The sequence below is a fragment of the Cryptomeria japonica genome, chromosome 3 (genome assembly GCF_030272615.1).
Source record: "Cryptomeria japonica chromosome 3, Sugi_1.0, whole genome shotgun sequence".
Lineage (NCBI taxonomy): Eukaryota > Viridiplantae > Streptophyta > Pinopsida > Cupressales > Cupressaceae > Cryptomeria > Cryptomeria japonica.
This window is the reverse complement of record NC_081407.1, coordinates 773,571,816-773,715,994: the sequence shown is the minus strand read 5'-3', so window position 1 is coordinate 773,715,994 and position 144,179 is coordinate 773,571,816. Positions and strand designations below refer to the sequence as shown.

Here is a 144,179-nt window from a genome sequence, read left to right as displayed (position 1 = left end):
ATCACGGGACATACACGATAATCACGAGGCCCTTAATTGATATCTTTAAAGGTTCTTGTCCTATAAAGTAGGTAGTTCACCTTCATCAAAATGAATGAATGTAAGAACTAAATACAACATTTTAAATACTTCCGATTAGAGTTTTAAATGATTAGATGAATAGTTTCTATTATAAATTATGGGGTCAATTTTTTTGTCATAGATTTGACTTGAGGCTATTTTACACCATGAATTTGACATAGGACAAGGAATGTTTAAACTATAGATTCAATCCAATCTCTTTAGATGAGTGGCGTCATCAAGTTAAATCTAGGTGAATTGCCCTTTAGACAAAAACATGTCACTTATACACTAAACATTACATTAAGGATAACCTAACAAAAATGAGTATGAGTCCAAAATGGAGGGGTAAAGTACAAGTATAGAATTTACACCATTACATTTGCCCCTACTTTGACTTGAATGTGAACTACTATGAAGATGCATGTCAAAATAAACAAGAAATGAACATTAAAGTTATTAATTAAACACTCATAAATGGGATAGATAAGGATGGGATTCTAAGAAAACTCCTCATAATGAGTGTTCCATCTTAAAACTTGCAAGAGCACAAAATTCAATGAATAGCATCTATTTTATTTTAAATGGGCACACATAACAATTACATGGCAATATCAACAAACAAGAAAATAAAAGTTACAAAATATATGTGTTGGGAATGATAGGATATATCCATCAAATACAATGAAAACCATAAAAGCAAACATAAAGTTAAAATAGGCAAGAAGCCATCAAGTGCATCACATTGCCATTATAATCATAGTCATTAAAGAAATGAATGATAATATATACCCCCTTCAGTTGGTTCCATACAAATGATGCAAGGAATAGGAGTAGGAGGAGAGGAAAATAATATACTATTGTTGAAAATCCAATTAGCATGTATTACTTGTGCCATATGATAGACTAATAATATGTGATCATGAAATCATGTGGTTGTGGAGTTGGGGGAGGGGGATTTGAAGTCCTAGATACAATCATGCAAGAGTAAATAGTTTTAACAATATATATGATAAGCATAACCTTGGTACATGTGTAATAATCATTTTAATCAATAAGCATGTAACAATAAGGATCATGTAAGCATTGTCAGATAAAATCATCTAAGTGTGTAAACATATAAGTATAAGATGATTGTATGATAATTTAAAATGTGAACATTTAATAAGCATACATGATAATAGGATAATCGTGTAAGTATGATATCATCAAATGAAAATATGAGAAATTGAATAAAAGAGGTGCTATCATGAGGAAATATAACATAATATATGAAAAATATGAACCATGATGCAAAACATAATATAGTAGGTGAAATAAGAATGAGAAAATGAGAAAATGAGACTCTTAACAAGCATATTAGTTCTATAAAATTTTCTAGATTCAAAAGGTAAGAATATAATAAAATTTATAATGGATGAGCACAACAAACATGGCTTAATCAAAAGGTCAAAGTTAACCCATAGTAAAAAAAAAAGGTTGCATTCTCGCCAAAATGATTAGGGTAGTTGTCAAGCACTTTGTGCTTTACATTATGCCACATCCATAAAAATTATAAGAAGAATAATACACAAGAAAGATGTGGCAAAGAAACACAACACATTTTCCTAGTCACTTATTTTAAAATGTAATAGACTAAAAGTGCCTCTGCATCATCCATATTCTAAGGGAATATAAAAAACATGTAACAAAATCAAAGATAATTCTATATGTGTGTAAATAAAACTTAATTTAAAATATCAACTAATAATGTGAGAAGAATTTTCTTCAATAGATCATCTCTCTTCCAATCATGATAAATATCCACATGTTCTATCTCTAAATTCTCACGTACTAATATTTAATAATTATGCAATAGAGTGTTTTTTACAAATATGTTTAAAAGAGACTCAATTTCAATTTTCTTTCTCTCAAAGAATGTTCCATGCACTAGATTTTAAACTTGACAACATCAAAAAAAAAATTAGGTACCCAATAGTACCCAATTTTGAGGAGCCTTTGAAGGTGAAGAAACTTTATATGTATCATACATAATCATTTTATTTGGTACATGTATAGCAATTGATCCTTTATATCACGAGTATGTTGGCAAATGCACACTCCAATGAGAAATTGTAGGTGATTGAAGGTATTGTCATTGATGGCAACCTTACAATCATGTGATACCAGCAGGCAGACTCAGGCACCAGCACAGGCAGACTCTACACCGGCATACAGAACACCGGCACTGAAAAGGAAGAATACCGACACCTTGGCCGACAACAATTTTGTATAAATATATTTTATAATTAATTGTAAAATCTTTTGTAAGCCGACATGGCGGATTGTAATATGACTCATATATGTATGAGATCATTGTATATCATTTAATTAATAATAGGATGTGAAATATGAATAGAAGGTAGCAGACCTAATGTGTGAATTATTAGGTTAAGGGTTTATGTATGTAGCAGAGCTTAAACTGGTACTGAATCTGGCATAGCAGATGCTGATCTGAAGCAGTACAAGACATTGGATTAGAATAATCCATTTTTGTAAGTCAGCGTGACTTCTTTTGTAACTGAGCAGTGAGCTCTAGGAACTTGGCCTTCCTGCATGTGCAGGCCCCTATTGTAAGCGGTAATATTCTCTTATTGGTCAGTAAGTGAATATTGTGGGTCACAAATCCCACCGAGGTTTTTCCCACACTGGGTTTCCTCGTTAAAATATTGTGTTATGGTGTGCTTTTCATGTTGTGGTTGTTATTCTTATTTCTGGTTTACCGGTACACAATTTTAATATGCTTTTCATGTTATAAGTTAAGAAAATTATTATACCGGTCAGATACTGATTCACCCCCCCCCCCCCTCTCAGTATCTTTGGGAATCCTAACAATTGGTATCAGAGCTTGGTCCTCTATTTTCAAAATCCTAACAGCTTGAGGAAGATCTTGTCACCGATAGAGATGGAAAACTTGAGAAAGCAATTGGAAAACAACTCTTTCAGACTATGATGCAGAAAAAGTGAAGAATATCAAACTTGAGGATGATCTGAAGGCTGCTCGAGATATTATTCGAGGACTTCAAGAAAATTTCACCATAGCAAGAAATTAAAGAAGAGAACTTTGTGAGAAGATGCAAAAAGAGGAAGATGAAAAGGAAACTCTTAATGATCTGGTGAACCAACTGAGACAAGATAACTATACAATGAAGAATGAGATGCAAGATATGACTATGAGATTTTGTAAATAAATTGAAGATAGAAAGAAGAATGAAGATGATTTGACTAGAAGACTAAATGATGCTGGAAATGAAAACACAAGACTCGGTCATGAGAATGATATGTTGAAGACAGATCTGATGCATACACAAAATGACATAATTGAACTCATGAGATAGAAATGAATCTTGGAGAATGAACTGACTGTTGCAAATCAACACAAAGAGAAATTCAAGAAAAGTTCAGAAGAACTTGTTGACATGGTGAAGAATCAGAAACCTAATGGTGATACAAATGGCCTTGGCTTTGAAACTGGTGAAAGCTCTGGTACTGCAAACAATCATGATCATAGCAAACCAGTAAGACAACCTAATGCTTACAAATTCAATGGGAAATGCTTTAACTATAACAAGTATGATCATAGAGAAAATCAGTGTAGATCTAGAAATTATCAAAACACTAATACACCCACTGGTCAATGTTCCAAATGCAACAAAATTGGTCATAACTCAGAAAATTGCAAAATGAATGTAAGATGTTATGTTTGTGGAAGATTTGGAAACTTATCTAATCAATGCAGAACACATACTGGCATAGGATATGGGAAAGCTATTCAGAAAAACAATATGACTTGTTATGCTTGTAACAAAATTGGACATATTGCAAAATTTTGTAGAAGCAAGTCCCCACTGGCAAATAACAAAGGTCCTAGTTTGAAAGGTAAAGAAAAGGTTGAAGAAGTAAAGCAAGAATTCTCAAAACAATGGATCAGAAAGTCAAATCAAAATGTTGATGGGAATACCCCTCCACCTGTAGAACAGAGTAACACTCCATCGGCAGGAGACTCTTCATCTAACTGAAGGAAAATCCTTTGGGGGTTTAGCAACAAACTGAAAAACATGTTATTATACCCTTGGTTGATGGTAAGAAATCGAGTCACTTCTGTACTGGCAGATGAGTTAAGTTGTGACTTAACCGGCAAGCATTAAATGTGGTAGTTGGAGAAAATAACATTATAAAGCAAGTGTTTTGGCTCCTTTTTCATTCACCGAGCATTCAAATCTTCGAGAGCGCGAAAATTCCCGAGCGAAGGCATTCTTAGCGAAGAAGAGAAGCAGTTCATCAAAGCACTCATCCTTAAGGTAGATTAAGGTATTTATAATTATGGCTTCTTCATCCACTCCTGAATTTATTGCAAACCCTACTGTGATTGAGGTTATTAAGCACCCTAGACCTGTATTCAAACTAGTTCCCAAAATTGCGAAGAAAGATGATAACACAGGTGCATTCTCTCAAATTCCTAAGGGAGTAGTATATGATGAAGACCCTAGGATATACATGCATTGTCATATAGAGGAATTAGGAGATGATGAGATCAAAAACATGTATAGGACTGTGATCTGTGATGTAGATGGTAATGTCAAGCCGAAACATAAGGTAGTAGAAACCCTAGGCTTTGTGGATATTCTTAGCATTCCTAATTTTCCCAAAGATGTAATAAGAATAGTCCTAAGCAGAGTCCATGGCAAATTCTTTTGGTTGGATTCAATTCACAAAATCACCAAAGAAGTAGTAAAAGAAGTAACAAGGTTACCTTCCATCGATAGCAGACCTGACAGAACAAAGAAAGTCCCAAATGACACAGTGATGAAACTAACCGGTGCAACTTTTGACAAAAGGTCTCTAAGGGTAAATGATGTAAAGAACATCAATGTCAGATTTATCAGTATGATCTTAGGTTACAAAGCCACACATGCTAATAGGTTGAACTCAGTTTCTAGCCTATGTATCAAAAGTGCATATGACATGGTAAATGATAATGCTACAATAGATGTGTGTGAATGGCTCAAAGATGAATTGATAGACAATCTAAAGAAGATTAAAGGAGATAAGAAAGGAACCTTTAGATTTTGAAATTTTCTTGTTTGCCTAATGTTGTACATTACTAAGCAAGTTCCCGGTATTGGTAGAAGAGATTTTGGCTTTGATATACTGGTAGGAATACAACTATTGGATCTATTGAACAACATGGGAGAAGATAGAGAGAAAAACATAAACAAACACTTTCAAGCATTGAAGGCTCGAATGAAAACAAGAATAAGATTGTCATAGGCAATTGTGGACAAATATCAGAAGGAAATATGTTTTGTAATCAAGAAAGATGAAATCTAGATGGAGGCAGTTGTCCCTAGAACTATATGGGTAACTAAAATGGGCTATGAAACAGATGATAATATCATAGAAACTTATGCAAAAGCCCTCCTTGAAGCACCAAAGGAACCCACTGAGAAAGTTTTCGGAAATGCTAAAACTATTGAAAGTGGAATTCAGTCAAGAAAAAGGGTTAAGAAGGTTGAAGAAACAGTAAGGAAAGGAACTTGACAGGCAAAGGTAATTAAGGAAGATGTTTTCAAACAAACTAGTATTAAAGAAAGTGAGTTGGAAGGACTTCAACCGGAGCTCATCTTTCACCAGTTGGAACCTCCTCTGAAAGTGATATACCAGCAATATTCAAAAGGGTAGAAAGGAAAAGAAAACCCTCACCGGTACCCTCACCCACTCCTAGAAAAACAAGACAAAAGCAACAGGCAGTGAGGCCTCCAGTAAAGAAGTTAACTCCTAAGAAGAAGAAGAAGGTAAATCAAGATATTGCTCCACTGGATAAGCTCTTAAGTGAAATAACTAAAGATGGAAAGTTGAAAAACATTAGCAAACTGTACAACACACTATCTGTTGATAACAAAGAAAGCATAGAGAACAGTGTAATTTTACACTTGGACATTTACAAGAAATTTCTAATGGAAATTGTTGATGAAATACCAAATGATCTGTATAGAAGACTAGAAGCTAGAAGAGTAGCTATTGTTGAGCTGGATAAGAAAATAAAAATTGAAAAACTACTTGCAGTGCATCCAGTTAACTCACCTGATGAGATAGATAAACTAATCAGTGAAGCTAACTAGACAGTATTTTCAACTGCTCACCGGCATGTAGCACTAATGGCAGGTAGAGTGAATGAAGTCTCTGAGGAAACAACAGATGCATGGAATATATTCTTTGTAGAAAAAGAGAAACAGGAAGAATTACTAAGACCCAAGACCAGTAGAGTATACCAAAAGGATAAGGATAAGGGAAAAGGTAAGGTAGGTGGACCTCCAAGCCTTAAAATAACTGATAATGTGCTCCCACCTCCTTCAGATACTCCACCGATAGATACTACAAACAGTAAACCAACCACTAAGAGTATGGAGACTCCACTTGAGGATACTAATCCTGAATCTAAAATTTTGTACACTGTAAATATAGACACACAAGAAGTTAATGTTGTGGTTGATAGAGAAACCATTAAGGATAAGAAGGAAGAAGTGACTACTGAGTCACCGACTGCAGATGTTGAGGTTGAGGTTAAAAACACTGTCAACATAAGCATAGAAAAACCTATTCAGACAAAGCAACCGGTTGTTGAAAGCTCAAAGAAACCCTCTAAGACACAGATGGAGAAACCGGAACATAAACAGGTTGAGACACAAGTTCAGACAGAGATAGTGCCACCGGCTAAAACTGAAAATCCCAAACCTTTACTTTTAGAAATGCAAACACAGACTGACCTTCTGGAGGTCGAATCAAGCAAGGTAATTAATACAACCGGTAGCATGGATATTGTGAAACCAGTTGGGCAGACATCTGGTACTTCAATATCAAAATTCTGGCCTACAAATGTAACATAAGCCTTATTGGATTCAATAAATAAGATCACAGAGTGCAATGCACAAGCCTATAAGGCTATAGATGATACAATCCCTATTCTTAAACTGGTAGCACCTAAATGCATACTGGATAATAAGGATTCTTTAGGTCAACTAGACACATTGTCTAAGTTCATCACTGACAACATTTTGACAATTGATCAAATAAATAAGGACACATTTAAAGAGAGATTGATTAAGGAAAAAGAGAAATTCTTTGAGGAAATTGTGAAGAAGAACAAGGAGAAAATGGACACCTTATTACCAGATCTAGGAAAAACAATTTTGGATTTCAAGAAAATATACAGGGATACTTGCAAAACAGACATCTTGACACAGGATATAGATTCAGAGATCAGCAAAACTCAAACTGAAATAAACAATGTTGCTGACAATTTGATAGGTACATCCGATTCATTTTTGGAGATAGAAAAGAAAATTGGAGATCTAGAAGAAAAAATTGAGAAGTTAGAGAAAGACAAAGAGAAAGTTAAGCATAAGGCAAAAATCTTAAAATGTAAACTTGGTCCAAAACTAGACTACCTCATTTCTTTGAGAAAAGAAATTTCTGAGGCTCTGGTTCCCAGACTTAAGACACCGAAAGAGAAAATGCACATACTCACTGGTACAGTTCAAAGAAGACAAGAGGCATTACAGGAAAGCACAAGATTAAGTGATAGCTTAAAACTAGTTTTGACAGATATTTTTCAGATTGTAACCCACTGATTACAAGAATCTAGGCAGGACTCCACTAACAGTGAATGACAACCTTTGCCATCGATGTCAAAGGGGGAGTAGTGAGATGAGAAAAATGATTAGAACAGGACATCATAAGCTCAGGGGGAGCATACATTTTTGGGCACACAGTCTTGATATGACAAATTCTGGCAGATTCTTTTTAGACATCTTTTTGGACACTTTTTTATTTTTCTCATGAGTGTTTCCATCAATGCCAAAGGGGGAGATTGTTGGAAAATGCGCACTCCAATGAGAAATTGTAGGTGATTGAAGGTATTGTCATTGATGGAAACCTTACAATCATGTGATACCGACAGGCAGACTCAAGCACCAGCACAGGCAGACTCTACACCGGCATACAAAACACCGGCACCGAAAAGGAAGAATACCGGCACCTTGGCCAACAATAATTTTGTATAAACATATTTTGTAATTATTGTAAAATATTTTGTAAGTCGACATGGCAGATTGTAGTATGACATATGTATGAGATCCTTGTAGATCATTTAAGTAATAATAGGATGTGAAATATGAATAGAAGGTAGCAGACCTAATGTGCAAATTATTAGGTTAAGAGTTTATGTACGTAGCAGAGCTTAAACCAGTACTGAATCTGGCATAGCAGATGTTGATCTAAAGTAGTACAAGACATTGGATTAGAATAATCCATTTTTGTAAGTCAGTGTGACTTCTTTTGTAACTGAGCAGTGAGCTCTAGGAACTTGGCCTTTTTGCATGTGCAGACCCCTATTGTAAGCAGTAATATTCTCTTATTCGCTAGTAAGTGAATATTGTGGGTCACAAATCCCACCGAGGTTTTTCCCACACCGGGTTTCCTCATTAAAATATTGTGTTATGGTGTGCTTTTCATGTTGTGGTTGTTATTCTTATTTGCTGCATTATTTCTAGTTTACTGGTACACAGTTTTAATATGCTTTTCATGTTATAAGTTAAGAAAATTATTATACCAGTCAGATACTAATTCACCCCCCCCCCCCCCTCTCAATATCTTTGGGAATCCTAACAGAGTAGGATAACATAAATCACAACTATTGTGATCCTTTATATCATGAGTAGGTAGAATATGCCTTCTATCTATATTTTATTTCACTAATACATAATATGAAGATAAGTGAGTGTTTTTTATTTCACTCTCTATAAGTTGTTATGACCTTATGTATTGCATGTTTTCTTTTTAGTGTTTTCTTGTACACTTTTTAAAAATATGAACAAATATATTGTCTCTTATATGAATACTCCTTTAGTGTTTTTGCATATGTATCTATAATGAAGGGATTTTAGGTTTATATGTTTAGGCATACAAACTAGACCTATTTTCCAACATTGCATTAAGGAAGAGGAGTGAGATCAATAAATTCAACCTCCTTTGTGTGAATTTACTCCTTATATTTTACTCCTCTTTTTGTTGGGGGGAGTTGGATGCCGAAAATATAAAAATTGAATGCTAGATCTAGGGCTAGAGATGAAAAATTGACATAAATGAACATGAACAGGTAGTTGTAGATGAAATATGAAATTGTATTCATAGAGAAGCGATGAGGAAGATGAATGGAACTTGTGACTAGAGACTGGGCCTCAAATATCAAGACAAAGTAAATTCAAGCAAATTTGTCCCCTGATTGTCGAATGCAACAAATTTTTTTGATTTGGAACCAAAATGTTGCTCAGAATATACCCTAGAGGTTTTGTGAGAAATTCATTGAACACTGTACAATGTGGGCCAAATATTTCCTTCGCTTTTTGCACCTGCAAAAGCTAGATCTGATTGTCTCTATCTACTCGACCTGATTCCATATTTACAACTCTTAAACCTATCTCCTACATAAAAAAACAGAAGAAAGATGTTAGGAATAGGCGTTTGTCTAAGTCAAATCTCAGGTTTGGAATGAACCTTATAATTGATACTTAAATTTAAATGTAATGTAAATGTAAAATGTGCCTTTTGAAGATAGATGCTAAATTTGAAATGAAATGTTGTAATTGAAATATTATACCTTATAATTATTGCTTTGAAGTCTTCATACAAGGTTGATGTTGTCATGTAGGATGTCTTCATAGAATCTTGATCATGGATGTCATCTTGAATGCTTGACCTCTCCTTCAATATATTGAAGATGCTTGATTTCTTGCTCACTTGAATTTGAATTTTAGAGAAAAATTTCCTAGATGAGAGATGTAAGATAGATGTTCAAATGGGGGGGTAAGGCTTGCTTTTATACCCCATTGCATCAAAAATGTTTCAATTTTTGAGATAGGTTGACACGAGAAGGGAATTCCCACTCACGTTTTATGACCATTCTTGGGACCAAAATTAGGTCCCTTTTGTTGAGACAATGACACCCACGGTGCCACTGTCTTAGGAAAATGGTGCTTGGAGCACCTTTGTCCAGCCAATCAGGGCTGAATTTAGGACCACAAACTAAGTGTAAGTGAAGTTTGAGAGTTGACGTCGATGTGATTAGAATCAAACCAGGTCAAGGATGAGAGGCTCGAATGCCAAAGTGAAACCTAAAAGAGGATGAAAATTGTATAGGGATACAATTTACGATGCTACATTTAGTTCCCACTTTAGCATGAGTTTGAGCCTCCACTCATACTCTTGATAAAGTACAGAGTAGCATTGAAAATATTTCATCAAGATTTTAAAGAGGTGAGACGCGCCAAGCCCCTAAGGAATTAGGATCTTGTCTTTCAAATATCAAGGTAAAAGGAGAAATACATGAAGAGAAGAGATAATATGAATATGCTTTCCTACTAAGGCTTATTCTTACTATGAGTCATGTTGAGAGATAAAAAAATTGAAATAAAAAAATAGTGCAAAAAATTACAAAGCAAAAGGCTCAATTTGCAAAGTAATCTGAATATTGAGTTGACATGTCATGGTGTGTGATCAAAGTGTACAAACCAAACTTCATGGTGTGTTCACAAAGTGTATCAAAGAGTGGAGTATATGACCCCATGTTACAACGATTGTGTGTACCTTGGTAGGAGAAATTTCTTTAATGTAGCATACATGCATCCAAAAGACAAGCACATTTCCACAATGATATGCCTCCAAGAAAGGACAAATCAAGGGAAATGAAGAACATGACAAAAAGAGAGCACATAAAGGATCCACTAACTAGGGTTAGTATATAATTTTAATAAAATATGTATATCAAGTATGATTGCATTGAATTAACCTCATCCTCCAAAGGTAGTGGAACTATGAGCATAATGGAAGAAGAGCACATGAAATGAACAACAAAGGTCTTTTTGGGTGAACATGGTAGAGACCAAAAAGAGATGTCTCAATGCTTCGCATTTTCCTCAAGTAGACAACACAAAGGCACAATTATGACAATAGCACATGTACGAAATAACATGAATACAACATATATAAGAATTGATATACAAATAGAGGAATGGCACAACATTTTTGGCCTCTTTATTAACTTACGCCAATGGAGAAACAAGGATCATCCAAAGAGAGCTTAACATAACACAAAGACAATATCAAACAACGCATCATGAAGGAAGCACATTACATGCAAGCAAACACATAAAAGAGAATCCATTGCACAAGTGAGGCTAGTCTAATAAATCACCTACAAGAGAAAATAGTGTTCACAATATATATATCAAGCATAACCTTGGTACATGTGTAATAATCCTTTTAAACAATAAGCATGTAACAATAAGGATCATGTTACCATCATCAAATAAAATCATGTACATGTGCAAACATATAAGTATAAGATGATTGTATAGTAACATAAGATGTGAACATTTGATAAGCATACATGATAATAAGATATACATGTAAGTATGAAATCATCAAATGAAATGTGAGAAATGGAATAAAAGAGATGATCTCGAGTGAGGAAATATAACATAATACATGAAATACACAAACCAAGATGTAAAACATAATATAGTACATGAAATAAGAATGAGAAAATGAGATGCATAACGAGCATATTAGTCCTATCAAATTTGCTAGATTCAAAAGGTAAGAATATGATAAAATTTACAATGGATGAGCACAACAAACATGGATCAATCAAAAGGTCAAAGTTAACCCATAGTAAAAAAATGTTACATTCTCATCAATATGATTAGGGCGGTTCTCAAGAACTTTGTGCTTTACATTACGCCACATCCATAAAAAGTATAAGAAGAATAATACATAAGAAAGATGTTGCAAAGAAACACAACACGTTTTTCTAGTCACTTGTTTTAAAATGCACTAGACTAAAAGTGTAATGCATCATCCATATTCTAAGCAGGGATAACTTTAAGAAACCCCCCCCCCCCGGGCAACTGTGTAAAATCCTAGTGAATCAGACATTATTTCCGAGGGGGAATTTTCATATCGATGGTGAAATGTTTTTTTTAAATGAGGAAAAAATTATTTTGTATTGGCGATTTTTTTTCTAGGGTACGAAAATGCTATAAATTTCTAACGAATAATACCTTGTTCTATGGGGAAAATATTTATTGTGGGAGGCAAATAATTATTGTTAAAAGGAACAAATATATAATTGTATGAGCAAAAAAATTTACTCCAAAGGAAAAATTATTTAAATGTATTGGCGATTTTTATCCACCGCTTGAAAATTATTTAAATGTATTGGCGATTTTTATCCACCGCTAGAAAATTATTTAATTTGTTTTGGCGAATATTTTGTTATTTATGGTACAATATATAATTCATTGGTGATTTCATAAATTCATTGCCATTAATAGACAAGGCACATCACATCACATAATACATTGAGTCCAGACTCTGCACAATGTATCAATAAGCACGGCCTCTTTGACAGGTAAAGGGTGACACATACCTAAAATCTATCAATGATTTTAAACCATTCAATGATCGTAGATCAATGGCTGAAGTTTTATTTCGGCTCAATTTTCTGAAGAGAACATAGCTCACCACAAAGTGCCTGGAATAGAATTGGATTCAATAGATACATATCAAATGTCATGAATCACGATCGATAATTTCGTTCATTTAATATATATCTATTCACTTACGTCAATCCACTTTGTCCCCATGACTTCCAATGTGATACTTGGAAATTTGGTACCGGTTCATAGTTGTTTCCAATTTTGCACACTCGTGCATTTATGGGAAAGATTTACAGAGATACGAAATATTTAAAAAAAATTATAGCAGTTAATACTGTTAAAGAAGTAATTATTACAATCAAGAGCTTCAACAATTTATATACAATCTCTGCTTCTTTCATCTTTAATTAGCTTTTGCCATTTGGTAGATAAATCGTCAGAGCGCATGGTATTTTAGGTTTATAGGCTCACTGCTCAGGTTGTTTAATTTGTTAATCTATTTTCTCAAGATAGACACTCCCATCCACTTGAGAAGCATTTCTGCAGAGAACCAGAGGGCCTTTCTAGGCTTCGTTAGAGACCCAACCCTCCAATCAGTCTGCAAGGAGGTTGGGTCATTCACCAATGAGGCTATGCGGATGGTGTTGGGCATAGAATTTCTACGAAACAAAAATAGGTACCGTGTTAACACGGACCTTACATCCTGCTTCTTAGCGTCTCTTCTGGACTTGGGAGGAGACAAGGTGGATATGCTGATGTTGTTGAGGAAGATTTTTAAGGAAGACTTCCTTGTAGACGACATTACTCTTGTCGTTCTTGCAGAAGTAGGGCTGGGGATCCCTTGGGCGAGTGATTTATCCAAGCTTCTCCTCCCTGACCAAACACTGCCAATGGTGAGGCAACCGTTTCTCCTAAACCTAAATGTGGAGCAGCTGACGCGTCACGGGAAATGGGCGCGGATTGGCAGGGACTTCCTCCAGAAATGGTTCCTCCTGGACGACTTTCCAAACTACATGTGGCTTGAAGAATTCTCTTAGCTTATGATGTCTAAAGAATTCTACATGGAAGGAGGGCCAGATTCTTAGGGCAAAATTGTAAACAATTCCACTACCTGTAGTTTTTTTTTCCTATGTCCTTGAACCCTAACAGGCTGAGTGCCAGTGGCTCACTCATTTTGGCTTTTAAGTTTTTGGGGGACTCAAGTCTCTGACGAAAAAATTGTAAATTTCAAAAGCATAAATATTAATGATAATTTTTCAAATTCCAGTTTGTTTCAGTTTGCCTCTTACAGTCTTATGGATATAAAAATGCTTTCTATAATTTTATTTCATTTTTATTAATTAATTTCTTTCAAATGCTTTTTGTATATGAGCTACGTTATTTCAATTATTTGATAAATAATGGAAATAAATTTAATACCGTGATCTTTTTTATGTAATGCTATAAAAAAAAATTCAATTTGTTCCATTAATTATTTGTACATTGATTATGGTTGATTATAATGTTATAAATATATCCTATATAGTCATTCAAAATACAAAATTTCAAAAGTATCAAGATACAAAAGTTTATCGGTAAAGGTTTTTTCATTCTATTAATTCAAAAGTTTCAAGATACAAACAAACAGACAAAAAAACTAGTTCATTGCTGATAGGTCGCTCACTCAGTCTCACTATCCCCCTGGGTCGCCTCCTCCCAGTCCCTTCCCTCCTCGGAGGTCGATGCTTTGGCTTTCCCTTTTTTCGCTTCATCTTTCATTTTAGGAACGCAGTTTAGGCACCCGAAGTCGGGGTTGCCCTCCAAGCTTGCCAGTAGCTATATGGCCCTTCCTTCTTCAGCCCTATCTCTCAATGCCCTACCAACCTCCATCCTTGCCACCACATGCAAAGCCTTCAGGACTTCATCCACCCTCGTTAATTTCACAAAGAGTTTCATCGCTTCCCACCCCACTCGGGTTCGTTCACGGCACTGGTATTTGATTTCATCCTTGGGGCCACAAATAAAAGGGAGCAATTCCTCCTGGTCGTCCCCTTCCTTAATTTGAATGCCAACTCCCAGCACCACCCACTCCAAGATTGAATCCAGGTTAATCAAAAACTCCCCATCAATCAATTTGACCAATGTGAGTTTTACCTTTTCCACCTCCAGTTCGAATTCATAGGCCCACGCCATAATCAGAGAGTAAAGCTCCATGTTAGTTCAATACCGGTGACTGATATGTGCCACCTCCTCCGCAAGCATCAGTTGAGCTACTGCCCACAACTTCTCCTCCTTAAACCTGAACAGTCCTTGCATTCATTTATCAGATACTTTGCCCAAAAAGGGCACCAACTTCTTGTTTGTTCGAAGTGTGAAATTGGCCTCCATTGTCATCTGCAATTTCAAAATCACTTCCTGCAAAAAATGTCTTACAGAAGGTACGATTCTACGAACTACAAATTTGTTCTGCAGTTGCTTCAAAGCAAAAATTGGTACACACTACACAGATCAAAAGGTAAAAAAATATGCCTCCATCTTATAGGTCAGGTAATGAATGTGCACGATAAGACATTAATGCCATGAGATCAGGAAAAAGATTTCCTGCCATCCTCCCCTTCCTCCATTCGTGCGACATGTCGCGTGCAACTCCTTCTACAACAATTAATCGCCACCTTGGCATTTATACTTTCCAAATTTGCTCGCCTTAACAGGTTGAGGACTGCAGTTGCACATTTTTTAAAATTAATACACTAAATTTATGTTGAATTTATATATATATTTTTAAACTATTTTTGAAAATTATTTATCGTAAACATATTTTCAAAGAATTTTGTTAAACTTTAAATTAATATTTTAGATTTAATATTGAATGTTTTCTTTTTAATATTAAACTTTTACCTTTCTAATTGTATATCAAAATTTATATTTTTATTTAGTTATTTGTTTTATTCTAGAAACTAAGTTTCATGTTTTATACTATTTTTGAATTTCAAATTTTTACAAATAATATTAACATTATATTTAATAGTTTCTCAAACTATTGCACATCTTTAATTACAAATAATATTAACATTATATTTAATAGTTATCTCAAACTATTGCCTGGAATTGAACATTTTAAATTTAATTAAATTAGATTAAGTCTATAGTCTATAGACTATAAATCTCTTTTTTGGGCAGAATTTCAAAATGATTAAATAGACTTAAAAACAGACCCAAAAAGTAACACGAGTATGGTGATGTGCCAGAAAAATGGCAAAAGTCGTGGGACCCACTTCATCTTAAAACAGGTACCATGGACCATTGGATGAACAAAGATCAACGGCTAGGGTGGATTTCGGCTCGAATGTGGGAAGTGAACACCTTTCTGAGAACTTCACCCGGAATTGGACATTTTAAATGTAATTAAATATAATTAAGTCTATAGCCTAAATTATATTTAATTATTTTTTGGGCGGAGGTTTAAAATGATTAAATAGACTACAAATCAAACCCGAAAAGTGACACGATTATGGTGACATGCCAGAAAAATGGCACAAGTCGTGGGACCCACTACATCTTAAAACAGGTACCATCGACCGTCGGATGAACAAAGATCAACAACTTAGGGTGGATTTCAGGGTGAATGTGGGAAGTGAACAGATTTCTGAGAACTTTGCCCGAAAAAGTGACATGAGTGTGGTGACGTGCCTGAAAACTGGCAGAAGTCATGGGACCCACGACAACTGACAACAGGTACCATCGTCCGTTGGATGAGAAAAGATCAACGGCTTAGGGTGGAATTTGGCCCGAATGTGGGAAGTGAACACATTTGGGAGAACTTCACCTAGAATTGAAACATTTTAAATTCAATTAAATATAATTAAGTCATTAAAGCACTTTTTTGGGCGAAAGTTTAAAATTATTAAACAGACTTAAAAATCAAACCCGTAAAGTCACAACAGGTACCTTGGTCCCTCGTCCGTTGGATGAGCAAAGATCAACGGCTTAGGGTGGATTTCGGCCCGAATGTGGGAAGTGAACACATTTGGGAGAACTTCGCCCAGAATTGAAATGTTTTAAATTTAATTAAATATAAGTAACTCTATAAAGCACTTTTTCGGGCGGAAGTTTAAAATTATTAAACAGACTCGTAAAGTCACAACAGGTACCTTGGTCCCTCGTCCATTCGATGAGGAAAGATCAACGGCTTAGGGTGGATTTCGACCCGAATGTGGGAAGTGAACACATTCAAGGGAGAACTTCGCCCGGAATTGAACGTATTACATTAAATGTCCTCAGAATGTATACAACATGATTCATAATGTCCTCAGAATTTATACTGAAGTAATGAATTTTTTGTCCTTCGGCATCGAATAGTTGTTAATAGTAATTAATAAAATTACAACATGATTCTAGATATTTTTCCCTTTAGGTTTTACTTTTCTACTTTTCAGAGTTTTCAAAATAAGAGACTCGTAAATCATAATCGTCTTTCATTTCTTGGACAAACCTGTGAATCGAGGGAGATTCAGAAACAACTACTAGATTGAGGAATACAAGTTGCAATAGAGACTGTCTGCGCCAATCTAGTGAAATAGAAATTCCAATTTCCGAGTAAAATCTAGAACACCTACATCCCGCCTTTTTTGCTTTTGGTAATCTCATGGTCCAATTTGAGGGTTAGCATTTTTAGGTTTTTATCTAGCATTATTTTGAATTATTGACAATAATAGTGATGGGGAAAACGGGATGCAGTAGTTCAACAAGAAGCCAAGTGAAAAAAAAAATGTACCTAACTGAACTAGTTAAAACACTAGGTTTCACTGATGAATACCATGATATTTATGACCCTGCTATCCATGGTGAAAAGCATATCATGGATATTAGATATACATTGTCTAGTAAGGCGGGAGATGCAAACAGGGTAAAATTTACTATTTTCAACCCAATGTTACAACAAAAAACAAATAAAATCGCATCGTGGGATGTTGGATTGGGAAGCATGGTGTTTCCTGAAGTATTCCCTTGCCCTGATTTTGTCATGGTCTGCGCTGAAAATTATGATGAAGATAAAAAAGCAATTGTCAATAAAAATACAAAACAAGAAATTCTATCCATAAACGAGGGAGAATTTGCTCGTTTGTTGAACCTAGGATTTGAAGCCAAAAACTCAAATGTCCAAATTGACCTTGAAAAGCTGGCAGGGAATTATGATAGTCTCGATCCAAGTCGCAGAGATTCATTTATCAAAGCTCTAATAAAGAGTGGTACTGGTATTGTATTGGATCAAAATCATAAGCCTCCTTATGATTCTAACATTTTTGTTCCATGGGTTGGGGATACTATTTCCTTGCTGTCGTTTTTCCTGGGATTGGAAAATGATAGGGAAGTGGGTGCAAGCCTTCTTGAAATGATTTATAATATCCATTGTGTAGGTCAGCGAGTAAGATATAATTTTGTTGAGCACGTTGTTCAATCCATGCAAAAACAATTACTAATGATCAAAAAAGGTTCCTGTAAGACATTTAGGTTCTCATCCTACTTGTGCTATCTCCTTCTATCCAAGTATCGTGCAATATTTGAGACCAACAAGCTTCAAATTGTGAGCTATAAGATTGATGAGAAGATTGGGAAGACAACAAAGTGTCCAATATATGATTGGACACCAAAGATAAGGATGCATGATAACAGGAAGAACTACAACCATTTTGTAGACTTCTTTTTGGCACCAATGTATAATGAAATTACAAGCACTCCAATGCCTAGGTTGCCTGTGTCTTGTAGAGATTGCATTCAACTCAGAAGTCAAATAGAATTGGTTGACTGGTTCTTCATGGAAGATTTCACTTTGTTAAGGTTTTACGGATCGGCAGTAAAACCATACAGACTTCCAATACATGTGACATACAGGGTATTTGCATTAGAGTATGTACGGCAATTGGAGAGCACAGATAGGCACTTCCATGGTCAACAAAAGAAGAGCATATTTCCTTCCTTGCCTTTCTCATGTGGAGGGTTCACATTTGAGAGAAAAGCATTCAATGTGGCACATGATTTGTTGAGAATTTTTAACTTTGGTGATGAGGGTCTCTGGTAGTATGATCCAATTGGTGTAGTTCAAGCAAGGCTTAAGAAAAATGGGAACTCTTCAGCATTATGTCAACATGAAAGTAAACCATTGCTAGAAAAGCTTAGAAACATGGACTCCTGGGCTAAGGTTAAAAAAGAGATGGAGAAAATTGCAGCTGACAAAAACATTTCAACAGAAGAAATTTCATCACAAATTATGGCATTGCAAATGCACATAGAGAGGACAACAGAGGAGGGCCAGGGCATCCAAAATAGGAGGTCCTACAATTTCTACCTAAAATCTGCTAATCCATCTAACAAATCTATTCCCAAATCAATTCTGCACGAATGTAAAGAGAATTATTTCACTCAAACCAAAATAAATGATTTTTGGAATATGAGGAGGAATCTCGGTGAACCAAAGACAAGTACAGAATTTGAGAGCATTGACGAGGATGTAGAGTTTAGCAAATTGTGGGGTATGGAGCATGGTGGGATTGAAGGTGATGATGATGAGCATGAGGTTGCCATTGAGCCCCCTCCAACAACTACTACAGTCCCGAAAATATTAGGTGGAGTCAGTGAGTCCATGAAAGAAAAATATAGCAAAGGGGCAAAGCTTGTGGAAAAAATGGGTTTTGAAGGTGGTGGTCTAGGTCCCAGAGGAGATGGCATTTGGTATCCACTTCAGGTACAACTTCCATCATAGTCAAAATCAAAAGGTCATCTTAAACCAGTCATTGGACTTGATTCTTCAGATTCATCATGGATAGGTACTACTCATTACCCTAAGGGTCCACCTACATTTGTTTCAAGTTCAAATCCATAACCACCAGGTCCACCACCACATCATGGTATTCCCATTGGTGGTGAATCAAGTGCCACTGCCACTAGTGGGGAATTTGGGAATAGTATTCCTATTATTGTTCAGTCAAGTGTCATTGTGATTGGTGGGGTTGGCATGGGTACTACTACTGATACTAGTTGTCTTGGTGTTGGACAAGGTCAACATCAAAATATCTCTCGCAAGAGGCCACTAGAGGTAGATACTCAATCTCATACTATTGAGAATCCTATATCAAGTGCCACTGACACTAGGATTCAATCATTTGCAACTTCAGATCACACACCTCAAAAGACTATGAAAACTACACATGAAAGTGTCAGTGGGAGTGGGACAGCATCAGGAACTGTTGTTGGTAATCTTGGTCAAACATTAGTTAAAACCACAGGAATAAGTGGAACTGGAGCCTATGGTATTCCTATGTCACCTTTCAAACATTCAATTGCTTCAGCAAGCCCAGATTTTCAATTTCATGATTACTATGAAAAATATGAACACACAACAAAAGCAAATAAAGAAAAAAAGAAAGCATTTCATAGGAATTTCGTGTCTGAAGTTGTAAACGAACAGCCTGCAAGGAATAGGGTATTTCCAACATATGACCCACAGAAAGATATGATGAAGTTCATGGTTCTTATGCCCCCGGGCCCATCTAAAGATAAAAATCCACCACACAGTCAGATAGATCCCTCTCAATTTCAAGTTAGCACCCTTCAAATGGATTTTTCCAAAGTACATAATGTGGATAAAATTAGTGTGTCAAAAAGGACTAACGAAGTGGTCTACACTTCACTGCTAAAGGTGGAGAGAGAAAAAAATAAACTGGAGAAACAAATAGAAAAGTTATAGGTAGACCTGGAAAATGAAAAAATCAAGGAGGAAAGCAGGAGATAGCAAGTGCAATGATTTACAGAAAAGGATAAAAAATTTGGGCTCTGCAGTAGAAATTGTAGAGCAGGAGAAGATGGATGCAAAATTGAAGGACCTGACAAAAAAACTGGCTAAAAGCAGTAAAAAAATTGTTGAGGAAAAAGCCAGTATTCAAAAATTATACAAAAGTTATGAGTCTGCTGCTGCCGAAATGAGAAAATTATAGGACCTATTGGATCATGGGAAGGAAAAAGAAAAACATTTGCAAGAGGAAGTAGAGGAAGAAAGAAAAAAATGTGCACAAATGAAAGAAGACCTACACAATGCAAATGATAAAATAAAAACTTTGGAGGATAGATTGAAAGATAACATGAAAAATACAATGAAGTATATACAAGAAAACATTTGGCGGCAAATAATGCAGAGGAGTGAAAAGTTGTGTGAATGGTTTCAATTCACTGAAAGTATGAGGCAAATTTTTATAAAAATCAAAGGGCACTATGAGAAGAGCACACATGTTTATTCAAAAGAGGAAATGGCAAAAAAATATTTGAAAGTACTCTACAGTTCCAGTGATAGCTACTTGGCATCCAAGGGAATTAAGAGTCGCATTGATGCCACAGTTAAGACATCATCTATCTTTCAAAAATGCCAAAAGCTAAGGGAAACATCAGAAGTTATGGAAAGTTGTGGAAAAAAGATAGCGAAGCTGCAAGAAAAGAAAAATAATTTGATTAAACTTGGTTTGCCCAAGCCTGTTGACACATCAAATAAATTCATTGGAGAAGAAGCTTACAAAAAAATCATGTAGATAAAAATGAAGTCTAATTTAGACTCGCTTCCAAAGGACACAACTCCCAAAAGCTTTCTGGAATTCATCCAACCATTTACAACTCTAAATTTGATATTGGATGAAACAGTGATGTCAAGTAAATCTTCTAAATATGGAATGTTGACGAAGTTGGAGTTGACTTTCCATAGTTTATAGAATATTGACCTTCCATTAGATGAAGAGTGGAGCACCCTACAAAAACTGGCAGAAAATTCTTAAGAATCATAGTATGTATTGCACAATTTTCTTCTTTTATTCTTAATTTCAAGGTTTTATGTTTTTTAAGTTTGCTATTTTGCTAATCCAGCCTATGAATCTATTTTATGAATAGGAAAAAAACAGCACTAGTTATTGCTATTTTGCTAATCCAACCTATGAATATATGATGCACAATGCAAAACTTCAGCCAATAAATTTGTATTCTCAAATTCTCCCTTCCTTTAACATTTACTCATTTCTGTATTTCTGATTAGTAGGTTTTAGGCACTACTATTATCTATGTTTGATTTGTCACTGCGTGAATTAATATTTAATTTTGAACTTTGTTTTTTGAATAGGAGACATCAAACATGTACCAGATGTTAAATTGCTAATACGGCCTGTGATGGCCATATAAATATGTGTTGAGTTTGTGATTTTGATGTTCAGTGTTCACATGTTGCAAACTTGCAATTTGACCTGAAGTTGTTGTTGCTCCCTTGTTTCTATAAAAGGGAATTCAGGGTCATTTGCAATTTTGTAAAGGGTTCTGAAACTTTGTATTCACTTTTGCATGGACATTGGAGAATCACACAGGAGTTGTTGTTTCTCTCTTGTTTCTATAAAAGGGAATTCAAGGTCTTTTGCAAAGAGTTCTAAAACTTTGTATTCACTTTTGCAATTGGCATGGAGAATCACATAGATTGGTGTATTACTATTGAATGAATTGTATCATATGGCTATATTTTGAAAGAATTAATGAAAATCTAAGTTCTCTACATGTGTATTACTATTGAATGAATTGTATCATATGGTTCTGAAATGTATCACACAGATTTGAGACTCAAACATGTATAAATAAACAATAAACATCTTTGTAATTGTATCAATAAACACATTATGGTTTTTTTTTATTATGCTATTTTAAATCTGGAAATAGAAAGTTGAAAAATACAATTACAAATCAATATTAAATTCTAATTGCAAAAAGTAACATTCTTTTGTAATATGAATGATGAGATACAGTAATAAGATTAATAAATACCAATCTCTTACAGTTGCCATTCATCCTCATCAAATTCAGTGCTTTCTTTATTTTGATTCTCGTCTGTGGTTTCTTCACTCCGAGTCTGAGTCTACATATCTTCGTCGCACTGCATCTCAACGCTACCATTAGGTCCAGTAGTCCCACTGGCACTTTGGTTTGAAGTGTTGCCCAAACCTCTTCTTTCACATTTGTACCTCCAGATTTGCAGTACCCTATCGTAAGGAAAAGTGTGGACATCATACCTAGATGTATAGAGCCTCAAGCAATTTTCCAAATTTTTGTCTAGTTTGTTTCTTAGCTTTGATTTTAGGAACCCCAAAGCACTGAAAACTCTCTCATCTTCCACCGAACCCAATATCATGGTAAGACATAAATCAGCAAGCTTCACATATTATGTCATTGAATCACACAAGGATGGGTTCTTAGCTATATATTTCCAAAGCCTTGTTATTGATCCCTCTTCGCGGGGGTTCTCCATTTTGGCATATTGTTGTTTCATAGTGTATGCAAAATGAGATGATTGCTCTCGAAGATGAGTTTCATCTAATATTCCATTTATAGTTACTCCATTAAATTCTCTGGATATGCAAAATTGTTTTATCAAAGTCAGTAGCTTACTTTGAAAATCAGATGCACCATTGAGGCTCCAATAATGAGGAAACACAATAGACATGGCTTCAAGTAGGTTGTCAAGAGGGAATCTGCTTCTAATTTGTGAGGAAAGATCATATGAAATTTTCTTCACAGAAGTAGTTATAGTCTCAACAATCTTGTCGAAATCTTCCTTTGTAACTCTTGCTAGTTTCTTCTTGGGGCGCTTTCCTGGTTCCTTGGGGTCGACCGTGGCATAGAAGTGCATTGGTATCTCAACTCCCCGTACATTGGCACATACCTCCCCGTCTGCACCGATTTGTAAAAAGTTATCAAGATTGTTCAAATCTGTGAGTGTCCACCACTTAACAAATTTTTCATTAGATAGTGTTGGTTGATTTCGATAGAGATTGTCGAGGGTCATGCATGTCATCTTACGCAGCATAGCATATTCTGTAATATACAGAGCTCTTTTTTGGGTAGCCTTCATAATATTCCTCATTTCCTCTAGCATGGGCAGAAGAGCTGCTAAAGTTAAGAGTGTCTCTAAATTACTTAACCTGCCAAGAAGTTCAGGAAATTTCGGTTGATCTAATTCATCGCAAGTTGTGTGAAATAGTCCAATCAAGGATGGATATTCTGAAAACACTCGATGTGTTGGACCATCCAAAGAGGTCCATCTAGTATCATTATCCTTGAGAATCTTGTTCCCATAAGTTAATCCATCAACAAAGTGTTGAAATTCCATAAATCATTTGGGACTTCGACAAAAGTGTGAGTAGAGCTCTCTGATTAAAATTTCAATTTTTTTAACCGAAGCAAACTTGCTCACAATTCCAAAAGCTAGATTCATTATGTGAGTCATGCAGTGAATTGCAGTAATGTATGGTGCAAATGAAGTTTCAATCTTTGTACAAAGACCATTCCTGTGACCTTGCATTACCGAAGCTCCATCTGCTCCAACACAAACCAATTTGTTGGCTACCGTCATGTCATCCATACCTCCATATTCAATTAAACTTCTCTTTACTATTTGAAATAAATTTTCCACTGTCGCACTTTCCTTCATTTTAGCAACAGATAGTAGATGAGGTTGGCAGGTATGATTCTCTACAGTATAAACATGCATGCATACCCATGAAGTATTGTCTACTGTCGTAACTTCGTCTAAAGAAAATGCAATGAAGTTTGACTCTCTTATTTTTTCCTGTACATCTTCTTTTTCAACCTCAGCAAGACAACTTGCCCATTCCCATCCACTGTTTACTAACCAGTGTCTATTAGGATATTTAGGAACTTTCAAAAAGTGTAATAAACCACTAATTGATGGGAAATCTGTCATAGCACGCCCTCTTCTCAAAATATGAAAAACAACGCTTAACTGAACAGTTTTTCCCAGTTGTTCTATTTGCATTGCTTTTCCAAAAATAGCTTCAATAGAACCTTTAACTTCAGCAGGCTTCATCTGTAATTTCTCATGAAAATAATACTCTTCGGCATTCCTCACATTCTTACATTCATCCTTTGTTTTCCATCTTATCACTGATTTTTCAACCCCGTCTATCATTTGTTTTTCATAAACTTTACCCATATGCTTTTCTATGGTGTCAAATTTTAGCTGCAACCTAATTTCCTTGTTATGTTTCCAAGTGCAAATCTTACACCTACATTCTATTGGAGGCTCGCCTTCAATTGGATTCTCGACTGGTTCAATGAATGGATACTTTGATGCCCAATTAATTTGAAAATTCCTCACTGACATATCCCACTCTCGATCCTTTTTTTATTGTGGTTCACCCTTTTTTGATATGGCTTTTCTTTTCCCCTTGCGTGCATTATCATCAATGGCATTATCACCCAAGTCAATTATATCATTCTAGCTAACTTAGGTATCTACCAGATAATCTTCTTCAAGATCATCCTGATCAGAGATATCAGGTTCGCCGTTGTCTTCAACATGCGGTGTAGGTGGAAAATTTTGTACTTGTACTTGTGATGATGTACCTTCCTGATTTTCACCAGTACCACAATCTTTTCCAATGCCAAAGTACGAAGACAACGTTCTTCTTTTTGTTGGCCTCTCCCGGCCTCTCCTAGCCTTCCCCACATTCAGGTTTCCTACCCCTCTTCCTGTTCGACATCTCCAACGAAATAAAGGATGCCAAAAAAATATCAATTTGCTGAAGAAGCAATAATAGACTATAATGTATAATATGCCACTTCAAAAATATGATCGCTCACCTTTAGGCTTTAGGTCACTAGCAGTTGCCAATACAATCAACAATAATGATTTTCCTTGGTCTGAAACTTCGCTATTGATCAAAATTTAGAGCCTAGAACCCACCAGATTGTGTTGAGATAGATCTGATATTTGCATGTATTTATACTAATCCTTATATGGTGAATTCCGTGGGAATTTTATATGGTATAGAAATATTTGGCGAATCTCGCGTAACTATAACACGACTTATGTAATTTTCAAGGTGATTATAAGTCATCCAAATACCATTTATGTAATTTTCGAGGTGATTATAGGTCGTCCAAATAATAGGCGAATACAATATAGTTGGCGAAAGTTGGGGTGAATGGAGACACGCGTCGGCAAGATGTCAGGCGAACTGGGTCACCCTGGCTAACAAATCTTCACATGCCTATAGGCGAATTAAGGTCATCTATTAAGGAAACCTCAGAGAGTGTAGGCGAAACAATTAAATTTACCGTGTGTCCACCATATATTGTATTGGCGAAATCACCGCATAGAAATATTTAATTGCATAAAACATATGGCGATCGGGTCGTGACTTTGATGGAAATTGATAATGTTCTGGCGACATGGCCACCCCAAAGCGGTACAAAATATTCACCATTTCCGACATGGTTGACGTGAAAAATTTGCCATTGGCGAATATTTGCCACTAAAGTAAACTCTGATTCTTAGGGAATATAAACAAATTGTAATACAACCAAAGATAATTATTTATGTGTGTGTAAATAAAACTCAATTTAAAATATCTAGTAATAATGTGAGAAGAATTTTCTTCAATAGATCATCTCTCTTTCAATCATGATAAACATCCACATGTTCTATCTCTAAATTCTCAAGTAGTAATATTTAATAATTATGCAATAGGGTATTTTTGACAAATATGTTTAAAAGAATCTCAATTTCATTTCTCTTGTTCTCAAAGAATGTTCCATGCACTAGATTTTAAACTTGTCAACATCAAAAAAATTATTAGGTACCAAATTTTGAGGAACCTTTCAAGGTGAGAAAACTTTATATGCATCATTCATAATCACTTTATTTGGTACACATGTAAAGTAATTGATCCTTTATATCATGAGTAGGCTAACATCTATCACAACTATTGTGATTAGTTATTGAAGGATGCACTTGTTAGTTGATCTTGTAGCATGGTGTACATGCATGAGGTGTGTTGGTATTTGCCATCAAGGATCCACATGGTCTACCTTAGTCAACATTGGAAATTATAATAAATTGTGGGGTCTCCTCTTCACATCACCCTCCATATGGCTATTGACTCAAAAACTGAGGAATATAATTTTTTAAGTTGGCCACCTCACTACATCCACAGTGTATATTTTTTTGGTCTCATGTGGAGCTCCACGTGGACCTTGTGAGATAGGGTGCCCCACAATCAAGCCATCTCCCCTATATATAGTTTGAACTAACAATTAAAATTATTATACTCATAATTTTTATGTTGAGCATTTACAATTCATAGTTACCTCACATCATTATCAAATTACAAAAATATTTCATTGACAACTAGAAGACATATATCTAAAATTTTATTGATTCCACATGTTAACATAATTCATTGGTAAATGTCAAATATAAATCTTCAAGATAGATATAGTTTCAAAGGACATTAAAATTGCATAAAACATGCCTCTCAAGGCTACAATGTCAAAAATAATGTGTATAATGATTTCTATAAAAAAAATAGAAAACCTTTTCACTCAAACCATGGGTAAAAAGATAATGGACTTGATGTTTCCTGGCGACTTGAAAAATTTATGCCATCAATGTTGTCCTCCCTTGTTGTTGGAATTAAAGTTCCACTTACATGAGATAGGGTTAGGCTTTCAACACAATGCTAGTTACATGAGATGGTTTCAAACCTAGAATTAGATGATTAGTTACATGGGATGTAGTCGAACTTATTAAATTCATTGTAGTGGAATAGTGAGGGACATGGATGTTCATCATATCCCTATATAAATGCATGTTTTTTAGGTAAATAGTTTAATGAATTGCTTAAACTCCTTTGTCTATCTAAATCACTCCATGCCACCTCAAAATCATTTCCCCTTCTTTTTTGGTCTCTTAGGATCCTCTCTTATGCCATTGTCTTTTCCTTTTTCCCACCTTTCAATTATTTTTTGTTGTTCTCTTGCTTATTATTGAAGGTCTCTATCTAGCAATAATTCATGTTTCCTTTCTCTCTCGTATTCATTCTTTCTTTCTCAAATTTATCTCTTTGATTTCTTTCTTCCTTTGCTACTAGTCTATCAAAAGTTTCATTTAGTCATTTATTGTTAGGAGTTGAGACTATCAAAAAAAAAATGAATTTTATTACACTCTTTGTATTCCTCAATTATTTGTGACAATGTGAATAGGTAGTTTGAGGAATTTGTTGATGTTTGAGCTGGTTAGGGAACTATATTTTGCATTGTTGGAATGTTGAGTTTCTTGGATAACTGGCTAATTATCTTGATTTTCTCCCAACACTATTGTATTATCTTCATTATCCCAACCTCCACAATTAGCATATTTGTACCATTCAAACTCATTCCATCTAGGTGGGAGAGATGAGAAGGCAACTATGTCTTCTTGTTTGATGGTTGGCTTGGATAACATGGAAGACTGAGTCCATATTCTTGTTACTAATGTCAAGTCCCTTCCATTTGAAAACAAACTTTAGCCTCTAAAGAAGTATTGGATTCATATACCACTAGTTTAGGTGTTGTAAGATGTAACTCCCTTGTTGTAAGCAAGTCGTTTGCCACTTCTACTTCAAAACACAAACTCTTGAAAAAATTAGAATGGTATGAATTGAATAAGTGTAATCATGTATACTAAACTGAAATGTGTCACTAGGATATATACCATCCATAATTTCATCAAGATTGAGTGGTCATATACCTATCCTCTTGAAGCTTGTTGTGATTTTTAAATGGCTTGCTACTAAGTATCATTTTAATTTCAATATTTGGATACTTGGCTAGCCACATACTTCTTTCAATTTTAAAATATGACTTCAATACATAAAAAAACACTCACATATAGTGGTTGTAGTTTATGTGAAGTGTGAGTTGGGAGTGTTAGCAAGCCATCTCTAATGGCATTGTCTCTTAGATTGTCAATACAACACCATGGCTTCCATGAGCATAAAAAAATAGTGTGTTGATTGGTTGGTGAGACACCATCCATAATTGATATGGTAAAGTGATGAAAACGGTTCAAGAAAGCTTATTTAGTCATCCATGCATGGGTTTTGGAGGCCATGTGAGCACTGGGTTTAGAACTAGCAATATAATTTTTTAGTTAAGTTTTAACCTTGAACAAGTATAAACTTGGTATGATTTTACCAACAACATTCACACAACATAAAATGATAATCCACTCCCTATTCTTTGGTGTGATATAGGAAACACTTTGGTGACCTCTCTTGGCCAACATTTACATCACTATGTTTCTACTAGTTTGAATCCAATTGCATCACAATTTTATATTCTTTAAAGACCATATGGATTGACATTATAAACTTTCAACAATGTTGTATAGAGTACAAACACCACTACTGGCATGGGGTTTAGTTCTCTATCTCTATCAAGTCCTTTAAAATTCCTCAATGTGGGTTAAATGTTATACCTTTTAAAATGGATCTACCATGAATTAAGTTAGGCAACCCATTCTTAAATGAGTTGGGTTATGTTTGGTAGATTTGTGCAACTTCTACATCGAGATTAATAATCTCAAACAAATGGTGCACTACAATCATTTCTTTATACCATTTGATAATTAATGTCTCTTCTTCCTCTCAAAAGACTATACAAGGATGTTTCTTTATAATCACTGCAATGTCACCTAACTAGCTGGTGAGTGTGGTGGTCAGGAGTCCTTGTTTCTTTGTTGCACTTCTTATTGAGAATCCATTGTCCTCAACATCCTTTAAAACTAAATCCATATACTCTTTGGTCCACTCCCATCACACTACAATCTTATTCATTTCAATAATTACATTCACTTAAAAAATTGGTTGAATTTATCATGGAGTGGTCTTATTAACAACTTATGTTTCTTCTTCTTGTGAGAAGTGTACTCCTCACTTATGTAGAGGTAGTGTTGTCCTCAATCTATTTGTACCATTCTAGTTTTACATATGGACTTTGTTCTTCATCTATAAAGATATAGAAGGAAGGCATTGATTGTTAGAAATACAAGGGGCTCATATTGAACACTGTTCATTAAACTAGATTGTTGGAAAAAATGCCCTTCAACAACAAACTTGTAATTAGAATATTATGAATTTCTTTTTAGTAAAAAGCTAAAATAAAAAAAAGCCTAATACATTAAAGTATACATTTTATGAATAAAAATGATGTCTTTGAACATTATAATAATCACAAAGACCCAAAATGAATCAGGCCTATGGTAGTTGAATAACAAAAATATTGAAGCTAAAATAACAGAGGATGTAATGTATTTTGACCTCATCTTCCATTTACAATTACATAAAGGAACAAAGTGAGGAAATGAATGACACATTGAACTGGACATTATACGAACAAATAAGGCGCCTATTAAGATTACAATAAACAAAAAAAAACCAAACGAATAGAGATGAAGTAGTATATGATGACCTCACATTCCATTTACAATCATATAAAGGAATATAGTTGATTAATAAATATAGTGTAGATGTATAAATCTGACCATCTAGTTAAATAAATATTCAATATTTATTTAATTCATCAAAACCACCTCTATTAATTGAAGTACAATTAATTAATTTCCCCACTTTCATCTATTTGATTAAATAAACTATTCAATTTATTTAATTAAAATCATATAGCCAATTTCTAGCTTTTAATTGAATAAATCTCTTTATTTAATTAAATCCCCTTCCCCTTTTAATTAAATTCACATTTAATTAAAAATCCCCTTCCAATTTAAATAAATCAAAATTTTGTTTAAATTAGGCAAGTTGTCATCCACTTTTTTGAAATAAATCACTTTATTTTAAAATTTAAATCCAAAATTATCTCCCACTTGCATTCTCCTAACAAATCCATTTGCATGATTAATCCTCTTCTAGAGCCTTCTAGATTATTCTAATCATCCTAATTAGCCTAATTCTTCTCTTAAACATTTGCACATTCCTTAAGAGAAGCCACTTCTCAAAAATGCCTCAAAGTCTTTAAAATGCATTGAAGGCTTTATATCCTCAACAAGTTAACCTTCAAAGTCTTCCTAACCATTAATGGTTAATCGAACCTCAACTCATGGTTCGAGACTTTCTCTCTAACTTAACCCTCATTTAACCCAGGGGTCTCATAAAGCACTCATTATTTTGACCCTAGTTATCTTATTAACCCTTGCATAAGAGTTTACCTTTTGGGTAAAAGCTTTATCCATAGGTTAATCCTAATTAACCCTAACCACACTCTCCTAGGGTGACCCTGATGTCTTCTCAAGCATTTAATGCCTCTTACATCTCCTCTCAAGCCACCTCTTGTTGACAATTGTCACCATTTCATTGGTCAAAATTGTAAACATGGATTGAGCAACTTTCAATCCAAGCCCTTGTTAAGATTATTGAATCTTAACCATCCATTTCCCTATTTTCTCTATAAATAGGACTCACTTTCTTCATAATCCATATCTAAGTTTTTATGCATATACACTATAGTCTAATTATATCAATCATTTTAGCCTCTCTTTGATCATAGTATTTTAATCATGAATCATGTTAGCCTAGCTGATTAGTTTCATTATCATATCATCAACTTTATCGTAGCTTAAAATTATATCTTAGCAAGCATTGTTACATCTAGAATGCATTGTATATAGATCATTATCATTCACTATCACTCATTCTTGGAGTTTTCATTCCTAAGTCATTTGCTCAATGATCTGAGAGCAACTGTTGACTTTAGATTTTTAACCTGCAAGCAAAAGACTCCCAAAAACTAAAAAAAAAACACACGTTTGAAGTATCGACTCACGTCGGGTTCACCAAAATGAATGCATGCAAATGTAACAAGTGAAATATGCATAAACTCGACCTATTCAAACAAACACATGCAAACCTCAAAATGACAAGTATGTTGATATGCTGATGATGGGTTGGATGTGGTTGCTCATTGACTCAGCAACATGATGGCGTGATAAGGATGATTGAATGGTAAACTTGACAACATAAGGATAGCATATGAAGAGATGATGGAAATGAGAGAAGAGGCCTAAATTTATAGATTTTTCATGAGAAAAATCAAGGGCCAAGATTCAAAGATAAATGGATGGTTGGGATTGAGTGGAGTGTGGTCACAAATTTGGAGGCTTAGCCTTGTGACAAGTGTCACAAGGAGAAGTGAGGTGCAAGGGTAAGTGTGCTCACACATGTGTGAGCACACATGGGGAAACTCATGAAAGGGACATGTATATGACATGTAAGAGATATGTTGACTTTGAAAGTCACATGTGTAAAAGGTAGAGGGCTTGTGAGAGTGACATGTCTATGACATGTGTAAGAGGTAGGGTGGTCATGATGTGACCTTTCATGCTCACACATGTGTAAGAAAGAGGAGGGTAGGGACACTTGTCACATGATGACAAGTTTAGATCTTGATCCATGTAGATGGATTCAAGGGCTAGGATTTAATTGACAAGGATTGGGTATGAGGTTGAATTAAATAATAGGGAAAATGGTAAAGAGGTTTAATTAGATTAAATTAAGTAATTAAGTAGGTATTAATTAATTGATTTAGTAAGAGGATTTGTAGGACAAGATTAGACATAATTAAATAAATGTAAATTTATTTAATTAATGGAGAAGGATAAACTTAATTAAATAAATACAAATTTTTTTAATTAAGGTTGAAGGCCAAATTAAATAAATGTAAATTTATTTAATTAATAGTGGCAGGTTAAGATAAATGATTAATTAAATAAATAATAATTATTTATTTAATTGGCTAAAATGGGATAAGGTAAAGTGTGGTTGGGTATGGGTAAATTTAGGTGTCTACAACTTTCATTCAGTAGTGCGTGCAAACCTAACATTAGCGCTTTAGAATATCATATTAGTGCATATGAAGAATAACATTTTCACTGTCAATAAACATAAGATAGTGCATGTCAAGGGCAACATAGCCCATCTAAGCATTTTTTATAGCACATTGGATTCATATTTTAGCGCGTAAATAGTCTGTTTTAGCGCATATCTAAAAACATCCAAAAACAGGGAGGAAGTTATCAACAATTTTGAAAATTTAACGCCATTTTCAGATACCCCTTTTGGGCAATCTATCAAACAAGCTTGAATAGAAGAAATTTTATCAGAGCAGTATCATTTTGTGATTTTAGTTTCACATTTTAACCATATTGACTTCAGAATATCGAGTTGATTTATCCAAAGTTAGTCCAACATCAAGTTTCCAAAATCAAAGATATATCGTTCTTTATCAAGAAACTTTATCACATCCTTTTGGACATACTTAGTCATATCAATAGGGGCATATTGAATCCTCTATTCAACTGAGTAAACTTAGATACCAAAAACAAAAGTATTTGTCAACCAAAAAAGAAACTTTTATCACTTGCATGATCACTTCTCAATGGTTCCAAAGGAAGAATCTTCACTAGAAAACTGATTTGAAGAGAAAACAACCAAGCCAAGAGAAAATCCTAAAAAGAAGAAAATTTCTCTACATAAACCATAAACTCTTCCTAAAACATCGTACTTTCTTACACCACTTTCATACCTATCTACGCAGTAAAGGAACAAAGTTTGATGAGGAAGCTTTGAAAACACATGCTTTTGAACCAAAATCAACATTCTCTCAACGTATCAACCAAGGAGGAAAAATCAATTTAGCTTATTTTCCTAAGGATCCAATCACATATTAAATCAACTTAAGTCATGCCAGTTTCTACATGATCCCATAAAAATGTTGGGTGGGACGAATATCCTGAATCAAGCATGAGACACCGAGAAGTCAACACTTGGAAAAACTACCTAAATATGGATGAAGAAGAAATAATAGATGAAATTATTGAAGAGGCACAACGAGACCCTAGCCTACACAAACTTTTAGAAAAACTCATCAAAACCAACAAACATAATTACTTCCTCCTGCTATCTAGAAAAGGTATCAAAATCCCTGTGGATTTTGATAGAAATCAACCAAAACAAACTGAAAGCATCAAAAAGATAAAATCAAGAACACACACCTCTAACACTGATCATGACAATACGCATGATCATAGTGATACCAATGATCAAGGTGACACAATAATCAAGGTGACATCGACCATCAGGATACTAACACGAGAAACAATCCTCTCACTATACTCACGCAACAACTACAAGCACTTCAACAACAAATGGAAGACATACAACAAGGAACTACCATGCGATATTCCTTACAGGATATTTTTCTTTATCCATTTGATTGAAATCTGAACATGGCACCATTTGCACCGAACTCTGAAATGCCAAAGTATGACAAATACAATGGTAAAAATGATCCTCATGATCACATAAGGGAATTTTGCATGATGAGCTTGGAGTTTTCCCACAATGACACTTACATGATGAGGTTATTTCCAAGAAGCCTAGGGGACAAACAATGGAATGGCTTTCAAAAATCACACCTCCCATCGGATCATTTGAAGAGTTGGTGAACAAGTTTGTTTCCCAATATTCTTATAACATTCAATACAAGGTTACCATGCTTGATCTTTGCAACACGAAACAAAAGAACAATGAATCATTCATGATGTTTTTGCAAATATGGAGATGATTTATCTCTAGATATCCCCAAACTGTACCTGAAAAGTAAAAAATGAAAATCTTCATAGACAATCTTAATTCAACGAGATGAGATATCAACTTAAACTACAATGTCTACCTATTTTTAAAAAGTTGATCGAAAATGGCATCCAGATAGAAGAAGCCTCAATCAAAAGGGGAACCTTGAAGCTCTCTAAAGAAAGTGTTAGTTCATCAAACAACAACTCAGACAAGTCCAAATTTTGGACAAGAAACAAGAATGTCATCAATGATGGTGTAGTAGACAATGTTAAAGCAAAACAACCAGTGCTAAACTTATCTGGTGTTACTCCACCAACCAACACTCAAGGAAATACCAATCAAAGAACCAATAATTCAGAAATGAACAATCAAGGAAATATCAATCAAGGGAACAACAATCAAGGTAACAACACTAACACAAAGTCAACACCATATCAACGGAAGTTCGCTTTAGGATTGTAGTGTCATAAAATTGCACCTCCTATAATTTTAACCATATTTGAGGTGCTCAAATTGGCGACGACATCCTTCTTCCTAGCCGAGACCTCTTTTTGCATTTTCACCCCTTGACCCCTTCCTGTTTGAGCCCTAAGGTAGCCTCAGGACCCTGTCTGGGCCCTAAGATGGGGTAGGACAAGGGCGTGGCGCCCCTGTCCCACCCTCTTAGGGTGGCCCCAAGATAGGTCCCCCCGGCCCCATCTGCACTTCAGGATCCTAAATCTCCCCGATGTCGGCCTTTTATGAGATGAATTAATCTTCAAGAGGCATGTATAAAAGGGAGTTGTTTTTCTCATTTGCATAAGGAGGAATGGGAGGCAAAATTCAAGTAGGAATTAGATAAGAAAGCATAGGCGAAGATATACATCATCAAGCATTCAAGCATTCAAGTCTTCTTCATTCATCCATTGGAGCAACATTACAACATTCATTTGCAAGCATGTATGTGTGTTAGGGTTTTGTCATGTTACATGCCATTTCATATGACACTTGTGATTAAATTCAAGAAGCAAAGGAATCATCATCAACAAGTTGCAAATCTACAAGGTATACATTTCTATTGTTGACATTCAAGCATTTGCAATTACTTTCTTTCAACGTTGATTCCTCTCCACAACCCTTCTTTCCCTCTTTTCTATGTGTAGGTTGCAGGTGTGCAGCTATAATTGCAGGTTTGGGCTTCATTTGCAGAGACAAAAGAACCCTTTTTTGTTTTGCGGATTTTGTGGAGGACCATGTACACTGCTGCCACAGTCCCAACAACTTTTCTCCAAATTTGCAGGGTAGATTCGTATCAGTCTGATTAGCTCAAATCCAAAGTTACAGCGCAATCCCAAACTGGTAGCTCTTCATTTCACTCATTTTCTCTCTCTTTTCCACATAGTCAACAAGTCAATCTTCTCATTTACAAAAGAGGATAAATCACACTTCAACCCTTGCAATCCTCTTGGAATTCACATCCTTGTTTCCCTTAGATTTGGATCTAGTGTATTCAAGCCCTTCTTTTGAATGTAAAGTTCCTCTAAGTGAAAATCATTCTAGTGGCTTCCTTTCTCTCTCCTAGGTGGGGAGTCACTAGGATCCAATTTTCCACTTTACATTTTGGTGAACCTGATGTCTTACACATTAATTCTGATTTCTCATTATTAGATATGATTAATTGCAATTTGGATTTCAAATTTTCATTTCCGAGTTTGATCTATTTGCAAAGTTTAGAGGTTAACTGCATAAAAACCCTAATTTTCCATTTTGAGAAAATTAAGCTTGTGAAGTGAAACATTTTAATTGCTTGTTTCAGATCTGATCTATATTTCAAAATTGCAATTCAATTATGTCTCTTTATTCTAAAAATTCAGTGGTTAAATCATAAAACCCTATTTTTTAAGATCTTTCTATTTTCGACCATTGACTGCAAATTTCACTGATCTAGACATCTCCAAATCAGTTGTTTTTTGGATTCTGCAATAATATCATAATACCTATCATCCCTAAAAATTTCAAAAAAAGTTGATCGAACCGTGTGCACTTTTGCCACGGTCGTCGGCTTTTTTCTCAAAATTTTAGGAGACGGAATTGACTGTGTTTTCTGCTTAAATCCAGAAAATTGGCGTACTTTATCAATTTTAACACCCTCTAAGGTCGAACACAAATTCAAATTCAAATTTCAAATTTGCAGTTCAAATTCCATTTTCCCTCCTTTATTAAATTTTCTATGCATGTATGGTGTGAACATTATTCTTGTTTGATCATAAATGAATATGGAGTTCTTGTTTTTTCTAATTCAATTTCAAATTACATTAAAGATGTTCATGATGTTCCCTTTCATGCATATGATGATAATTTAGTTCTCCCTTTTATTCATAGTTATGATTTACCCTCTCCCAACATTAATCTCATTAATGAGGGCACATTGGTGCAAAAAGGGAATATGGACACTTCTTTCAAAGATCTTCCTCCTAAAGATGAATCTTTGGAGAATTGTGTTCCTTCTTCTCCTACAAAGTACCTCCCTCATAAGGATTATTTGGTGCAAGAGGATAATATTATTGCTACTTATCCTAGTGATACCATACCCTCTTTTCATGATCTTCACTCTAAAGATGAAGCATTAATTACATATGATAATCCTTTTTCTAATGAGCGTATTCAACATAAAGATACCTTAGAACATGAGGATGATATTATTTCTCATCATAATGTTCTCTCTCCCAAAAATCAAGAGCCTAAAAAAAATCAAATCAATTCCATTCATGTTCCTAGAAAACCAAGAATTCTTCTTGATTATCATGTTGTGCCTTACACATATATTAATGAGGTAGTTGATGAGAACATAAGTGAAGTTTCATATGCTTTCTTAGTTCCTACAATCCTCTCTTCAATTCACTCAAATACCCCATTTCCTACCAAAGAAGTTCCTAAAGAAGAACTCTTAGAGGATGATTGGGGGTCCTTAGATTTCACTCCTACCTTTTCTAGAAAGTCTAAGACACCTAAATTCCATATTCCAAATTTCTCTTAACACAAATCTTGAAATTGATTGGGCCTCTTTAAACTTTAATCCAATTCCCCCTAAGAGTGAACCTTGTTTTGAACATACACATGGATGCAATGGCCAAATGCTTGAATGTGAGCGACAAAGTCATGAGAAATCACACTTTCCTTTGTCCACATTTTCTCCTCCATTGTCTTGTCAACCCACACATTCTCATTCTAATTTTGAGTTACAACAAGAATATGTGGTGACCAATCTTCAAAAATCCAAATTCATATCTCCTCTTCATCCTAAAGGAAGAAGAAAACATAAACAACATTCTCAAAATTCTTCTTTTTGTAAATATCATCAAACCCATGTCTATTCTACTAACGAGTGTCAAGCTTTGAAAACACAAATACAATATTTCATTATTTCAGGCATGTTAAAAATAACATCTGATAATGAATGGCATATTCATCATGATCATTTAAAATAACATTCAAGTTTCTATTATATTTCTCCTCACTATGTGACATAGTTAGCCTACTTATTGAGGGCTCCTTGTCATTCATGGTGGTACAATTTCAGGTGCAATCATACTTAGTGAGAAACATAATAGTCTATTTTTTTTTGCCTCTATGCTTGGGGGGCAAGAATATTCCTTTTCCTCTTTCTAAGGTTTCACCGTTTTCTTCATGGAGTACATTATTCATAAACTTGATTTCCTTTCTTGCATGGAGTTTTCCTTCATGCGAGCGCATGTCTGTTCCGTGAGTGGGATCTTCTCCTTGCTTGAAATGGTACGTCAATTATGAATAATCTTTATTTAGAGAACCTTTGTGAACCTTCTTCTTCCCCTTTCTCTCTCTTTGAAAATTACCTCTTTTATTGCATTATTCATAAACTTGATGTCCTTTCTTGCATGGAGTTTTCCTTCATGCGAGTGCATGTCTGTTGTGTTAGTGGGATCTTCTCCTTGCTTGAAACAATATGCCTATTATGAATAATATCTATTTAGAGAACCTTTGTGAACCTTCTTCTTTCTCTCTTTGAAAATTACCTCTTCTATTGTGTTATTCATAACTTGATGTCCTTTCTTGAATGGAGTTATCCTTCATGTGAGCGCATGTTTGTTCCTTGGTTAGGATGCATTCCTTGCTTGAAATGGTACGTAGATTTTATGAATAATATCTCTCTAGAAGTTGTGTAATTATTCTCATTGTCCTACACTTTGGGGGAAATGATCTCTCTCCCTCTCTCTTTCTCTAAGGATCCACTTTTCCCTATTGTGTGGATGGTGTGAGCTTTATTACTTGATGTCATTCCTAGTGTGAAATTGTTGGTTGTTTGTTCAAGGGTTCTCTCTTATAAAAGAGGTGTCATTCCTTGACTACAACCTCTTTTCACACTTGGTAATGTACACCTATGATAAATTCACCCATCCCTCTTGGGGCTAAAAGTGAGTCATCCCTCATCGAGAATCCCTTTCTCCTAGGAATAGGAGGAAGGATTGCATTCTTGTTCTCTTCTTTTCTTTGTTCTAGAAGATGTTATATTTGTCTAAGACAAATCCTCTTGGGGTTAGATTTATTTTGAACAAAGATCTCTTCTCCTCCAAAGATCACCTTCACACTTACACCAAGATATCTCTTTTCAACTATCTTATCCTTGCTTGAAGAGTATTCCCTCTCTTGCTTGTATTTATGACATTGTTGCATAATGGTTATCTTCTTTGTGATGAAGGTAGGTATCCTTGTTCTACTTTCCTCAAGATATCAACATTAGTCTATGTTGATATCTTAAGTGGGGGGCACCCACACTACTCCTTTGTACTATACTTCTCTTATGCATTGTACAGTGGGACATTCTTGGAACTAGAGGGTGGCCTCTTAGAGAAAGATGTCATCACTTTTCTTGTATAGTGGGACATTCTTGGAACCAGAGGGAAGCCTCTTAGAGCAAGATGTCGTCACTTTTCTTGTACAGTGGGACATTCTTGGAACTAGAGGGAAGCCTCTTAGAGCAAGATGTTGTCACTTTTCTCTTGTATAGTGGGTCATTCTCGGAACCAAAGCACAGACTCTTAGAGCAAGATGATGCCACTTTTTGCAATGTGATTATTCTCAGAACTAGAGAACAAACTCTTAGAGCGAGATATCTCACCTTTCTTGACACTTGTACTATACATTCTATACAGGTTGTAGCATACTTAGGCATAGACTCCTATGAGGTGCTTCGAACCTCACTTGCACACACATGCGCTTGAGGTTGGGTGGAACTAACCGTGTTCCCACTCTTCCCTCTTTACATGGATCACCCAGACAGGCTCTGAAGGCTAGATTTCCATGTCCTTCTCTCCATGGATAACCTAGTTTTAGGGGCGAGATGTCCATGGTTTCTCTCTTGTTCGCCTTTCTTCTCATGGATCACCAAAGTGTGTATTCATGTTCTCTCTCTTCTTCCTCTCATGAACCCATAGTTTTGCTATTGATGGTTAATGGATGATGTCGGCTTTGCTCTTTTATGTGATCACTTGTGTTTATGTGATGGCATTGGTCTTTGTGTCCTGATTAATTGTTGAGACATCTGAGTATCAAGGTCTCTTCGGCTAGTTGGTTTTTCATCTTGTGTCTTGTTTTTGTCGTGTGTCTTTTGCGCTTTGTTTTTGTTTTGTGCGTCTTTCTCCTTTTTGTTTTGTGTGCTCTTGCATATGTTTGAGTGAGTTAAGATCCTAAGATTGGGGGCTTGGTTCCTCAAGATTAGTGACATCTTATACTTCTTGTGATCTTGCTCTGCATCTCTCATCTTCATCTCTCTCTTTCTTCTAATTTACCAGCAGTAGTGGCGTAAGCCATACTCTCGCTAAAGTGGGGGCTAAATGTAGTGTCATAAAATTGTGCCTCCTACAATTTTAACCATATTTGAGGTCCTCGCCTTGGCGACGACATCCTTCTTCCTAGCTGAGACCTCTTTCTCCATTTTCAACCCTTGACCCCTTCCTATTTGAGCCCTGAGGTAGCCTCAGGACCCTGTTCGGGCCCCAAGATAGGGCAAGACAAGGGTGTGGGAGGATAGGGGCACCATGCCCCTTTCCATCTTCCACCCTCTTAGGGTGGCCCCAAGATAAGTCCCCCCGACCCCATCTGCACTTCGGGATCCTAAATCTCCCCGATGTGGGCCTTTTATGAGATGAATTAATCTTCAAGAGGCATGTATAAAAGGGAGTTGGTTTTCTCATTTGCATAAGGAGGAATGGGAGGCGAAATTCAAGCAGTAATTAGATAAGAAAGCATAGGCGAAGATATACATCATCAAGCATTCAAGCATTCAAGTCTTCTTCATTTAACCATTGGAGCAACATTACAACATTCATTTGCAAGCATGTATGTGTGTTAGGTTTTTGTCATGTTACATGCCATTTCATATGACACTTGTGATTACATTCAAGAAGAAAAGCAATCATCATCAACAAGTTACAGATCTACAAGGTATACATTTCTATTGTTGACATTCAAGCATTTGCAATTACTTTCTTTCAAGGTTGATTCCTCAACCGGGGTTTGACTGAGGTAAACCCCTATCCACAACCCTTCTTCCCCTCTTTTTTATGTGTAGGTTGCAGGTGCACAACTGTAATTGAAGGTTTGGGCTTCATTTGCAGAGACAAAAGAACCCTTTTCATTTCACATATTTTGTGGAGGACCGTGTACACTCCCGCCATGGTCTCGACGACTTTTCTCCAAATTTGTAGGGCAGATCCAAAGTTACAGTGCAATTCCAAACTGGTAGCTCTTCATTTCACTCATTTTCTCTCTCTTTTCAACATAGTCAATAAGTCAATCTTCTAATTTACAAAAGAGGATAAATCACACTTGAACCCTTGCAATCCACTTGGAATTCACATCCTTGTTTCCCTTGGATTTGGATCTAGTGGATTCAAGCCCTTCTTTTGAATGTAAAGTTCCTCCAAGTGAAAATCATCCTAGTGGCTTCCTTTCTCTCTCCTAGGTGGGGAGTCACTAGGATCCAATTTTTCACTTTACAAGGATAAACCCTTGAATCAACATTTTGAGAACTGTTGGCAAATAAACTCATTACATTGCCAAACACAAAGGATTTTGAACCTCAAGTCAAGCCATCATGGTGGAATGATGCACACTATTATCAATATCATGGAAACAAAGGGCATTGCACAAATGATTGCCTAAGGTTGAGAAATTTGGTTCAAGATTTGCTAGATAACGGTGACATAATGGTTGATGGTCATAAAACCAATGATGATCATGAGGCCTTTAAAAATTCACTTCCAAATTATGACAAAGGTGCATCATCATCCTCAAACAACAAAGGGGCCCGTATCAATCATGTATACACCAATGTTATCAATCACATATCGACATCTGATAATCAAGTCAATATCATTAAGATCAAAGACAAACAAGGACATGTTCCAATCAATGTGACTACACGAGATCGATCTAGATATGTATTGAAAGGGAGTGCCTCCAAAATGACAATATCTCCGAACACTCAATATAACCTGGTAGATCAATTGAAGAATACACCAACTCACATATCCATATTGGATCTTCTCAAGATCTCACCTGCACACAAGGATATTCTTGAAAAGGCTCTTGTTGACACTATAGTTCCAAATAACTTGGATATTAATTGATTCCAAGCCATGGTGGGACATTTAACCGTGCTTCACGATCTATCATTTTTAGACAATGATGATGTCTCTCTAAATCATCTGCATAATACTCCACTCCATATCGAAGTCCTGGTCTATAAACATTGAGTGAAATGAGTACTAATAGATGGAGAAGTCGATCTAAATATATGTACTTTAAAACTTATCTGTGCATTGGGTTTCTCAGAAATAGCCATTGCTCCTAAGAAAAAGATAAGAATCAGAGCATATGATGATGAAGAAAGATCATCAAAAGGACTCGTGGAATTACCTATTCAAGTAGGACTAGTTCAAAGAGATACTCTATGCCAAGTCTTGGACATAGACTTATCTTATAATATACTTTTGGGTCATCCTTGGATCCATGAAATGCAAGCAGTGCCATCCACATATCATCAATGCCTAAAATTTCCATATGATGGACAAGAAATTTCTATTACAACAGACACTAATCCTTTCCAGTATTGCAATAATCTCAAAGCAGTTCAGAATGTTCTTGTACCACATAATAGGGAAGATGTCGCTTCCACATCATCAAACAGTAACGATCCACTTCAATCTCTATCCATATATTTTAAGAAAAATATGAAGTTAAAAGACAAAGGTGTGGGAGAATACTCTTTTGAGCCATCTTTATGTCTATCAAAATTGCCAATTACACCAAGCTCTCATGGGCAACCATCAACTTCAAGACAAAAATCTTCACAACCTATCAAAATGTTTGATGGTATGTTCATTCAAGGAGGAACACTAGCAGATGAAATGAAGGACAAAGATATTTTGAATTGGTTGTACAAGGATAATGAGGACACCCAAGCAACAATGATAAGTGTCACTCTCTCGATAGAGCAATATGGCAACGGATTCAAATTCATGCAAAGGATGGGATACTCAGGAAATGGTCCTATCGGCAAACAAAAAGAAGGTATTGTAGAACCAATTCAACCACACTCATAACTTGCCAAGGACAAATCTAGACTAGGATATGGACATCATCAACATCAAATTGATCAACTGAACCGACAATAAGAATCTGCATTGCAACAGAGTAAAAAACAAGAGTCTACGTGGCAACAAGATCAACAACAAGAAACCATGCAGTGACAACAAAAGAAATAGGAATTAACACAACAAAAAGCAGTTGATGAGGCAGTCCACAAACACAAGGAAGAGGAGTATGACAAACAACAAGAAGAGATTTCCATACAAAGAGAGGAGGCTTCTCACAAAAATATTCATAGATTGCAACCTAGTATGAATCCTAATTCAAACAACATGCCAAATAGTTCAGAGATAGAAGCAAGGACTAAATTCTTTTCACCAAATTGTATCCCCATTACCTATAGCAATAGAGTCCTAGAAAGTGATTTTGAAACAAACTCACATGAATATGAATGGGATACTTGCTCTGATGTAACTAAAGACATTGAGGTAGATATAATCCACACATATACACCCATACCTAATAAAGGACAAGGCTTAGGGTTTAGATCATTTGAATTTGGACCACAACATATCTACGAAGCCAATGAGAACGAGCAACATCACTATGAAACATGCAATACATAAGAGAGTACCATTATAGACCTTACACATATTACTAACAACTTTGAAAACATTTCTATCATGACCCTCATTGCTATGGACCTTAACCCACCAGATGATCCCTTACCATTAATATATCTTGAACTCATAAACTAGGAACAGCCTGAACAACTCAACATACCTATCTTCTTAGATGTTGACACTATTGTCCAATACCTTTGTTCAATAAATTTAGAATCATTTTCCACCGGTGAATCTCATAAAGAATTTCTCAATCAGGAGAGTGCCAAGTTTCTTAGTCACAAAATGAGTAAAATCAAAAATCAATCTAATGGTGAAAATTATTCAATGGCAGTATTAGATCATAAAAAAGTAAAAATAAAAGATGTATCCAATGGTGAAAACATCCTTGAGGTACCAGAGGATGAGAGACTTTACACTCTTCCTAAACATTATCAGGAGAGATCACCAATTTTGATTGAATCAACTCAATCAATCAACATCGACACTAAAGCAGCAACAAGAACCATACATCTGGCAAAATCATTAACAAAACAAGAAAGGCCTGATTACACCAAGTTCTTCAAAGAAAAATAAATAAATTTTTCTTGGTCTTATGCAGATATACCAGGGGTAGATCTAGATTTGATCATGCATCACTTATCTATAGCTCCACGAGCTAAGCCAGTCAAACAAAAATTGAGAAAAATGAACCTGCATGTCACCATATTGGTTAAAGCATAACTAAAAAAGTTACTTGATGTCAGATTCATTTGAACCATACATTATGCTAAATGGATCTCTAACATTGTACCTATATCCAAACAAGATAAAAGCATCAAAGTTTGTATAGATTTCAGGGACCTCAACAAGGATTGTCTGAAAGATGACTTTCCTTTACCCAACATCAACACAATTATAGATCTAACAGTAGGACATGCTATGTTATCACTTATGGATGATTTCTTAGGCTATAATCAAATCAAAATAGCACATGAGGACCAAGATAAAACAACATTTACATGTCCATGAGGTACTTACTACTGGAATGTTATGCCTTTTGGCTTAAAGAATGCAGGAGTGACCTATCAAAAAGCAATGACCATAATCTTTCATGACATGATGCACACATTCATGGAGGACTATGTAGATGACCTATTGGCCAAATCATTCACAACAAAAGGACATCTGGAGATTTTGGATAAAATATTTCAGAGGCTAGAACAATTCAATGTACGACTGAATCCTAAAAAGTGTGTCTTCGGTGTAACATCCGACAAACTCTCGGGATACATAGACTCAGAAAAAGTAATCGAGGTGGACCCCGCAAAGGTACAAGCAATCATGGAGATGCCACCTCCTATAAATATTAGTCAATTAAGATCTCTACAAGGATGGGTACAATCCATAAGAAGATTCATTTCTCAACTAGCCAACAAGTGCCTTTAGTTCACTCATCTACTCCCTAAGAATGCCCCTTTTAGATGGGAAGATCGTTGTGCAGAATCATTCCACCAACTCAAGCAATATCTGATGAATCCACCTATCTTGGTACTACCAATAGCCGACAAACCTCTCATTTTTTATATATCAGCTACAAAGGTATCATTAGGAGTATTGTTAGCACAAGAAGATTCAATGGGCAAGGAAAGGGCAATACACTACATCAGCAGGACATTGAATGGTTACAAGCTCAACTACACATTCATTGAAAAAGCTTGTTTGGCTGTGGTGTTTTCTTCTCAAAAATTTTGCCACTATATGATAACTCACATAATCAAGTTGGTAGCAAATATTGATCCATTAAAATATCTACTCAGCAAAGGCGCTCTCACAGGGAGGTTAGCTAAATGGGTGATGATTCTAAGTGAGTTTGACATTCACTACACTCACAGAAAGGCTATTAAAGGTCAATTTATCGCTAATCAGCTAGCAGAAGCACCATTACAAGACAATCATCCAATCCATGTTGAATTTCTAGATACAGATATTCTCAGAGTATCAACAAAACCATGGGTCCTGTACTTTAACGGATCATACACACAACATGGATCAAGAGTCGGTGTCCCATTCATCACTTCAGAAGGACACAATATTTCTAAATCTTACAGATTGATGTTTCCTTGCACAAATAATATTGTTGAGTACGAAGCTTTGGTAACAGGCATCAAGATGGTCATAGAGTGGAAGATCACAGAGTTGAAAGTCTTTGGAGACTCACAATTGGTCATTAATCAGGTTAATAATGACTATCAAACAAAGGATGACAAGGTGATTCCCTACAAGCGCATGGTGGACAACTTCAAAAAGTACTTTGTGGACGTCAAATTTGAGAAGATTTCAAGGTTGGACAACAAAGTTGCAGATGCCATGGCAACCATTGCATCACTTCTGCAAATACCAGACAAACAAAATCGTTATGAGTTCTTGGTGGAACAATTGTTTTCCCCCGCCTAAGACAATTTTGAATCCTGAGTCATATGCCACATAGTCGGTTCTAACTCACCCATCTATGGAAAGATCTACACCTACCTAAAAGACAATATTCTTCCAATAGATCTATCCTGAAACCAGAAACACAACTTTATCTGACAAGCAACCCGTTATACCCTAACTGTTGACACACTTTACCGATGAGGTCTTGATAGTACTCTTCTTAGATGTTTGGATCGTAACGAATCTGAAATTGCCTTGCATGAACTTCACGAAGGTATTTGTGGCACACATTCAAGTGGTCCTACTCTAGCTAAGAAACTTCTAAGGATGGGCTATTATTGGTTGACCATGGAAAAAGAATCATATCAGTTTGCCAGGAAATGTCCAAAATTCCAAATTCATGGTAATCTTATACATGCACCAACACAGGAGCTGCAACAGTTCACTACATCATAGCCATTTTGTCAATGGGGACTCGACCTCATGGGCAAGATTCATCCTTCTTCATCAAATGGACATAAGTTTATTATCATGACCACTAAGTATTTTACAAAGTGGATAGAGGTCATCCCATTAACTACTATTATCAGCAAACAAATATCCTCTTTTATTCTGAATTATCTCATTTGTTGATATGACATTCGTAGTTCCATTATCACAGATAATGGAAGACCTTTCAAGAATCAAGATTTGAAAGAACTTTGTGAACAATTCCATATCCATCAATGTTTCTCCACACCATACTATCCATAAGGGAATGGCCAAGTTGAGGCCTCAAACAAAACCATCTTTAAAATCCTCAAGAAGACAATGAACGAGGTTGGTCGTGATTAGTATGTTCAACTCAATCCAACATTATGGGCCTATAGAACTAGCATCAAAACACCTATAGGAGAAAAACAATTCTCACTTATGTATGGATCATAGGCTATTCTACCTATTGAGGTTGAGATTCCATCACTCAGAGTATCACTAAAGGGACTTATTCTAGATGAGGAATATCGGGTAAACAGACTGCAAGAGTTAGAGTTGCTAGATGAGCGTCGACAATGTGCTTTTGATCATCTCAAAGCATATTGGAAACACATATGCTGGAGCTACAATCACAAATTAAATCCAAGAGCATTTCAAATTGATGACTTGGTACTAAAGGAGAATCCCCATAATCAACAAGATCGGAAAAAGAAGGGCAAGTTTGAACCAAATTGGCTAGGTCCTTTTGTCATCATATTCGCTTTTGGATCTGGGGCATATTAGTTATCTACATCAAAAGAGGACATGTTTGATGAACCTATCAATAGTGTGCATCTCAAAATGTTCTATACATGAGTTATCCAATGCGTGGACAAGGGAAAAATAAAATAAAAAATAAAAAAAACAAATCAAAAAGTGCAATAAAAACAGGTAGTGAAAACCTGTCAATAGGCACTATTTGTGATAGATCGGCTCTTCCATCTATATGCACCCATATCATATCTTTGTGCATCCATTTTAACTAAGCCTATGATCATCACAAAGCTTTGTAAAATGAAGCACAATCTTAGACACACTTGGTGCAGTCACTATCTTTGATTATCTGAATAGTTATCTGCTTAAATCTCTCACCATGGCTTGGTGATCAATGTATATATCCATATCAAAAGAAGTATCCATAGGTAGGGGCAAAATCCTGATCTCAATAGGGGAATTCCACTTTATTTTTCATCAAATAAACATAATTAAACAATAGATCAAAGCACATCGCAGACAAGGATCAAAACATACCACAACGACAAATGTCAAAAACCTAACCATCAGACTTAAAATCAGAATCAACACGAAAATAGAACATGATGGATGATCTATTCTAAATCATATTTTTTACTCTTAGCATAAAGTTTGACTATTTGTATCTTGATTTTTGAATTATTAGATCTCCTAAGCAACTCAAGGATGCATTGAGCTACAGAAGCAAAGAAGGAGTCTGATATTTTATTCGGTTTGCTATATGTGAGGCGATCATTCATATGATGCAAATTTGTATCGAGACATGATTGGAAACATATCATTGAAGATATTTCACATTTTGCACTAAAAAATGGTTAACTTTTGTCTGTTTTACACAAACAACACTTAGGTCATCTTGGTTTAATTATACCTCGACGCTTGTGTCGTTTTGCAATATCAAAATCCATGTAAGTTGTACTCAGGTCATCATGGTTCAAATATACCATTTATGTTTGTATTAACTTCCAACATTTCAAAAGCTCAATAATGACAAAAAGGGCGTAAACAATTGGCTAAAAGGAATGACAATGAGACACAATTAGACTTGCATAAATCATTATCATTAGTGCATTTAGTTGCATTCATCATCATCATATCAACATTTTTTATTAGGTAAGCATATATCACCTTCAAAACACATACATAACCATCATCATGTAAAATAACATACATTGTTGCTCCATAAATCATCATCACATCATAAATCATGCATATAAAAACACTCTCAAGAAAAAAATTTGCATCCATACATCGTAATATACTCAATACATCCACACATTGCATTCATAAAATCATCATAAAAACATCATAAAACATCATAAGATAGAACTCATCACATCAATCATCATCACGAAACATCACACATGGACCAAAGGAAAATTGTAGTCATATCTCATATAATCTAAAAGTAAGGTCAAAATATACAAATAAATATCATGTATGTATATAATTACATCAAAGGTGATCTATATCACAAAATGAGACAATCAAGTATGACTATCTCTAGAGGCAGAAGGTCTCGTAGCAAAGTCCCAGCTCCTGGGTCACCACCAGGAGGATCGTGCTATACAGGTCTCATCACACCTCTTCTCTCCATCCTAGAATGACTACATCCAGATTGGGTGGAAGCTACTGAGACATATCTAGGTGTCCCCGCTCTCGAGGGACCACATCCTCGTATAAATATCTATAATACTCGGCCTTGTTGGCTGAGTATTGTATCTCATAGTGGGGTACCTACAACTGCTCTATCTAATCTGTTAGCAAGGGCCTTCACTCATCCCTGCCGCTCTATCACAATATCTCTCTTGGTCTGCAACTGATTAATCTGTCACTATTGCACCAAAACCTGTGCCTGCAACTACTACACTGAGATCTGCAGTCTCCTAATCAGTGCATCTTGATGATGAGAAGGAACTCTAATCTAAATGGACACCTCAGAGGAATTCCCTGTTGCACATATACCTATTTGAGGAGCTGGTGAAGGGAGAACGTCTAATCTCCTCCTCTATGTAGCCCGCCTACCTACCACTACACCTCCCACTACACCTGGTACAAGAACACCACCTCCACCTCCTCCACCACCTCCATCTCCACCACTACCACCACCACCACCACCACCATGCCCATCGTCACCCTTATCATCATCATCCCCTCATCATCCTCTATGTTCCTTTGTCCTCCTCGACCCTATGGATACTCCTCCTCATCATCATCAAAAGGTGGTACTAGCTCTGCTGGATCGGATAAATGGGCCATGACATGTGCAATCCAATACACTGAGTACTCCTTATTCATACCTGCATCTACCAGTTTGGCTCCATAATCCCAAATCTAGCTAGCTAGACTCATATACTCACCCAACGCTACATCACTATCAATGGCAGGCCCCCACTCTGGTACATCTTGCTGACGACAAGCATATAAACAGGCTCCCTAGAGTATCCCCTGTTGTCGCCCATACTGTCTATAGACTCGACTGTGCAGTCCGCCCCATCAAGTACCTGAACATATATACATAGGGCATCTCTAGCCCATCCTCCTCTTGTAATACCCTAAAAATGGTCACCTAAACCATGGGCCCCTAATCTTGACTACATCACCAAGGTCCTAACCAAAGGCAAATTAGATCAATCATGATCACCTAATTAATTAATTCTCAATCATCATTGTCACATGGCAAGTAAATCATTCTATATTAATTAAATAATCATTTAATTAATTAATCATTCCAAGTAAATCATTTTAATCAATTATCCTATTTATTTAATTAAATATCCTAGCATATTTAATTAATAAATCAATTTGCCATTAAATCATGAAAAAAAGGAATTAATTTGGAAAAAGGCATTAATCTGAAAAAAGAATAAAATTGAGAAGAGAAATCAAAATGGAATTAAATTGAAAAATCTCAAAAAAGCAATTAAATCAATTAAATCAATTAAATATCAAAATTGAATAAAATATGAAATAAATTAGGTTTTCTAATTTTATCTTAAATTTAGTTCAATTTCTTTTAAAGTTGAGAAAATCAGCCAATCACATCAATTCACCTAGATTGTGCTTCCTCTTGGAGAATCTCTATCATTCATCATTGATCAATCTTGACAGTTGGTCTCTCTTTGGATTTTCTATAAATTCAAACTCTCATCTCTCATAAAAAAAACCCTGGAGATTATTGTTATTATGTTGTTTTTGCCCTAGGTGCATTGAGAATATTGCATTAGCTTAATCATATTGCTTGAATCATGTTAGTTTAATTAAAATCATATTATAGATGGATAAATTGCTTAAATCATGTTAGCTTAATCTTGCATATCTTGCATCCATTTAGCTCAATTTCATGCTCATATAGATTAAATCCTTCGTTTAGGTGTTGTCTAGTCACTGGTGTTGCATAAAGAAATATGAGAGCAAAACTAAACTCACATCTACTAGAAGGCAATAGGTCGCTTTGTAATGGTTTTATTATTTTCATTGATTATTGATTTATTAACCATGCATCTAATGACTTAATTGAAGTGTTGTATATTCAGATACAGATACAGATACAAATTCCACTTTTCACACACACATTTTTGGCACCCATCATGGGGCTCAAGAATTCAATTTTTGGCCTTGTAAAATACTTTTTAATTTTTCAAGTTTCGTGCATACAACCTCTGCAAAAGGTCGTACGAGTTTTTATAGCATACAGGACGAGTTATGAGATTTGTTGTTCGGCTATGTGGGAATCATCGTATGAGCATCCACGTTGTTACTTTCTTTTGGGGTTTACTCGTTCAGCTCGATGAGAATACTCATTCTAGTAGCCTAACTGATTTTCTACAGAACGCCTATCAAAGAGTTTGTCAAATCAAACTCACGCATGTCAAAGAATCGAAAACAATATGACTACTGATGAGTTGGTTTTGCAAGTTGCTTAAGGAGAATTGACCAAATATTGTGTACTCTTTAATTCATTTTTAGGCACTTAAATTGATATTTGGTTAATGAACAAATTTGTCTTTTGTGTTTTAAGAAAAATCTAAGAGGTAGGAGAGTATGCTCTTGTCTGCACAAACAATCAGAAATCCAGACCCTTGAAGATTTTTCTAAGTTTGAGATTTGTGTACCTTTTAGCGGGCCTGTCACAGTGGGAAAAAGTAATCACCCTATGAGAACGACCCAAGTGAGTACAGCTAAACCCAAGCATTCTGACTCACCATAATAAATTGGCCTTTCAGGATTAAAGCCTCGGAGGATAGGATTATTTGAGTTTTCACTTTTGAAATCTCTCATATCGGGCATTTTGTAGGGTCTCACGGTCTCAATCATGCTTACGTGACTACAACTTGTTTCGGTACCTTGTCGGGCTATAGGCCTCAATCGCATTTGTGCGACTTCTAGGGGTAACTTCAAACAGAAATCCTTACTACGAACTTTAAAATAGCAGCTACCTGGTTCACCTCCGAAAGGGGGATAATCTTTGTGCAGGAGAGATAGCAACTCTCCCAAGATACTTGCCATTTTGTGCCCTCATTAGCATTTGGAGTTGGCTAATACAGAGTTGAGAATCCATTACGTGAGACTCAGCGACCATATTTTGATTAGCTATTGGGTGTGTACCTGAGTCTGCAAGCAAAGGTTTTCTCTCTCAACCAACTTCCTTAGAATTAGCATGGTGTGTTTGAAATCACTTTGGATCACATGTGTTTGCTATGTCTTTTTGTCCGAAACTAAAAATTGGAACTCTAAAAACTAGAAAAACTCTAAACAAATCACAAAAAAATCAAATTTAGTGGTCACAAACTCAGTTACCTTGTCAAAAATTTGCCTTTGATCATAATTGTCATATGAGCTTCCTAATTCATCGTCTGAGTCATCTAAAGCATCATACAAGTTACCTACATTATCGTCTGAGTCATCTAGTTTGTCATTCTATCTTCTCCAAACTTTTGCTCTAGTCTCTGAATATTGTCATATGGCCTTATAAACTATGTCGTACGAGTCACACTGGTCTCTGAAGAGTTGTCATCTGGTGAGCTTTAAATTGTCGTTCGAGTATAGGCAGCAACTCGTACAAGTATCTATCTTTATTGTCTAAAATATATTAAATTGTTATCTGGGTTGTTATATTTTGCTATATGAGCCTCTAATTTTGTTATTTCAGAAGTCTATCTTTTTGCATCCTTTTCAGATCTGTCATACTTGCCTAACTAGTCTGCAGTGAGCGTAAATATGGTCATTTTAATCTAGACCATAAACAACTTTGATAGGGTACCTTTGTCGTTGTGTTGCACAAATTTGTCGATCATCTCCCAGCTAGTTCAATCAATCACTTATCAAACTCAATCAACCTAGGTTTCTTAGATCACATCTTATATAGGATAGATCGTTCCTAAAACCAGACTAGGTCTTAGTCACCTCTCTCAATCACTATGTTAAACACGTAACTAGCTTTAATTTGATCTTGACATCTACATCACATCTAGCTCTCGGTCCTATCGGTTGTAAATGCCTATTCAAACCAGGAGCTCTTCTAATAACAAGAGCAAGAAAAAGGAAGAGACAATAACATTGCAAACTAATCTTTTTTTTCAAGAACAACCAATTTTAGACGAACCTTTTGAACAAAAAACCTTAGACAAACCTTCGTCTTCAAACAAACCACTTTTGGATCAATCCTTATCTTCCAATATGTCTGAAGGAAGACAAGAAAAAGAGGCCAGTAAACATAAAGCTCATGATAACCTTAGCATCTAGGCTAATGACAGTGATTCCTCTGCCAGTGATTCTGAAGTTTTTGAACCCGAAGAAGACACTATAGTAAAATATCAAAAGGACAAAGACTTCAGAAAGATGATGAAGATTATCATGGTTCGAGAAAAAGAAGAATACTTTCTCGAATTGGCCAAACAAGGAGCCAAACTCCCCCCTGATTGCAATGTTGAAAGTCTTATCACTAAAGAAGACAATACTCCACTAGCATTGGTAACAAAACAATTACAAGAACTACAAACTGAGATTAAAGAAATGAAAGACAAGGAGAAAACTCCTATGAAATATTCCTTAGATACAATTTTCCCGTTTTGATTAGACAAGAGTCTTTACATGCCTCTGTTTCCTTCTAGAACAAAGATTCCTAAGTTTGATAAATATGATGGCAACTCGGATCCCCAAGACCATGTCCGAGAATTTTGTGCCTTATGTATGGAGTTCATGCACGAATAGACTTATCTCATACGCCTCTTTCCAAGAAGTTTAGGAGGACAGGATATGGAATGGTTTTCAAGTCTCCTTGTGGGAATTAAATCTTTCGAAGAACTGGTTGAATTGTTTTTACAACAATACTATAAAATTCACCATCCGGTCACAATGATTGAGCTTTGTAATACCAAACAGAAGACAAGAGAACCTTTTCTCACTTTCCTTCAACATTGGAGAAAGCGATTCTCTTAATATTCATGACCCATTCCTGATTCTGAGGAAATGGACATCTTTGTCAATAATTTGATTCCTGGGTTGAAATATAATATCCAAATGCAAGTATACCCTTCATTCAACAAAATGTTGGATAGTTCTCTCAAAATGGAAGACGTGCTTGTAAGGAAAGGAGATATATCACTTTATAAAGAAACACATCAAGGCTCTAGTTCCAAAGAAAAGAACAAATACTCGAAGTACGGCAAAAATAATAACAGAAATATTGTTAATGATGGAGTGGTTGATAATGTCAAAAAAAATTCAAAACCTGTAGTATTTAATTTGACTAGTGGAACACAAGCCCTTAAAGCAGCTGAAAGCGCTACATAAAACCAACCAAAGAAATCAAAAGAGCGTTTTAAAGAGAAACCTTGGGTTTCAAAACCTAAGCGTGATTTTACTCCTCTAGGTGAATCTTATGAGTCAGCTTTTAAAACTCTACTGGAAAACAAACTGATCACATTGCCTGACAACTCTAAGCCATATGATCCTGAGGTCAAACCTAAATGGTGGAGGGAAAATGAGTACTGTGAATATCATCGAAACAAGGGCCATACAACAAATAACTACATGAAACTCAAACACGAGATTCAAGACCTCATCGATGTTGGCAAAATTGTTGTTGGAAATCATACAACCAAAGCTGATCACAAGGCTTTCAAATATCTCTTACCTACTTATGAGCAGGGAAATTCCTCAAAATCCAAGGGAGGTTCCAAAATCAATTACACCTATGCCAACAATGACAATGTGATCAACATGATTGAATCTTCTCAATTTGAATATTATAATGTGATCATAATTAAAGATAAGAAAAATAAAATGCAAATTGCAAATGTCGTAACCCATGCTCAAAAGAAGGTTACTCTCAAAGGAGCTACCTCTTCCTCCCTTGATCAAACATCATCAAATCAGTTGACAGTGTCAAACCTACCAACTTCTTCAAACAAACAACCAGATACGATCACAGTTGAATCTAAACTCTGGTTATAGCATTGTTGAACAATTAAAACGAACTACTACTCAAATCTCTATTATCGATCTACTTAAAATCTCTTCTGCTCATAGAGAGATTCTGGACAAATCTTTGCTCACTACTAACGTCCCTAAAGACTTAGATTTGGGTCACTTTCAATCTATGGTGGGTCACTTGACTTCACCTCACTACCTATCCTTCTCTGAATAAGATGACAGTTCACTCAATCATCCACATAACCAACCATTGCACATTGAAGCTATGATCCATAAGCACCGAGTCAAGCGTGTTTTAATAGATGGAGGCGTTGGGTTGAATACTTGTACCTACAACTTACTAATACAATTGGGGTTTTTCGATCATGTCATTGATCCAACAAAGAAAATAATAATCAAATCTTATGATGAAGAAGAAAGAACCTCTAAGGGTCTAGTACTATTACCGATCAGGATGGGACCTATAGAACAAGATGTTATTTGCCAGGTGCTTGATCTTCCTCTCTACTACAATATCCTGTTGGGTAGACCATGGATTCACGAAATGCAAGTAGTGTCATCTACTTGCCATCAGTGTTTGAAATTTCCCTACAATGAAATTGAAGTCAATTTTCCTGCTGATACAACCTACACTTGTAATGCTTTAAAGAAGTGTGTTGATAGCCTTGTTCCTCATAATAGAGCATCCTCTGCAGCTAAAAGTTCAAAAACTTTGATGAAAGACTTAGAAAAGAAATTGAAAATCACAATTATTGGTATGGATGGTTACAAGATAGAACGCATACTCTCATTAATGTCTCTTCCACCGTCACCAAGACAGTTTGGAAAACTATCAGAGGCTATGAAGCCTCAAACTTCAAATACAAACGTCGTCTATGATGGTATTTTTGTACAGTCCTCTGCTTCCCTTGCAGATGAAATAAAAGAGGCGACAATTCTCAAATGGCTTTTCAAATAAGAGAGTGAAAATAGAGAAGGACAACACAATGATATTTCCCTTGACCAATATGGTCCAGGTTATAAGATGATTCAATGCATGCGATATTCAGGTACCGGTCCTCTGGGAAAGCACCAAGAAGGAATCATTGAACCTATCAAGCTACAAACTAAGTCTACAAATGATAAAACTGGACTCGGCTACCATCTAGAAGAGTCATCAAATAAAAAACACACTTCTCATCAACAACCTAAGTGGAGGAAAAAGATACTACATCCAACATCACAAGAAGTAAATACTTAGCAAATTCAGGATGAGTATGAGAAAGAACAAGAAGAACTGGCAATCAAAAGAGAAGAAGTAACTTGTAATTAAGTTCCAACTATATAAAAAATAACACTACAAGAAGTAGATGTTCCAGAAGACATGAGAGACGAGGTGGAAGGAATTAAAAACATGTTTGCACCACTAAACATTCTTGTCACATATATGGGGAGAATGCAAGTAGAGGATTCAGAAATAGAATCGAATGAGTATGAATGGGGTCCAAAGTCTCTCTCAGATACATCTACTAAAGAAAATCTCAAAGAACCTAATGATATCATAGATGAAGCACAAGAGATAATACGCTTGAAGCTTCAAAAGGAAATAGAGGAAATCATACTAAAAAGACAAGCAGATTATGAACAACAGCTGAAAGAAGGAAGAGCACAAGAAAATTCTTCACCTACTATATCTCCCTCTAATGAGATAGAGAAAATCAGATATGGGACTACAAATGAAGAACTGTAAGCTAGAGAAGCAGGACAGGTCATCAGTCCAGAGGAAGTTGAATGGGAACGATGACAAACACTATCAGAGTCATCAAGGTTATGTCAAAAGGTATGTCAACTACAAGTGATCAGTGAACCAAAACACGAAGGAACTTGCAACATCAAAGATGTGGATATTGATCCTATACATGCTTTCACTAAACCACTTGAAGAGGAGTCAGAGGCTTCATCTTCTGACTCCGATCACTCTAAAATAAGATCTATTTATGACATTACCTATTCGACACCAAACTATGACTACTTTGTCATGAATGTCGACACTCTGTTTGAAGAACCTGTTACTATTGAGCCACAATATGTAGTTCAATCTGAAGTAAAGGAAGGTGCTAGTGGTAGGTCTATTGGGTTAGGTCCCCTAAATACTAACGTAAACTTTGATAATCGTGTTATAACTCTTCCTGGTCTCATGACACTTACACAAGGTAGTCTTCTAGAACTTAACTTGTCACTCCGAGGTTGTGATGACAATACCGTGAATTCCCTTGAACCTGCTAAATCTTTATCCCTAGTACATCCTGAACTTATTGAATGTACTCTCCAAGATCAACCCTTGAATATCCCTACCTTTGCCAATGACTATACATTAGCCTGTTATCTTAATGCAGTCGAACAAATGAGCTCTTCCACCAATGAACAAAGTGAGAACATGACAACAACACATGTCAAGTATCTTAATCTCAAAAATCAAAAAAGGAAAAATAAGTGTTTTGATGGCAAAAACCACACTGTGGTGGTGTTAGAATAAAAAATAGAAAAAAAAAAAAGATGTACATAACGGTGAAAACCTCTCTAGGGCCCCTGAAGGTGAGATACTTGATATTTTGCCTGATCACTTTCAAGAGCGATCATCAGTGCTGATTGAATCTACACAACCAGTGAACCTTGGGACAAAAGAAACTCAACATATCATACATGTAGCTCAATCCTTATCAACAGAAGAACTGAAAGAATTTGTTGATTTCTTCACAAAAAAAAGATCAATTTTGCATGGACATATGCTGATATGTCGGGTCTGGATCCTGACTTTATAATGCATCATCTTTCTATCGCTCCCAGAGTTAAACCTGTCAAGCAAAAACTCTGAAAAATGCATCCTCATGTGGCATTACTTGTTAAGGATGAGTTATAAAAATTACAAAAAGTTGGATTCATTAGAACGATTGATTATGCTGAGTGGATATCTAATATTCTACATGTTTCCAAACCTGACAAATCAATACGTGTTTTCATAGATTTCAAAGATTTAAACAAAACATGTCCAAAAGATAATTTTTCAATGCCCAACATAGACATGATAGTGGACATGACTGCTAGTTATGAGATGTACTCTCTAATGGATGGCTTCTTCAACTATAATTAGATTAAAATTTCACCTGAATATCAAGAGAAAACAATGTTCACATGTGCATGGGGAACTTTCTGTTGGAATGTAATGCCCTTTGGTTTAAAGAATGTAGGTGCTACATATCAAAGAGGCGTAACCACAAATTTTTATGATATGATGCATAAAAACATGGAAGATTCTGTTGATTATACTCTAGTCAAGACCATGAAAACATCAACACATCTGGCAAGCTCCTCAGATACATTGTTTCAGTGAAAGGAATTGAAGTGGACCCAAAAAAAGTTAAAGCTATCATGGACATGCCACCTCCAAAGAATGTTTGTCAAATAAGGACTCTACAAGGGCGACTCCAATGAATAAGACGTTTCATCTCTCAACTTGCAGATAAAGCTCAGCCATTCACAAAAGCTTTACGGAAAGGAGTTACCTACAATTGGGATGAAGACTATGAACAACATCTAAAGCAAATCAAGGAATATTTTTCTAATCCACCTATCTTAATGCCACCAATTCAAAACAAACCCTTGATACTCTATATATCAGCTACTGATACATCATTGGGACACTTTTGGCTCAACAGGATGAGAAAAAAAGAAGAAAGAGCTATATATTATATTAGTCGGATGTTGGTGTCCTATGAGATGAACTACACTATCATTGAGAAAGCTTGTCTAGCATTAGTCTTTGCATCACAGAAGTTAAGACATTACATGCTAGCACATTCTATCAAACTAGTAGCTCAGATAGATCCCCTCAAATATCTTCTCAGCAAGGCAACACTTACATGTAGATTGGTTAAGTAGGTTATGATACTTACAAAATTTGACATTGAATATGTAGAACACAAAGCTATCAAAGGTCAAGTCATTGCAGATCAAATTATTGATGCTCCGCTTGAAGAAAATCAAGCTTTGAACATAGAATTTTTGGATGAATCCATAATGCACCTTACTCAACGATCCTAGAAAATGTTTTTTGATAGGTCTTTTACTCAACAAGGTTCTGGTGCTGGAATTCTTTTTATCACTCCTCAAAGATACTCAATCCCAAAGGCATACAAGATCATCTTTCCTTGTACAAACAATATTGCAGAATATGAAGCCTTGGTAAATGGAATCAAGCTAGCTATTGAATGGAAAGTTGTTGAGTTACACATCTATGACGACTCTCAACTGATAATCAATCAAATCAATGATATCTATCAAACTTGGGATGAAAAAATAATTCCCTATAAAAGAATGGTGGATGAATTCAAGAAATACTTTGTCTTTGTGTCATTCCAACAGATTCCTAGATCAACAAACAAAGCCGCAGATGCTATGGCTACATTGGCATCTATACCACAACTACAAGAATTTGAGTATCACTATGAATTCCTGGTGGAAGAGCTTCATTATCCAGCTTATGATTCCCCTGAGTCCCAGATGGTCTGTTCTATCATTGGACATTACTCATCTCACTATAGTCATATCTACTCTTACTTACGTGACTAAATTATCCCTGATAACCTTACCTATAATGAGAAAAGAAACTAATCTGAAACGCTTCACTGTATGTCATCATTGGTGATGATTTGTATAGGTGAGGTTTGGATAGTACTTTTCTTAGGTGTCTAGAACTTGAAGAGTCCCAACATGCATTATCTGAAGTCCATGAAGGTATTTGTGGATCTCACTCAAACGGTCTAACTTTAGCTCGGAAACTGCTAAGGGCTAGCTACTATTGGCTAGATATGGAAAAGGATGATATAAAATTTGCTAAAACTTGTGAGAAATGTTAGCTACATGGGCATCTCATACATGCTCCAGCAAGAGAGTTAATACCTTTTATCACACATTGGCCTTTTCAATAATGGGCATTTGATCTCATCGACCAAATTTATCTTGCATCCTCTAATGGACACAAGTTTATCATAACTGCCACAGAATACTTCACCAAGTGGGTTGAAGCGGTTCCGCTAATCAAAGCAACTGGAAAACAGGTAGCTATGTTCATTCTTAACTATATCATCTGCAGGTATGGAATACCTTCTTCAATTATGACTGACAATGGAGGAGAGTTCAAAAACAAGGATCTAGATGAGCTCTGCAAAAAGTTCAAAATCAAACAGCATTGGTCTTCTATATATTACCCTCAAGGTAACAGTCAGGCTGAAGCATTTAATAAAAATTTGTTGACTATCTTACACAGAACAGTCAAAAAATCTAGAAAGGATTGGCATTTGTAGCTCAATCCGACACTATGGGCTTATCAAACAAGTATCATAGCACCTACAAGAGCTACACCTTTTGCTTTGGTATATGGGGTTGAAGCATTCTTGCCTATAGAGGTGGAAATCCCTTCTTTGAGAGTTTCTCTGCAAGGTCTTGTCACTGATGAAGATTACAGAATATCTAGATTGTAAGAACTCGAATTGCTAGATGAACATCGACAAGTGGCGTTCGATCATCTAAGAGCTTATCAGAAAATAATTTCTAGAGGTTATAACAAGAAAGTTCGACACAAAGAATTTCAGGTTGGTGACCTTGTTTTAAGAGAAAATCCTAAAAATCAACCGTTTCGATGACAAAAGGGGAAGTTTGAACCCAATTGGTGGGGTCCCTACATCGTTACCACAACCTTTGGCTCTATTGCTTATCAACTCTCAACATTGGAAGGAGAACATCTACGTGAACCGATCAACACCATCCACTTGAATAAATTCTACACCTAGCATTCTCTGCTCCAACAATCTTTACAGCTAAAAAGTCCTGAAGAAATTCTAAAAGATCAGACAAAGTCCTAAAGAAATTCTAAAAATTAGAAAAAGTCTTGAAAAAAAAAGATAAAAAGAGAAAACACCAAAAAAATCAAAATATGAAAGAAAAATGCCTTGGTGAAAACCTGGTAAACAGGCACCTTGGTAGTAAAAAAAGAAAGAATCTTTGCCAAGCAGGTGAAAACCTGGTAAAAAGGCACCTCTTGTACTGAAGTGCTCCATTTATCAATGCAACTTTGGCATTTTCTGCTTTATTTCTTGCTTTTCTGCATCTTCGCTTTAGCTTGTATATATCCTCCAGTTGCTTTCGTGACACCTTGGTTCTTCTTGGAACCCTCATGGCTTGAAACCGATCAACATCCTAGTCTTAGGGTAATCGATTGATCAATCTAATAGTCCTAAGAAATTCGACCAAGTCATCTTTCTATAAGTAGTACCAGGTCATCCAATCTGAGTCAGTCACCTGTCTCCTATCCACTACAGAGTTTTACCACTGAATAAACACATAAAGCAAGAACACTGAAAACAATCATTGAAACCTGTTTGAGATCTGATTGAAATTTTCTTTGAATGTTGTCTTTTAAACTGGTTTTCAATTATTATTCCCTTTGAGTAACTCAAGGAAGTCTATCTTGACTAAGAGGAGCAAGGACTAGGGGCATAATACCTTTCTTTGTTTTCTGCTTGTAGGATTGATTTCAATGATCTGGAAACATCTAATAAGTACCTTCACATCAAGGTGAAATTGCCACACATACCTCAACTCCATTTATTTGTATGCTACAAGGAGGTTGGAATCATTTCCTCGTCTGTTTTGAGGAGATTTCTTTAATGTGCAATCTGGATACATGCTTAATTTGTCTTAGGATATGAACGATACAAGGGTCATTGCAGACAAGATAATCAATATTGTATATAACAAGGAAGGAACTCTGCTTTGTCTGGTGTGTTTGCATGCAGGCAACATTTAGGTCATCCTGGCTCTTTATGCCTTGATGCTTATGTTCGCTTGCTATATTAAAAAGGACATGACATTCAGGTCATCTTGGCTCTTCATGCTTTGATGCTTATGTTTCTTACTACATTTCTGCTTAGTGATGATAAAAAAAACAAATTAAAATCCAGTGACTTAGTTTTAGGTTGCATTCATTCTTAATTTTGTGCATTGCAAGTGATTTCAACATAATACAATTTATCTCTTTGTTCTTTGAATGAGACCCTGACTTTGAAATAATCATTATTTCTTCGCCCAGTGGTCAACTGACTTTATCGACATGATTGAGTTCTTGAGCATCAAAATCTAAAATCTTACATGAGATGTTAGTTGCATTCATAAGCATATCATATATAGATCCATAAATTCATTACGCATTCATTTGCATTCATCCTATTGCATAAACTAAAAAAATATACATTTAAATCATTAGCTCATCATTTTATCATTTATTGCATATGAAAAATAAACAAAACCATCCATATTCATTTGCATTACATACATACTGAAAACAAAAAATAGAACATCACGTAGAAAAATGCATATAGAAGGACATTTCACAAAACATCTCATACAACTCAACACAAGAACAATGAGGTCGAATCATGTGTCGTATATATCTCATCAAAAATATCAATGTCAAAGGGGTATAAATGATATCAACTATCATAAATAATGTCTATCGGGGCAAGAATCGCATAAACTACAAAAAAATAGGGTATACAACATAACATAGAGCCTATAACAATCTAGCTCTGGCCCTCTCCCTCATCGCCTGGTGGAGAAGGAGGTGCCTACTAAGCATCAAACTGTTGAGGTGCCTGTGCTCCCTTTGATCTAGCCATATACTGGGAGTAAGGGACCACCTGTCTATCTGCTGACACTGTTGCACTGTATGCTACAACATAATACGTTGCTCGGCTAGACTGATGAAGGACCTCACGCTGGGAGGCATCTAGCTCTACTCTCAATCTATGCGCCTCCTGATCATGCTCTGATCTCAATTTGCGAATCTCCTAGTCACGCTCTATAACCTGCGCCTGCGCGACTGCTAGCTGCGTCTGGAGGGTCCTCACCTTCCCTCTCAGTATACAAATCATATCCGCTGACGTCTGTCCCCGAGGCATCTCCTCCTCTCCTACCTCAGTTGGCTCATCCATCTGTTGTCGTACCTGTCAAGGGGCATCTCTCTCTCCCATCTCTCCTCACCGCTAATACCACCTCTAGCCCCTACACCCTAAGCTACACCTCCCTCTCCTCCGACTACACCCAATGGACCACCCTCTCTCCTCCTCCGCTGTTGACTAGTCACTAGTGCCCTACTGTTGCTCGCACCAGGATCACCTCAAGTCCACCTAGTTGGATCTACTCTTTGTCCCTATACTTGAGCCTGTCCTTGTACCTGAGCTGGTACGTCCTCTTCACCCTCATCAATTTGAGGCGTGCACTCTGCTAGATCTATAAACCACGGGAATGGATGTCTCAAGGACTCATCCCTGTACTCTGGGGTCACCCCTACATCAACAATATCCTCTAAATAATCCAAGCGTTGTGGCTGGAGGCCTATCAAGTCATGTGTTTCTAGGGCGTAAGATAACTTCGGCCCCCATCTCTTCCTCTCCTCGTCCCCAAATCGAGCGTAAGCAGTAAGCTCTTGGGAAATGGCCTACACTCGCTCGTATTGTCTCATCACCCAGCTAACAAAAAATTGCTCAATAACTGTTTGAGATCTCTCGATGAGTGGGCGTGTCATAAACATCAATCTTCGCTCACGCCTCTTGTCATCCCACTCCTCTAAACCCCTGCAAGGCCTCCAGACAACTACAATCAAGTCATTCAACTGGCGTCTCTGGAAACCTGTCTTCCCCAAGTGGGGCTACATCAAATAACCTAAATATTGACACACAATGGGTTGATGTGGCTCTCTATAATCATTGACAACTAGCCTACACACTAGGATATTCTCCCATGCCCATATCTGTAAAACAAACACTCCTGCGGCCATGCTCTTCGCATCTCAATATGCAATCTCATGCATCTCATGATACATATGTGCCAACAAGCAAGCTCCCCAACCTAATCTCCTCGACTGAGCATCTAACATCTCCAATATCCTCCCCCAACCACATAGGAATCCCTGTTGACCTCTGTCAGGCATGACAAAACATCCTATCAGTCCAGCCAGAACATAAGCGAGAGGAAATCTCCCTCCATATTTGCTCATCATGTCATCCCATGAAATGGATCGCACAATAAGATTGTCATCCTAGAAAACCCTACGTAATGTTGTAATCCCCACTTGAGGAGAAGAATCATAGTCTACTTTGCCACCTGAAAAAGGAATCCTCATAATCTTGTATACATCCTCGGGAGTAATCGTCATCTCCCCAGTAGGGAGCTGAAATGTGTTATGGTCTGAATGGAATCTCTCGATTAATGCACTCAACAATTCATGATTCACATGAAAATTTGGCATCTACAACAAGTGTCCAAACCACATGCATCAATATGAGCCCTCTAAGCATCTGAGAGCTTCTGAACTAATCTCATAGTAGGCAGATAGGTACATTGAAACTAAATGTTCGACAAGCTAACTTGCAAAATTAAATGAAAACTCATCAGTACATAATAAAAATTGTGTTAGAAAGCTGTCAAAAGTACTCGTGAATCCAACTGATCAATCACATAATCAAAATTTCAAGTTTCGATGCTAAAAAATGCTCACTGTTTTTTAAGCAAGTAAACACAGAGAGGCAACAACTCGTACGAGTAAAGCCCATGAACAATACGAGTAAATAAGCTAATACGAGTAACTATCTCAACTAGTACGACTAAATAGACCCTGATGAAATGTCTCGTACGACCTAAGGATATCTACAGAATGAAAAATCTAATGCTTTCATACGAGTAAACATTATTTAACAGGATACTCGTACGACAAACCCTACTTGGCATTAAGATAAAATGACTGACAACGAGCTAAAACGAGAAATTCATACAAAATTTACAAATTTGGAAATTTAACAAGCTCAAGATCGATCACTTACCATAGGGGGATAGTTCCTAGGTCGATTATGTCATCTTTGCAGCTCGAATCAATGGGTATACTCAAGAATTGCCATTTTGCTCCAGCAAAGGTTTTTGAATTTTTAAACTTTGAGAAGTGAAAATGAAATGAAAATGACCCTTTTCACCCCTTCTATAGAGAACCCTAATTTTTCAACTTGCTCCGATGGACGTGAAAATTATACCCTTGACTAAATCGACTGTCCTGAGTCCATTTTCAGGATCGAAATCAAAATCTGAGATCATTTTTCTAGTCAAAATCTCACCACGTTGACCACTTGGTACTTTCGTCTTAAGATTACTTTTTCTCATCATTTTTTTGCTCAAATCAATTTTGATTTCAACTTAAATCTCCAATACATCTTCGTGCTCCGATTATCATCGTTAAATCTTTTTATCCTTTCAAAATTGGGCCTAAAATCATTGTAACCTCGCCATCTGTCAATTTCACTCCCGAGGGGGCATGATCATTACATCATCATTATCAACGATTGCATCATCAAAAGTCAAGATTTTTTATTTTATTTTTCAAATCTTCATTGAAAGTCGAGAAAAAAATCTTTTTAATCAATTAATCAAACAAAACCTTATTCTTCTTCAAAATCAAATCAATCTCTAGGGGCATATCAACTTCATCGCATCAAATCAAGCTGATATTATCTTCGTCTAAATCACGCTTAATTCAAGTCGGTGTTCAGTTTCATCGCTTCAAATCAAGCTGGACATTTTATTTGCTCAACCAGTTCTAGTTCAATCAAGTTCAGAATCGGTTTCATCTCTTCATCTATTTCAATCAATTTCTAGATCGATACTCGCTTCTTGATCCATCAAGTTCAAGATCAGTATCTCTCTCTTTGTCGGTCCTAGTTCAATCAAGTTCAGGATCAACGTTGCTTAAATCATTTTGTTTAGTTTTATCACTTCAAATCAAGCTGAACATCTCACTCTTCATCGGTTTGTGATCCATCAAGTTCAGAACTGATAATCTGTTTAACAATAATTTTCTTTGAATCAATGCATTGCTCACACATCAATTCAAAGAGGGGCAAATGTAATACCCTAAAAATGGTCACCTAAAACATGGGCCCCTAATCTTGACTACATCACCAAGGTCCTAACCAAAGGCAAATTAGATCAATCACGAGCACCTAATTAATTAATCCTCAATCATCAATGTCACATGGCAAGTAAATTATTCTATATTAATTAAATAATCATTTAATTAACTAATCATTCCAAGTAAATCATTTCAATCAATTATCCTATTTATTTAATTAAATATCATAGCATATTTAATTAATAAATCAATTTGCCATTAAATCATGAAAAAAAGGAATTAATTTGGAAAAAGGCATTAATATGAAAAAAGAATAAAATTGAGAAGAGAAATCAAAATGGAATTAAATTGAAAAATCTCAGAAAAGCAATTAAATGAATTAAATATCAAAATTGAATAAAATATGAAATAAATCAGTTTTTCTAATTTTATCTTAAATTTATTTCAATTTCTTTTAAAGCTGAGAAAAGCAACCAATCACATCAATTCACCTGGATTGTGCTTCCTCTTGGAGAATCTCTGTCATTCATCATTGATCAATCTTGACAGTTGGTCTCTCTTTGGATTTCTATAAATTCAGGCTCTCATCTCTCATAAAAAAAACCTTGGAAATTATTGTTATTATGTTGTTTTTGCTCTAGGTGCATTGAGAATATTGCATTAGCTTAATCATATTGCTTGAATCATGTTAGTTTAATTAAAATCATATTATAGATGGATAAATTGCTTAAATCATGTTAGCTTAATCTTGCATATCTTGCATCCATTTAGCTCAATTTCATGCTCATATAGATTAAATCTTTCGTTTAGGTGTTGTCTAGTCACTGGTGTTGCATAAAGAAATATGAGAGCAAAACTAAACTCACATCTACTAGAAGGCAATAGGTCGCTTTGTAATGGTTTTATTATTTTCATTGATTATTGATTTACTAACCATGCATCTAATGACTTAATTGAAGTGTTGCGTATTCATATACAGATATAGATACAAATTCCACTTTTCACACACACCTCCCATACCTCACATCCATATACGGCCTCCATATGACCGTGTCTATATCATCCAACACTCGTTACCAATACTCTAGTTTGCCCAGCTTTCGCTGGACAACTACATCTGTATATCTATATGCATAAGGTCGGTCAACTGGTCTATCCCTAATTACAAGTGGTCGTGTCACCACTATATGCTCTCAGGCCCACACCTGTATTAATGTAACCCCTGTCGATAGACTCGTGTAGCCCCGATACACGACCCAGTGAAGCTCGATGTATAGGTGGGCCAACATATATGACCCCCTCGCAAACCTCCTACCCTATGTCACCACATCCTCTAGCACCAAACCCCATCCAACTACCAGTCCCTTCAACTTACGGTTGGGATATAGGAAACCACCAATGAAGCCTACTAGTACAGATGGTAGAGGAGCATAATTGTCTTATATCTCATGGCAAGGGATCTCATAACCATTGATCTGATCATCCTGAAATAATCGTCGTAGGGCCTAAGTACCACCTTCCTCAATGTGCTCATATGGTAGCAAGTCTCCTACCATCAAAATCTGCAAGATCCTATAGCAATCCTCGGGCGTTACCGTCATCTCCCTTGTTGTCAGATGGAAGGTGTTAGTGTCATTGTGCCACCTCTCTACCAAAGCTGTCAACAAACCCCAGTTAATGGTATATCAATGCATGTCAAGAAGAGACGATAATCCACATCTCTCAATAATCTCTCTCTTTGCTTGTGTAAGTCAAGAGATCAGTCTCCATGGCTTCGGGAGAATCTCCTGAGACTGTAGCACACCTAGTACCGCTTGCAAATCAAAACATATCCACCATTAGTCATTGATCCGATCAATTCTATCAATACAAATCAACTCAATCAATTACATTACAAATGTAATATCAAGATCCCACTATCAATCAGGAACATACCAGTGAATCATATCCAATCAAGAGCATCACATCAACAATAAAATTAACGAATTCATATCATAGAGCATCATATCAAGATTAATCAAACAACATATCAGAGACTCCTATTAGAGAAACATATCAGTGATTCCATATTAGCGAAACATATCAGAAAAACATATCATTGTCCCATATCAGAGCAACATATTAGTATCCCATATCAGTGCCTCATATCAGTGCTTCATATCATGACTCATATCAAGACAACAAAACAATGACCCATATCAGTAATCCACATCGTGACTCATATAAGTACACCATATCAGAAAATTCAATCCAAAGACCCATGTCAGGCAAACACAACTCCATCGGACCCATATCAACATCAAAATAATCTAAACACACCCATCACATCATATCTCAATTCATTCAAAATAAAAATTCATCTCAACAAACAAACATTTCACACTTTCAACCTTAAGCCCTAAATCAGGCGTCCTACGTGCTAATTTGCTCGATATGCGCTAATTTTTCCATTCAATGCGCTAAAAATAACGAGCTGTGTGCTAAAAGAGGACTATGGACTAAAGCAGACATCAATTGTGCTATCCTATGTGACCTATGCGCCTAAACATGCTATGCACTAAATGTCAAATTGAATGCACTAATATGTTTTGCGTATGCGCTAAATCTAATCTATGTGCTAACCTATCATTTACACCTGTTAAAACCTAACCCTAGGTTTTGCATGCACTATTTTTTGTTGCATATGCACTAAAACTCTAGTCCTTTGCGCTAAAATGTCAAAATCCGACCCTAAAAATTAAAAAATGTGACAAAAATCTATGAAAATCCTATAAAAGGATAGGGATTTTCGACACTTACTGGTGGTCCATACACGGAGGGTCTCTGGTATTGCCTGACATTCTCTAAATGGTGAGAATGGTAGGGAATTAGCATCGTCTCGTCAGAGCTCCAAATGCACAAATCACAAGAAGACAAGTGTAAAATGAATCTTCTTTTTCACTTTTTACCTTTTTAAGAGGGTAAAATGAAAGGTTAATAAGTGGGCATATATTTTTCCACTTTTTCGTATTTATTAACCTAACCAACATCATTTTTTCGGGAGATGAATCAATCGACGAATCTTTAACCAATTTAACCACATCAATAAAATCACAAAATTCAAAAAATTTCTCAATTTGTTTTTGCCAAAAATCCAAAATTCTCCATTCATCTCCCGAGGGGGCATCATCACAATATCGCTCATCAAATCCACATCTGGGGCATTATATCAAGCATTTTCACAAGCGACACCATATCGATAAATTTTTTGCAACATATCAAGCGATTTTTCTTTGAATCAACATGTGCACACATGTCACTTCAAAGAGGGGCAAACTGTAGACGTATAAATCTAACCATCTAGTTAAATAAATATTTAATATTTATTTAATCAATCAAAACCACATTCCTCTATTAATTAAATTATATTTAATTAATTTCCTCACTTTCATCTATTTGATTAAATAAACTATTCAATTTATTTAATTAAATTCATATAGCCAATTTCTAGCTTTTAATTGAATAAATCACTTTATTTAATTAAATCCCCTTCCCCTTTCAATTAAATTCACATTTAATTAAAAATCTCCTTCCAATTTAAATAAATCAAAATTTGGTTTAAATTAGGCAAGTTGTCATCCACTTTTTTTTGGAATAAATCACTTTATTTCAAAATTAAAATCCAAAATTATCTCCCACTTGCATTCTCCTAACAAATCCACTTGCATGATTAATCCTCTTCTAGAGCCTTCTAGAATCTTCTAATCATCCTAATTAGCCTAATTCATCTCTTAAACATTTGCACATTCCTTAAGAGAAGTCACTTCTCAAAAATGCGTCAAAGCCTTTAAAATGCATTGAAGGCTTTATGTCCTTGACAAGTTAACCTTCAAAGTATTCCTAACCATTAATGGTTAATCCAACCTCAACTCATGGTTAGATACTTTCTCTCTAACTTAACCCTCATTTAACCTAGGGGTCTCATCAAGCACTCATTATTTTGACCCTAGTTATCTTATTAACCCTTGCACAAGAGTTTACTCTTTGGGTAAAATATTTATCCACTGGTTAATCCTAATTAACCCTAACCATAGTCTCCTAGGGTGACCTTCATGTCTTCTCATGCATTTAATGCCTCTTACATCTCCTCTCAAGCCACCTCTTGTTGACAACTGTCACCATTTCGTTGGTGAAAATTGTGAACATGGATTGAGTAACTTTCAATCCTAGCCCTTGTTAAGATTATTGAATCTTAACCATCAATTTCTCTATTTTCTCTATAAATAGGACTCACTTTCTTCATAATCCATATCCAAGTTTTTATTCATCTATACTATAGTCTAATCATATCAAGCATTTTAGCCTCTCTTTGATCATAGTATTTTAATCATGAATCATGTTAGCCTAGCTAATTAGTTTCATTATCATATCATCATCTTTATCATAGCTTAAAATCATATCTTAGCAAGCATTGTTAGATCTAGAATGCATTGCATATAGATCATTATCATTCACTATCACTCATTCTTGGAGTTGTCATTCCTACGTCATTTGCTCAATGATCTGAGAGAAACTATTGACTTTAGGGATTCTGTGAGATAGAGAACAATGAGACACGTCTTGGGAAGTCAACTTGTTTAAATTAGTTTAATCTTAGTTAACCTTTGCACCCAAAAGTTTCATTGGTATGTTAGCTTTTTTTATCTCAATTTTCGTATTTTGATCACACCAAATCTTGCATACTTATAGAACCTAAAAAAATTAGAGACGAAGCAATGTATGACAACCTCACATTCCATTTACAACCATAGAAAGGACATAAATGAAGAAATGACTTTTTAAAAATAAAATACAAAAAAATTACTTTGGGCCCATAGTGGGGCACCCTAGCTTATGGTGTACACATGGGGCACCATGTGAGATGAAGACCCAATTTTTTTTTGTTGAAAAAAAATTATATTCAGTTTAATTAATTTGAACATAAGCAAGAATGAAAACAAATTCACAATAGTATCTTCCACAAAAAATAAATGTTTTGTTATACTATTGTAATTACCATTGAAATACTAGTTTGTAGACATAGTCTAGTAGATCTCAATGATAGCTAAATAGAATATTAAGTTATGATTTACATTGTGAGAAGGTAACTTGAACATATACTAGTTGTAATTTATCTTACATGATATTTTGCGTATCACATTTTGTGATGTAGGTTTTTAAGTTTAAATAGGTTTGGCCATAGAAGATGATATGCATCTTTATCCTTTGAAGTTATAAATAATAGTGATATATATTTAAATTGTAAACCCTAAATCAAAATATATGATAGACAAAATGGTAAACAAGACAAAATATAACTACTATATGAACAATAATAATATTTATATAGTTTAAATAGGTTTGGCCATAGAAGATTACATGTATATTTATCCTTTGAACCTACAAATAGTAGAAAAATCTATTTAAATTGTAAACCCTACAACAAAAAACATGATAGACAAAAAATTATATAAAATAAGCTATAACTACCATAGCTAATATTTTCTCTATCATGTTTTGTGATGTATCTTTCTCCTTTGAACACACACACACACACACACACACACATGAGTTATATTGATAAAAAAGATGCAATTACAAATAAAGTTTTTTTGGAAAAGTTCACCTTCCCTAGTAAAACTTATCATATAAGAACACCATGGCTACCCTACAACTACCACCCTAACCAACATATATCCACAATCACATACTGTAACTAAATATGATCCCCTTTACGACTTGTGATAGATTACCACTACTATAAACTACCCTTTTCGAGGACTACAAAATTCATTTATCGTGATTGAAAACAAAACTCCATATGGCTTGCTTTGTTTAGAGACCTTTACAAAATTTACAGTGTATACAAAAAGACACTACCAACAAAAAAAATTGAAACAAAACCTTACAAAAATCTTATCAAATTCATTTATTTCTTCTTTGACCGATGAGGACCATTCACCTAGTAGTCATTTGGGTCGAATTTTAGGTGCTTCTTGTTGCCCTTCACCGTTGCTTCCCCACTTGGAGTCTGCTTTGCTTCCTTCTATCGTAGAAAGTCCTTCAGGGCATTTTGCCCTATGTGTGCTTCAGTACACTGCTCCTCTTTGTCAGACATCACACTCCATCAAATGAACGGTCGTATTGGAGGTTCAAGATCCTACACTTGCAACCATTCCCCATCTTGAGCCAGAAATCCAATCCCCGACTTTGACATAGATGGATAGTACCATCTTATTACTATATTAGTCATGATAGTAGTTAGATTTGGTCTTATATACTATTTTCTCTATCATGTTTTGTGATGTAAGGTTTACAATTTAAATAGATTTTGTAAATTTATGTTTGACATTCAATTAAATACCATTTCATTGAGAAATGGAAGACTTATATTTGAAATGCTCAACATAAAACTCGAAAATGTCTAATGAACATAAAACTTAAAATTGCTTTGGTTGAATTCTTGTTTGGTTTGAATTCATAAATTTACAAAGATTATATAAGGTAGATAATAGTTAAATACAATAGAAAAAACAACTAAGCAATTATAGTGTAGTGTGAACTTACAGTTGATCGAGTAGATAACAATGTGCATTTTACTATCTAGAATTTTTTTTAAAGGGCTGCCATAATGTTCTAGACCAGGAAAATTGATGTATTTCTATAGATATGTGAGAAGATATGTTGTTGATATGTGCACTTTCATTGATTGGTTGAGTTAAATTTATGTGGATTGATTCAAGTGAGATGAACAAATAAATTTGATGGATGCTTAAAATTTTGAAATTGGTAATATGTTTGCCATTTGAATGATTTGGTTGAATGCTTGTTTGATCAAAAGTCTTAAATTTTTGCCCTCTTGTTTTGACAACTTGATTGGTGAGCCTTATACCTTCGAGTATGTTGGTTGTAGGTATTCATGAAGGAAGTGACTAGTAGTTGGGCAATTATCTTTTGATAAAATTAAGTTGATGAGGAGATATGGGGCATATATTTTTGTTTAATGGGACACTTGACAAGCCATGTCATTTATAAATGATTTCATATAATTAAAGCACCATTTTATTGTGAATTGTCGCTTCATGTGTAGCTAGGACAATTACTATATCTATATTTTAAGGTGTGGTTTGTATCCAACTTAATATTAGATAAAGGGTTTCAACTTTTTTTAATGGGCAATGTGTACAATTTGTGTTAGTTTGGAATATTGGCAAGTGGATTTGCATGTGTCCTATTTTTGACATGTATTGTATTTAAAAAACACAAATATTGTGATCATTAATTAGATCTCAAGTTATGTTTCTTGGTACAATAAAACATCACTTCAACAATATTTTAATTACTTTATTAAATAAATAATAAAAAAGGTACAAATTGAGCCCATTGTGATCAATCACTAAACTCATTATAAAACCCACCCTAATGAGATGACCCTTTTCCCCATATACATGAAGACTTTTTCTTAAATAAACACAACATTAAATATAAAATAGTATAGATATGCCAATTTCACCTAATCTAAATATATAAAGACATTTCGTTAAATAAATACAAAATTAAATAAAAAATAATATACATCTACATTATTACATTTCCTTCATTCTATAAATTATTATTTTCCAGATATAAGTATCCTTTCACAACATTCTTTTCACGATGGACCTTTTATTTTATTGTAATTATAAAAAACAGGAATAAAAAAAAACAAAAACAAAGCGCCCAAAGTAGGAATGGCGGGCGTTTTTAACAAAGCCGTCGTTGCCGTTACGTTAGCATGTTTGCGTCAAATTTTAACTTTACTCGCCTATATTTGAGCGCGGAAGAAAGTTACCAAACCGTACGATGTACGAAACAGTTTGGACTGGAAAAATCTTGACCGTCCGTTACGGTGTACGGCGGCGCTCATTTGCACGTTGTATTCAAAATAATAATAGACTTTAGTTGAAAGCGGTCAGACTCAAAAAACACGGCGAATATTTTCATAGGACATCATGATTTTTCGTAATGTTGGCTTGTGGGGTTAATGGGGAGCTAAAAGACAAAGAGTATTTAGGTCGGAGCGCGTAAGTGCGCGGTCACATGAACGGTAGAACCACCGCTGAAAGAAAGCACCTGGCTTTTCAGTAGTGGCAGAGGGTGGCACAGCCCAGAAAAGATCTGGAACAAATCGCGGAAAATGGCCGAAAGAGATATTCCTAGAAGCCGAAATATGCTTCGTATTCGTTGATAATGGCGGGGCCTCTTTGTTCACAGTTGACGTAAATTTTTAGATTTTACTGGGGCATGAATCTGGATCAATTTGGTGCAGATTTGGGTTCCTTTGGCTAAATTTGGCGTACGGTTCAAAGAAGCTCTGGAATGGGAAGTTTAGGGTCGTGCGACAATCAATTTGGCAACGCAGAACAAGGCAATTTGAGAGATTGTAGAGTTGTGTTGAGTTTTTTCATTTCTCGGTGTGGGTGGTTGGGTTGTATGGTTTGATACGAGTTCTTGAACATTCTGAACTTGAGTTACTTTTTGCTTTTCTTTGGGGTATGCACTCTTGTTAACGGTTTTGAAGATAGGGACAAAATAATTCGTGGTTTTCAGTGTAGATTTGGAAGCTACATTCGATTTGCAGTTATTTTGGAATCTTTTTGAGTCAAGAGCTTCTGAGGCAGCAGTTTTGAGCTGTTGTGCGTAGGATTGAAGGTTTCAAGTTTTTTCGCGGCGTTTTAGCAAAATGCTCAGAGTTTCGCTAAACGTTGCCACTCTTTTCGAGTAAATTTGTGGCGATCAGGGATCGTTGTGTGGATTTTAAAGCCAGTTGCTGTTGTCTTGGAATTTTGTGAGAAGATTTGGGTAAGGGCCTTCCAAGGATAAATATTTTAGGCTTTTGTGCGTGGCATTGAAGATATAGATTTGTTGCGGCGTTTTTGAAAAAAAGTGCATTGAATTTCGCGGAAGTTTGTGTTTGAGCCATTTATGTAAATCTTTAAATTAGTTGCTGTTATTTTTGAAATTTGCGTGAATGGTTGGGTGGAGACTTTCTAAGGATCAAGGATTCTAGCCGTTCTGTGCGACGGGTAATATTTTGAGAATTTTTGAGATATTTTGAAAGAATTTGCATGAGGGTTCTTAGGCAATTATTGTGGAATACTAAACAATATAATGGTTGGGTGCCAGTAACTGGAGATTCTTTGGTGCTTATGACACTTTAATATGATTTGAGTACAGGGTAAACCGAATAGGGTATATGTGAGATCAGTGCCAAAGAGATTGTGAAATTTGTACAGCGAATCTGAGGCGTTTCTTGATCCGAGTGGTTATGTGAAGATCTCTGAAGATTTGAAACTATATCCGCAGACTGTTCCTTCAGAGCATAGAATATTGCAAAGTGCGAAGCATACAAGCAGAAAGAGAAAGCCTAAAGTATTAGGTTATTTGAAATAACCTGCTAAATAGGCTCTGGTATTTACGGCACAGCTTTTTCAGTTAGAGATTGAACTTGAATTCTGTGAAAATCCCCGGAATTCCAAACGTATTGTCTTTTTTTATTCATTCCGAGCACAAATCGTTGAGAAGCACCAAACATGCAAAAAGTAGAGAAAACCTAACGGTGTTGGGTTATGTGGAATAGGCTGTGAAGTGCTTGGCGGGGGATTCTTTATTATGCCACTGTTCTACCTTCAAGTCTCTTAATTTGTTGAGATTCTTGACATTTTTAGTATTTTCCAGGCTTATTTGATTCTTTGTGGCCAAATCTGTAACGGTCTTGATGTCTAGGTCTATGAAGTCCTTTTCAATGAACAATGCAGGCAAGCACCATTATTCTAAATCAAATTCGAAGCAAGCTAAATCTGATAATACGAATAAAATTTCTTCTGTTCCAGCTTCTTATCCCAGGAGCAGATTGAATGGCACTCGGTCTCTTCCTGTGGACAGCCAAACTGTGGAAATTATAGAGAGTGTGAAAAAGGAGCTTAGAAGAGTGGCTTCTTGGTCACATTATTTGGAATCCTACGGTGGTGAAGAACCTTTCGGAGGCAGATCAGAATGGAGTATTGATATGTCTCAGTTGTTCATAGGCAATAAGTTTGCTTCGGGGACTCACAGCCGGTTGTATCATGGAATTTATAAGCAGAGGCCTGTCGCTGTTAAGATGATGTGGCAGCCAGACGAGGATGATGCTGTTGCAAGTTCTCTTGAGAAACAATTCACTGCTGAGGTCTCTCTGCTGTTTCAGTTACACCATCCGAATATCATAGAAGTAAGTCTATCTTTTTCAGGTTTATGCAGTTTCTTCTCTTTTTGAAACTTTTGATTGACTGCTGTGTTGCGTTTTGCGTCCTAATGTTGTCTTGATTAATTGCCAGAAAATTGGGGATTGGATTACAGTTGTTTAAATTCCCATATTAACAACGAATGTTCATTTATCACAACATTGAGCTGATTTTTAACTGGATAGAATGGCAGCCATACTTGTTACTTGTGAAGAAATTCCGCTTTTTATATATTGGCCCACTTTTTCTTTTTGTGAGATGCCAAATTTACAATATTGCGTGTTTTCAATCTGTTATCTTTAAAGTGTTTGGGCGTTTCTCATTTTACGTGACTTCTTTTTAGTGGTGTTCAACTTCTGTCATAATTTTGTATTCTCAAGGCAGACGTGGTGATTAATCATGTGTTTTCTGCAATTGCGAACTTACGGATTTGATCAAGGTATAAGCACTGTGCTCCTTGAGTTTGTCTTCTTTATAATGGCCCATTTCACCTATGCAATTTAGTGTTTCTTTTGAGATTTTTGGCTTGAGCATGGGTTCTTTTCATTTTTATTTCACTCTCCAAAGAGGATGGATGGACCTGAGCGCAGAGATATAACTTTTAACTTTTTTTATTCTCTTCATATTGAAAGAATTGGTTACAGTAAGCCTAAAACATAGACGAAGAATTCAGGAATTTGCATTCAGAATACATTTGACACAGCTCTCAAGTTAGAATGTTGCATAAGGGTCGTCGCTAAGCAGTAGTTGGGAAAGTAGGGTCTCACAGGAATATTAAAACTTTGGCACACCAAGCATGGCCTTAATGTGATTGAAACTACAGTTTTTTTGTTCAATTTCGGTTCAAACTTAAGAACTGGAAATTCCTGACCATGTAATTTTGGAATTGCTGTCAGTATGAGAAATACTAAGACAGTCCTTGCTAGTTCATCTCACTTTTTCTTTAGGTTGTCTTGATGGAAATCATACAATAAAGCCAATGGAATCCACCATGAGTGTTTTGAGGCCTTATTACTTTAGTCAGTTAGCTTTTAGTGTGAAAAATGTTTACAAGTATGTATAAAATATATGCTATACAGTCCATTTCCTGTTCGATTTTATTTTCTCTGTTTTTCTTTTTAAACTAACTTTTTTGGGTTTCAACGCTAGAAGTAGTTAAAAACATAACTAATATGTACTATACAAGGTATTTTCAGGTATTTTGTATTGTGCAAACTTTTTTTCTACCTAAATAAGGAACTTGAACACACTAATAAAATTTGCCATAAAAATACTTAAGATTCCATATCAAAAGTCTTCTAGTTGTAGGATTTCAACTGACCTTGCAAATATAATGCAATTTTACAGCTTGTTGCAGCATGCAAAAAGGCACCTGTGTTTTGCATCATCACTGAATATTTGCCTGGAGGTTCACTGAGAGCATACCTTCATAAGCAGGAGCCACACTCACTTCCAGTGAAACTTATTTTGAGGATGGCCCTTGATATTGCTCGGGGAATGCAATATCTTCATTCTCAAGGTATAATCCACAGGGATCTGAAGTCAGAGAATCTTCTTTTAGGGGATGGTATGTGTGTCAAAGTGGCAGATTTTGGTGTATCATGTCTGGAATCTCAGTGTCATACCATGAATAACTTTATGGGTACTTACCGCTGGATGGCACCAGAAATGATCAAAGGGAAGCCGTATACAAGAAAAGTTGATGTGTACAGTTTTGGAATTGTTCTTTGGGAGATCTTGACAGCACTCACTCCCTTCCAAGAGATGACTCCAGTACAAGCTGCTTTTGCCGTATCACATAAGGTATGAGCTTGATGATGATAAAAAAATAAACCTTCATAGAAAGCACTTGTCATCTCTTTAGTAAAATCTTCATCAAGATGATGAGAAAAGGGCTTTTTGTTAGCATTTGTAAATCTTCAAATAAGGAAATTTGTAGGATGAAGATCCCAAGCAATAAACAAATTTTGCGACTGAAAATATTCAAATAGGAATTTTTTAAGTTAAAAACTTAAAATCCCAAACAATAAACCATTTATGCTAGTGAAGATCTTTAGCTATAAGTGTCACTTTTGAGTCTCATTTCCCCAAAACGAAACTATTTAGAACTTGATGAAAAACATGTTGGTTTGGTTAAATAGTATTTTTTTTTGTATTTTTCCACTCTTTTATGTTACCCTCATGCCATTTGCTATGTAATTGTTGAATAAATATTTTCATAAGTATCACTTTCTAGTTTTTTTTCCCAAAGGAGAAAATTTTGAAATTGATATAAACAGGTTGGTTTAGTATAATAGTATTTTATTGTCAGTTTACTGTTATTTTTATTAGATAAACATCTGGGGTCCTAGTTCAGATCTCACCCATAAGCAAAAACATACGAAACACAATATAGATATCAAGATACTGCAGCAACAACTCCAGGAGGAGAGATGCAGGTTGCCAAAACTGCCAAGCATAACAAAACCAAAAACACAAACAATACAACCATAGCAAAACATAATATAATGGCAATTGAGAGCTTCCTCCACAGGCTACTCCTGAAATGCTAGATGTTGCCTTCAAAAGTTCCAGATTAGCAGTGATGTCCAGCCCTCTAGACTGTATCCATCTCTTTGATGATTTTGGCTCTCTTTTCAGAGTGAACCAGAGTACTCTGCCTCTAGACTTGTGAGCATGTAGCTGCTTGAAACCACCAGCAGGCCATGGTGGTAGGATAAAAACAGATGTTTCATAACCAACTGCAGCTCTTGACAAAAATCTGCCAGGTTATTTATTACCAATGTAACAACCTGCAGTTCTTAATGCATAGCATGAAAACAGAAACTTGTCGTTTACTGTTGGATTTCTAGATTCAATCATTATTGGGTCTGCTACTTCCATCATGTCACCATCTAGTAGCAACGACTAAGCAGCCGTCAAGTCATGATTGCTGCTACCCACAGTGCACTTGCTAATTTATTCATAAAATGCACAAGAATGGATGCTCTGTAGTGAAGAGAGCCATTTTCTTCAAGCTCATCCAAACCCAACATGCTCTTTACCATATTCATCGTCATAGGTCTGGCACAGTTGAGGATTTTCCTCATCCGGTTGTCAGATACACCCCCTTGATGAAGGGGATTCTAAGGAGAGCCCACCCATTTAGCAGCCATGAAAAAAACCTTAAACTGAATGCTTCGCCCAACAGAAAATCAAAGGAGACTCCAACAGACCATAGAAGCCAACAACAACACATAAAAGGAAATACAATTCAAGAACCTATTCGGTCAGCGATTCTCTACAAATATAGAAAGGTACATAAGTTAGGAATGAATAAAGCAAAATGGCAAAGACAACAAATCTCACTCATGAGGCCAATCTGTATCGAGGCATTCACCATCCACAGCCCAAATCACACACAAGAAATGATTAATGGCTGTCAAAGAAATAGTCAAAAGCATCCATTTAGCATGTAGCACAAATGGACCACCAACATAACTACTGGCATCCCTTCCCTCTTGTACACCAGCAAATAAAAGAAGGAATCAAATTATAAAAGCCACTGAACTCCAAACACCTATTCATTCGTGGAGTTCAATCATTTCCAGTAATTTTAATATGGTGATTATCCCAATCCCAAACATTGGCACTTTCCATCTCAAAGAAGTTGGTAGCAATTCCTTTATTTGCCAAGAGATCCTCTACCTTATTTACTCTTTGTAGCATGGAGAAATAGATCAAATCAAAACATTTGCTCCAGCTTAATGCTTCTTCCAATAAACTCTGATGTTTCCAAGTTGTGTAACTTCCTTTTTTTAAAGTCTTAATGGCTTTCATGGAGTCACCTTCAACCTATAAAGTGGGACAACCTTAAAAATATGCCAAAATCAAACCTGCTAGAACTGCTTTCCACTGAGCTTCATTATATGTTTTTGTGCCCCAGATTTTGAATCTCCTTTAATCAATGTGCCTGAGGAGTCCCACAGCACATATCCTGCCCCAGCTGGGCCTGAATTGCCACAAGATGCCCCATCAAAGTTCAGTTTCTAACCTTGAGCTGGGGTCTTGTTGATGTGTATTTTGTACACAGCCAAACACAGAATAAAATACCCAAATGGTACCTTATCCTCTCTTGATTAAAGCCTCCGAATGTTGAAGATGTCACGAAAAGGATCAATCGGGATGACTTCAAGGTTCTTTGCTGTAGGATATCTACGTGTGGATAAGCTCTCTGTGGTATGATGTGATTTGCTGGAATCACAAGGGGACTTACATTTGACGACCTAAACGTCTGATTTGCTGGAATCACAAGATTTTACTGGTCTAGATTTGAAAAAAGGAAAAAGGACGAGGGTGAGGAAAGGATCTAATTCTGACACTAGGAATGTAGGAGCAATGAATGATCTTTTGATGAAATTCTAACTAAATCTTGTTTTGACATCGTAGGACCATCTCCACAAGGTTAGTGCGATCTTCGGAGGAAAGCTTTATGATGTTCAGATCATCACTACAGGCATAGACACCATCAGGCTGATGCATATCAATGAAGAAGCGACAATTAAAGTTAAGCTTAAGCTGAATGATTCTAGTTGACTACACAAGGCAAGTCTGCAATCAACAAACTGCTAGTAGTATGGATATACGAATTTCACCATTAATCAAACACATTTCTTCCACTCATCTAATAACATGAAATCAAATACGAGAAGTATAGATACCATGCAAATTGTTGAATCGACCCATAAATTTCACCATTCCTTCAATGAAGTTTTACAAGTCTTTTACAACATCTTGGCAACAATCTTTGCCTTCTCTCTCTACTCTACTCTAATTGCTATACTGTTAATTAACTATTCACTAACTATTTACCCACTATTTTTCCACTATTCACTAACTATTTTCTATTATCCTTTACAAATGAAGAGCCGGGGCTTATATAGTGCCCTCAATACCATTCAATGGCTTGGATCAATTTGAGATCAATGGCCAAGATTTTACAATGAAACCCTAATTAGGGTTTGTTACAACAAACTTAATTTTGACCAATGAAATAATTGCATTATTTGGACAAATGTCTTCTCTGGAATATTCGACCAATGGATAGCCGGGGTAGTGTTGTGACGTTTTCACACATCGCCCCATTGCAAATGGGGACCCATGTTTTTTTCTTTTTAGGGTTTGTTTTCTAGGTCTTTTAGGGTTTTGTTAGCTGGCCTTTGCATTTTGAGTGCTGTCGGGGAGATCAATAGGATAGCAGGTCCTGCTGGAGTGAAGTCCTGATCTTGAAATTTGGCTAAGTCCGGAATGTCCTGATCCTGAAATTTGGCTAAGTCTGGAATGTCCTGATCCTGAATTTGACTAAGTCTGGAAACTGAAAAACCTCAAAAAACTAGATTTTGCAATATAACTCCTGGAGGTCTGAAACCACTCTCAAACATCCTGAAAGTATATATGGAATATAACCTAAAGTATAAGAACACTTATACTTAAATGTTATATTCCATTAAAATTGTCCTGATAGAGAGTTCGAAAAGTCAAATTTCGCTCCTGACCTTCACTGAGGTTCCAGAGCGAAAAGCGCTCCTGTCCCTCACCAAGGGTCCAAGGCGAATCGCTCATGTTCCTCACCAAGGGTCCAGGGCGAAAATACTTATTTGAGCCATTCCTGGCCTTGTTTGGTTAAATTGAGACATCAAAAGCATGGTGAAGGACGAAATGAGCATGATAGAGCATCCAGACTTGATCAAAAACGATGAAATGATGAAGTTTTTGCCTAGAAGGTCAAATTCGCTCCTGTCCCTCACTGAATGACCAGAGCGCTTTTCTTTATATGCACAATTTTAGACCTTTTTTGGACATTAACTTTTATTCATAGCATGAAGTAAGATGATATCTTCCTTAGCCAAGACATTTTTGATGAAAATTGTAACGATTTGGCCTAGAGAGCAAAATTCGCTCCTGTCCCTCACTGAAGGACCGGAGCTTGAATCCCAAATTTGCATTATCCTCACAAGACTTAAATAATTTTGCGATTGGAAGAGGCCAAGGGGAGTGTGCTTTGTCCGTTGAATATAATTTAAGTGGGCCACAAAGGAGAAAACCAACCTAAATGACAAGTTCGCTCCTGTCCCTCACCCAGGGACCAGGGCTATTTTCAAAGGGCGCTCCTGTCCCTCTCCCAGGGACCAGAGCGAAATTCCTTATAGGGCAAAATTTGGGCAAAGATCAAGTGAAGATTAGGTTTGAGGAAAGCAAAGAAGGTGTAACGGACCTATTGAAGACAAATTGAAGATTGCAAGACACCGAAGCGAGGCCCATATTTGCCTAGGCGCTCCTGTCCCTCAGTCAGGGACCAGAGCGATTTCTTCCTTAGATCAAATTCGCAACAAGATAAAACGAATGCCATGCCAAGGATAAGTGAAAGGGGGCACAACGAATCCGTTGAAGATAAATTTGGAAGTTAGCAAAGCACGATTGAGCCTACAAGTGTAAGTTCGCTCCTGTCCCTCAGCCAGGGACCAGGGCGAAATATTGGTTATATTGCCTTCCTTACAAATATAAAGTCACTCCAAGTCAAAGTACAAGGTGGCAATGACGTTTGAGGTGTCTCGACGAAGAATGAAGTATCAAAGACTGCAAAGGTGATGGAAATGCCCAAGTTCGCTCCTGTCCCTCTCCAAGGGACCAGAGCGAAATGTTCAAATGTGTCCAAATTTAAGTTGCCACTCACATTTCAAGTGTTCAAAAGGGAGTAAAGAACATCATTTTGCGCCTCAAAGACAATTGCAAGTCAATATGATGAAGGATTTACACGATATGCCCAAATTCGCTCCTGTCCCTCAGTCAGGGACCAGAGCGAAATCTCTATGGGGGTTCAAGTTTTGAATGTTAATCACATTTCAAATGTTCAAGAAGGACCAAAGGACATTGTTTTACACTGTGAAGGCGTTTGCGAGTTGATAGAAACAAGGATGAGCCCAGGACACCAAGGATCGCTCCTGTCCTTCAGTCAAGGACCAGGGCGATATTAATTAAATCAATCATTCGTCCCAAAAGATCATGTCAAAGCAAGATTATACAAGGTTGAAAATGTCATTTGGAAGGTGATGAACAAGAAGCTAAGGTTAAAAAATGACGAATTTTGGCTAGAACACAAGGATCGCTCCTGTCCCTCACCAAGGGACCAGGGCGAAAATCCTTCAAACATCAAATGTGCTTTGTAAAAGCCAAGTAAAGTATGCGTGGAGTGAAGGGGTAACGTTGTTACTTGCCTAGTGATGAAAATTGGTGACCAAAGAAACAAGGATTAAGGAGAACACAAGGTTCGCTCTTGTCCCTCACCAAGGGACCAGGGCGATATTGACCTTAAGAGGCATTTATCCACAAAGTTGAATCAATCAAGCTCGAGAAACCCAACGAAGGTGCTAGTTTGCACGTGGAGAAGGTAGTTTTGAACGTAAAAGACAAAAGAATCAAGGCTAAAATGCTAATTCGCTCCTGTCCCTCTCCAAGGGACCAGAGCGATCTTGTTGATGTCCATTATCTTGCCATGCCTAGGCACCAATATCATCTATGACACATTAAATGCCAATTTCGATGAAACCTTGAGATATTTTAAAAATTAAATTGACATTTAATAAGTGCGCCTAACATTTAATAATTAATTTTGAGCCTAAAAATCGAATTTTTTAATTATAAAGGCATTTAAAATTAATTATTATTATTTTAAAAAATAAAATAAAATTGGAGCGCTTGGGGTATTATTTAATGTTTTTATCAAGTCGGCCTCTTCTTTTATTAATTTTTATTTATCTTTTGGCCTATTTTTCCAAGTCGGCCCATGGAAATAAAATGGTGAGCGCTCTATATATTTGAGGCATGTTTTTCATTATTCAAATCATTCACTCATCATTTCAAGTGCGATTTGGAAGAGCAATTTGAGGAGCGAATTTCTACCAGGAGTGGAGACTAAGAAGGGTGAAATTCATCTTGAAGGCTATTGGAGAGGCGTATTTCTTGCTAGATTGGAGGATAAATTCCAGATGTTTTGAAGGTATTTGAAGGCGAATTTCCAGATCTTGAAGAAGCTAGTGGAAGATGGAGTTCTTTTCCAAGCTAAAGGGGGCGCATTTTGCTAAAGGGAGTCTTGATCTACATTTTGCCTAGCAAACTTGCTTAATTTTGCATCTTTTTTTAGAATTAATTCCCAAGTGGAGGTATGGCGTAATCACCTTGGCACCATTTTTGAAGATTTAAATTTTGCTTTGAAAATCCTAAATTAGGAAATGATAACTCAAGATTTATCATGAAGTTTCCTAATTAAAATCTTGAATCTTCCTTTTAAAGTTTAATTTTTAGATTTCAAGATATATTACTAATTTTGAAATGTTGTGTAGGCATCAAATGGAGATCCCGGAGTTGGAAAATCAAGCCAGATCAAGGACGATCAAGCAAGGACAAGGACGACCTTCTTCGATCCAGCCTAGCAAGGACAAGGGCGACCTCCTCCAGCCTATCATCGACAAGGACGACCTTCTTTGGACTAACGTCATCAAGGGCGACCTCTTCCAATCCAGCATTCCAAGGCGAGGTACAACAGTCATCCTGCACATCAAGGACACAAGAAGTTAGAACAAGGGTTTGTTGAAGAAGCAGATAGTTCCAGATGAATTAATTAAAGCTAGCTTCTCAACAACATCAAGTTGAATATTTACCAAGTTACAAGTGTCAGACGAGGTGGCATCCTAGTCATCACTTCTCCAGTCAGTGTGGTCCACCTCAGCATGTCCAGATTCAATGTACCTAACTCATGGAAGGTGGCACAAACTCCGATGTACCTACCTGTTGACGTGTATTTTGTACACAGCCTAACACAGAATAAAATACCTAAGGGTATCTTATCCTCTCTTGAGAAAATAGTCTCTAACTGCTGAAGATTCGCGTAAAGGATCAGTTAGGTAGACTCCAAGGTTCTTTTAGTAGGGTCTCTACGTGTGGACAAGCTCCAGTGGTATGATGTGATTTGCTGGGATCACAAGGGGACTTACATGTGATGATTGAACTTCCGATCTGCTTTGCTGGACACAGGCTCTTACTGACTTAGATTTGAAAAAATGAAAAAGGATAAGGGCGAAGAGAGGATCTAATCCTAATACTAAGAATGTAGGAGCAATGACTTGACTTTTTGATGAAACTCTAACTAGATCTTGTTTTGACATCAATGGAACATCTACACAAGACTAGTGCGATCTTCTAAGGGAAGCTTTATGATGTTCAAATCATCACCGCAAGCATAGATACCATCCAAGTTGATGCATATCAATGAAGAGGCGACAAATTGAAATTGAGCTTAGGCTGAATGATTCCAGTTGACTACGCAAGGCAAGTCTGCAATCAACAAACTGCTAGTAGTATGGATGTACGAATTCCACCATTAATCAATCGCATTTCCTCCATTCATCTAATCATTTACCATCTAGGATTGAAGACTCAACAAGAAACCATGCAAATTGCAAGAAAACGACATATTTCACCATTACTTCAATGAAAATGGAATTTGTTTACAATCAATGGCAACAATTTCTTGCCTTGTCCTCCTATTCTACTCTAATTACTATTCTATCAACTATATTCTAACTCTTCCAACTATTTACATGCTATCTCTAACTTATTGCTCATTAGCCCCTACAAAATGAAAATGCCTGGGCTTATATAGTGCCCACAATACAATTTGATGGCTTAGATCAATTCAAGATCAATGGCCAAGATTTTACAATGAAAACCCTAATTAGGGTTTGTTACAACCATTACATAACATTTAATGCTTGACCAATGACAAAATTGTATTGCTTGGACACATGTCCCCTCTAGAAAAAATCGACCAATGGATAGCCGGGGTAGGTACATCGGAGTTTGTGCCACCTTCCATGAGTTAAGTACATTGAATCTGGGCATGCTGAGGTGGACCACACTGACTGGAGGAGTGATGACTGGGATGCCACCTCATCTGACACTTGTAGCTTGCTAGATATTCAATTTGATGTCGTTGAGAGGCTATCTTTAATTAACTCTGGTTCTAACTCCTTTTGTCCTTGATGTGCAAGACGATGATGTACCTCGCCTTGGAACGCTGGATTGAAAGAGGTCGCCCATGTCCTGGCGAAGACCGTCCTTGATCCGGCTTGATTTCCCTTGATGAGATCTCCATTTGATGCCTGCACAATCATTTCAAAATTAGTAACATGATTTTGCAATGAATAGCATAGATTAAATTAATTTTAGGAAACTTCATGATAAGCCCTTGAATTATCATTTCCTAAAAAACGATTGAGCTTATTGAAATTCAAAATTTCAAAATTCACAATTTAAGGCTATGATGATCAAAATTCAAAATTAAAACAATAAAACCAAATCGCCATACCTCACTATAGAACTAACTCTAGAATGCAAAACAAGGATTGCCTAGGCAAAAATCAAAATTTGAAGCCTTTGACTTGATCTTGAAGGATAATGAACGTCCTCTTTATCAATTTGCCACCCTTGGGGATGTCTTGGATGTGATCTCATCTTCAAGTTAGCAATTTCGCCATCTTTGATATGTCTTTGACGTCCTAGGCAACTTCGCTCAAATGGAAACTTCAAGTTCGCACCACCTTGCTTTGAAATAAAATTCGCTCCTTTGAATACAACTTCGCACTTCTCCCTTTGATAGCATTTGAATGATAAAATGGTGATGTAAAAATGAAATCTTTCACCCCCCTTATATAAGCGCTTACACCATCAATTCATTGAGGCCGACTTGGTAATTAATAAGGCAATTTAAACGATTTTTAAACAAATAACAAAGCCGACCTTGACAAAATAAATAAATACTAAGCGCTCCATAATAATTAATTAATTTGCCATCGTTTTTTAATTAATGAACTTCGATTTTTTTTTTACAAGGCAAAATAATTAATTAACATTTAAATGCAATATTTAAATGCTAATAAATTGAGTTTCAAAGCATATCGAATTTTAGCATTTAAAAATAAATTCAAACAAATTTGTTTGAGCGCTAAATTTTGAAGATGAAGGATACGTACCTCATCGCCCTGGTCCCTGACTGAGGGACAGGAGCGATCCATTACCTTGGTCATGATCCTTGCATTTTTTACGTCCAAAATCTCTATCTCCACGTTGGATTAGACATTTTTGCTAGGATCTTTGAGCTTGATTGACTTGTTCTTGCAAATGAACGTCCTTTTGTGGTGATATCGCCCTGGTCCCTTGGAGAGGGACAGGAGCGATCCATCAATTTTTACTTGAAATTCTCCGTTTTTGATATCAACTCCTCCTTCATCACCTTTTAGAAGACGTCTCAAACCTTGTACAACTTTATTTTAACGTGATCTTTAAAGGATAACATGTGTCTTGGCAAATATCGCCCTGGTCCCTTGGAGAGGGACAGGAGCGAATTTGTACTTGTAGTCTCCATCACACTTCGCCAGCTTCCAAATTTATCTTCAACGGTCTCGTAATGTCCCCTTTCATTCATCCACGCCTTGGAATTCATTGTAACTTGGCAAGAAATTTGTCTAAGACAAAAATCGCTCTGGTCCCTTCCTGAGGGACAGGAGCGAACTTAAGCATTTTGGTCTTTTGTTGACGTTTGATAATCTTCAATTTGTCTTCAACGGGTTCAATTCATCTCCTTTCTTGCCTTCAAACATAAAAATTGCTTGATCTTTGCCCAGATCGTACCTTATGAAGAATTTCGCTCTGGTCCTTCAGTGAGGGACAGGAGCGAATTTGACCCTCTAGGCAAAAACTTCATCATTTCATTGTTTTTGATCAAGTCTGGATGCTCTATCATGCTCATTTCGTCCTTCACCATGCCTTTGATGTCTCAATTCGTCCAAACACGGTCAGGAATAGCTCAAATAAGTATTTTAGCTCTGGTCCCTTGGAGAGGGACACGAGCGATTCGCCTTGGTCCCTTGGAGAGGGACAGGAGCGCTTTTCGCTCTGGACCCTTGGAGAAGGACAGGAGCGAAATTTGACTTTTCGAACTCTCTATCAGGATAAATTTGATGGAATATAACATTTAAGTATAAGTGACAAAAGAAGAAAGATGTCACTTATACTTTAAGTTATATTCCATATATACTTTCAGGATGTTTGAGAGTGGTTTCAGACCTCCAGGAGTTATATTGCAAAATCTAGTTTTTGGAGGTTTTTCAGTTTCCAGACTTAGTCAAATTTCAGGATCAGGACATTCCAGACTTAGCCAAAATTCAGGATCAGGACCTTTACTCAAGCCGGACTTGCTATCCTATTGATCCCCTGGGCGACGTTCAAAATGCAAAGGCTAGCTAACAAAACCCTAAAAAACCTAAAGAACAAACCCTAAAAAGCAAAAAACATGGGTCCCCATTTGCAATGGGGCGATGTGTGAAAACGTCACAACACTACCCCAGCTATCTATTGGCGGAATTTTCTAGAGAGGACATGTGTCCAAGCAATACAATTATTTCATTGGTCAAGCATTAAATGTTATGTAATGGTTGTAACAAACCCTAATTAGGGTTTTCATTGTTGAATCTTGGCCATTGATCTCGAATTGATCTAGGCCATCGAATTGTATTGTGGGCACTATATAAGCCCTGGCATTTCATTTGTAAAGGCTAATTAGAGAGAGTTAGAAGATAGTTGCAAGAGTTAGAATATAGTTGATAGAATAGCAATTAGAGTAGAGTAGAGAGAGAAGGCAAAGATTGTTGCCAAGATGTTGTTGTAAAAGACTTGTAACTTCATTGAAGAAATGGTGAAATTTATGGGTCAATTCGACAATTTGCATGGTCTTTATACTTCTCATATTTGATTTCATGTTATTAGATGAGTGGAAGAAATATGTTTGATTGATGGTGAAATTCGCATATCCATACTACTAGCAGTTTGTTGATTGCAGACTTGCCTTGTGTAGTCAACTGGAATCGTTCAGCTTAAGCTTAACTTCAATTGTCGCTTCTTCATTGATATGCATCAACCTGATGGTGTCTATGCCTGCAGTGATGATTTGAACATCATAAAGCTTCCCTTCGAAGATCGCACTAGCCTTGTGGAGATGGTCCTGCGATGTCAAAACAAGACCTAGTTAGAGTTTCATCAAAGATCAATCATTGCTCCTACATTCTTAGTATTAGGATTAGATCCTCCCTTCGCCCTCATCTTTTTTCCTTTTTTCAAGTCAAAGTTAGTAAAATTCTGTGTCCAGCAATATTCAAAGCAAATCAGAAGTTCAATCATCAAATGTAAGTCCACTTGTGATTCCAGCAAATCACATCATACCACAGAGAGCTTATCCACACGTAGAGACCCTACATACAAGAACCTTGAAGTCATCCTGATTGATCCTTTTTCGCGATATCTTCAGCAATCAGAGGCTTTACTCGAGAGGATAAGGTACCTTTAGGTATTTTATTCTGTGTTTGATAGTGTACAAAATACACGTCAACAGGTAGGTACATCGAAGTTTGTGCCATCTCCCATGAGTCAGGTACGTTGAATCTAGACATGCTGAGGTGGACCAACCCGACTGGAGGAGTGATGACTAGGATGCCACCTTGTCTAACACTTGGTTGATGCTCAATTTGGTGATGCTTTCCTTCAAATGTTGGATTGGAAGATAGATGGAGAAGGTCGTCCTTGTTGATGCTGGACTGGAGGAGGTCGTCCTTGTCCTGGCTTGATCTTCTTTGATGAGGGTCCGCCAAGTAATTGATCCTCCGACTCCGAGGCCGCCATTTGATGCCTGGCATATTTCAGGCTCAGATGGCATTGCATTGTCGGAAGCGAGGTCACCAGCTGCTTCAAGAGGTCGCCATTGATGATGAACTATTCCACGAGCATCCACATTTGTCCAAATAATGCAATTATTTCATTGGTCAGAATTAAGTTTGTTGTAACAAACCCTAATTAGGGTTTCATTGTAAAATCTTGGCCATTGATCTCAAATTGATCCAAGCCATTGAATGGTATTGAGGGCACTATATAAGCCCCGACTTTTCATTTGTAAAGGATAATAGAAAATAGTTAGTGAATAGTGGAAAAATAGTGGGTAAATAGTTAGTGAATAGTCAGTTAATAGTATAGCAATTAGAGTAGAGTAGAGAAAGAAGGCAAAGATTGTTGCCAAGATGTTGTAAAAGACTTGTAAAACTTCATTGAAGAAATGGTGAGATTTATGGGTCGATTCAACAATTTGCATGGTCTCTATACTTCTCGTATTTGATTTCATGTTATTAGATGAGTGGAAGAAATGTGTTTGATTAATGGTGAAATTCGTATATCCATACTACTAGCAGTTTGTTGATTGCAGACTTGCCTTGTGTAGTCAACTAGAATCATTCAGCTTAAGCTTAACTTCAATTGTCGCTTCTTCATTGATATGCATCAGCCTGATGGTGTCTATGCCTGTAGTGATGATCTGAACATCATAAAGCTTTCCTCCGAAGATCGCACTAACCTTGTGGAGATGGTCCTACGATGTCAAAACAAGATTTAGTTAGAATTTCATCAAAAGATCATTCATTGCTCCTACATTCCTAGTGTCAGAATTAGATCCTTTCCTCGCCCTCGTCCTTTTTCCTTTTTTCAAATCTAGACCAGTAAAATCTTGTGATTCCAGCAAATCAGATGTTTAGATCGTCAAATGTAAGTCCCCTTGTGATTCCAACAAATCACATCATACCACAGAGAGCTTATCCACACGTTGAGATCCTACAACAAAGAACCTTGAAGTCATCCTGATTGATCCTTTTCGTGACATCTTCAGCATTCAGAGGCTTTAATCAAGAGAGGATAAGGTACCATTTGGGTATTTTATTCTATGTTTGGCTGTGTACAAAATACACATCAACAAAATTGGCGCTAAAGGGAGGGGGATCGTGATGAATGCCTAAACAGCTAGACTTTAGATTATATCAATTCATGTTTACAGGAGTAATCTTAAAGATTTTTTTTACCCTCCTCCACGCTCGACAGAATTGAAGCAGAAGAAAGGTGAGCGAATATGAACTCTTGAATCCAAGGAAGATCAGTGGAAAGCCTTTTCTCAAACACTCGACGGAAGTGATACAAAGAAGGAAGGTGATCGCTGGGTCGTCAGTTGGACTTGTGAAAACAAGGAAGCAAGTTGGAACCAGTTGAATGTTCAAGTTGAATCTGAGATATTCAAGATCTCTCTTATTCCAGAAAATCCAAAAAAGTTAAAAATAGAAAAAAAAAAAAAAAAAGGTGAAAATAGAAAATCCAAAAAAAATCAAAAATCAAAAAATCAAAAAATCAAAAAGAGAAGATTTCTCAATGGAGCAACAACAGTTTCACGATGAGCAACAAGTTGATTTCCCTGAACTTTGGTGGAGATTAGATACACAACTTTATCCACGCAGATTGTCCGAGTTTGCAAGACCAGGGCAGTGTCGAGTCCATGTGACAGAGGAACATGATGAAATGCATTGCTTGAAGTACTTATCAAGGATTGAATCGGCAGCGCAGGGAAAAATCTTCTTTTGGGATGTCCCCAGGCTAGAAACAGAAGAAGGCAGCTTCAGTGTCCCAGAGAGCAAGGATCCTCTTCTAAGCTACTTGTGGATGTTCGAGAGTCAGCTCATTTTGAATGGTGAAATGCGTTTAGAGAACATATTGCTACCACTGTGGTGTAGAATTCACAACTCACCTCACTTTGAATTTACTTGCTCAGTATGTGAAATGGCTATCAATCAAGTCAGAAACTAGTTTGGAATGCCAACTTTGTCCGAGGAAGAATGTATTATGAACAGATCCTGGGGTGCACATCTCGCAGCTGAATTCAGGAGGACCTATGAACAAGACCTCGTTCTAGCATCTGATTGTGAGAAGGATCAGTTGTACGTTGACGATACAAATGCACCTGAGGAACAATGTATTACAGTGGATAGCTCTCCATGCCAGGCACCTGAAAAGGAATACCATGAAACAAAAGTTGAAGAATCAGTTGAGAATACTCAAACAGTAATAAAGGAAGATCCAGGAGTTGAACAAGCAATCAAAGAAGAAGATGACTCATTCCTTGAGGAATTCTCGTTTATGCTACAAAAGGAGATCCTTGAGATTGAATTGCAGGAGGTTTCAAATGGCATTCTTAAAAAAGACAATCAAGTTGACATATTGAACAAAGAACTACAAATTATCGTAAGTGAGCTCGGATATGAAGAACAATTCAAAGGGGCGCTTAAAGATTTCATCACCATTATGCTATTTGAAGAAGCATTGAAAGATCTTGTAGAGGTAACACAAATGGAATCACAGGATATGCTTACAATGTTTCATGAAAATGCCTGGTTTATGCAAGATGTTTCAATGAAAACAACGAATGTTGAGCTATTCAAAGGGGCGCTAAGCTTGTTTCAAGAAGAACTTCCTAATCAAGATCAACAGGTCTCCATTTTCCTCATCTTGCTATATACTTAGGTACTATTAGCCTGTTAACAGGAGTGTTAATTTTACTTCTGTTATTCTCATGCCATTTTATACATACTCATTGAATATATGTTTTCAACTGTAACTCTACACATGATCTATTTCTTTGTATATTGTTTTCAAAGTGCCCTGCATGCTATGGCTGCATGTTAGTTTATAGAGTTAGTGCAATTTTGCATGACTGTTGCAAGACATTTAACATTATTGTATAGTGTATTTACTATTTACATTATGTCTTGTGAGTAAGATGGGTGAATGCACATTTTGAACTTCGTTAACTTGCTCTTTTGTGATATTTGAATATGACATCTTTTCTTGGTCAAATTTAACATGTAATGAATTTCTGACTGGACTGAGGGTACTTTTCCAGCATCCAAAGGGACTTGCTTGACTGCCAATATACATTATGCACTCAACCTGCCATAATGGATTTGATTGGGGGTACTCATTTGATAGGATGATCGAGTTAGGCTCTTGTCCCATAGGATCTTTATGCTGTCAAGGGGAAGCCTTTGGGGAATTCATCCTTTTGGTTGATGTAATGTCCTCAGTCTTTTGACCTTCAGAACAAGGGGATTGAAGTAAATTAAGTTACTATGCAAATAGGTATTTTAAGATCATTTTTTTTTGAAATTGGTCCTTCAAAAACTTGAAAGGGTCTCTAAATATTACTCTCAATGAAGCACTTGGGGAAGTTCAGATATTTTTCCACTTCTAGGATTTCTCACTTGTGCGTTTTTATGCTTGTTTTTTACAACATGTGCAAGAGCATGTGAATGCAATATGCTTTAAGTTCTTGCCATAGTTGGAATGATAAATTTGTTCCTAGGAATTTTTGTTTTAATGGTAAAGACTTGCCCCCATCTCCTCCTCATAGAGCATTCACTTTCTAATGTTGTTTTACAGGGAAACTTTATTTGATTGTGAAGCTTGAGTTCATAATTGTTACTTTAGTTCCTATAAAGGTTGATTGGCAGGTTTCTTCATCATCTTTCAAGTAGTAAATTCTGTACCCAAAACAATTAGGAAGCAATATTTTAAAATTACAATATACATGAAAACTGGCCGTTAAAACAAGTACAAAATTTAGACAAGAGTATAAGACTTTTGAAATTCCAGATATGTTTATCATACAAAAGTTAGACTCGCATTTTACACTTGAGCCATTGACAGAATGGGTCTTAGCAAAAAGTTAATCTTTTCTCATGTCAAGTTGAAGTGGCACTTTTTGGCTTCCTTCTCTTTGAGATCCTTTGCGAGGCCTTAATGCATCTTTATCAAGCTATATTCTGAACTTGAAATGCCAAAATAATTTGAATCTCATACATTCTAATCATTAAAAAGAATCAACATGGTACACAATGGAAGAATTGAGGAGAATCGTACAATGAACTAATATGGAAGATGGAATATGAAGTATCAATATACAACCATCCCCAAGGAAGGATCAACACTATTGTAATGTCCCCTTCCTTATTTGCCCTAGAATTTGCTTGAAAAATCACAATTGCAACAGATTAGGGTTAGGGTTACATCTTACCAAATAAATCTTTCCTCAACAATGCAATCCTAGGATTTGGATCCTGCAATCACAACATGAAAGAACATATGTAACACACACACATAGACACACAAATATAACTAATCATTAGGGTTAGTCAAACTGCATTATATACTTGGTTGTAAGCACCTTGGGGGAAGAGACATGATGGGTCCGCTCGAAGCCATTTCTAAACCAAGCCTAAGAGTGGATGTCTACCACAACCCTCTTGCTTGGCAACTTCTACATGCTTTCCCCGATCATGTCTCGTCTCCCTACAGACAGTTGCCATCTTGTGGAGTTAGCCAGAGGTTGTAAGGGGCTACTTGACTTTGTAAGTGCCCTCTTTGTCCTAGGCCGCAATGGTCTTACTAGGATGGCCTACTTACGAGCCCACTCACCACCCTTCTTTTACATCTCAGGCACTCTCTCCCGCAAGGTGGGTTTTAGACATTATGCATGTCTATTCTCTATCCTAGAGGCATATGCTTAAGCATTAATCTCACACACCAAGATGCATATATATATATATATATATATATATAGAATTGACCAATATGATATAAGTATTAATTATACCAAGATGTTGAATGTATAGTTGAAAACTTGAATGAAATGCCTCAATTACCATCTAGTGATGGTATGTGTGCTCTTGTCCAATCTGATACTTGATGCTACGTTGGTGGTCCGATTTGCTTTGGTGTTGATGCAGATCCCGCACTGATATTTCTGCAAATGGTGAGGGTGGCTGATTGAGAATGCTATCTGGTGTAGATGTCTTCTGAAGATAATTTGCTAACTGTTGTTGTAGTTCGGTATCAAGATCTGAAGTTATGTTTGATTGTTTTTATGTATTGATGCTGATAGCTGTCCTTGGCCGATGCCTATTTCTTCCCCTTGTATGCTGAATCGGTTGTGGTTTCTTGAATCTGATTGTCTTCAATGATGATTTGAGTCTGATTCCTTCCCTCCATTCTTCTCCCTTTGTTGTGATCTCCTTATACCCTCTTTATTGGTTGAAGAGCTGTGTCCTTTCCAAAAGCTATGACCTGTTAGTGAGGGGAGTGTCTCTTCATAAATCGGGTGTCTTGATGTAATTCTTAATTGTGCTTTTTTAACTGACCAATGCTAATTGCCCTTGTTAACCCCTGTTGACAACCCTCCCTTAACCGTTCTTTATTAATTATAATCTTTATTAACTGCCAATATCAATCGCTGTATCCTTAGATTGATTGCCGACTCTAGTGATAGGCGTTCTGATCATGTTAGATGGATGAAGACCTGGACCGAAGCAAGATCATTGAGATTGCGTGATGATGCTGTTTGTGAAATGTATATTAGATTGGGGGCATGACACCCTTAAACATAATAGAATCTTGGTCTTCATTACCATGATTCCACCCATCTATTCCTCAATATCTGAGATTAATGTACTCTATATGTCTTTTGTCTTGGAAATGGGTCGACCTAATAGAAAATGGTGAAGTCTTATGTGTAAGACTGTTTTCTCCATAGCTAAGTTCTATTATTTTATTCTTTTTAGGGATATGGTATATGGATCATGGCAGGGGCACAACAATAATTGATTACTGCAATAGAGTAATACAATCCAGGACATACCTCAAGGTATGACACAAGAGGACAATGATATAACATGATATGTAGATAAAAAACTGAACCGTGATACAACTTTGCTTGGGTAAAATCATAAGATAAATTGGTAAAATTTTTGTTATTAAGATGATCTTAAAATTCGTAATGATTCTATGAAACAATGATTAAGCAACTAGGCAACAATTGTCAATTTTACTAGCATGATACATTTTATTTTTGAAACTTTTATTTTAGGAGAGATGCTATAAGTCCTACATTTAAAGGATTCACAACAATTCTATGGAAGAATGGAATTAAGGAACTACACAAGTATTGCCAATTTTACTATTTGATATCGTATTTTCTTTTCACAAGTTATTTTAGAAGAGGTGCTCAAGTTTTACATTTAAACACGTGAACAATTTTAATATTGTTTCTTTTCTTCGAATTGAATACTATGGTAGTAAATTTTTTGAATTCTTGTTGAGCATGTCAAGGCTAGGCACAAAATAGTGTTCGTCCCAAAATCCTGTAGTTTCCAAACAGGGATGAGATATCCCCTTGCCACCTCTTTGTTGATGTGTTTTTTGTGACACTATGCAATGTAGAATAAAATACCAAGTATTTTACCCTCTCTTGAACAAAATCTTCTCGGATGCTAAATTATATGATCAATTGAGACGACTCCAAGGTTTTCGTTGTCAGGTTTTGACGTGTGGGTAACTCAATGGTTTGATGTGATTTTGCTAGGTACACAAAGGGACTGACATTTTGTTATAGGATTGATTAACTTAAGAACAACTAGCTTTAGGAATGCAATCATCACGATTTTATTAACTTTCGATTTGGCAATATGAGTGCTTGATCCTAATTCTACTAAGGTTTTGAAATAAAATGCACAAGTAGCTAAGGGCTTGGAAATCTAGCTCTAATACTATCAATGAAGGAAATTAAGGACAATTTTGTGAAACCAAACCACACTTTGCTTCACCATTAGATACAATTATGCAAAGATGGTGCAAATCTCCTAAGGAATACGAAAGGTTTTCTCATCACCTATGCACACCATCTTATGAACAATGAGCATACAGTGATTGAAGTTAAGGTCTAATTAAGTTCACTTTGACCACACATTGCAATTTGCAATCAACAAACTTCAAGTGGTATGAACATAGGTTTCACCATCAATTATCAACAATATCTTCCATGCAACTATGAAACTTTTACTTGAGCAAATCTACTTAACTTGAGAAGTAAAGAACCATACAAATACTCCAAAATATCAAATAGAATCACCCAAGTTCAATGATTTATTTCAATTCTGGCAGCATCAAAGGAACAATTCTCCAAATCTCTTGACCAACCAATTCTTCAACTGATGTAAGGATCCTTGATTGTTTTTCCCTAATCAATCCTTCCATCTCAATACAATCTTCCTTTATTCAATCAAATGCTGATTTCTTCATCACCAAGGAACAATACCAATGCTCAAAATCATATGTATCTCCTTCAATTACTCTCTCTTGGATCAATGTTGGCATAGAAATCTTCTTCAATATCTTGAGACGTGGAATTGTCTTATCTTGAACCATTTGAAAATCTTCCCATACTCCATCCAAGCCATGTATTCTATTCATGCGGATTTCTGTCTTATCATATACTTGGACGAGTCTAGCTAGGATCTCTTCTGCTTGCTTTGAAATGCCTTCGATCCATTCCTTCACTTCTTGTTTTGTGCTCCTCATTGCTTCATAACTATCAAATGATTCTTGTGGATTAGGCATTGGTGGAACAAATGTAGGATCCTCTTGCCTCATTGGGTTCATCATGTGCTGTATGAACTCTTTCAATCTCATGTTTTCCAATTCCAACCTTTCCTTTTTCTCTTCGACTTTGTCGAACCTTGCCTCAATTGCCTTGGTAGTGTCATTGAGTTCTCGAAAGTCTTGTTTCTTTTTTGATGGTCCTAGGTCAAGTGTCTTGATTTCATAGTCCATCAGAATGATTTCTTCCCTTGACTTTTCAACCATTGGGACTGCCTCTTGTAGGATGTGTGACCCCGTATTGTCTCAATTTGGGAGAATTTATTAGCTTTCTTTTGTTCCTTAGTTTTGCCAATTCGAGCTAGGAAATCATCTATATCTTCAATTGGTTGAACTTCCTCCACTATTTTCTTCTTCAAGCTGTTTTTCATCCAATCAAGAACTGCGGATAATTCAATCCCATCTTCAAGCTTAAATGATTTCCTCATCTACCTCTTCATTAGTCCTCTCAAAGCTGTTTTATCATTATAAAGTCCTCTCAAAGCTTAAATGATTTCCTCATCTGCCTCTTCATTGGTATTGGGATTATTGGATTCTCCCAAATTTTCTTCTATCGTAGTGTCTAAATAATGTCTAGTTGGAGAAGCCGAACCTTGTCCCTGATTTTAATGATGTACTGATGGTGATGATATATGTTCATCATGACTCCTTTGAGGTAGCATCTCTGTTTTTGATTCTTGTATTGATCCACTTCCTGTATTATGTGTATCAATCTCTCTAATGGGTGAAGTTCTCATGGTGGATTGAGTAGTATTGGACTTTTGTTTCTTATGTCTTGATTCTTGACTAGGAACTTCCTTGTCTTTCGATTGTGAACTTTCAGCCATGTCCTTCCTCTTTCTAGAAACTTGAATTTCTCCTTCGCTATTTACCTCTTCATTGCTTTTTATCATTTCATCTTCATGGGAGGAAGATTCATCATTTTCCATCTTTCCATATGTTAAAGGAGTACCCTATTTCCTTAACTTGTTGATTTGTTGGTCTACCCATTCTCTTGAGTAACCACTCACTTCTCTCATCAATGTGTTTAAGTCTGTCATTTTTGGTTGTGACCAATTGGGTGCTGGGATAGGTTTGTCCTTCTCTTGCTCATATTGAGGATATGTGATTCCCATTGTCCTTCACTTGATCAGGATTTGGAAAGAGATTGCACTTTCTCATGAAGTCCACAAACATTCTTGACCACATCTTCCTTCTAATTGCAAATTCATCGGTGAGGTTCACCCAATAGTCCTCTAGATCAATTTTGTGCTTGTATTTCTTTCCTTCAGCTGTTAGGATCTTATGAAAAGGATTGAAGTGAGTCCTAGACTTGTATGTTCCAAGTTGATAGAATTGCAACTTGGTATTAGCTATTTCTGCTACCAAAGCTGCAGGGCATATCTCTAACATTTTACCAAGTGTGACATGAAAATTAACACTAGGTCTATGTTTCTCTTTTTGAATGAAGTCAAACCTAGACAATTGTCTCACTACCTCGAGCAACACCAATTTATCTATCGGATACTTCGGAAGCTTATAAGGATTATTTGAGCATCCTTGAATCCTTATGTGGGTGAAGGTCGGGAACTTGATAAACGACAATCCATATTTCTCTATCAAATTAACATTTCTGCTACCTCAAGCAACACCAAGCAACACCAATTTATCTATCAGATACTTCAGAAGCTTATAAGGATTATTTGAGCATCCTTGAATCCTTATGTGGGTGAAGGTTGGGAACTGGATAAACGACAATCCATATTTCTCTATCAAATTAACTGGGAACTCAGAACTCAGAACTCGGTATTAGATATTTCGGCTACCAATGCTGTAGGGCATGTCTCTAACATTTTACCAAGTGTGACATTAAAGTTAACACTAAGTCTATGCTTCTCTTTTTGAATGAAGTCAAACCTAGACAATTGTCTCACTACCTCAAGCAACACCAATTTATCTATCGGATACTTCAGAAGCTTATAAGGATTATTTGAGCATCCTTGAATCCTTATGTTGACGTGTCTAAAATCGCTGAACTTGCGACTTCATTCGGCCAACACAGAATAGGATGTACTCGCTGAGTACCCTATCCTCTCTTGAGATAAGGAAATCCCTAATGCTGTTTCTCATGTTTGATCAAAGGGGACGACCTCAAGGTTTCGATTGTCAGGTCTTGACTGCAGGATTACTCAGTGGTTTGATGTGTTCTTGCTGGAAACACAAGGGGACTTACAGTAAAATAGACAATTGCTGGATGAGTTCCCTAAAACTTTAAGAGTCTCGTTTATGGAATGGTTTCAGTTGCATGATATTGTTTCAGCAGGGTTGCGGATTCTTTTTGGTAAAAAAAAGGAAAAAGAGGGATAGGAAAAGAGAGGTACAAAAAGTCTAAATTATTTAACTAGGATAGCATATTCAGAAAACAAACAAACACCTCCAAATAACTAGACCAAGCATTACCAGCCATTTAAGCACAATACTTGCATCAATCTAGTGCGATCTTCAAGGGAAAATTGAGTTTTTGTGCTACTAAATACAACATCAGAACTTTAACATTCATTCAGTGAGCATTCAATAACTGAACTAAGCATATGAAAGGTTCAGATTAACCATACAGAAGGAAAGACAATCAGCCATTCCCTAATGGTATAAACGGCGAGGATTCTATCAGATGTTTATCTGGAAAAGGCTATAGAGAAATGAAAGAAACATAACTGAAAATTCTAAATTAATGAAGAAGGAGACCATGCACTCACAAGGAAACTTGAAACAATCTTAACTTTGCATTAAATCCTGTAAATTTCGCCAGAGCTTCAGCAACAATCCATGAACTTCTTACAAAATGAGGGAAAACCAGTCCCCTTAAATAGGCTATAAAAGTGGATGAATGGCCAAGATCTAATCTAAACAAGTGGCCCAGATTCATCCTTACAAAAGAGTACCCATACCCATAAATGGAGGGTAAATATCAGCAACTACCCCAAAGGGAGTAATAACTACCCAAAAAGGTAATTAAAACTTATCCAAAATAAATCAAAAAGGTGCACACACATAAAGTTTACATTTATAGTTGACTTCGAAGTCAAATATGACCCTTTGGCCAAAAAGTGCAATTTTCAAAATTCAAAAGAAAAAAGCACTTTAGGAAAGTACTTTCTCTTTTTCAGTTTCATATCCCTTTACCAAAAATTGATCCTCTCCATGCAAATATTCTTGCCACAGGTCTCAACCTGCTGCATGTTCTTCACGAACATATCTGTGGAACGTGATGCACAACTGGAACAACAAACCGAACTGAGACATAGGGGGATGATGAATTTTATATTGCATGCTCTCCAGATAATGATATGTGTTTCAAACCGTCCTGCCTGCTGGACCTATTAGCCTCAAAACTCAAGATATCAGAGTGTAATTTACTAGCAAAATCTAGGTCCTCTGTAGAGTAGGCGACCTTATCTATTTTTAATCTATCTTCCCAGTTTGGATGGATTAAGGGATCAGACAGACTATTTTGCCAACCCAAAACCATGGATCAGAGGATTATTCCACCAAGGTTCCTTGTGTTTCTCAGAATTTCTTCGCATGTCTCTTGCTCTTTGTTAATGGTGGCCTTTGTGTCATTCTTCATGCTTATAGTCCAGTACCATTCTTTAAAAATGTTGACGTCATGGGGGTCCAAGATGTCAGACAATGTAGGAATCTGCGGATGGGTCCAGAAGAGAGCTGTCATGAGGGGGAAAGTTGTAGTAACGACTTCATGAATTATGAGGCATTCCCGCTTCATCTCGTACATTTTGACCAAAATGGTTTCTCGGTGGTGGGCCATTTTCTTTACATCCTTAATGATTAGCTCTCCCTTTTCCTTAAGGTCTCACATCCATTCCTTGACGACCTTTGCAGTATCCCGTACTCCTTAAAATTTTGTCGTGGTTCTCTGTGCCAACGCCGTTGGGGGAATGTGGGATTTGGAAGCATTGTGTAATGGTCTCAGGAGTTGATCAATGTAGCCCTCGGCTTGTTCAGCATGGGCTTGATGCTTGTTCTTTTCAACTGTTCTTTCTTCAAGTTGCCTGAGTATGTTCTATACTGAATCCCTGAATTCTTCCTTTTCCTATTCCTTAGTGGCTCGTCCAATAGGGACGGTTGTGACGCTATAATCAGCCAGTGCAATCTGATCTGCTGGCTTGTCTACAGGCAGGGTGGCGATGTGAAGAGTACGGTTCTTTTGCTCATGTTTGGTTATTCTGGAATATGCCTTGGGCTTTTTCTTCCCCTTGGCTTTAGCTTGGTCTATGTGTGAGAAGATGTCCTCCAAATAGATGGGTGGCTTGGTGGCGGCCTTGCGCTGGGCTCGGGCAATTAGCCATTCTTGAGGTACAGTCTGGGCTGATGCTATGGTCAAATTTGCACTTTGCTCTTTGATGTTCCCAGCCAGCTCATCACAAATTTGCAGTTGTTCCATTACAAGAGGAGTAGAGGAGGTGTCAAGTTCCTTGCTCGTAGCCGAGTTTTCTCCTACTTCATTGAACAATTGCCTAGTGCTTTCGTGCGATGGTTGTTCTTCAGTCTTTTCAGGCCCGTGGGTATCATCTGTCTTTTGCTCTCCTTCAACGGTAGAGTCATCCTTGGTAGCATTATGGAGCAGCAATTCATGGCGGCTCTGTTGGGTGGGTTCATGCAATTCAATCCCCTGAATGGATGGAATCTCTCCTTCCTCTGTTTGGTTATCCGGTTCGGCTGATTCAGCGGCTCTTAGCTCGGGTTCTAGCATGTCGGGTGCAGGAGGATCATCAACTCCAAATGCATCAATATCACTTTGGGAAGGCGGAGCAGGTATGTAATCTAATTCTATTACATCATTGGACGAACTAGGGTCCTTTGATGATGAAGTGACCTCTGGTCTCCTAATAGGGATCTTTTCCCCCCTTGTTCTTTTGGATGTCCGAGTTCCCCTGCTGGCCTCAGCCTTCTTCCTTTTCTCAGGCTTTTCAATCTCTTCCTTAGGTGCACTAGAAGTTCCCTCATTTTCGGAGGATTGAGAATTAAGGCTACCCATTAAGTGGTAAGTGAACTGGACTCCTTCATGAATTAGTCGCTCAATTCGCTGGTGCAACCATTGGTCAGTATACCTCCCTGGGTCTGCCATAACTGCCTCAAAATCAGTGATCGGGTCTTGCGACCAATCAATGCCTGGCAAAAGATGCCTTACTGCCTCAAATTCCCGTACTTGCAGACAATTCCCTGAATCTGTGAGTTGATCTGGGACCCGACAGTATTCAAAGAGTTGCATTTGCTGCACACTCAACCTTGAATATTTGTGCCTTCGGACTTCATAGTCATCAGAGTAGTTCTTCCAATAATCTTCAACTGATTCTTTTGCTCTGTATCGCCTGCCATAGGCTCTCTTTGCCAAATTGTCGTGATCGAAGCATTTCCTTGGAAAATGCTCCTATAGGCCATAGGAGGCCAGCTTTGCAAAGGACTCCTCTGCCTGGGATGGGCTCTTTAGATGGACATCCTGGTTGCCTATAATCATGGGGAATGCAAATCCAGCCTGCTTCCTGTCCCTGAGTAAGCTGCCTGTCGGACGTGACTGCCTTGCGACCTCCATAAGAACTATCTTGTCGGTTGGGTACCTTGGAAGTCGGAGAGGGGCACCCTCAAAGCCAGCTATCCGGATGTAGGAGAACCTTGGGAACTGGATGAACCAGGCCCCATATCTCTGTACCAGAATAGTAGCTTGCTCGGAGAGCCTTATGTGTAATCCTCCCTGCATTAGCCTGACCAGGCGCATTGTGAAGGCGCCATTGACACGCTCATATTGACCAACTGCATAGGCCGGGCTGTTCTTTTCTCTTTGAGCTATATCCTGATAGTGTAGCTGTGGGTAACAATCATAAACTTTTACCTGATTAGGTCCATTCCCAATTTCACCTTTCATTGTCAAACCTGGCAGTGGCTGGTTCTTGGCAAACATGTAGACCAAATAGGAGGCCATAGTGAAGTACTTCTTTGTCTCAAGTTCGATCAGCTGAGTGTGGATGTTGTAGCTTATGATCTGGGCCTAGTCAAACTTGGATTTCCCAGCGAAGACCTGCTCTGTGAAGTAAAAGATCCATTCTTCAAAGTAGTTGGATTGGGGAAGTCCCATAATCCTGCTGAGCAATGTGACCATGTCCCCATGCTCGTTGTGAAAGTCGCTTCTAGGGGTCTTTTTCCCAATCCCAACGCTTGGAGGTCTTCTATCCTTGTACCACTTTTCATTCATTAGTGTTCTGCATCTGGCAGGATTCATATCATACGCCACCTGTGCCTCATCCATAGTTGTTGCTATAGGGTTGTTTGGGAAGGGAATATCAAATGCGTTGCCTATGGCTTCAAGAGTGAAGTTAGCGAGGACCATGTCCTCGAGGAGCACCAATCTGGAATCTGGTTGGTAATGTTGGGCAGCCTCTACTACTAACTCATAGTTTTGCACTGCCGGAGGAAATCCTGCCGCTTGGGCGATGCCACTTTCCATCATCTACCTAGGCTTGCCATAGGCGTTAGGGGAGAAGACTCGGTTTCTGAAATCTTGGATATCAATATGGCCCAGGTCAGTATCACCGACACTGTCCCAGACACTTTGAACTTTTGACTCCCTCAGTCCCCCTCTTTGATATTGATACTTCATCCTTTCGACTCTGCGAGGGATATCTGATTTGGATGCTCGCGATGTCTCGGCTGTAGCAGACGTCTTTGATAATTCTACCGCCGATTTAGGCATTTATCTTGCACAACCAGACGCAGATTATGAGGTGATTTATAAAGGAACCAAAGCGGGTTAGATAAAGAATATGCCAGCATACAAGGATCAATTTGAAAACCGAATTTAAAGGACGACATGACAATTTTAGCTAAAAGCTTGATTGATTTAAACATGAATATTTGTGAAGCCTTTCGATTGTGAATTTACTTAGGCATTAATTTCAAAATGGACAAAGCTTGAGGAATTTTCATAAGTCTGAAAACGCGTTTTTTGGTTAATTCCTAGACTCTGTTTTCAATTGCTTTGCATGACGCCTTATAAACGGAAAAAAAGATGCGATTTTCAAGACTTAATCATTTTAATCAATTTTTTTTTTTTGGCACACACATCTATCCAATTTGCAAATATTTCAAACGATCGAGAGAGGTGAAGCACACTTACCTGGCGAAAATGAATGACGCAAATTCGCACAACTTGCAAATTTGAATGGGGGAAATCTGCAATTTTTGAATTTTAACAGTTAACTTCCTATTCAAATTTTCGTGCCTATGGTTTGAAAAGAACTTGCAGTTTTACACTCAGACTTAGCAATTTTATTACCTTGGTTGGGAGGGCGATTTACTTCCTAAGTGATTTACCTTGTGCGTTTTCTCTTTACGGCTTCAAACTTGGGCGATTTTTGAAAACTCCTAAACCTTCACACTTTTGCGTGGTTTCTCCTTGGTGGGATTTTTGCGGATGGAGAGGGGAGTTTGGCGTGATTGTAATGCTTGACTTTTGTTACTTACGCCTCTTCAACCCCTATAAAAAAAACGGGACTTTCGCCCTTTGGCTTAAACTTCGGCATTTAGACATGATTTGCAAACTCTTCATTTCCTCTTGGAATTGCCCTTTGGAATGCGGTTTTGGCATTACACGAACTTAGGCGGATTGGTGTCTTTTTTCAACCTTTCGAAAAAAAAAAAATCGCGACTTACCTCCTATTGGAAATTTGGGGCTTTAGAACAATTTGCAAGTTTTACAAACTTATAACTTCGACATAGCTGCTGGAGGGTTTGAAAACTTCAAAACCCTAACACTTTAGCAATAATCGTGATTCACGGAGCTTCCATACACTTTGCAAATTTTACGAAATTCGTGGTTTTACCTTGGTATGCAAACTTTGGGCTTTCAGTTGCTTTTGCAAGCTTTAAACCTTAAACTTTCTATCATTCCTCTTCCAAATCACGCATTTTTGGACCTTTGGGTCATTTTGTCAAGTTAAAAACATTTCGTAGGGTTTACCCTTTTCGTGATTTTCGGACTTCATCTGAACTTCGGCAGATTGGGGTTATTTTTCAACCTTTAAACACTTCTCATTTACCCTTGGTCATGCGAAGTTCGGCGCTTGGGCGCGGTTTGCCAAACTTCAAGCTTTTCGCACCTATCTCTTAGAATGCGGATTTCGGCAATAATGAGTGTTTTGCAAACTTTGGCGTTTTTAGGCACTTTGCCAACTTCGGCTATTTTAGCTTCTTTGAAAACTTCATACTTTTTGGCCACTTTGAAACTTCTGACCTTTTGGTCATTTTGCCAACTTTGCTTTTTTACATTCTCACTTAAAGGTCCGAATTTCGGCCTTTTGGGGCATTTTGCCAACTTAAAAACATTTCGCAGTATTCACCTTTTTCGGCATTTTAGGGTGCTTTGCAAATTTTATTCTTTTCGCACTTTCACTTAAAGGTCCGAATTTCGGCCTTTTGGGGCATTTTGCCAACTTTTACTTTTTAGGCGTTTTCACTTGAAGGTCCGAATTTCGGCCTTTTGGGGCATTTTGCCAACTTTGGCACTTTGGAGCACTTTAAGGCTTTCGTCCCCCTTTTACCTTTCAGCTGGCGAAAATCGACATTCATACAAATCCTGCAAACTTCTAAAACATCGTGTAATCTTTCTCATTTAGTGCGAACTTCAGGATACGGAGGAGGTTTTTTGAAAATTTAGATCTCTTCACCCTCTTATCTCTCTTATATCCTTATGTGAAAATTGGTGTCTTTAGGTCAATATGCGACCTTCAGACACTTTATCCTTTACCTGGCGGATTTCGCCAGTCTTTATCATCCCACGCCTATCTAAGGCGATTTTACAAGTTTAGACCATCTTTTGGAATTCGTGCTCGAGGGCTCAACTGACCTCATGGATTCACAGGCCCCTTTGAAACTTCATCATCTTACGGACTGATCGCGGGCTCGCTCGAAAGGATGCAAGACACTCTGCGCGGAACTCAACGGGGCGAAGACGGAAAGGCCCAAAAAAGGAAGGGTGACCCTGTCGGCGACAGGGAGCATGTGCAACGCACAACAGGTATTAGCTATTTCTGCTACCAAAGCTGTAGGGCATATCTCTAACATTTTACCAAGTGTGACATGAAAGTTAACACTAAGTCTATGCTTCTCTTTTTGAATGAAGTCAAACCTAGACAATTGTCTCACTACCTCAAGCAACACCAATTTATCTATCGGATACTTCGGAAGCTTAAATGATTATTTGAGCATCCTTGAATCCTTATGTGGGTGAAGGTCGGAAATTGGATAAACGACAATCCATATTTCTCTATCAATGCCATTGCTTCCTTGGATAACCTTCTATGTAATCCACCTTGTAACAAATGAGTGAGATACATTGAGAATTTATCATTCACTCTTCTATATTGTCCTTTCTCATGCAATTGCAACTGAGGATAGCAATCATATACCTTGAGTTGACCTCTCCTACCTCCCACTTCACCTTTAAATATCAACCCCTTATAATTTATATGCCTAGCCAACATATATACCATGTAGGAACTCATATAAAATGTTTTTGTTCTCTCCAAGTTCCTTAGTTGAATATCCAATTTGTCGCTTATCATCTTTGCTAAATTTATCATTACCAATCCGGCTGGAATCTCCTCTCTGAAGTAGAACATCCATGTTTCAAATAGCGCACCTTGAGGAGCCCCCATGATCTTATTCAATAGGAATATCATGTCACCATATTCCTCCTTGAAATCTGTACTTATGAGTTTCTAAGGTAGCTTGGAATGATGTCTCCTTGGTTTGCTGACCCATTTATTGTATGATGAGAGTCATACATGCATCCGGTTTCTTCTCAAACATTGCTTGAGATTCCTCTTTAGTCTGAGTTAGCATTCCTTGATGATAAGGAATCCCAAATGTTTCCCTTATTGAATCTTCATTGAGGAATGAAAGTAACATTCCTTTAGGTGTCTTTATAGTCTTTGATTGGGGGTCATAATGCCTAGCACACTCAACCATCAATTTATTGCATTGCACTGCTGGTGGAAAGCCTGCTGCTTGATATATCCCATTCGTCATCATATTGGCTGCCAAAGAGGATGGTATTTGATCTTTCGTTCCATACATCCTTTGCTTGATCTTGGCCATATTCAGCTGCTCAAAGTTGGTATCCCTTACTTTATTCCACTTAGATGACATTTAAGATTCCGGATAAAATCCTTCCAACACCTTCTTCATTTTAGTCTTCCTAGCAGCTACTCCTGATTTTGACCCCAACATGTTCCTGTATGAAGCTCGAAGTCAATAACTTTGAAGAACAATTAAAATGACAACTCGATTCTAAAGCTTGCTAAGTCCTGATTTTACTTGCAAGTTTAAGATTCAATCCTAAGATCAAAATTCAACATTTTGAATGGCATTTTAATGAAGGAAACATGCTTGACAATAACTGAAAATGAAAATTCTCATGAATTTCCCTTGAAAATGTTCTGATTTTAACTCAGAATGCTGAATGTTTGTTCCAGAATTTTAATTCCTCTCTCTTGGTATAGGACAATATGGGCTTTCATCTTTGATCAGCCCTATTGAATCTCTTCATGCAATGATTTATCTCATATAATTCACCTTTTCAATGCTTAATTCCTTGTGCTGATGGTGGTCTATCTTCTTCCCTTTGTATGCGGATTTGTTTACTTTTCTTGATGCAAATTCGGAGCGATTTTCCTTGATGCAGTTTGCTGTCTCTTCCTTCTTAATGTGAACTTGTTAAACTCTTCTTCTTGAGCGAACTTGTTTCTATTCCCCCTTACTGTGGTTTTGAAACAATTCCTTCTTGGAGCAAATTTTTCTGTGTCTTTCCTCAATGCAAACTTGTTAAACTCTGCTTGAATGCGAATTTAGAAAGGTAGATTTGATTTTGATTTTGAATGGAGCGCCTCCTCCTTTTTTATATATGTATTCCTTTCGAGGATCACACCCCTCCACCCTTCTTGTGCAATCGACTTGCCTTAAAGACTTACTATGTTTGCTTTAGTTAATTAAAATTTGAATTTGTTTTGCAATCAACACCTTAGTCAGCATTTACCTTCCAACACTTTTTCTTTTGCAATATTAATCAATGTGAAGCGCTTAGTTTAGAATCAATGTTGCAAGGTGGAAACTTGATAAGGATAGGGACTGATTTAGTCCCTATATAATTCGTTTGCCTTAGGTCACTCCACCAAATGAATTGGTGGAGAATCGATATGCATAGGGACAAACTAGTCCTAATAAAAAATTTGCATTACCTATAGCATGATTTGCTCTTAGGTGGAAATCTGATCTGGATAGGGATAAAATTAGTCCCTATGAACTTTGATTGATGTTTGAAAAATAATCTTTCACGTTGAAATTCAACCTCTATAGGGACTATTTAGTCCTTGAGAAAATTTGTTTTGTCCCTATGAAATTCACTCAAATTTTGGAAGTTTTAGCTTTGGGCGGAGATTCGATAGGTATTAGGACAAAATTAGTCCTTATGAAATTTGTTGTTCCATTGGAAGTTTCATCTCCAAGTGGAAAATCGATGGGCATAGGGACAGTAAGTCCTCATGGAATTGATGATACCTTTGCAAGATTTTCACTTAGGTGGAGATTCGATCTCCATAGGAACTATTTTTTCCTCATGAAAATTCATCTTTCCTTAGCACATTTGCTCCTTCAAGTGGAAATTCGATGGTAGTAGGGACAATTCAGTCCTTATGAAATTTCGCCTTACCTTTGCAAGTTTGTTTCCTCATGGGGAATTCGATATGTATAGGGACTAGTCCTTGTAAAATTCTCATTCAATCTTTGCAAACTATCTTCCTTGGTGGAGATTCGACCTCCATAGGGACAAATTAGTCCCTACTTTTTGCTCAATGGTAGCTAGGTTTATTGTCAAGTGGAGATTCAACCTCCATGAGGACAAATTAGTCCCTACTTTTGTCCTAACTTTTAACATAACAACCCATAGGTAAATTGATTTTCATGCTTGTAGTGGGGAATCGAACCTCATAGGGACTTTTTGATCCCTATATTTGTCCTTAATTTTGTCCTCATAGATTCCATTTGGATCTTGTTTATATCATGGTGGAGAATCGATCTCTATTGGGACAAGTTAGTCCCTACTTTTGCTCTTAGTGAAATTCTATTTTTCATAGGGACTTTTGATCCTTAGATTTCTTCCTTGTCTAAATTGTTTCATCTCCTTTCATCTTCCTCCTGGAGTGGAGATTCAAATTCCATATGGATAAAATTGATCTTTGGTTCAATTGTTTGTGAATTTCCTTCATTCAAATCTGCATTGCTTGTTCAAATTACTTCATTCAGTCAATCGACCAAGTGGAAAATCGATCTCCATAGTGAATTCAGGTTGCATATATTCAAATTCGGAAATCTGGAACAGCACCATCACACTTGCATATATTCATAGCAAAATCAGAAACAGCATTATGGCATTATTGCTACAAATAACAAGGAGAAGGCTCACAGCATATTGCACATTGGCATATCAGTAAAAGCAGAGATAACTCCCGAATTGCAGATCACAGTAACATACAGATCAGATTTCCATTGCATAATCTTCAAAGAAGTATCAGAGACAGCAAGATGCTCCATCTTAATCATTCAAGGTTCTACGTTGCAGATTCGTATATCAAGACTCTCATCACATCAAATAATACTTGAACATCATATTGATATCAATAGTATAATCAGATATAACTATATAGCAGATCATAATTATTATTCTCATAAGATTTATTAAGGAATTTCATGTTTGATGATAAGATTTTTAATTAGAAGAAATCTCTTGCAATTGATTTGTGAGTCAGTGGTCCCTAATTCCAAAGAATTTACAAAAAGGGACATCACATAATTAGAATTAGAGATGCAATTTTTAAGAAACTCTCAAAAAATTATGCATCTTTTGCTGTTGTGTAGGTAATGCAAGTTTTATGTATTAAATCTCTTATATTTTAACTTTTTCAATTTGATCATTCATATATTTTATGAAAGGATTATCCTATGATTACATAGTACTACATGGCCATCCTTTCTTTCTATACTTAATACAATTCTTGATAAATCTAAGATTAGAAATCACGCTCAATCAAAAAGAACATTTTGTAGATTCCACAGTAATTGTATATGCTTCGTTATAATTTTATTCAATTTTTTATTGCAAAATTTTCTGTTTCGAAGAATTGTTAGAATAATTCGAAGAAAAATCATAATCTTAATCTTAATATATATATCCCATATTTAATAAAAGTATTGTTTAAAACCCAAAATATTTCTTTAAACATTGAGTTTTAACTATATATTTTAGATAGGCTTCTATTAGTGGGATAATTCAATTCACATGTCATATTTGACTTAATTGATTGATAATATTTTCTTTTGAATGATAAATAGTACACAATTACCCCTAAATGGAGTTAATGTTACTTCAATCATTCAAGTAAGGGTTTAAGATGTCTAAATCTGACAAAGACTAATTATAAATTGAAAATGTTATTTTGTTACATGAATTCAATGATATCAATAGAGTGTTTATAATACCTAAACTGTAATGTCCCCATTTGGGATGATCCTAAATCTTGCCCTAAAATCACAAGTTCAATTAAAATAGGAAATGTAGTATAGTTAGAAATTTAACTTTACCAATTAAAATGTGTTTAGCAAGATGAACCCTGGTTAAGGTCCTGCAATCATGTTAGACAACATTTGAAATATAATTCATCTATAAGGGTTAGGGATCCAACAACATATAAGTGAATATATATTAATAATCATCTTAATCTATTTAGATGAATCATGTAATAGCTATTTGAACTTTAGAAACCAAAGCATCAATAGCTCCATTTCCCATAATCAACCATAATAGGGGTTGGAGAAGAAGCATGACAAGGTGCCCAGATTTCACCACAACTAAGCCCAAGGGTACAGATAATCCAACCAAGACAAACCAACCCTTGGCCCCAAGTGGCAAGAGCTCTTGTCCATCCAACATGAGGTGGTCTACTTAGAAGGGCAACTCATATCTGCTCTCCCAATTGTGGCTCCACAGAAAGGTGCTTGGACGTTCACCACAACTAAGCCCAAGGTCGTAGAGCATCCAACCAAGACAGTTCAACCCCTTCGCCTCAAGTCTCTTCTCCATCCAACATGAGGTGGGATACTTAGAAGGGGAACTTGTATCTGCTTTTCCTATTGAGGTTCCTCTCTAATCCTTGTATGATGGATTATAGGAGACTCAATTAAATAAATAAATAGTTATATAGATTAACTTTACAAAATATTGAAAAATTATTATAAAAAACATCATCATCATATTGCATACCACAAAATGATTAGGACACAAGACTGCTGTATTTTGAATGCTGATCCTATCTCAGACTGATCTATTTAGTGAGTGCAGATAATATAATGATTTCTGATCCTGATGAATTGCAGATTCTATGTATAACAACTTTTGCTCTCATTTGATGTATGCATGGTTGTTGATTGATTGATATCTGTATTTTATGATTGATTGATTGATTGAATTCTTTCCTTTCATTGTTTGATTTGAGGTGAGTGATAATTAAGTTATTGTTGATTAGATGATTGATGAGTGATGATGTAATGAAGGATGGTTTGATATCTTGGTGAATGATGATTGAATGGATGCTGATTGATAGGATAATTTGCTGATTGATTGTTTGCTTGATTGGATAATTGATGATTGCCTTGTGGATCCATGAGTGATGATTGATAAGTGCCCCTTCAATGCTTGGAATAAATTCTGCTTTATACTTTATTGGTGAAAGGGTCACCACCCTTTATAAGAATTGAGTCACCATCCCCCTTTGCTGCCTTATGAGGATAATTAATTACTTTTCCAAAATGATCTCCCTTGGATATCTTCCTCAAATGAAACCTTTTCCCTTTGTATCTTCCAATATGAGGGAGAAGTCACTCCTCTTCCTCATGTCTATCCTTTGGTAAGAGTCACAACCTTTCACAATTACCACCCTTTGAAACAACACAACCCTTCATAGTTTCTGCCCTTTGAAAGAGTTACAACTTTTATTCTTCCCAATTCTTTCTTCTTTCATAAATTCTTTCTTGACTTATAACCTCCATTCTCTCCTCTAAAGATGGGATCCTTTCTGAATTAAATGCTGTATCTTCTTATTGCCTCATAATTCAAATCAGATCTCCTTTTTCTGCCGTTTCTACCTTAGTTCCACATCTGATTTTGTCTCAGACCTCAGAATTCTTATTCCTTATTCTGGTCTAATTCTGCTCTGGTCTTATTCTGGTATATTTCTGGTCTAATTCTGCTCTGGACCTTCTCTAACTTGAAATGTTTTTCATTGTATCCCTTTTCCATTCCATATCCTTTTATACTTTCATATTCTGAGGAGACACATCTCTTTGGAAAGAGACATCCATTTAAAGGGTCATGTCTTCTCATTGCTGTCTTATTATTCAAATCAGATCTGCACTTCTGATTATAGATTGAAGTGCCATTTCAAATGAAGTTTTTTTCTCCCTTTTATACCTCATGTTTGAGGGAGTCACAAATTTTCATTTCATGCGTTTTGACCATTCCTTAAACTTAACTAAATTTTAATTATTTTAATTTTATTCTTCTACATTTTAATTTTTATTCTTATATATTTTAATTTTATTATTAAATCCTATTCAAAATGGGGACATTACATAAACTTATCACACTTAGAATTGCAACATGCATCACTTTGTCATAGACTCCCAAGTAATTGATGGTAGGATTTAACATTCCAAGTATATCAGTCGTATACAATATTTCAAAACACATGTACAAGGATGTAAGGTTGATTAGGGGCAAAAACAAACCACAAAAAACAAAGATGGTACAAAGATTCTTATAAGGCATCTTAAGAAACAAACATCAACAAAATATTACCACTCTAGAACATTTCATAGAGAAATAGTAGGTCTAATGTTTCATTCTTTTAAATAATTAGGTTAATTGAATTCAATGTAATTCAGTGATGAAGACCAGTTCTAATAGTTCAATTAATATTATTTAGAAAGAATTATGATTAAATTCACATAGTATTTATATTAATATTTAAATTTGGTTAAACTTCTATATTGCATAAATGTTTGTAATCCAAAAAAGGTTTTGATTTGTAGAGACCATCTCTCTTATAGAATTTGACACGCCTCTACATCCAAGCCTAGGAGAGTATTTGGTTGCACATCCTATAAAATCTTTGAGTTACCCTAACCAACTCATTTAAATGGCATCGTATTTTCCCAAATTTAAGATGTGAAAAGTAATACAAGGTGTTTGTGTCTTGTGAGCCTACAATTAACCTAGATTAGGTTGAGATAACAAATCTAGATGTTGGGTTTTGCTAACAATAAGCATAGCATCATTATCTTATCCAACCAATTAATTAACTTCACATAGCTCAAGGAAAACATATACAACAATCATGTATCATTATATTTTTTTCTTCATTTTAACAAAATTCATTGTTTATAGATTTTCTCCAAGTCGCAATGTTCCACATATGCCAAATTATTTCATTAATTAATTTATTAGGTCTTGTTTTAACAAGAGATCGCCCCAATGGGTTCCATGGTCCTCATGTTCCTTAGGTATATTTTTCAAATTTTTAATGATTTCGAGGTTGGTTAAATTTATTTTTTCCCAAAAGAATTTAATAATTATATGTATTTATATAGACCCTGGGGAGTATACTAGTCGGTCGAGCCGTTGAAAGACATTGACGATTGATGCAGGTTCAAACCTTGTCCAGACAAAAATGCTGGTTTAACCAGCCACACCTAGGGTGGGTCTCCTACGGGTTATCGCGTGGCCCAAAGGATTAGTCTCGCCTTACTTGGATTGTCTTGGCAACAGGGTCGCGGGCCAAGTCATGCAAACACCTCTGAGATAACAAAGAAAAAATGTATATATATGTATATTATATATTCACCATCTATAGGTCTACAAACTTTTAACATTTACTAGACAAAACGAAAATCCAATTTTTTCTTTTCAAAATAGTACTACTAAACTTCTCTAAAAGAAATTTGAGTTTTCATTGTGTTTTAGTAAGGGCATGACACTGGGTATTAGAGACCTGTTTTCCTACATTGGGAACTTTGGGTTAGATCCTACATACATATTAATTAAACTTCATTTTTGAAAATTGTAGGATGTCATGTGGGATTAGGAGAGCTCACCTATGCACCAGGACTTTAGAGGAGGAACAAATTGTGTCTCATCATTCAAAGAGTTTGCAGCATAATAGTCAGCCTGCATGGACCACAAATCTTACAAGCCTTACATAATTTGATAGGGGTGATTCTGGATAGACTGCCACTAGCAGAAGAGGTGCCTAGTGAGGAACCACTTGTAGTTGAAGAACACAAACTTGGGTCTCGTGAGTGCAATAGGAGCCTACCTAGAGTTTGCGAGGTACATGTAGAGGAAGTAGGGGATGAGTTAGTACATATTCCCCAACCCCATTACGCACTGCGATGGCCAGAGGCAGTGATCACCTTGAGGGCACCATAGAATACAAGAGATCAGATTTGTGAGTTACTTCATCTTTAGCCACCAACATATTCAAGTTCCACTAGTGGGGTGGAGGTCAAGTCTTAGCTGCTTAGCCTAAGATTGTTGGTTTGGGTTGCATCCATACGAGAGCAACTTAAAGGCTAGATTTGCAATGCACTTGTTGAGAGGACCCGCTTCCACCTAGTGGCACTAGAAGTGGGAGCACCATCTCACACTGGACAACTTTTCTTTGGATATCTTTTTGAAGCACTTAAATGCATGATGTATTTTAAAGCATTTTTTGTAGACATATAGATGAGTTTCATGACCTACAATAATGGGGTCTCATAGTCGCTCAGTAGGAGAGCCAATTTTTGAAGCTCTTGCAGAACGTGGATAATATTTAGGATGAGAAGCTACTTGTCAACTAGTTTATTAGGGGTTTAAACCTCAATATCTCAGGACCAATACACATGGCCATTCTGGAAGATCTTAGGGTCGTTGTGGAGAAGGCCCTCCTTGTAAAGGAGGTCCATGGGAGGTCCCAAGAGACACGAGCAATATTGTAATTGTAGCCAGGGTCATCAGGATCAAAAGTCTTGTAGACTTTCCCACCATTTGAAGGGAGGATTTAGACCTATCACAGGATATTAGAAAGCACTACAACAACAATAGTAGCAGAGATAGAGGTCTAGATCCCAGTAGGGACCACAAGGTAGTCACACTTGACCTTGGCATACACAGGGATCTCGTAGGGATCAAAGATCTCAAGGTCAATAGGCAAGGAATTCTTGGATTCAATAGCCTAGTAGAGGAGAATTTAGCAGGTTTAGCATGATTGGATCATCTCAATATAGTTGGACCCAACTAATGTAGGGCCAGATGAGAGGTCCATCTTATGTATGTGGTGGTACTAGGTACTTAGCTAGAGAGTGCCCACAAGGTTTTGGAGTAGGACATTGTTCTAAAGCATTAGAATAGATGATTGGAGATGTGGGCAAGGCCCATAGAGTTTTTGTTGTGGTCGAGAATCGCCATGCCGACGATTAAGTCATGATCATCGAGGTTGTAGGCATGATTAGTAGTGTATTAGTTAGTGTATTGTTTGATTCCTAGGCATTTAAGTCTTGTATTTCTCCATCTATAGTGGAGTATTGCAAGGTTAGGGGCATCTAGATAGGATGATAGGTTCGGGAGGTTGAGTTAGCTTGGGGCCAAGGCGGTTGTGGCTTCAGTGGTCAGGGATTGTCCATTGGGCTTTGGAGATATCACCACATTAGTGGATCTATAGGTTACACCTTTGGGATCCTATGATAGTATTGGGCATGGATTGGTTTGATGCACATTAAGCTAAGGTATATATTTGTTGTAAGGTGATTGAGTGTTTTGATGATCATGGTGCGATGGTCATAACTTTAGGGGTGCATAGTTCCACATCCCTTGAACCCTTTGTATGATCCACTATGTAGCTTAAGAAGAGCATGCATAAGGGATGCTAGGTGTTTGCAATCACCATCAGTGATAGGTCAGAGGGGTTGATAAATGCATCTTTGGATGACCATCATATACTCAAAGAGTTTGTAGATGTGTATCCTATAGAAGAACTAGAGATGCCACCCCATCGTGAGGTGGAATTTCATAGTGATTTAGTGCTAGGAAAACAACTAGTCTAGGGCACTGTTGTGACGTCTTCACACATTGCCCCATTGCAAATGGGGATCCCCACTTTTTCGCTTTTTAGGGTAGGAGTTTTGCCTAATTTCCTCGTGTTTGCCTTTGCTTATGAGAGGGTTTTTGAATTTTGAATAGGATCATGTGTTTAAAATGTCAAAATGTTAGAGTGATCTTGAGTTTTGCCTAAGTCTAGGGGTTGCCTTAGGGTTTTGATTTATTCGTGCTAAGTGTTAATTTTGCTTGGACATTTGAGCGTAAATGTGTCTAAGTGTGGTAAGTCGGTGATATTTTTGTGCCTAAGCGTCAAGAGGTCCTTTAGGGGTTATTTTCTCACTCCTAGGAATCTATTCAAGTCAAATTTGCACTTTATTCCGATGAAATTCCAATTTTTTCGCTCAAATTTTGATAAATTTGCCTAAGTCCTGATGCATTATATTGAAAATTCTAAGTGTCCTTTTGATTTTGAGTGGTTAAACTCCGAATGAAATCCATGTTCTAAGGGTCAAAAAGTCAATTTTCTTGATGGGAGTTGCTTTTCCCCCCACATTTTCGATGACCCATGATTTTCCCCCATTCAAAATCCTGATGGGAGGTGAATTTCCCCTGGATACCTGATGGACCTCTTGTTTCCCCCACTCATTATCCAGACATGGGTCGATTTTCACCAAGAGGGCAAAATTTTGATTAAATATGGGAAATTACCCTGATGATCCTCGATTTTCCCTTGGAATGCAGATAACTTTGATCTGGATGGAATTTCTTTTCTTGATGAAGATCGATTTTCCCCAAGACAGTTTGTGAACAAGTTTAATGGATTTTTTATGTATGGATTTTTTATCCAGATGGGGGTCGATTTTCCTCAAGTGGCAATTGAGATGATTTATGATACTTTTTATAAGGATTTTTATCCAGACATGGGATGGTTTTCCACCAAGCTGTTATAAAGGCAAAAGTTTTATCCCACATTGCTTGTGTGGTGAAGTTTGAAGGCAAAAACATGTATGAGTATGCCCAACCAGCATTAAAATATTACTACAACTGCCATTTGTGATGGTTAAGTGGTTGATTAAAGGCAGATTGGAGGTCCCCAACTGGGTGATTTTTTGCCCAAGTGTCCATTGGACACCATTTTTGGAAGCTAAGTTGCAGATTTGAAGAGTTTGTTTTCCCAATCAGACTTGGGCGTTGCCATTGAGGAGAGCTACAACAAGTGTTGGTGTCTGATTAAGCCATATTTTCTGCGAACTTGAGGTGGCGCCATTTTGTTAGTGAGGCAGATTATGCCATGTTTTGGGCAAATTTGAAGGTATTGTTGAGCTCCATTGAGGTTGGAAGGTTGCCATCACACTCAGATCAGAATTCTTTACCATTGCTGGAAGTGATTTTAGCTCCATTGTTGGCTGGAAACATCATTTTCCAGACATAATTCTTTATTTCCAGCCACTTTACACTTAGGCAATTTATTGGGAGGTCATTTTAGGGTGGTTTGGAGGCATTTTCTGAGTACACCATTGCTGGTGTGGAGTCTGAAACTCCATTTTCAGATTTGTTTTCAGACTTGATAAATTTTACCAGCCCTTTGTGCCCAGATTTAACAAACTTCACTTTGGGAAGGTAAAATCCATCAAATACAAGTGTTCCATATGACTGCGACAAGTTTAAATGACTGATTTATTGAAGTTGCAGGTTGTCTTTAGACATTGGGCAGCCATTGTTGGACCTTGGAAGGGTGTCTTCAGACATTAAGAACTGAAAATCAGACTTTTCCACGCTCTTTTCCAAGCATTTTCAGAATTGTGGTATACTTCCGGGCACCATTTTTGACATTTTTCGAAGTATACTAGGTTGTCTTTGGACTGAAACTTCATTCCCAGCCACACACTTATGCCTAGACGTGGCCATTTTTGAGCTTAGAAAGGTGAAACAACTTAAGTGCAAGCATGTGACAGTGCTATGATCACTTCCAGCCATTGATATTCATCATTTTCAGTGCGTTTTCAGACTTATGAGGAGTATCTTCAGAATTTTGGAGCCATTTTCAGACTTTCAAAGGGTGTATTCAGACTTATTTTTCAGAAAATCAGACTTAAATACACCATTTTATGAGTATTTTCCCTCATTCCACGGGGATGCGTCCCCCCCCTTTTTGGGCGCGTCCCCCCGTCAGAAACGTCTCGGGGACGGGGGGACGGGGACGCGACGTCCCCCGCCATCCCGCCACCGCCACCCAAGTGCCGCCGGGACGCGGAGACGTCCCCGCGTCTCCCAGGGAGACGGGGAGACGTGGAGACGTCTAGGCGTCTCCCAGAGAGACACGGATACGCCTGGGCGTCTCCCAAAGAGACATGGAGATGCCTCCACGTCTCCTTGGGAGACGTTTGGGCGTCCGTCCTTTGAGAGACGTGCAGGCGTCTCTCCAAGGATGGGGAGATGCCCAGACGTCTCCTGTCGCCCCCACGTATATGCAATATTTAATATTAAAATTTTAAAAAAAAGTGACTTTTTAAGTTTTTTGAGGGTTAAGGGGTAACTCTAATTGGACGTGGGCCAAAAGAAAAATAACACTCGACGCCTTTAGAAAATAATAAAAGTATTTTTGGCCTCGCGGGGCGCTGCCCCTCGACCCCGCCCTATATTGCGACAGGGAACGCGCAAGGGGCGCTGCCCCCAAACCCCCGTTGAAAAATATAGGGGGAAACCGTGCCAATAGAAGTAGGGAAAATCTAACCTCCGAGCCTGATTAGGCTCCATATAACAACACAACTTAGAAATCTTGGTATTTAGATTTAGTATTTCAAATTTCCTATAGTCTCATTTGAAATATAATTCTTACACTGTAATACTGTCATACATCTTTTCAAAACTAGTTTTTCAAGTACTATATGTATATGTATAACTATATCAGCACCACCACCCTGCCACTCCCCCGCCGCCGTCCCCCCCGCCGTCCCCAAACTTAGGCCCTTGGTCCCCCCGTCCCGGAAACGCGTCCCCGCATCCCCCCATCCCCAACGCCCGTGGAACACTGGTATTTTCAGACATTGGAGGGCATATTCAGACTCAGTCCTCAGAAAATCAGACTTTTATTACAACTTTGATATAAAAAACCAGTCACTTTCTGAGTGTTTTCAAACCTTCAAGTAATATTTCCAGACCTAGACATTCATTTTTGGGCTCCAAATACTTGATTTTGATTTTCTAGTTTACAGGGGTGTCTTCAGACTTATTTATTGTGATCAGACTTGAATTAAGTCTGAAAATCAGGTTTTCTTGAGGAGAAATTTCCATATTTCCATCCGGACCTTCACATTTTCACGAATTGGTGTTACAATTTTCTAAGACTACCTATCACAAGTTAGGACAAATGTCAGGAACAAAGTCCTGATGATGTCCGGATGTCCACTCCATCGAATGGTGATCAAATCAACACAAAATTTTCAAGGACAATGAGTCTGGATGAGGGTTGGATTTCCACTTGAAATCAGAATTACAAAGGAAGGGGCAAATTAATTCTAATGAAGATCAATAACAAAGTTATCCAGATAGGCATCAAAGTTCCACCAAGTGAAGAAATGGACGAGGATAATGCGAATGTTTTGAGAACTGATTCATCCATATACGGATGGATTTCCCACCAAGGTTGAAATCGAGTTTATCCCATTGCTGTTTGATTCAATACTTGTTTGTTTTGCAGGACTGTTACAAGGAAAGGAAGCATGATGATCAAGGCTTGAGGTGAAGGAAGATGCACGCAATGCGGATAAGGAATATCAACACTTCAAAGACTGGATGAGGATTTCCGGACAGAGATTCCAGAAGGTAAAGATGAGGACTAGATCAATCATGAAGAGGACTTCACCTTGATGGCGAACAAATGAAGGAAAACAAGTTCAAGACATGAGCACAAAGGGATTTCACATCAAGAAATCCGGAACTACAACAAGGAATTTCAATATCAAAGAGCACCAAGGAAGGAAATATTTCAAGATTCCAAGATCGGGAAAAATTTCCAAACATAAGGGAGAAACAATTCATGGAATTCCCTAACATAAGAATGAAATGCAAAGTATCACAAGGAATTCCAAGCATCATGAAGAATGTTCAAGGTAAATTGATTAAGTGTACAAGGCAGGTCGAGGTGGCATCCTAGTCACCATCCGTTCAATCAAAGGGTATCAGCTATCAAGTCAACGTTCATTCAAGGAGGGAATAAGTGACACATGGCACTGCATGAAATATTATTTATCTTACCCTCGTTTCTCATTGGCCAATGTAATGGTGGTTGTAACACACCCTAATTAGGGTTTTATCTTGTAATCTTGGTCGTTGATCTTGAATCAATCTGAGCCATTCATTTATTTTGAGACTCTATATAAACCCCATTGCTTCTCATTTGTAAGTGAGATTTTTGAGAATTGTTGGTAGATGCTGCAGATTTGAATATAAATCATTGTTCGAATTGATTTTGATTTTTGTTTAAGTATTGTCTTGCATTCAAGGTTCTCAATTCCTCCATGTTAGATTAAGAATTTTAGATTAGAATTTGCTTTCTAGTTTGTTAGATTGAATGAAAGAATTTGTTGAATGTATTTGTGTGGAATCTATTTATCCATACCATTAGCCTCTTGTTGATTGTGAGTGTGCCGTGCGTGGTCAACTGGAAGTTTATGCAAGCTTAACTTCGATTATTATACATCCATTGTTATGCATCAACTTGGATGGTATCAATGTTTGATGGTAGTAATTTGAAAATCTATGAAATACACCTTAGATGATTGCACTAAGCTTGTGTCAAAATCTGTTCGACTTGATGGTGAGACCTTGCCTAGTTTGATTCCACTAAATTTGTTCGTCACTTCTTGCATTCTAGGCTTTAGAATAGAATCCCTAAACCCTATTCCTTTTGGCTTTTTTAAAGAAAGTCTTGTTAAAATTGAATCAAGAGCTTCATTGTGAAATCCTAATTCATCGGCATACCCATCCTAATCCATGATAAGATTGAGCATTCATGTACAACGTAAGTCCCCTTGTGATTCCAACATTATCACATCAAACCACTGAACTTATCCACACGTCAAGACCTGGCATTTCGTAACCTTGGAGTTGTCTCATTTGGTCATGAAGCATAGCATATGAGAGACTTTGTTCAAGAGAGGATAAGATACCTTGGTATTTTATTTTGTGTTTGCATGTGCATAAAAAACACATCAACAGGCACCTTATAGGATGATTACACAGGAGCCGAATGAGCTCAAGATTTAGTTCAAAGAGCTTTTACAGGAGGGCAATATTCATCCTAGTGTCTCAACTTGGGTTACACCTGTCATCTTCTTTACGGACGAGTCCCTTCATCTATGCATAAACTATAGGCAGTTGAACAAATTAACTATTTAAAATCGCTACTCTTAGCACATGGTAGATGATTTGTTTGATTAAACAAGGGTAGCTAGAGTGTTGTCTAAGATAGATTTGAAGTCCGAATACCATCAGTTGAGGATAATTGATGTTGATATACATAAGATAACCTTCAAGACTCGATATGGTCATCTTGAGTTCATAGTGGTACTGTTTTGGTTTACGAATGCTCCTATAGTGCTAATGAGCTTGATGAAGTATCTTGTACTTTCTTGGATCATTTTGTTTTCATATTCTTGGATGATATATTGATTTACTCAATAGAGGAGCATGAGGAGCACTTATGACAAGTCTTATAGTGTTGTGGAGACATTAGCTATATGCCGATTTGGCTAAGTGTTTCTTTGTTTAGACAAAGCTCCAATATTCAGGTCATATCATATTTGGTAATGGTATTTTAGTAGATCCATCGAAGGTTAGGATGATTATAGAGTGGCCAACTCCCACCAGTGTTATAGAGGTCAAGAGTTTTATGGGATTAGTAGGATATTATTATAGGTTTGTGGAGGGTTTATCCAGATCAGTGCATCCTATCACTTCCCTCAAATGTAGAGGGAAGAAGTTTGGGTGGATTGAGTAGTGTGAGAGGGCATTTCAAACCCTCAAGGAGTGTCTCACTAATGTTCCCATCCCAATAGTACCTAATTCGACATAGGATTTTGTGGTTTGTACAGATGCATCTTTGGATGGTATAGGAGTGTTACTTATGCAGGAGGGTCCAGTGATTGCATACGAGTCGTGAAAACTCAAGGCGTATGATCTAAACTACTTGATGCATGACTTAGAGCTTGTGGTAGTGGTTCACGATCTCACCAGGTGGAGACATTTTGCCCTTGGACATTACTTCGAGATTCATTCCAATCATTGTAGGTCGCAGTACATATTTACATAGGCAAACTTGAATGCTCGACAAAGGTGATAGATGGAGTTCTACAAGTGCGACTTTGATGTACATTACATCGAAGGCAATCAAAATGTAGTGGTAGATGCATTGAGTAGACAACATGAGCTTACATCCATGATAGTGGTTACTAATTTGAGGAATAACATTGTGTAGTAGTTGCCAAAGGATTAGTGGTACCATGAAGTCCAATTAGAGATACAATTTTAGAGGGCTCTTAAGGGCAAATATTCAAGATATACTATTGACCCAAATGGGTTGATGCAACACATGGGACACATATGTACCATAGGTAGGGAATCTTTGGACATTGATTTTATTAGAGGCTCATAGAGCACCATACACAACAAATCCAAGGGTTAAGAAGACAGACCGATCTTTGTCAGATATACGATTGGGCAGGCATGTGTCGTGAAATTGATGAGTTTGTTGCTTGATGCCTTGAGTATTAGAGGGTCATGGTTGAGCATTAATACCCAGTAGGGCTCCTTTATCCACATGAGATTTCAGTGTGGAAGTGGAACACCATATCTATAGATTTTATTGTCAGTCAGAAGTCTACCCTTGTCTTCTAGACAGCATTATGCCAACATGGTCACTATTGAGAAGCTGAACAAGGTTGCTCACTTTTCACCAGTCCATACAACTTACACAACAGCATAATGGCAAGATTATTTTTGGACAACATTGTCAAATTACATGGGATACCTTGTAGGATTATATCAGATAGAAATCTAGTGTTTACCTCAACATTTTGGACAACATTACAACAGACGTTGGGCACTCGACTCAATTTCAGCACCACTTATCACCCTGAGATAGATGGTCAGATAGAGAGGGTGAATCAAGTGTTAGAGGATATGCGGAAGATGTACGTGATTGAGATTGAAGAATTCACTATCTGTACTATGTTATAAAAAAGATAATATTAATAGTCAATATAATATGTCAATCAGCCCATGCAAAACTTTATATTTATTAATAATATTAATAATATGAAATAATTACTCAATATAATAGTGATAATACGATAATAAATAACAATCTTTATATACCTAAATTTAAAACATGGTATAATAGAGTATTGATAAGATAATAAGTAAAACTATTGAAATAGTTATATACTTAGGATATTGTTGACGTGTATTTTATACACAACCAAACACATAATAAAATACCCAAATGGTACCTTATCCTCTCTTGAATAAAGCCTCTGAATGCTGAAGATATCGCGAAAAAGGATCAATCAGGATGACTTCAAGGTTCTTCGTTGTAGGATCTCTACGTGTGGATAAGCACCAGTGGTCGTTGTATATGCTGTTTCTTCAAGGGGCCTTACGTACTTTCTGAGAAAGCTTGTCCGTGTTACTCTCTTTTGACTGCAGGAACAAGATTCTAATACTAACAGATTCTCAAAAAAAATAGCAAAAGATAAGGGTTTCAAGAGATGAATGCTAATCTAATCCTAAGAATGACTCAATGTAGGCTAGACTTGGTAAGATTCTACCAATTTCAGTATCGCCAAGGAATTACAACTCTACTGGAATTGATGCGATCTTCTAAGGTGATTTAGTGATTTTCAAATCATCAAGGATATAGATACTATCATAGAGATACATAAAAATATTTCAACAATGATTGAATGTTTAAGCAATCTCAATATCTTCAGTTGACCACACAAGGCGTCCTTACAATCAGTAAGAAGCTAGTGGTTTGGAACGTGAATCTCACCAAAGATCAGGGACAACACTTAGTCTTTCAAACTTAAACTTAAATACTACTTCGACTGAGAATGATTCAAGAAGATAAACAATCATGAAGATAGCCACAAGTATTGCAATAAAACACCATAACTTCAATATTTTATTGATCTCAAAGCCAAATAGACAACAATTGTTCAAAATTCTTTCTTCACTACTCAATCTTGCTACACAATAACTTTCTTCTCTCTAAGCTCTCTCTCTTCTCTAACTTCTAACTACTATCAAAATGAAAATGAGTGAGGGTATATATAGCATCCTCAAATACAATGAATGGCCCAGATCGAAAGAAGATCAATGGTTGAGATTTTGACACCTAAACCCTAATTAGGGTTTGTTACAAAAAAGGTCCCCATTTAGATGAACATTATTAAATGCATAGCCAAATATTTAATTGGCACAAATATCGAGGAAACATAGACCAATAGGAATTAAGCTGCCACATCATCCTATAACAACTTTTCATCTAAAATTTTGTTCCCTTTCCTATGCTCTTTCTTAGCATATCCAACGAATCTGGACACAATTCCCTCAATCTCAGCAATGGGAATCTCAGGAAGGTTCTTCGTTCGTTCTTCCAAATGAAGGACTTGATCAAAAGCAGTGAGAAGAGTTGTCTCCCATCTAGGTTCAAGTTCTTTGATCTTCTCAATCAGGAACATGGTAGTGAACATCAGATCTCGTTGCTCATCTGTGATGACGTTCTCCTCTTTGCAAAAGATGACCTTGACTCTCTCCTCCAACTCTTGGATGTCCACATCTGTCTCAATCTTGATCCGCCTGCCAAGAATGGTACACAACACTTCAAACACCCTATCTTGAATTGGATGGATGACACCTTCAACTTGACTGCATTTGGTGTTGATGTCTTCAAAAAGAACCTCTTTCATTTGGAGCAGAGCTGACCACTGTAGGAGGTTATGAGTTCCTCCATCCATTATCTTTTCTTGTGCCAGGATCCGTCTTGGTGTTTGCCTTATCACTTGTAGGATAGGAATGATAACATCTCTAGTGTGAGTGAAAGCGGCTACAGTTATCATTAGACTATGGATAACTTCAAGGACCTGGATAGCTCGATGAATTATTTTCATCATTCTTGTTGCAAATTCAAAGGCTACCGTGTGGGATTTATCAATCCAAGAGCTCATAAGCTGAACCAAGCTCTTGACCCTTTCTGCTTCGCCAATTGATTCAAGAGGAAGTGCTTGTAAAGGAGATACTGTTGGATCCTGACGTCTTAAGGGCTGATTGAGATGACTAAAATAGCCTCTCCAAGCACCGACCTATCTCTCAAGCTTCTTATTCTTTTCCATTTCTTCCTTAAGTTTGTCTTTAAGTGCTTCAAATGAATCGGTTGCCTCTTCCATCGCTTGTTCGGTAGTGAGTGAACCAAGCTCAAATGTTTCTAAGTCATACTCATCTGCAAGAATCTCACCCTCATACTTGTCCACTACTGGTGTAGCTATTTGCAATTTCCTGGATCCTGTCTCATCCCTTATTACCTTGGACATCTTTGTGGCGTTCTTCTTTTCCATTACCTCTTGAGAATTTCCTATAAGGCTTTCTAAATCAAATACATCTTCTTCCTCTTCAACCACAACCACCCTTGTCAGTCTCTCCTTTAACCAATCCGGAATGGCGGATCTTGTTTCCTTTACTTGTATTTCTTTAAGCAGTGGTCCATCCTCTCGGAAAGGAGATGTCGCTTCATCATCATTTTTCTCTTCATGTAGCTCATTAACATCAACCTGAGGGGATTGACTTGATGAATGTTGAGGCATCTGTCCCTTTTCTGGCTTGTCATTTTGTACCATGGATTCCATAGATTCATCAATTTCATGTACCATCCTCTCCTGATCTGCCTTCTTTTCATGTCGAGAAGATGTGCTTGATGGGTGACCAAGATTGGCTTCTTGTTTCTTCTTGGAAGGTTCCCTTTTCTCAGGTCTTTCTTTCCTCTTTGCACCTCTAGGATGAGAAGTGTTCTCACTCACGCTTGCTTCTCCTTCTTCTGGTCTTGCCTCCAAAGTAAAAGTCATTGATACATTTTGCTCCCTCAATTTCTGATGCTGTACATCCACCCATCTGCGAGTACATGATAAAACAGGAGCCATCAAAACTCTCAAGTCTAAAACCTCGGGCTCATTCCAATCTATCTTCACTCCTTTGTCTTTTTTCTCATAGGATGACTGGAGGCATCTACCATTATCCTGGGCTTGATCAGCTACTCTATAAACTTTGCATTTCCTGATGAGATCTAAGGGTAGCCTGGAATGCATCTTTCTTTTAACCTCTAAATCACTTGGGAGATTCATTCAAAAGTCCTCCACCTGAAACTCATGTTTGTACTTCTTGCCGACTGTCTCCTCCATATAACCATGAGGATCAAAATTCTCCCGCGAGGCAAAGGATGTGAATGAGTATAAAGATAATTCCTTCTCTGCATCTTCAGTGGCTTGAGTATTAGGACATACTTCAAGTGAATTCCCTAGTATGATGGGCACGGGAATTCCATTTCCATGTTTGTGTCTGGATGCCTTTGCATAAGCTGCCAACTGTCTAGTCACCTCAAGTAGCACTATCCTGTCTGTCGGATACCTCGGCAACATGTAGGGAGATGAAGGACACCCATGAACTCTGATGTATGTAAACTTTGGAAACTGGATGAACCATGCACCATACTTCTTCACAAGCTCTTGTGCATCCAGAGATAGTCGATTTATGAATCCCACCTTGCAATATCCTAGTAATGTTCATCGTGAAGGTGTCATTGACTAACTTGTAGTCACTTCTAGGCGGATGATGCAGATGAACATAAGAATCACAAACTCTCATTTCCCTGGGTCCTCTTCCGATCACTCCTCTGTGAGGTAACCCTGCATACTCGAAACTCCTGATTAAGGCATACATAACATATGAGCTCATGTGGAACGATTTGGTGGGTCTTAGCCTTCTCAACTGCACATCCAGACAATTGCTAATAATTCTGGCCCAATGAAGCATTCCTTTTCCTTGGACTATCACTTGAATGAAGAAGAACATCCACTTTTCGAAGTAGAAAGCTTGAGGAGCCCCTGTAACTCGATTGAGCAAAGTTACCAAATCTCTGTATTCCTCCTGGAAGTCGATCCTATGCGGTGTATTGGGAATCTTGTTTAGGCGAGGCCGACTTTTGAGCAACCAATTCTTATTGATGAGATTCAGACAAGTATCGGGATCATCTTCATAGATTGACCTAGTTCCTTCTAAGCTTTTGTAAATCATATCTTTATGTTCTGGAAGATGAAGAGCTTCACTTATAGCTGAAAGGTAAGCTAAGATGTTCCCTTCCTTGGATACGATCATCCTTGATTGTGAGTCATAATGGCGGGCACACCCGATCATCAGCTCATGACACTTGACTGCGGGAGGGAAACCTGCCGCCTTGATGATGCCACTTTCAATTATCTTCTTCGCAAGAGGTAATGGCTTGCCAATGTAGGGGACTTCTTGAAACTTCTTCACATTGAAGTTTCCTAAGTTGGTGTCTCCGATATTACTCCATTTGGACACGATCCTGGTCTCCAATTCGTCATTCTTCTGATCCTCTTTGATGAGAGCCGGACGACTAGTAGATACTCCAGCCTTTGGAGTCACCATCTTGACACCTACACAACATTTCAAAATTAGTCCTTGAGCACCAAAGGGGTAGAAAATAAGACTCAAAAGGAGGATTTAAGATATTAATTAGGAAATTTCATGATAAATCTAGAATCCTTCATTTCTCAATTAATAAATAAAAAATTCTCAAGTTTTAGACCCTTTCAAAAAAAAGCTATTAAAACAAGCCTTGACAAGGAATATCAAAACGAGTCCATACCTTCTCTTGAGTGCTAAACTCTAAGACTTTTTGAAAATGATGCAAGAAAAATGGATTTTGCTAGGCAAGGTTTAAATCATAGCCTTTTCTTGGATGAATTGCACCTCCCTTAGCCTCCAAAAGAGCTTCACCCCACTTAGCCTTCAACACTTAGCAAAATTTCGCCTCCAATCTGCTGGATTTCGCTCCTCAATTTGCTCTTCAATTTTGCACTTAGAAGGAGTGAATGAATGATTTGAAATGTGAAGCAACACTCCATTATATAGAGCGCTCACCCTACTCCCTTCAAGGATGACTTGGCAAAAAAAGGGGTAAAAAATAAATAAAATCTCTAAAAAAGGGTGGCCGACTTGCCTATAAAGGCAAAACAATTCCCTTGAGCGCTCATTTTAAATTTTAAAAAATTAATTTTAATCCTCCAAGGTAAAATTTCGATTATTTCAAGGTTTAAAATTAATTTATTAAATGCAAAATGCTTTTAAATTAATGCGAATTTAAACTTGATTTTCCAAATGTCTCAAATTTAGCAATTTTGGTGATTTAGTGCAAACTGGAGAATATCAATTTTTTGATCAAGGTCTCAATGAAGCTTGCTAATGATTTCGCCCTGGACCCTCTCCAAGGGTCAGGAGCGATTTTCCAAATTTAGCCTTGAATATTTCATACCTTGACTCTAAAATCTCTTGGACGGTGAATTCATATCCAGTTAAGGTCTTGCATTTCAAATTTTGGTATTCTGCATGAGGAATTTAGGTGGAAATGTGGATTTCGCCCTGGACCCTCTGGAAGGGTCAGGAGCGATTTTCTCATTTTAGGTTATAATCCACCTTAGCTTGATTGTTGAACTCTCAACGCAATTTCCAAGATCCATTTCCTTGCACCACCGAGTTACTTCATGAAAAATCTTGAAGGAAATAATGCTTTTAGAGGAATTTAGCCCTGGACCCTCTGGAAGGGTCAGGGGCGATTTTCATAATTTGGCTCAAAATTGACATTTTTCAAAGTTCAAAATCTCTTCAAGGCATCTCAAATAGGTCTTCTCACTGAATTCCAGACTTAGTTCTATCCAACTTAGGAGAAAAAGTGTGATTTTGGTGTTTTTCGCCCTGGACCCTCTCCAAGGGTCAGGAGCGACCTTTTCTCCTTAGGCTTACTCCATCAACTTCTCTCGAATCTTTCATTCATCGCTAGGTAATGTCCTTCCTCATCCACTCATTCAAGCTTGTTTTGTTTCTGCAGGGCAAAGTGGAGGTTTTTTCAAATTTTCGCCCTGGGCCTTCTGCAAGGGTCAGGAGCGATTTTGATAATTGCCTTCAAAACTTTCATTCTCAACAATCCTTCTTCACTTCAAGGCAATTCAAACATCATTTCAAACTCATGCCTAGGCTTAGCTTTGCTCAAACTTTGGAGGAAAAAATAGGTTTTAGAATTTTCGCCCTGGACCTTCAACAAGGGTCAGGAGCGATTTTTCAAATTTGCTCTTACTCCTCCATCATTTAGCCCCAATCTATTTCACAAGGTTAAGCAATGATTCTCTTCATTTATTCCATGCATGCTTGGTTTGTTGTTGCTATGCAAAATAGGTGTTTGAAAGATTTTCGCCCTGGACCCTCAGCAAGGGTCAAGAGCGACTTTTGCAACTTTGACTAAAAATCCTCATTTCCTTATCTAAACACCTCTTCACCAAGCAAGATCGTGTCTATACCAAGCAAGAAAATCTTCCTTCCAAGTTTTTCGCCCTGGACCCTCAGCAAGGGTCAGGAGCGATTTTTTCCTTTTGGGCTTGGTTGCTTCTTGTTGGCCATCCAATTTATCTTCAAAGGGTAAAACATGCCTTTTCACATCCACTCCAACCATAAAAATCATTTTGACCTTGCAAGAAAAAGGTGTTTTTGAGAATTTCGCCTTGGACCTCCTGAGAGGGTCAGGAGCGAATTTTGTAATATTGACTAAAATGCTTCACTTTTCACCTTAAAACCTCTTTGCCAAGTAAGATTTCATCCTGTACTGTGCTATGAATAGGTTTTCATGTCTAAGAAAGGTCAAAAAATGTGCTTGAAAGGAATTTCGCCCTGGACCCTCAACAAGGTGCAGGAGCGAATTTGCCTTTCTTGGGCAAAACTCCTTCATTCCTTCATCTTCAAACAAGTTTGGGGGCTTCATCATGTTCACTTCACCATTCATCACGCCTTTGACATCTCAATTTGACCAAACAAGGCCAGAGATGACTCCAATGGAAATTTTCGCCCTGGACCTTCAGGAAGGGTCAGGAGCGAATTTTAGGTTTTCAACAAAGTCTTTCATCTTTTCAAGTTAAAACTTTCTCAGGCGGGTAAAGGGAGTTGCTCATTTTCCATTCATTTTCAAAACTTGATCTTTTTTCACTGCAAAATAAGGAAAATTCAAAATTTTGCCCTAGGCCTCCAGTAAGGGTCAGGAGCGAATTTGCCCCTTTTTGCCCAAAATTCATTATTTTTCATGTTTTCAAACCCTCAATTGCATCAAGTGACGTCCAATCTTCCTTCCGAGAGACCCTGCACAAAACAAGATAGCCAAAATTAGTGACAAATAAACTTAAACAACATTTTCGCCCTAGACCCTCAGCAAGGGTTAGGAGCGAAATCCTCATTTCAGGCTAAACTGCTCAAATTTTAAGTTTCAAACCACTTCACAAGGCAAAGTTAGGTCATTTTCAAGGCTAGGAACCATTTAGCAAGTCTACTCAAAACAAGAAATTGTGTTTAGAATGAAGTTCGCCCTGAACCCTCAGCAAGGGTTAGGAGCGAATTTTCTATTTGAGGCATCATCTTGCTCTCAAAAAAATCGATCAAAAACCTCTCCAGGCAAGAACACACAATTTCACCTTCAAACATGTCAAAATTTAGTCAAAATTGTGAAGGAAATCCAGTCTACAAGGAATTTCGCCCTGGACCCTCTGGAAGGGTTAGGAGCGAATTTGACATTTTCAGGCTCTTGATCCATTTCATTCCCTAGTTAACTTGGTCGACTAGATTCCCTTTCTTCACTGACCATGCTTAGCTAACTCAGACTTAGAAACAAACTGGACCCTATCCAAAAAACCCCTATTCAATCTAGACCTGACCTGAGACCTGTCCTATCCCTGACCTAACCAATTTGACTCTCCCGAAAGGTATACCTCATTCTGACAATCTTGAATCTTCAGGTGTACTAACAATTCTGCAAAATTTGGCTAGACTCAACTTGAATGAAACCCTAAAACTGAGCCTCCAAGGTTCAGCCCTAATCCAGCTAGCTCAGACAGACCACTCACTCACTCAAAATCCTAAAAGCAGAGAGCAAAACAAGCAAAGAGAAGGCAAAACCAAAAACAAAAGAGGGGGTCCCCATTCTAATGGGGCGATGTGTGAAATGGTCACAACAGATATGTAATAAATAATTCTTCAAATAAAAGATGAAGTAAACAATGTTTGAAATAAAATAACTCATAAGTAATACATGCAATTAATAATGTATGGTCTATGATGAATATATGCATTTATTAGTTTTATTGTGAACTCTAAAAACTATGTTTAAGTAATTTATTATACCCACAATACTTTTCAACCATAATTATAAATCTTCATTACAACACTGTACTAAATGTAATTTTGAATTTTGTATTATCAGTTAAAAGAATTATAATTGTTTAAAATCTCAATATGCAACAAAACCTAAAAAATGTACTCATAATATTACGGTTTACCTAATTAAAACACTCACACCTAAAATCATGTGCACCTATGGCAATATTTATGATAAGAAGGGGAAGTCTTAAGATATTTTTTTCCCAAGTGACATTATTATCATTTCCCTTTATATAATGTCATGCTTTCCATTTTTCACTTTTTCATTAAATAATAATTTGAGCATCCACATATATATTTGCTTTAGGGTAAAGGTAGGATTTCACTATCCATATTTTTTGATTATGGGTAAATTCTTTTGATCAGAGCTATGCACCAAAAAGAGGAATTTCAATAGGGTTTAACACATTTATAAAGATAAATAAAGATATACCAAGGATGTCATTACGATGACATGGAATGACATCAAGGAAATAAACAACAAAAGGTCAGCAAATACAACAAGAAACCAACACCACCCTACCAACAAGGGCAAGGAAAACCTTCAAACATATTTTTGAAACAGATACAACATAGAGGCTTGTAGGGAAAATAATTAGAACACTTACATCACTTGAGAAAAGTCTGGGGACTTAAAACCCATACTACTAGAGAACTTTTAATATTGTCCACAGTTCTATTCACTGAATTGCTGAAGTAGCATTCTAAAGTCCATTTTTTGATAGTCGACCTAGCTCATTGGATATCCTAGGATCAATTGAAGTCTTTGTGTTTGAGTTACAGGCCTTGTACCTTCAATTTTTATTTTTGCTTCTAGAGAAGAGCCACAAGAAGGCTGAGAAACATGCAAAGGGCTAGAAGTAGGACTCTCCACACAAACAGCTTCCAACTTAGAGCACCTCTCATAAGCTGATACAATAATATTGGACTCATTTACCTTTTTTAAGGAAGGCAACTCATCTTTCCCTTGAGGAATACACTTCTTAATTTCCTCCTTTCTCTTCTTCTTCTCATTGCCTAAACAAAACAACAGTTGAGTAGCTGACTGTACAAAACATTTGACAAACATTTGTTGCCTCAAACTTGATTTTCTACTTCCAAACAGCATACTTGGGAAGACAAGGATATTGAAGTTGGAAGTGTCATGTCAACCTCAGTATTCACACAAAGTCTTGCGTACGAATCACTTCTTGGGTCCAGTCACAGGATTGAGAGTAATGAATTGCCCAAAAGCGCTACCAATACTCAACGACATCTCTTCTTACCAATAATCCAGCTGCAATCTAGGTAACTTGATCTGGATGGGGAAACTATTACTGCACTCCTTTGTGAATCAAAACTTGGTTTACACTTTTGAAGGGAGAGCCTCAATTGCCAATGAATTAGGCACCATTTGAAAGGGTCTGATATAGTTAATTTGTTTCAAAAATGAAATCAGAAAGAAGCCATGAAACGTTGCCACAATCTCCATATGGATAGATGGTTTTCATTTCTTTTGAGTCCAGCTTCTCACCACATTAATATTTGCAACCATTAGAAACCTCCTCATCCACCAGTGATAGGACACTAGAATCATCATGGTCCCTAGAGAGAGGGGGCAGAACCATGTTTCTCTTATCAAACAAGGGGAGAGAGGGACCCTGCTTCCACCTTACTATGATCAAGCTTAGCCTTATCAATTACACTAGTTGACAAACCTCAGATCTCACCCTTCTGGGCCAAATACCATGATGTTGCGACACATTTCTCAATAGAGCTCACAGAATAGGAAGGGAGAAGGAAGCCCCTATGTAAACCTTGCACTGTCCCTTCGAGGCCAGAAAATACTCCATTCAACCTAGTGCTAGAAACAATCCAAACAACAGGCTTAGAAGCATGATGAGAATGGGCCACCCGTTGAGCCTCCACCATAGATCGAACAAGTGCTCTTCCTCCTCAAGGTTACACTAGATGGCTTGACTGTCATCATTATCACCTCTTTGTTGTCTCCCTCATCGTCCACCCCCCATTGCAACCTGCAATGTAGTCCCTTTTGATGGGGATTCAAACTGCTCATTTCAAATCCTTACTGCAACTGACAATCTTAGTGGCATTTTCAAAATATATTTAAGTTCCATGGTAGTTTTTGCTTCTAATGTATTCAGTTGTACTCAAGGAAGCAATTATTGCAACCTGTTCTACAAATTCTATTGAATATTTTATGGCTTTCCTATTTGAATTTGACAATTACCACGTATGGAAAGGAACCCTATATTGAACAATCCACATATATAATAACAATACATATAAATTTTGAGTTGTAATATGTCCAAAATATTATTCCAATTATTATTACACTACTAACTATATCCTAAGGATTTCACTAATTTTGATTTACCCTATTTAATAGTCATTGACCATCTCTAAGGATATCTTATTTTACTCCTTGGCATAACTAACTCATAATTGAATCATATTACATTTCTAAATGTATGCTTCGATTTTTCCAATAGTCAATATATCAATACCTTTTCCTTACCCCGCTTATAATTTTAGGGTAATTGTATATAACTTTTGTTTGATCTCTTTTTTCAACTAAAGGGTCAAATAATAATAACTTTTATCCTCCTTTTAGTTCACAAGGGTCATTTACATGGGAGAAAAGTATTCTTCGCTTTGGAGAAAAAGGTGTCTAACATAGATTATTTTAGCCATGTTCTTGCACGCATGATTTTGCAAACATAATAGATGATAATTAACCAGATCATGCGGCAGGTTTTAACTGAGGAATTTTAATTATCATGTTTGAACATATGGACCATGGAGGCACAATGACAATCCAAGTTTTGTATTTCTTTTGTTGCGTGTTTGTGTAATAGCTTGTATGTTGTATATCTAAAGAATTAAAAACCTTTTGAAATTCTAAATTTTCTTTCATTGTTAAGCCAACTGAATTTTTAAAGCATAGTAAATATATCTTTAGTCAAAGTTGCTTGGGTGATGTACCATGGAAAATATGTTAGCATCTTTGAAACTTGTGTGCTTGACGGAGTCTGCAAACGCAACTAACTATTTTTTTAGGTACCCATAAAATCATGATCATATAACTTGTATTTGCTTCTCCATTAACATGCTAAGTTTAGTTTTATATGACTTCCAGATTGTCTTTTCTACACATCTATTTTAGAACTTTTGTTGCAGATGATAGTTCTCAGTTTCTTGATAAGATGACATTACCAGTCTTCTTTTGGGGCTGGGACTTTTTCAGACTCTATTTTATTATTTCTTATATTATTTTGGCAGTGTTTAACGGTTAACCCTCCTTTAGGTGCTTTATGTAGACAAGGAAGGCTCCTCCCATCCAAATTGTAATACTCTTTTTTAAAACATTATAATACTGGTATTTTTAAACCGAGGAAAGCTATGCAATATTTTAAATAAGATGACATGGCCCTGATATCTTCTCGAGTGGTTTTTATCTAAGCATGTGAAGTGAATTGCTTTCTCTGCCTAAAGGTTTTTTTAGCTTGCCAGTGATTTTGTTCCGGTGAACAGCTATTCCTTAACCCTGACCAATTTACTAGCTTACAGGAATTTCCTTTGCATTTGTCTGGAGTTCCTCTTATTATGCATATATATATATTTTTAATGCTTTTTCTTCTTATAGTTGCTACCTTTATATTTTGTACTTGTTTCACATTTCCTATCGCTCTACCTCTCCTCTTTTCTCTTATCTCTTGCTATACTTTTAGTTTTTAGCGTTTTTCCTTCCCTCATGATCAGTATGATATCTAGTGGCTAATAGCTGGTACACATGTCAATCACGAGTATCCATATAGTATTTTAAGGTTTATTAAGATTTTGAAAGGGTTTTACTGTCTGCTAAAAAGAAAATGGATTGCTTTTATAATTTATAAACTTCTGAGGTCTGAACATGAGCAAACAAATTAATATGCATAAAGTTTGTCAAAACAAGCCTTGTTTATGCAGAGTATATTTTTCTGTTCTTAAAATTTGTGAAGAGAACATGTATATCAACCAAAAAGGTTCTACTTGCAGAAGTCCTCTTTGGATTAAAAAGGTTCTGCTTGCAAGAGTGCTTGAGAGTCATCATGTTTGAATCATACCCAAATTTGCCTGTCTCACATATGAATTTATAATTAGCAGGAGTTAAACATATTTTTAGTTTTACTCGTTGCATTCTGCAAGTACTGATAAATATGCAGTTCGTGTAAGTTCTAGTAGTATGCTTTCTAACTATTCTTTGCAGGACACTATATGCTTAGTTATTTGGAACATAATTACTAGAATTTAATTTGACGGGCCTTGCATTCATTTTCTGAACTACATAATGTCTTTTCTAGTTTCATTTTGAAAGAGAAAATATGACTGGATGTCAGCTTTTAGAAACTTCTTTTTGTTCTTCAGCTTCTGCATGTGTTGACATAATGAAAACTCAGTTGTTAGACATTTGTTTGTGTATATTAGTTGGGTTTTGATATAACGAAAATTAAGTTGTTACACATTTGTTTGCACATATTAATTATTACATCTATTTATCAGTGATCATGCAACTGCTGATGTAAGAGACCTACGTGTTTGAAATGGTACAGAATGCCAGGCCAACATTGCCAACTGCTTGCCCTCCTGCACTTGCTCACCTTATCAAGCGTTGCTGGGCCACAAATGCAGACAAGCGACCAGAATTCAATTTTATAGTACCACTTCTAGAGCAATACCATGAGTCTCTTAGAGAAGATCCTGCTTTTCTTTTGTATTACAAACCTACAGAGCAGCACAAATTACTCAAACGCTTTAGGAGTTTTGCCTCAATTTGTGGTTCCAGTTTTATTCAGGCTTAGTCTGTGGAACATATAGAAAAGTTGACTGTCCCATGTAGCATAAATTTTCATTTGAGATTGTATTATAATTCTTGTGGAAATTGTGCATGGTACCTCAACCCTTCTGGAGATGTGTAATTAATTTAGAATGTGACATCCTTTTTTCAATCCAAATGTGATTGATTTACGCTAGGAGGGATACTTTGATTTATATGTAACGATGCTTGGCTGCTCATTATTGAAGAATCCATGATTGTGCATAACTTGAAGCACAAATTTATTTTTATCCCTTATTTCTCTTTCATGCTCATGATAATTCATCTGTTCAGATCAAAACTGTACAAGGATTTTATACCATCAAGGGCAATATAAATACTTGAAGCCCCGAATTGAGTACAAATTCATCTGATAAATTGTTTTATTTGAAAGCTTATAACTTAAGGTTCTTATTGTTCCTCCTACAAAATACTTTATTGATTTGTCTAAATAACAATTTGAATTGAATTCTTTATTGATTATTATCTTTTTGCATGCATGCATTTTGTAATGATGGAAATAGAGGCTTAAGACAATCTTGCTGAAAAAAGAAGAGTTTGACTTGGACGCACAATTGATGGTTGTCATAAATTTTTTGAAGAGCCTCCCTTGGTACTCTAGGTTTGTTTGTTCTAGACCGTGTAAAGTCCTAAGATCAAAATATTCCAATCCAAGAAAGGAATTTTCCATTTTATTCACATGATGTAGTTAGAACCTAAGGTTTGTTGAAATTTTGAATTGTGGTCTGGGTTCATTAGCTAGGAGAGCGAGGAGTCGCTGGTTCTTTTTGAACTCAACATTAAAACCAATCGGCATCAGTTTATAGGCTGGGACAGATATGATAATTCCCCTATGTGCGATGAGCAAGCTTATGTGGTATGCATTTCGTGATGAGAATTGGACACGCATGCTCAGGAATTGAAGAATTACAAATTGTCAATTTCTATACATTTAGTTGGTTTGCCAAGCTGCAACAGGGATTTCACAGGATTATTTTTTGATGTTTAGGTAAGAGGATCATGTCTTTGCACCTGCCATTTGTTAATTTCACTCTAAGATGAATCGCACTCCATTGCAATAAAACTTCCAGTAAAAAATCATAATAGGTTTAAAAGGAACTCCAAAAAGGTACTATAATGCTTAGCAACAAATTTGTAAAATACCCTTTGAGCCCACGTTTTAATTGTTTTCCACACAAATGATACTATAACCCAATAATGATTTTGTAAACTTGTATGCACCATTGGACAACCATTTCCCATGTGCCAATTATTGTGAAGCTCACCAAACAAAATTAAGGTATTGTCCCTTTTGTGGGTCCAAGGTGGACTCACGCCTTGATGATGCATTTTGACAATTTTTAAGCCGATAGGCTTTCCGTGGGGGCATTTATGCCCGGAAAATTGTCAGTGTCCCAGAGGTTTCGTTTTGGCGGCAACGCGAATTTTTTTTTTACGGTGAGCTTTATTCACGGTGAGCATTATTCATTATTCTGCACGTTGAATGGGTTTTGTGGCGACTTGCAAGGTGGCTGCACGTCAAATGCGTTTTGCGGTGGCCGTATTTGGCACATTAACCGTGATTTAAGTGAGCTGTTTAAAATGTGGAATTTCGCAAGTGCAATAAATACTTTATTAAATGCAATCTGCGAGGAGTTGTTTGAGGCGTGTGTACATTGAATGTCATTTATGCGCATTGATCGCTAGGTTTTGCCGTTCTTTGTTGTTTCTCACACTCAGGTCTGCTGTTCATTTGTCTCTTTGGTTTGCGCCAATCAGCAAAGGTTGCGAAGGAAGCTCTGCATATTCTGTTCGTAATTATATTGCTGTGTTTTGTGGCTGCTTTAAGAACTGCAATCACAAGAAAGCTAGCTCTGTGTTGTGTGCTTCTCTTCATTCTTCGGTCCAGACAATAGAAACCGCTCGTGCTCCGGTATTTTCCATTCATTTTGTTTGCTTTGTGGTTTCTTTCACAGCGTTTTTTGGATGCTTAGGTTGATGGCAACTATGAAAAATAGGAAACAAATATCGTAGCAGACCGCCGGTTTGCAGTTTAAAAGGTCTTTTTTGCTTGTTGATGGCTTCTCCTTTGAAGTCCTGTTTCTTTGAGTTGGGTGTGCAGCAGCTTTGATATTTGCTTCCCTGTATTTTGGTAGTTGTGGATTATATTGTGATTGTCATCTCCGCGTTTATGAAATTGTAGAATTGTGCATAAGGGTAAGGAATGATATTATTACGTTAAAGAAATTATGGAATTGCTTTCCTCGTCAATAAACTATGCCCTTAACAGAATTACCAAATGCTGGTGCATTCTTGCTCTGCGCATGCAGAGAGGCGGTGCAATTGCCATGGCTGCAGTTGGGATGCCGAAGCCCATGCCCTACCCAACATTGTCTTGAATGTACACAAACACAGAAACAGATAGAACTAGAGCGATACATAAGCCAAAATACGACCACTTAAAGAACGAGCTTTTATGCTTTCTCTCCGTTGGATCTGTTTCATCGAATTGGTCTGCGCCAAATGCTTGTGAACATGGTTTGTGGCCTCCTTGTGCCAAAGCGACCAACTATAAAGAAATCAAGAAAAACCCCACCTGAAAAACAGTGGGTTCGGCGCAGAAAAATGATGTTTTGTCACATGGTGCTCGGCTAAGAAATGTCAGAGAAGCTGAAAGAGTTAGATAGATGAGCCCTTCCAACCAAAAAAGAGGGATATTAATTATTTCTTCTTATCTTTGAATTATAATTAAAACACAGTTCGTAAAGAGCATCATCCCGGTATACATAGCTTTTCCTTATTCATAATCGAACCCTTTAACAAGCTACGCAATTTCTCCAAAGCGGGTTATGCATGCAACTAGCATAGCTTTTCCTTATTCATAATCGAAGCCTTTAACAAGTTGCCCAATTTCTCCAAAAGGGTTTATGCATACAACAACCGTGTCGATACTCCGTGCACAAGCTGGTTTTTATGATCGCATTTTCAATGAAGTTAAAATCTTCGAAAACCAATTGCATATAGATTCAAACAAAATGAATTAAGCTAGGACTTTTAATATTAAAATACTTTAATTGCGGTTTCATCTTCCTGGGTGAAGGGTTTAGGGAAGTGCCTTAGGCTCTGCTCTAATCAACCAGACAAAAACAAGGTCAAAAAGATACTGCCAATTGCATATAGAAATGGTCATACAAACGACTATATACAAAAATAACTAAACAAAGCATAAAAGAGATTTAGATTCAGGGATATAAACATATGATCATGTAGGGGGTCATATATAACACTTCCCCTGCTCAACATGATCCATGTAGGGTGTCTTATATTAGAGTTACCCAGCTCAATACAATCATGTAGGGTGTCATATATAACACTTCCCTTGCTCAACATGATCCATGTAGGCTGTCTTATATTACAGCTACCCAGCTCAATACGATCCATGTACGGTGCCTTTCTACATCGGTTCCCCTGCCTAATTTAATCGTGTAGGCTGCCTTGTGCAGCAGTTCCCTTGCCTAATATAATCATGTAGGGTGCCTTATACAGCAGTTTCTCTGCCTAATATAATCATAATAGACTACACACTATGTCCAAGAGAATATATGCAGTGAATAGTCTTAAAGACAATTTGCTATCGATAATAATATGCTGAGAATATTAAGAAAGTTATGCACAGAACTCCATACCATAATATTATCTTATCCTAACAGTGGCTGCAGACTCGATCTCTTTTTCTTGTTCCCTTCCTCAACGACTTTCCGATCTGATATTGCTTTCTTGTTCCGCCCATAATGGGATCGCAGATTCGGTGAAAGCTTTAAAAGAATCCAACACTTTGTAATTAACAAAGCTTGCTGATTACTCATGGTATCTCTGCGATGAGATTTCTTTTCTTGTTTGATTCTCTTCCTGTTGTCTGTTGTTCGATGCCCCTTGCATGATGCTTTTCTATTTCTTAAATATCCCTCAACCTTGTTTGAGGGTTGTGACCCTTGGGCAATTCCCTTTCTCTTCAAAGAATGATATCTCTTCCACGTGCCTCTTCATTTATTTAATTCCTGTGCTCTTAAAAAATTGCTGCCTAGAACCAGTTGTCATTTCTTGATTGATTCTTATTGTCATCAGCATCTTAGGAATGCTATTTTATCTTGATGTTATCCCTAAGCACTGCATTGACAAGTCACTAGTCTTCTAAAGTGAATAGCTACTTTATTCCAACCTGTCATACTTCTTCTACATTGTTAGAGGGTGACATGACATCAAGACTGACACATAACAATCCCCATGTATACCGCCAAGAACAAGCGTGTTACTGCCTGTAACTTAATAACAGTTCTGATCTAAAATTAGCCTTTGCATTCCAATCAATATGGTATAAGCAGAATATGCTTTTGTAATCTTTGCATTTAAGAAATTATAAACTTTTGCATGTGGCCTCCCTCATCATTGACGAAATGAACCCAAAATATAATAACTAAGCACCTTGCACACGTTGCCTCGGATCAGGAAAATTAAATGTAAATTACACCTTCCCAATATGATCGATATTGAATTTATGCTATTGACTCGTTTCCCCCACCAATTGCTACCGGAAAAAAGACCCACATCATAATTGAAAAAAAAATGCTTTTTTCCATATAGATACATTTTCATGGCCTCTCTTGCCATTAGCCCCACTTCTCCAAAGTCATTTATATATATGTTTATATAAATACATTTGTGTCTATATATATATATATATATATATATATATATATATATATATATATATATATATATATATATATATATATATATATATATATATATATATATATATATATATATATATATATATATATCTTCCTATGTTTATATATGCTTATGCATGTATTTGTATGTGCATACATACTTGTGCATCTACATATCCACATCAATAAATACATATCCATGTGTATATTCATCTATCTATATACATACATATTTATGTTTCTACATGCACATGCCTATGGATCTCTATGTCCGTACATGCAAACATATAGCTTTGTATATATATACATAAATATATCTGTTCATTGAAATGGATTATATATATTTAAGCTTCGAGACAAGCTCACCCGCTCCTTAGAAATTGATTCATCGAGTTAAAGTTGTTGAAATTCTTCACTATAACTAGATAGATGAAATATTCGAAACCATAGAGATGCAGTTACAAGTTCTGGCACACATCTATTATTTAATGATAGCCATCTATTCATGTTTATATATGCTTGTCCTTATACCTGTATATGCATACGTCTTTGTGCACCTATATATCCATATCCATACATACATATCCATGTATATGTGCATGCATTTATATACATACATATTTATGTTTCTGCATACACATGGTTATGTATCTGTATGTCTGTACATGCAAATATATAGCTTTGCATATATATATATATATATATATATATATATATATATATATATATATATATATATTGCAAGCTGGTTGCACGTCATTTTCATTTTGTGGTGCCCATATTTGGCACATTGCCCCTGATTTAAATATGCTTTTTAAAATGTAAAATTTGGCAAGTGAAATAAATACTTTCTCACATGCAATTTGCGAGGAGTTGTTTGACACATCAAGGCATCGAATGACATTTATACGCATTGATTGCTGGGTTTTGCCGTCCTTTTTTACTTCTTGCACTAAGCTCTGCTATTCATTTGTTTCTTTGGTTTGCTTCGAACAAAAGAGATTACAATGGAAGCTCCACGACTTCTGTTGGGTTCCTCCATCTAACTTGCCCATCCCAAAGAACGTTTTATGGCAAGAGAATTATATTGCTCTGCTTGCTGCCTCCTTTGCGAATTGCTATCCCAAAAAAAACTGGCTGTCTATTGTGTGCTCCTGCTCATTCTTCAATCCACCCAATAAAAACCGGTCATAATCAGGCATTTTCCCTTCGTCTTCCGGTCATAATCAGGCGTTTTCCCTTCATCTTGTATGCTTTGTGCTTTCTTTCACAACATTTGTTCGATGCTTAGGTTGATGACAACTACGTAGAATAGGGAACATATATCATTGCAGCGGTCTTTGCAGTTTAGCTGTTGCACATATGCTCATGTTCGCATCCATATATCTATATAATCAGGCATTTTCGCTTCATCTTCTATGCTTTGTGCTTTCTTTCACAACATTTGTTCAATGCTTAGGTTGATGGCAACTACGTAGGATGGGGGACAGATATCATTGCAGCGGTCTTTGCAGTTTAACCGTTGCACATATACTCATGTCCACATCCATATATATATATGTGTGTGTGTATGCAAACAGTTCAAAATATTTGTATAAAGATTAATTCGAAGAAGTTAGCATTGCCATGATTTAAACTTTAATTTCCCTATATAAATATGGAAAAGATGGCAAGAAAGCACATATAGAATTGCATTTTAAATAGAAAAGAAAATCTATACATATTTACATTGCCATTGAAATTGTGGAGATATGTTTATGTTTACAAATCATAAAATATAAAGCTCTTATATGTTTCTACTATTGTTTGAATGGAATTTTAAACAACGGATATCAATCAGCCATAATCGGATAGAATTATGTTTATTTAGGTTCAATACTGGACTACACTACACATGTTTATGAAGAGAAGTGAATGTTAGTTCTTGGAAAATGAGCTTAAGTGTATTTTACCTTGATCATCTTGAAAGAAAACCACTAAATCATTTTTCTATTTCCAAGCCAAAAGTGAGCAGATTGGAGAGTGGAGACTTGAAAATTGTGGGTATTTATATATATACACATGTATAATTTCCATATATATTGATCTCAATATTTATGTATGTTGATTTTTCATGTTGCGCTTTCCTTTCAACGTCTTATTTCAATATGTTGTTCAACCTTTCTCTGTGCTGCTTATTTTCCTATAGGCATTCTCTACTCTGACAAAAGATCCCTTCCTCCAATTCTAAAGAGCATCAAGCAATATGTCATCTTCTACTTGCTCTGCTGGTCCACCAGAACAGCCTCCCCCAGATGCTACGGTAAGATAATCCATTCTATGTTGTCGCACATTTAAAGATATGAGCATTATTTTCGATGTTTCCCCTGCACACAAAAAAAATCGCTTGTCTGCATGTCTCATTCCATCCATTTAGTTGTCATCGTTCCCATGTTTCACATTCTGTGCATATATTCTATCCATCCATTGACCAAAAGAAAAAAAGAAAAACTCAAACACATTGCCTTATAGAAATATAGAATGACACATCCTTTTAATTAAAACTGCTTTGCTCCCTTCTAATACGATTGCCATTCTGTTAACTTGTTGCATGAATAAATATATAGTATGTCAAAAAATTGAATATATATATATATATATATATATATATATATATATATATATATATATATATATCTTG

At 36.7% G+C, this 144,179-nt stretch overlaps 1 protein-coding gene across 1 annotated transcript; it reads left to right on the top strand.

The window, feature by feature from the left end:
- The first annotated feature begins 73,439 nt into the window (after positions 1-73,439).
- LOC131033893 (serine/threonine/tyrosine-protein kinase HT1) lies at positions 73,440-137,132 on the top strand. The gene is made up of 3 exons (XM_057965199.1): positions 73,440-75,680; positions 77,041-77,496; positions 136,507-137,132. The coding sequence occupies exons 1-3, from the start codon at positions 75,189-75,191 to the stop codon at positions 136,753-136,755; spliced, it is 1,197 nt and encodes a 398-aa protein (XP_057821182.1). The 5' UTR covers positions 73,440-75,188; the 3' UTR covers positions 136,756-137,132.
- The last annotated feature ends 7,047 nt before the right edge of the window (positions 137,133-144,179 follow it).

Coding starts and splice junctions, on each gene's coding strand:
- LOC131033893 (XM_057965199.1), top strand. CDS start 75,189: ATGTCTAGGTCTATGAAGTCCTTTTCAATGAACAATGCAGGCAAGCAC. Junction 75,681..77,040: donor ACCATCCGAATATCATAGAA/GTAAGTCTATCT, acceptor GCAATTTTACAG/CTTGTTGCAGCATGCAAAAA. Junction 77,497..136,506: donor CTTTTGCCGTATCACATAAG/GTATGAGCTTGA, acceptor GAAATGGTACAG/AATGCCAGGCCAACATTGCC.